Raw genomic sequence first — 119,898 nt, forward strand, 5'->3', positions numbered from 1 at the left:
CTACCAGTACCAAAAATTAAACCTGACAAAGATCCTTATTAAGAAAATGCTTGCATGAAATTAAATATTCACATTAGGGAGTGTATTTGTATGGGCATGCACATATCCACCAAATTAAAACGACCAGAGAAAGACGTGTATATATTTGAAACCACTGTGCAATTATAAAATATTCAAAGTACTTTTATCACATTAGGCTGGTGTTCAGTTACTTTATAAACACTATTCATAGTCCACATAAGTCTATTTGCCATTTAATAAGCTTAAGGTGATCCTAAGAAAAGAGAGCAGAAGCTTTGGTTATCTTTATGGGCCCAAACAGTTCTGATGTTTTGTGTGTACATAAGTTGCTAAGTACTCTTTCTTAGATTCTTTTGGTGTGATGTCAGAGATGGAAAGTTCCACATCCATTGTTCAAAATCTGTCAGGCAAATAATGAGATTCAAAGACTGCTACTTTCTTCAGAGAAAGAGGCAATAAAGGAAAAATAAGGTGGTGAAGATGTCAGAAGTATCTCTGGATAATACAATCTCTGAAGATGAGAACAGGCCACGTTGGGATAATAAAATGCAATATCTTTTAAGCTGCATTGGATTAGCTGTAGGCTTTGGAAATGTATGGCGTTTTCCCTATTTGTGCCAAATTTATGGTGGAGGTAAGAGAAAATTAGAAAACTAGACCTAAGATATTCCCACTGATTCTTCTATTGTATCTACATGTGTCCTTCAAGCTTCTTCACTTAAAAAAAAAAAAACAAATCCATTATTTTAGTTCAATGAATTATAATAATGGAACTGAAAATTAGTCTCTGAAATCTTACAATGTTGTGAATCTTCCAAGGCTAAAAGGCATTGGAGACTAGTCAGTTAAGAATACAAGGTATAACTATCAAGAAGTGCCTAATTTCATGTTAACTGAAGAGATAGAGATAATGAATGAAAGCTTTACTTGAGGAAGGGAAATTGTACTAGTGTAATTATTAGTTAGATTTTAAAAGCTGAAATATCAGAAGACACCACAGTAGCAAGTGTCCCATCTGTTCTCTGCTCTTCCATTGCTTTGCCTTCAACCAGCTGGAAACTGATTACATGTGGTTGTCTACTGTTTCCTTGGAACTTGCATATATTTCCTATTTTCTTTGAGTGAATGTTAGGATGTTTATAGAGGATGAGGGATGTCCCTGTAGAGGACAGGCAGCTGGAGAAAAGTAGAGGCAGCCCAATTCAAATGGCCACCACTGCTTCTAGTCCACAGGTCGGCAACCTGTGGCTCCGGAGCCGCATGCAGCTCTTTGAGGCTTCCCCTGTGGTTCCCAGCCTCCTCTTCCATTTGCAAGAGAGAGCCATTTGCGCTTCCCTGCTTCTCTCTCTGTCTCTCTCTCTGTGTCTGTGTATGTTTGTGTATGTTTATATGTGTGTGTAAAAGAGTAGACTCACAGTGTACTCCAACAAGCTGAAAAGCTTTTAGGGCAGGGCTCCTCCCTTTGCTGCATTTCTGCAGGAAGCAGGAAGCAGGAAGGGCAGGAGAGAGCTAGCTAGCCCATAGCCCAGAGCTATGCTGACTCAGGAATTCTGGGAGTTGAAGTCCATGAGTCATAAAAGAGCCGAGGTTGCCTACCCCTGGGCTTGTTGGAGAACAGCTTGAAGCCAGCTTGCCAGGTGATCAGAAGATTGGAAAGAGAGGGGGGGGAGAAAGAGAGAGAGAGAGAGAAAGAGAGAGAGAGGAAAGAGAGAGAGAGAGAGAGAGAGAGAAAGAGTGGGGGAAGAGGATTGGCAGACCAAGGGCAGAAAGAGAGAGAGGGAGAGGGAGGGAGGGAAAGAGAGACAGAGAGAGAGACCCTTTTGACATCTAAAATGAAGATAACACTGCATACAGTATATCCTTTTTTACCTTTATGATACACACACACACACAAACACACACACGCACACATTTTAAAGGTAAAAAAGGATATATGCAGTGTTATCTTCATTTTAGATATCAAAAGGGTTTTGTGGCTCCCAGTGTTTTGTTTTCGATGGGAAACAGGTCCAAGTGGCTCTTTGAGTGTTTTGGGTTGCCTACCCCTGTTCTAGTCCTTTCCTTTGATCAGATACGTGGTGGTACATATTTCAACCCTCTTTGCTGGGAATTACTGCTAAATATCAGAGCTATTTGTAGGTAAGATCTTTCTATGACTTGATTATAGATGAGAGGATTTCCCTGCTAGCTGTTACTACTGATGAGCAAGTTTCAAGGTGTAGACTTAATCAAGTTTTTCTAAGTACAGCATCCACTCAGGTATGTGTATTGAGGGAGGAGACTGTGACCTATGGGAATGCTAACTTGCACATCAGAAGCTATCTTTAAACTGAGACAGGCTTTAAAGGGCAGGCGTTTATCTAGAATTGGGTCAAAATGATTTATTGGAATAGTTGGCTTCTGGACAGAGCTAGCTAAGGGGTCTTGGGTGTGAAATAAGAAAATTGAGGGAGATGGTCCTAAGATCTTCCATATTTATGCTGAAGATGGCTTATGAGAGCCAATGTGAAACTTCATGGGCTAATGGCATCCATGACTTTTCCACAATTAACTCATGGATAAGGATGGATTTATTATACTCTAATATGATATTAGCTAGTTTATTAAACCCCTTTATGGATTACTGCCTTGTCGTGGCGAAGGGGCTTGCGTAACTCAATGAAGCTATAAGCTATGCCGTGCAGGGCCACCCAAGACGGACAGGTTATAGCAGAGAGTTCTGACAAAATGTGATCCACTGGAGAAGGAAATGGCAAACCACTCCAGTATCTTTGCCATGAAAACCCCATGGACAGTACTAAAAGGCAAAAAGATATGACGCTGGAAGATGAGCCCCTCAGGTCGGAAGGTGTCCAATATGCTACTGGGGAAGAGCAGAGGGCTAGTACTAGTAGCGCCAGAAAGAATGAAGCGACTGGGCCAAAGCCGAAAGGACGCTCAGCTGTGGATATATCTGGTGGTGAAAGGAAAGTCCGATGCTGTAAAGATTTTTTCTCCATAGGAACCTGGAATGTAAGATCCATGAATCAAGGCAAGCTAGACGTAGTCAAAAAAGAGATGACAAGACTGAACATCGACATCTTAGGAATCAGCGAACTAAAATGGATAGGAATGGGTGAATTTAACTCAGATGATCATCAGGTATACTACTGTGGGCAAGAATCCCTCAGAAGAAATGGAGTAGCCTTCATAGTCAATAAAAGAATAGGAAAAGCAATACTGGGATACAATCCCCAAAATGACAGAATGATCTCAATTCGAATCCAAGGCAAACCATTCAATATCACAATAGTCCAAATCTATGCCCCAACCACTGGTGCTGAAGAGGATGAAATTGACCGGTTCTATGAAGCCCTACAGCACCTTATAGAATTAACACACAAAAATGATGTCCTTATCATCATGGGGGATTGGAATGCTAAGGTAGGAAGCCAAAAGATAACCGGAATAACAGGCAAGTTTGGCCTTGGAGTACAAAATGAAGCATGGCACAGGCTGATAGAATTTTTTGTCAAGAGAATACGATGGTCATAACAAACACTCTTTTCCAACAACCCAAGAGACGGCTCTACACATGGACATCACCAGACGGTCAACACAGAAATCAGATTGACTATGTGCTCTGCAGCCCAAGATGGAGAAGCTCTATACAGTCAGTAAAAACAAGACCAGGAGCTGACTGTGGCTCAGATCATGAGCTTCTCATTGCAAAATTTCGGCTTAAATTGAAAAAAGTAGGGAAAAGCACTAGGCCACTCAGGTATGAACTAAATCATATTCCTGATGAATATACAGTAGAGGTGACAATAGATTTAGGTCTGGATCTGGATCGACAAGAAGTGCCTGAAACTATGGTATGGAGATTCGCAACATGTGTACAAGAGGTATCAACTAAAACCAGCCCAAAGAAAAAGAAATGCAAGAAAGCAAATGGCTGTCTGAGGAAGCTTTGTGCAAATACGTGCTGAAAAATGGAAATCGAAAGGCAAAAGGAAAAGGAGAAGATACACCCAATTGAATACAGAATTCCAGAGAGTAGCTAGAAGAGATAAGAATACCTTCTTAAATGAACAGTTCAAAGAAATAGAAGAAAACAACAGAATAGGGAGGACCAGAGATCTCTTCAAGAAAATTGGAGATATGAAGGGAACGTTTCATGCAAAAATGGGCATGATAAAGGACCAAAATGGCAGAGACCTAACAGAGGCAGAAGAGATTAAGAAGAGATGGCAAAACTACACAGAAGAACTATACAAGAATGAGCTTAACATCCCAGATAACTACAATGAGATGGTCATTGACCTCGAACCAGACATCCTAGAATGTGAAGTGAAATGGGCCTTACAAAATCTGAGCAACAACAAAGCTAGTGGAGGTGACAGTATTCCAGCTGAGCTATTCACAATCTTAAAAGACAATGCAGTAAAAGTGCTACACTCAATTTGCCAGCAAATTTGGAAAACTCAACAGTGGCCACAGGATTGGAAAAGGTCAGTTTACATTCCAATTCCAAAGAAAGGCAATGCAAAAGAATGTTCAAACTATCGCACCATTGCACTCATTTCACATGCTAGTAAAGTTATGCTTAAAATCCTACAAGCTAGACTCCAGCAGTATGTGGATCGAGAACTACCAGAAGTACAGGCAGGATTTCGAATAGGCACGAGGAACTATAGTCAATTGCAACATCACCTGATCATGTGAGAAGCTAGGGAGTTCCGGAAAAACATCTACTTCTGCTTCATTGACGTGCAAAATGCTTATTGTGGTGGATCACAACAAATTGTGGCTAAGTCACTTAAAGAATGGGAGTACCAGACATCTCATTTTGTCTCCGAAAACCGATAATGGCGGGTCAAGAAGCAACAGTGAGAACTGGACACGGAACCACTGATTGGTTCAAAATTGGAAAGGAGTCCGGCAAGGCTGTATACTGTCGCCCTGCCTATTTAACTTATATGCAGAGCACATCATGAGAAAGGCAGGGCTAGATGAATCAAAAGTTGGAATTAAGATTGCCGGGAGAAATATCAACAACCTAAGATATGCAGATGATACCACTCTAATGGCAGAAAGTGAAGAGGAACTAAAGAGCCTCTTGATGCGGGTGAAGAAGGAGAGTGCAAAAGTGGCTTGAAACTCAACATTAAGAAAACCAAAATCATGGCATCCGGCCCTCTCAATTCCTGGCAAATAGATGGGGAAGAAATGGAGGTAGTGACAGATTTTATTTTTCTGGGCTCCAAGATCACCTCAGATGGGGACTGCAGCCAAGAAATTAAAAGACGCTTGCTCCTGGGGAGGAAAGCTATGGCAAATCTAGACAGCATTCTAAAAAGCAGAGACATCACCCTGCCAACAAAAGTACGTATAGTCCAGGCCATGGTTTTCCCAGTTGCAATGTATGGCTGTGAAAGTTGGACCATAAGAAAGGCTGAGCGCCAAAGAATTGAGGCCTTTGAACTATGGTGCTGGAGAAGACTCCTGCGAGTCCCTTGGACTGCAAGGCGTTCAAACCGGTCAGTCCTAGAAGAGATCAATCCCAACTGCTCTTTAGAAGGCCAGATCCTGAAGTTGAAACTCAAGTACTTTGGCCACCTAATGAGAAGGAAGGATTCACTGGAGAAGAGCCTAATGCTGGGAAAGATTGAGGGCAATAGAAGAAGGGGACGACAGAGAATGAGATGGCTGGATGGAGTCACTGAAGCAGTAGGTGTGAATTTAAATGGACTCCAGAAGATGGTAGAGGACAGGAAGACCTGGAGGAACATTGTCCATGGGGTCGCGACGGGTCGGACACGACTTCGCAATTAACAACAACAACAGTTTATTAAATCAAGACCTGAAATATAATGGTGCAATTATCTTCATAAGTAACTCCATTCTCCAGCAGGGCTATCTTAATAGTTAAAAAAAATCTGAAAGCATGAAGTTAGTATAGATCATATGCTTAATCATCACCATTTTCACTTCTGATTTTTGCTAATATTCTCTAAGCCTTTTTTATTGCAAAATTCAGATAGAACTCAAACTGGGTACTTTTAAAGCTTCAAGCCCACATTAATTCTAGTCTTTCCCCCCAAGTTCTTCTTGAGACAATAAAGATGGTTCAATTCTGTCTTGCACTAGCTTTGATTTCTCATAGAGGCTGACCAATCCTTATGTGAAAATCAAAGCCACAGCTACTTTTCAGCAAGGTTATGAAGTTCTGTCTGAGCTCCCACTGTTCTGCTCTTATCTTTTAATACGTTCAGTGTCAGTGGTGTCAGCAAAGACAGTTATTATTATTTTTTATTCTTCAAGAGTCTCCATTTCCCGAGCAATCTTATCTTCCCAGAAAGTAGCTTTTCAAATCTCTTAATGTTCCAGGCAGAATCTGTAGTCATAAAGGTCTCAGCAGAAGAGTTTTAGGGGATGCCTTATCTTCCAAGATTAAGGATTCTTTGGGTAGTAGTAAAAGCTCAGTTTCTCTCAATTCCTGCTAGAACTCATCTGACTTCAAAATAGTGGAAACTATACCTATTATGTAGTGTGTCATAAAACGGGTATTTACAATAACTCTGTTGATCATAAATGAGATTGAGTAAAGTGTTCATTCCAAAAATAATTTTCAAACTATCTTGTGTTCTTTGGAGAAATAAGACTTGTTTTTCTTCAATTGTGGGATTATTATCAAAATAAGCTTAAAGCTATCCACATGTTTTTCTATATCTCTTTAATATGACAGGATGTTGTTTGCAATTCTGCAGATGTCATAGCCCTGTTCTGACTCTGTAATTTTAAAAATGTGACATTTATTTCTGGAAACAGAATGTTATTATTAAATTCAGAGTAATTTGTGAAAATCAAGCAGAACTTTAAACTGTATGCACTTCTAAAATAAAAAAAGAGATGTGTAGTAGGGCCACCAAATCTGGACTGCAAAAATCTAGATGATCATAAGAGGGTAGCAAAGCTAGAATTTTCTGATTCTCTTTGTTGCTGTGTTCTGGTCATTTAGATTTTTGCAGCCTAATTTAGATCTTATAGTGAAAACTAGGATTGGACATTTAGGTTCATATAAAATGTAACAAATGTTCTCTGAAAAGGTCCTTGTCTTATTTGCATGAAATCACCAATACCAGTACTGATGTATCAGTCTAGATTGAAGGAACAGAATTCTTATTTGTATATTCTTAAATCTATGTGAATTCCTTCTACAGATTTCTACTCACGGTCATTCATGCCCTAGTCACCTCCCGTCTTGACTATTGCAACACCCTGTAAATGAGGCTGCCCTTGAAAAGCACCTGGAGGCTCCAATTGGTGCAAAATGCAGTGGCCCACATGGTTTTGTGCAGACTTCAGTGTGCACATGTGTCACCTCTCCTCTGGGAGCTGCATTGATTGCAATTCAAGGTGCTGGTTGTCACCTTTAAAGACCTTCATAGCTTGGGACTACTGTACTTTCGGTGTATAAGACGACTTTCGCAAGCATTAAAATTGGCATCAAAGTCGGGGGTTGTCTTATATGCCGAGTCGTCTTATATGCCGGAAATAACGGTAATTTCTGGCGTATAAGATGACTTTCTAGGCATGCGATCGGCGCTGAAGAGGAGGGTCATCTTATACGCCGGGTCGCCTTATACGCCGGCATATACGGGTAGGTTATCTGAGGGACTGTCTCCTGCCGCTCACATCCACCCGACCCACTAGAGCAGGGAGGCAAGGAATGTTGCAGGTTCTATCCCCTAAGGGGATACATCTGGTGGGACCCAGAAGAAGGGTCTTCTCCGGGGTGGCTCCCTCCCTCTGGAACATCATCCCTCCGGGAATTAGACTGGCCATCCACTCTGACGCTCTTTGGAAGGCCCTGAAGATATGGTTCTACAAGCTGGCCTGGGGAACCCAGAGCAGGATGGAGCCAATTAAATGGCTGGTATGAGTGTGTGGTATCACTAGGGTGGGTGTGGGTGGAGGGTTATTATTTTATTATTTCTATTTTTTATTATTTTTCTTTCTTTTATGCTGGTTTTTATTTCCTGTAAGCTGCCTTGAGTCACAATGAGCAAGTAGGCACAATGTAAATTTTCCAAATAAATAAATAAATGGGTGTTCTATAAGATTATGAAAGAGAAGATTTCTGAAACGAGTAGCATTATTTCTGGAATTAGAAAATGGTTATATCTTCAGTCCAGAGTTTCAGAAATGTATAAAAGACTGTATACGTGAATCTCAAAAAACACAATTCAATCATTGATGGTGTTGTGAAAAAATGCTTGGTTTAAATAAGAAACCAAACTGTTTGCAGGTAGTTGTGACAAAGTATACTTTTATTATTATGCACCAATTGCAGGGATCACGGGGCTCCTCATTTTAAATACTGCAAAAGAGCCCTGAGCAAAACAAGGCAACTACATATATATGGTTTGTTGCACAATAGAAAGGATGATAAAACGAACAATATGACCCATATACCGTAATGCTTTTGATAAACTTAGTGGAATGACCTCTTGTTACTTTTCAAGCTAATAGGATTTTACCCTTTTAGGTTAATATCAGCATGAACAATAAACAGCTTTGTTTATTGCATCCATATCCTTTCACCCCATTCTACTCACACTCTGAAAAATAGCTGTCATTCTCTTCTTGGTCTCCATTCTATGGTCTTAACACTAAACTGCACGCTTTTTAATATTTAAACCAGAGAATATATGATTTATATGGACTATGAAGAAGCAAGATAGGAAGAATATTAATGCCTTCAAACTTTGATTTTGGAGAAAACTCTTGAGAATACTGTGGACAGCTGAGATAACAGACAGATGGATCATTGAACAAATAAACGCAGAGTTCTCACTCAAGGCACAAATGAACCAGGCTCAAATTATCCTACTTTGGACACTTTATGCGAAGAGCCATCTCTCTGGAAAAGGCTCTAATGCTGGGAAAAGTAGAAGGAAAGAGAAGAAGATGGCCAGCAACAAAGCGCACAGACTCAGTTACAGTGATGATGAGTGTGAGGGAAGTTAGACCCCCCAGAAGGAAATATTAAAAAGGAAAATATATTTTTCACCAAAAGGATTTTTTGAAAAGCAGAAACCAAACCTGGCCCCAAATTTCTTTGTCCCAAGCAAGAGCTAACCTCATAGAAATGCAGATATAAGACCATTAGGAAGGTTGGAGCCAGGGAACTCAAGACAAAGAAACTCGTAAGAGTCATTAGCCCAGCCCCAGGGAAGCAGGAGATAACTTTTGGGATATAATAGGACTAACCCATTACCAACAAGTATACCATAGAGGCACACCTAAAACTCAGGTGAGAATACGTGACACAGGAAATAGCTTCAAAGTTCATGCCACAGGAACAGGAAACTATTCCAAACAAAAGGCTAGAGGGGATATAAAAACCTACAACACCATATGCTCACCCCTTCTCTCCTCTGTTCTTTCCTGAAGAACCATCTTTCTGCTTCTTCAATAAACTGTAACCTTCTTCCCAAAGCAGTCGCCATGTTTGCTTATTTATTCCCAGCTTGGATGAACCAGGATGAAGACTTTACTTCTAACAAGTGCATTGTTGGGAAAGATGAAATTAAGGAGAGATCGTCATAGGAAAAAAAATCTATGTATGTAGTCATTAGGAATCAAAAATAATTTAATGGTACATAGTCAATCAATTTCTAAGGCATAAAAATGAACATATGAATTAGAGCTCCATAATGCATGACTCCCTAAGTACCCAGAACAACATAATGCAGTTAACAACCATGCATGTAGCTGTCTTTAGAGCTCTAAGTAGCACATTTAGAGCAGGGGTCTTCACACTTGTCCCTTTTATGACTTGTGGACTTCAACTCCCAGAATTCCTCAGCCAGGCAGTACCTGGTTGAGGAATTCTGGGAGTTAAAGTCCACAAGTCATAAAAGGGACAAGTTTGAAGACCCCTGATTTAGAGCATCATCAAAGATAAAGAACAAGCATCCAGCTGTGGTAAGAAGGGATGGGATAAGAAGAGAGAACCTCAGGAAAACTGATTTCAAATGAATCAGCAGAGAAGTAACCTTGCAGCAATAACTGTTTCCCAATTCAACCACCTTACAGGAAGACGAAACTAAATATATGCCATCCTAGGTGTTTTTTTAAAAAAAGAATAAAATACTGTATGGTAAACAGGAATTTTAATTTGCAACAATAACAAACTTTATAGGGCCCAGGTTATAAAGCCTTTGGACTGAAATGGGAAACATCTTGGCTGTTTCCTTTCTAATAAATAGCAGTGTGTTCCACATTTAATCTCAATTCTACTTCAACTGTACCTAGCGTCTGACATTTACTACTGTTACTGAATAACCCACATATAAATTTCCTCATTTGTGAGCATTTGCGGCTTTTCCTGCCCAACTCAGATTAGTTTTCCATGCAAATATTTTCATCATCCATTGTTACTGATTGATTTGGCTTCACTGTCTGGATTGAATGGCTGAATGATTTCAGTGATTTATTTTTTCTGATGGAAGGACTTTTTTGCATAATGCTCATGAGTTTGTATCTTAATACAGTAAAATTATTTTAAGGTATGCACCATACTTTGTGCTTCTTTATGTTGTCTTTTCAAATTTAAAAACAGCATTTGATTCCATACCCTGAGAAAAACTCTGAGGAAAATTAGCAGCCTCAGCAGTTGATAGCTTCACTTCAAACTTAATCAGTTTTTTTAATACGTACAATACATTAGCACGCAAATCAAGACTAATAACAAGGGGGACTTAATTGGGCCTTTCCCCACCTATAAAGGAGTACTTGCCCTCTTGCAGTTTAATTTTTAAATTAATGATATAATTGAGGTTTTTGCCAATCTGGACTTTGCACCTCCATTTTTTTGAAAATTGTCCCAATAAATAAAATATTCTTTTATATGAAAATGATGTAGCCATTCTCTCTTTATTAAGATTGACGACATAGGTATCTTGTAGCAAAGGTATTTTCATCTACTGTGATAGAAAACAATTCAAAATCAATCACTCGAAAAACAATTAATAGCTACAATATATGTGGTGTTGTGTTTATTGCCTAATAAGGGAAAAAAAACAAAATAGAGCTATTCTGATAATTCTGATATATTTTTCAATAAGAGAGAGATGAGAGATTGATACTATACCAGGGGTCTTCAAACTCGGCCCTTTTATGATCATGGACTTCAACTCCCAGAATTCCTCATCCAGGCATGCTGACTGAGGAATTCTGGGAGTTGAAGTCCATGAGTCATAAAAAGGCCGAGTTTGAAGACCCCTGTACTATTCCATATGCTATATACCATGTTAAATTATATCATGCTGTATACCACGGGTGTCAAACTCGCCACGTCACGTGACGTGTCGTGACATATCGTGACTCTTTTTGTATTGCCGGCAAGGGGGTGGGCGCAGCTTCGGTATGATGAAACCAGCTGGCAGTTTGACACTGCTGCTGTATACTGTGATACCATGAGCAGTACAATAAAACATGTTAATAAAAAAGTAGAAGTAGACAAAATATTGCTTAACTGTGTTTGGCTGTTCTACTTTTAGGTGCATTCTTGATTCCGTATGTCATTGCCGTGGTGTTTGAAGGAATCCCAGTATTTCATCTTGAACTAGCTATTGGACAGTTCTTGAGGAAAGGCAGCATTGGCGTCTGGAATCATATTTCGCCCTATCTAACAGGAATCGGTAGGTTATGATTTGTTTTCAGTGTTGCCCATTCCTACAAATGCCTGGGCTTCACAAATGGGAAAGAAGAAATGTTATCATACAAAATTCCCTACAATAGCAATCTCAAACGGTGTTAGTGGATTTTGAAATGAAAGCATCTAAATACATAGGGTCTTCCTAAGAACCCACAAATATACTTTACAAATTAAAAAAAAAGAATATTTAACTTGCTTATCCGTTCATAGAAATGGATACTTGATGAAGTTCTATGGCTTCCAAAATGAAGAGGTTCAAGAGATTGCGAAAACTATTTTCACATTTTCTAGCAAATATAAGAATCAATACTTCGTTATTATTCAATATTTGCAATTCCCTATTTTTTTTCAATTCTGCACCCTAACAAAATTAAAATAGCATACTGAGGGAAAGCATTAAAAATGAAAATGATGTCAGAAAATTAAGAAAAATGATTTGCAGAAATCATGAAAAATTTATACGTACACACATACATACATACACACATGCACACAGACAGACAGATGCACACACATATACACACATACACATACAGCAATGAACATCAAAACAATACTTACTTAAATTAATGTACTTGGATGCACACTTTAAAAAAATTCTCAGGTTCAAAAGCCAAACTTAACATACTTGAAAAAATAAGAAAGCATTCACAACATTAATTTACAGATTTGTTGGGAGCATATCAATTGTGTTACTGCAGCCCTTCTATCTTGAATGTTCAGAACATGGTGAGCATCAATTCATACATGTCCAAAGAACACTTTTTGCTTGATAGCCACCAATATAGTATATTCAGATATTGCTTGCTATATTTGACTTTTGTACATTTCACAACCACCTAGCAATAAACAGTATCAATTACTCCCAAATGGTTGTGTTGGAGATGATCTGAAAAGTTGAGTCTCCAAAAACATGATGTAGTATCCATGTTCTGTTTTTTTTTTTTTGTTCAACTGAGTCTGCTTCTAGGACACTGTCTAGGATAAGTCCATGCAGTGTTCTTGCAAGATTTTTCAGAAGTAGTTTGCCATTGTCTGTTTCCAAGGCAGAGAGATGGGCAAAAGTCACCCAGCTAATTTTGTGCCTAAGACAGGACGAGAAATCATGGTCTCCGGTTTCTAGCTTGATGCTTTAACTATTACACAAAACTGGCTGTCTAGTATCCATTATCTGTATCTGTATCTGAAAGCCAAATTGTGATCCTCATCTTTTTAGTTGCCAAACATTTTTTTAAAAAACCTTGAAGTGTTGCTAAAACTTCACGGTTATACTACTACTACTACTTTTATTATTGTAATTTTATACAATATTAATTGTCATCATTACTGCTGCTCTTAATTTTTAAACCTGGCTATTATATTTTCTATTATTCCCAAAGGTGCTTTTTCAGGAGGCAACTGGACTTTCTTGTTTTTCTTTGAAGACATTTCGCTTCTCCTCTAAGAAGCTTCTTCGGCTCTGACTAGATGGTGGGAACTAGAAGTCAGAGCTGAAGAAGCTTCTTGATTGAGAAGCAAAACATCTTCAAAAAAAAAAACAAGAAAGTCCACTTGCCTCCTAAAAAAGCACCTTTGGGACAACCATGACCTGGATGACTGAGAATCTCCATAGACATTGTCTACTATTACACATTTTTTAAAAAATCTTGATTTTGATGGATTTTATGCCAGCCAGGAAACTACAGTCATTGGGAGGCCTTGAAGCTTAATCCATCAATCATCAAGCAGGAACTGTGCATGATGACCTATGCCAGGTTGCGTGCATGGTTCCCGTTGATAGCACTATGTTTGCCTTGAAATCAGATGAGGATAAAGTATCTGTGATAGCTCTGCCATTCCTGTAAATGTTTCCTTAATGCTGTACTTGTTAAATGATAAAATTCACTTACATTTGGGTCCTTCTTGCCCGATTCCCATGTTGGCCATACCTGACCTTTCATGACAGATCAAAACCATTCTCAGTTAACGTCCTAGATTAGAAAGACACCTCTGATGAGACTTCATAGAAGCAGCAGCACTCTGACAAAAGCTAGAATCACAGGACGTTTGTCTCTGCTTTCACTTGAGCAGGGAATGCGCAATTTATTTCTACATGTTAAGCTCATATAAACACATTATAGTACAGTTCCAAAACTGTTGGCTGGAAACAGGAGTTTATTGTGTGAGTCAGGCTTTTACAGTATGCCTGAAGGAAAGGCTTCCCCCCAATTCCTGTCTGTTGGTGCTGTTGTTGATTTCCTTCTGTCTGTGCTTGCTTGTTCCATAGGCTATGCTTGCATGATGGTATCATTCATAATCGGCACGTATTATAATATGATTATTGCCTGGGTGTTTTGGTACCTAGGAAACTCTTTCAAGGAACCTTTGCCTTGGAGCATCTGCCCGCAAGACTCCAGCAAACCGGGTGGGTGTGTTTTCTATATATTTTAACTGTTTTCATTCATTAGCAGCTGAGACATGTTACATGTATCCTTTACGTCAGGGGTCTTCAGACTTGGCCCTTTTATGACTTGTGGACTTCAACTCCCAGAATTCCTCAGCCAATGTGCCTAGCTGAGGAATTCTGGGAGTTGAAGTCCACAAGTCATAAAAGGGCCAAGTTTGAAGACCCCTGCTTTATATCAACATCACAAGTTGCCAGATCTGATATAGTCCTGCACTTGTCCTCTTTTGTCTTGTATTGGCACAGTTGTATAGACAACTTCTACCACCATTACCTCACTCCAAAATGAAGACAAATCCTTACCAGAGCTTATAAGAGAAAACACACATCTATGAGGGAGAGGTGGTGTTGGGGAGCAGAGTGTGGCTTAGATAAGTAAAAAAGATGGAGGAGGAGAAGAATGACTCCTGATTCTTGCTTTCACATTACTGTTTGTGTCCAGTATGTGATTAGCTTAATCAAATGTTCTTAACCTTGCCTAATAGCTATAATTATTCACTACAAAGTTTGCTGACTCTGTAGTATTAGCACCCAGCATGGTACACTGATCAGTATAATCAGCAACATTTCCTTAGTGGCTGCTGGCTCCATGTCCCATTTGATTTAAAAATTAAATTAAATGAGAAATTAAAACAGAAGGTTAGCAAACAACAGCAAAAAGCTTCTAGCATTTTCCCATTAACTCCCAGATGCTTTTAGATCCATCATAAGCCACAGAGAATATTTTTGAAAGTCAAAATGGTGGGTACCCACCACCTAGAATTTGTTTAGAATTGAGCCTGGCTTCCCAGAAAAAAAGATAAAGCAGGGGTGTTTTTCAGTTAAAGTCAAAAAGGGCAAGATGACTGTGCAAACAAAGCCTTAGCCCTTTTTTCTGTGCACATTGTGATGCATATAAAAAGGGGCAGGACGTCAACCACATGTTGTAGTTGCTCTCCTGACTTCTTTTATATCTTTCCTGTGGGCACTCTTGGATCAAGGTGGTAGGTAGATACTATTGGGAGAAGGAAACTAAAAGGAGGCAGCTTTTGGTAATTGGTCTTTTGCCAAATCAGTATTTTGGGAGCTCTTCATGGCAGCCATCTTTTAAGAATATGACTAAGCAACAAGATTTTGAAATTTGGCAAGTCTGTCTACTACCTGAAAAGCTTAAGGACTCCTAATGCACATTTTCAACCAAGGCTTCAGAGCCTCATTAAATGTTGTGTATCACTCGAAAGAAGAGGGTAGGTCCAAGACTTCAGTGTTTCTTCATCGAGCATGAAGAAAAAGTGGCATTTTTGACCTACCATCACAATGCACTTTAAATGTCTTTTCTGTGTACACTTCATGAATGACTCTTGCCTTTGTTGCATCAAGCAGTATATTTGGGACATAGAAAAGATGCTGATCAGAGGTAATAAAGCCTATGCCTTTATAGACATTCAATAATGGGTTGTTTAGAATCATAGCAAAAGTACAGTGATAGCTTCAATATTTCTGGACTTAATAGTAGTAGTAGTAAAGTTGGAAGGGACCTTGGAGGTCATCTAGTCCAACCCCCTGCTCAGGCAGGAAACCCTACACCATTTCGGGCAAATGGCTGTCCAGTCTCTTCTTAAAAACTTCCAGTGTTGGAGCATTTACTGCTTCTGGAGGCAGGCTGTTCCACATTGATGGAATGGCACAACTCTCTGCAGCCGATTCACCCCAGCCATCTCGTTCTGGTCAACTTGCTGCAGCTAACTCAACTAACTTGCTGTGGGACAATTCAACATAGGATAGCTCAAGAGAAGGATGAGGGAATTGCAGCTAGCCTTTTCTTGCTTTAGGTTTGAATTTTCTCAAGTTAGAAATCCTCAAGGCTTGGGTGAGCCAGAGTATGGAGCTCCAGCGGCCTGTTGGCCAACTGTGGAGCAAGGAGAGCATGCCTGGATAGTCCTTGCACAGATCCTGGTCGAGGAAGCAGTGCATCTGCAAGAAAAAGCCTGCCACCACTTCTTCCTGGCACGTTGGCTGAGAGGGCCAGCCACTCTGCTGACATCCAGGCACTCCTTGTAGCAGAGTAAATAGGCCGATCCCAAGAATCCCCAAGGAATCCTTCATTGACTGGTTGGGAAAATGCCACTGGACCAGTTAGGAATTCTTTCTGGCTGATTAAATAGCTCTGGAGAAATTTTAAACTCCTTTTAAAATGAAGCCATTGAACAGCCCTGAGTTCACAGCTTCCCCTTCCAGCCCTGTGTATTTGGTGAGGCTCGAGGTGCAGGAGCGGTACTTGAATGTCAGCAGAGTGGCTGGTCCTTGCAGCAGGAGTGCCAGGAAGAAGCGGCAGTGGCAGGTATCCTCACACAGATTCACTGCGCCCTCAGCCTGGACCCGTGCAAGGACTATCTGGGCATGCCACGCTTGCTCCATGGCTCAGCTGACTCCATGCTCTGGCTTACTCCAGCCTTGAGGATTTCTAATTAAGGAGGTTCAAACATAAAGCAAGACTAGGCCCGCTGCAATTCACTTGTCCCTCTCTTGAGTTATCCTGCATTGAATTGTCCCACGTGAGTTGTCCCATGGCGAAGTAGCTTCAGAGAGTTGTCCTGTGGCAAGTTAGCCAGGGTGGGTTGGCTGGGGCAAATTGTCCTAGATCCAGAAATTGAGCAGCTTTTTACACCTTTAATACAATCCTAGAACAGAAATAGAAATAGGCTCATGGTTGTTCCACAGCGAACTATTTTTTGCTCTTACTTTTCCATTTGGGTACATATCACATCTTCCAAGCTCTAAAAGGATAGTTTTCGTATAGATCCAGCTGAAGAAGACATGCTTCAAATGATTTCTTTAGGCTGACTTCTTTATATTCAAATTTGGGTGGGAGAACTTTTACAGCCCCATCTAAGGAAGGTTTAAACAACTATATTCCAATTTGGTCTGAAATTAAAGTGAATAGCATCCCCTGCAATCATGCAACATGTAACAAGGACATCATCTGCATACATCTCTGCATAACTCATCAAACATAAGTAAGGGCATCAACTGAAAAAAAACAATGGCTGTTTTGCATTCTAGCTCAGGTGCAAATCTCCCTAGATTAAGAGCGTTTTATTCCCAGATAAGAATGCATAAGATTATAGCTTCTCTACAGATAATTAAGCTATAAATTTGCCACATAGTTAATAGAGTGGTAAATGTGTCCTTTTTCTTCTTTGGCATATACAAAGTCACTGATTGAAGCATGTTTTATGAGTAGAGATTTGAGATAAATTGACATTCACACAGGTCACTTTTCTATATGCCTTTTGAGGTGTGAATTCAAGTAAGTTTGTTTCTGGATCAGGAGAATGCAACCTTAGACAAAACTGAACAGTTGGCATGGAATCCTACTGTACTGATTGTCTCTGCAATTTTTCAGAAGCTTCTGAACAAAGGCAAACATTCCTGCCCATGTTTTTTTGCCATTTAAATAGAATCTATGAACAAAATATCAGATGTATTTATAATTTGAGTCTCATTGCATATGTTGGAAGAAAAGTCTTCATCATGGTTCAGTCCAAGCCAGGGATAAACAACACGGCGACTGCTTTAGAAAGAAGGTTGCAGTTTATTGAAGAGGAGAGCCAGACAGGAAGATGGCTCTGGCAGAAAAAGGAGTGAACACATGTAGGGAGTGGGTTTTTATACTCTCTGGAGCCTTTTGTTTGGAGTTGTTCCTGTGGCATGAACTTTGACCTGAGTCTGAGAGTGCCTTTCTGGTATTCTGATGGTGATGGGTTAATCCTATTATGTCCAAAGGTCATATCTTGCTTCCCTGGGGCTGGGGCTGATGGATCTTAGATGGGATATGTAGATTTTAGATCTTTGTCTTCTTAATCTCCTAGCTCCATGAATTTATATCTGCATCTATATAGAGCTGGTTTCTGCTTGGGGAAGGGAAACCTGGGGCTATTAAGAAAACTGGGTATGCTTTCCTGCCTCTTTAATATCCTTTGAGGAAATATATTTTTCTGCCTTTTTAATATTTCCTTCTCTGGGGGGCTGACTTCCCACATATATAAAGATAATTAGCAACCATCCAGTCTGCTTTGCTTCCTAAGGTCTATATGGACAATATTCACTTTCTTAAGCTTGTTCTTAGCAAGAACTCATGCCACTTAAAAGGATATTCCAATAAGTTGTTTGAGCCTATCCATTCACTTTATCCATTGTCTTCTACTTTTCTCAACCTTGCTACCTAGTAATTATTTAGTCCATCATCCATGTGCATCACACATGCAAAGTACATGAGTTCTGCTTGCTGACCATATTGTTCTGAGAACAGTCAGCCTTCATTTGATCTAGGACTAGCTGATATGCTCCTCTTGTAGCCAAATGTATTCTGGTACTCTTGGCAACCATTTCCATATTCATAATTTGAAGATGTCTATCTTCTTTACTCCATTCTTTCTCCATGTCTGGCTATCACCATCATACGTTATCATTAGACAGACCATTGCTTAACTATTCTGATTTTTGCTGTCATTGAAAAGTCATTCTCCTTCATAACCTTATTTAAATTTGTTATCCTCTTTCTCCCTAAGATTGGTCTCCTCCAGCACACTGTCCGTCTACTGTATATCTATTATTCTTGAGCCCAAGAAAACAAAACTTCACCTTTTTGAAACCATATATTCACTATAGTCACTGAGGGTGCCTTTCTTCTTTTTAATCTTAACATTAATCTGGATTTTTTTTTCTTTCCATTTTTTATTGTTGTGATGATCTTGGTCCACTCATAAGTCTTCATTCCAATCTCTCTTGTTCAAGCAAATAATAAACTTCTAGATGCTACTAAAAAAGTGAGCAGGCTGTGTATAATTAATATGTGGCTAATATATATGTGGTGTATTATCTGACCATATAACTAATATGTAAGGAATTTAGTAATCTTAATTTAGAGGGGGCATTAGAAATATAAAGCACTATTTTCTACCTGCATTGAAAAAAATTCATATTAACAAAACAATATGAATGATTAATGCCTCTAAGAGTTTTATTTCATGTGCCTCTTCTTTTAGAGCTCATCAAAGAATGTGATCATAGCTCTGAATCCAATTACTTTTGGTACAGATACACACTGAACATCAGCACAGACATCACACAGACTGGCCCTTTTCTTTGGTGGTTGATTGTATCTTTGGCCAGCTCCTGGATCATTGTTTACCTCTGTACAATTAAAGGAATCAAATCAACTGGAAAGGTGAGCAGTGTCTTCTTCCTGGAGTGTCTTCTTCCTGTATGGTTTTTGATGAGCCAACTAGCTAAATTTAAACTGATCCTGATAAGTTCTTTTTCAGGTATGGTCAGTTACATGCCCCAATTCATCCATTGAAATAATTATACTGTATAGTGGGACGTAACTTAGGAGTTTCTGATTTCTTCCATGGAAAGGGGAAAGGGCAGATCACTTGCAGCCCATGTTCACTCTCCCAGCATTCTATTTATTGGGTCCCTAGTGTGTCATCTTTTTGTTGTTAAAAAAATTCAATAGTGAAGCAAACCAGATTTTGGCAGTTTTATCTTTGTGTTGGTGGAAAGTTGGTCCATGATGTGAATAACACAGCTGGGCTGCTGTGGGAACATTAACTAGGACCTCTATAGTGAGGAACTGTTTGAATGACCTTCTTCTGCTTTTTCTCCCTTTGCAGGCAATTTATATTACAATCTCTTTTCTATATACAGTTTTAACTATATTCCTTGTTTATGGACTGACCCTCCCAGGAGCTAGCGAAGGGCTAACATATCTCTTCACTCCTGATGCAAGTATATTCCCACTGAATTTCTAGCTGTTTTTAGGAGTTAATTGTTTTATTGAGCCTGATCTAAACTTCTAGTTCTCTAACGATTACATTAAGTTTTAGAAAAGAGTTATTTATAATTTTTTACCCACTGAAGCTGCTAGAAGCCACGCATAGGGTGGTGGGAAGTATTGTGGGGTACCCAGAAACTCTGACACCTACACTGAGCTTTTTGAATGTGATCCTCTGTATCTCAGCCACCATCTGTAAGTGCTGAACTGTGTAATCAGTTTTGTAATTTCTTTGCTTATTATACCTTATTTAGAGAATCTGGGAACCTATTACGTTATTAACATTAACTAATGGTTGACTAGGCACATGGACTGGAAGCAGCACTTAACAGTGAGAGCAATAATGGCAATTGGGAAAAATGAGTGATCCTCTAGATCAGAGGTGTCAAACTGCCGGCCCGTGCCCACCCCAGCTCCGGCAATGCAGAAAAAAATCACAATACATTGCAACATGTCATCTGACACGGCGAGTTTGACACCCGTGCTCTAGATATTGTTGAACTCAAGGCCTCTTTGATCACAGCTGGTGTGATCAGTCATTAGAAATAACAGGAGGTATAGTCCAATAGCGTTTGCAGGGTCATAGATTTCACATTCCAGTATCAGATTTTATATGCTTTCTACAGCAATCTGTTATCTACCTTCATTTGTTCATTTGCTTCCTTGTTGTGCACCAAAACCCTAACATCATTAGGAAAGTTGTAATTATTATTTAGTTGCTGTTACCTTACCTAGGAATTATTCCTTTAATTCTTAGAATCTCACCAAGTTACACCTCACCAGTGTAAGAAAGAAAGAGAAATCCTACACCTACATATACCTAATATATACATATAGCACCTAGTTAGCATGCTTTTAGTAAATTTACTCATAAATAAGTTCTATAATCTATTTAATATTTAAGGTTTATTTTTATTTGTAAATCGGGGGGGGGGGGTGTTTCTATAGTGTTGTAGTAAACCATTTCTTTTATTGATTTGTGATTTTTAACTTGAATCTTGTAACCTCTTATAGAAATTACCCAAAATGGTGCTCGGGGATCTAACATAAAGATGTCAGCTAATGGGATTCACTGTATTTTCTACTTCATTTTTATTTCTTTTCTTTTTTCTTTTTTTCCAATTTAGACAGTTTTATTAGTTTATGTAAAAACATATAAAAAATACAAAAGCAAAAAGTAGGAAAAATAGGGAAGGGAAAAGGGAAGGGAAGAGTGAGGAAAAGAAGGGATGAAAGAAAGAAAAGGCACTGACTTCCGACTCCCTTTGGTGCAGTAGAATAAGGCATTAACATCAAACCTCAACTTTTTAGTTTTACATACTAGTTTAAACTAGCCATTTCTATAACAACAAATCTATCTAATCTGTAAAACCCCAAATCAAAGTTTCATCTTTTTTCCACCTCAAGCACAAAGTCCAGAAGCGGTTTCCAAGTAGAAATAAAAGTATTTGTATTTTTTCTTTGAGCAAAGCAGTCAATTTAGCCATTTCATTTTTATTTTCAATTTATTTAACAGTTCACAGTCCTAAAAAATCCACGTGCGTGGCTTGATGCAGGCACTCAGAGTTTGTTCTCCCTTTCTTTAGCGCTTGGAGGATACACGGCATATTCAAGCTACAATCCACAAAAGTAGGTGTAAAGTAATCTAATTTTGTATGTCTTAACCCAGTGCTAAACATAAATTTCATTTATGTCAACAAAGTCAAAATCATTTCTCTATTGTTTTGTAATCAGTCTTCAAGATGGCAAATAAGAAAGGAAAGTTGGCCAGTTGAAAGGAGAAGGTCTCATTCGCATACAAAGTCCTTTAACGGTGACAAACAGCACCCTGAAAATCCTTTCTGGATATGTTTCATGTGATCTCTGAGATTTATTGGATTGCATGTGTTTATAAATGTAATTGCATCCTTTTTTTTTTGGCCACAGTTGTCAAGCAAATCAGTTGCAGTTGTTAAGTGAATCATATGATTGTTAGGCAAATCCAGCTTCCCCCCCCCCCATTGACTTTGCTTGTTGGAAGCTGGCTGCGAAGGCCATTAATGGCCCTTGCATGACCCCAAGCTATTGCAACCATTGTAAAGCCATACCAAGTGCCCAAATTTTGATCACGTGACTGTGTGGGGATGCTGCAATGGTTGTTAAGTGCAAGGAGTAGTAAGTCACTTTTTTCAATGCTGTTGTTACTTGAATGGTCGTTAAACAAATGATTGTGAGTTGAGCACTACCTACAATCAATCAATCCTCTTCCAATGGTAAGAGGGCTGAAGCAAGGAAGGTTTATTGATGAGTCCTCAGAAAAACTGTCACTGCATAATTTCACTTTTTTTTTTTACCGAGTTTTTACTGAGTTTTACTAAGTTCCATGAGACTTGCTTGGTGCCAAGATTTTACCAACCAAGTATCATCTTTTGACTAAGTTGCTGATAACATATTACTGCAGCATTATACCATTACTGCATGTGGCTCTTTGAGCCTTCTCCTGCGGTTCCCAGCCTCCTCTGCCATTTGCAGAGAGAAAGACAGAGACAGAAAGAGGCACTTGCACTTCCCTTCTCTCTCTCTCTCTCTCTCTCTCTCTCTCTCTCTCTCTCTCTCTCTCTCTCTGTGTGTGTGTGTGTGTGTGTGTGTGTGTGTGTGTGTCTGTGTGTGTAAAAAAGAGAGTGGCCTCACGCTGTTCTCTGACAACTGACAAGCTTATTGAGCAGGGCTCCTGCCTTGGCTGCATCTCTGCAGGAAGCAGGAAAGAGCCAGCCCAATAAGAATGTGTGTCAGCTTGTTGGAGAACAGTGTGAAGCCAGCTTGCCAGGTGAGCAGAAGATCGGAGAGAGGGGAGAGAGAGAGAGAGAGAGAGAGAGGGAGGGAGAAAGAGAAAGGGGGGAGAGGAAAGAGAGAGAGAGAGGGAGAGAAAAAAGAGAGAGGGGGGGAGAGAGAAAGGGAGAGGAAAGAGAGAAAGAGAGAGGGAGAGAGAAAAAAGAGAGACGAGAGAGAGGGAGAGAGGGGGAGAGAGAAGGAGAGAAAAGAGAGAAAGAGAAAGGGAGAGAAAGTGAGAAAGAGAGCGAGGGAGAGAAAGAGAGGGGGGAGAAAGAGAAAAAGAGAGAGAGAGAAAGAGAGAGGGGGGAGGGAGAGAGGGAGAGAGAAAAAAGAGAGAGGGGGAGAGAGGGGGAGAGAAAGGGAGAGGAAAGAGAGAAAGAGAGAGAGGGAGAGAGAAAAAAGAGAGAGAGGGAGAGAAAGGGAGAGGGAGAGAGGGGGGAGAGAGAAGGAGAGAAAAGAGAGAAAGAGAAAGGGAGAGAAAGTGAGAAAGAGAGCGAGGGAGAGAAAGAGAGGGGGGAAGAGAAAAAGAGAGAGAGAGAAAGAGAGAGGGGGGAGAGAGAGAGGGAGAGAGAACTCATGCACAGCACCCTCTATTTCAGCGGTTCTCAACCTATGGGTCACGACCTCATTTGGGGTCGAACGACCATTTCACGGGGGTCGCCAAACAAGCAGTCCTCCATTTTTTCCCCTTTTCCTTAGCTGTGCTACTCCCTCTTATTCTATTGGCTTTTGAAAGCCAATAGAATAGATTCTATTCAAGAAACTCTATTCTATTGGCGTTCAAAAGCCAATAGAATCTATTCAATAGATTCTATTGGCTTTCGAACACCAATAGAATAGACTCTCTTGAATAGAGTCTAATTCTATTGGCTTTCAAAAGTCAATAGGAATTGTCCAGACCTGGCCATTAAAGGCTGTTTCTGCACTGCTGAGTGTGGCAAAAGCCAGGAATCTCATCCGGCTCGGGGGCTGCCTGACCGCCGTGGGGATGTCCACATCAGCCGCCTCCTGGCGGGCCCGCTAATTGTGAGCTCCTGGCTGGCTTCCTCCATGAGTCAGGCGCTGTGGAGCCGCCCCTAATTGCACCCGGGAGGGTCCGACCGAGCCCCGGGCTGACTTGCGCAGCTCCAAAATGCCGCTTGCCTGAATTCTTTCTGCCTCCTGGGGGGAAGTTGCACCTCATGGCCCAATTATGGGCATTATTCCAGCATGGTCACTTAATTTGGATGCTTCTGTTGTTTTTATTGGTTTTGCTATCATTACTCTTTTTAAAAGTTTTTAGTATTTTTAATTGTAATACATCTTTGAACTCTAACCTGCCCAGAGTCACTGAAAGGAGAAACCAGAGATATTGAGGGGAGAGGAGAGAGAGAGAGAGAGAGAGGAAAGAGAGAGAGAAATAGAGAAGAAAAGAGAGAGGGAGAGAGGAAAGAGAGGGGGAGAGGAAAGAGAAAGAGAGAGAGAGAGGAAAGAGAGGAAGAGGAGAGAGAGGGGGGAAAGAAGAAAGAGAAAGAGAGGAAAGAGAAAGAGGGAAGAGAGAAAGAGAGAGAGAGAGGAAAGATAGAAAGAGAGAAAGAGAGGAAAGAGAAAGAGGGAAGAGAGAAAGAGAGAGGAAAGAGAGAAAGAGGGAAGAGAGAAAGAGAGAGAGAGAGGAAAGATAGAAAGAGAGAAAGAGAGGAAAGAGAAAGAGGGAAGAGAGAAAGAGAGGGAGAGGAAAGAGAAAGAGAGAGGGAGAGGAAAGAAAGAGAGAGGAAAGAGAGAAAGAGGAAGAGGGAAGAGAAAGAGAGAGAGAGAAAGATAGAAAGAGAGAGAGAGGAAAGAGAAAGGGAAGAGAGAAAGAGAGGTAGAGAGGGAGAGGAAAGAGAAAAAGAGAGGGAGAGGAAAGAAAGAGAGAGAGAGGAAAGAGAGAAAGAGGAAAGAGAGAAAGAGAGAGAGGAAAGAGAGAAAGAGAGAAGGAAAGAGAGGGAGAGAGGAAAGAGAGGGGGAGAGGAAAGAGGAAAGAGAAAGAGAGAGGGGGAGAGGAAAGAGAGGAAGAGGAGAGAGGGGAAAGAGGGGAAAGAGGAAAGAGAGAGAAAGGAAAGAGAGAGAGGAAAGAGAGAAAGAGAAAGAGAGGAAAGAGAAAGAGGGAAGAGAGAAAGAGAGGGAGAGGAAAGAGAAAGAGAGAGAGAGGAAAGAGAGAAAGAGAGAAAGAGAGGAAAGAGAAAGAGGGAGAGGAAAGGGAAAGAGAGAGAGAAAGAGAGGAAAGAGAAAGAGGGAAGAGAGAAAGAGGGAGAGGAAAAAGAGAGAGAGGAAAGAGAAAGAGAGGAAAGAGAAAGAGGGAGAGGAAAAAGAGAAAGAGAGGAGAGAAGGAGAGGAGAGAGGGAGAGGAAAGAGAGAAAGAGTGAGAGGGAGAGGAAAGATAGAAAGAGAAAGAGAAAAAAGAGAAAGAGGGAAGAGAGAAAGAGAGGGAGAGGAAAGAGAATGAGAGAGAGAGGAAAGAGAGAAAGAGAGAAAGAGAAAGAGGGAAGAGAGAAAGAGAGGGAGAGGAAAGAGAAAGAGTGAGAAAGAGAGAGGGAGAGGAAAGAAAGAGAGAGGAAAGATAGAAAGAGAGAAAGAGAGTGAAGAGAGAAAGAGAGGGAGAGGAAAGAGAGGAAGAGAGGAAAGCATAATCACTATGCTTTAATTATGTTCAATTTGTAACAATGAAAATACATCCTGCATATCAGATATTTACATTGCGATTCATAACGTAGCAAAATTACAGTTATGAAATAGCAATGAAAATAATTTTATGGTTGTGGGTCACCACAACATGATGGCCATGCCCACTTGGTGGCCACACCCACTTAGCCACGCCCCTGGCACCCGGCGATGTATAAGTGGTTGGGGGTCACCACAACATGGGGAACTGTATTATGGGGTCGCAGCATTAGAAAGGTTGAGAACCACTGCTCTATTTCTTTTTAATCAAACTCTTCAATCAAGCCCCTCCCTCTGGCGCGCACACACATGCGCATACAAGTTTTGCGGCTTCCAGTGTTCTCTTTTCTGTGGGAAACGTGTCCAAGTGGCTCTTTGAGTGTTTATGGTTGCCGACTCCTGGCATAGACCATTTGGGTATGCTAACATCACATACTCAGTAACTCTATTTGAAGATGATTCAGAGAAGTGGAGTTCAAGAGATAGACCATTTGATTGGTCTACTTTGAAAAAGTTCAGACCCAATATCACTTTAAAAGAGGCTACAGGCTCATTTTTTTTATACTCATAGTAAGTGAAAAGAAAGTAGAATTTAAAAGCAAAGTTAGCTTTTTTTGCTCTTTTATGGCAACATGTACATTCAGTGTAAAGTCATGTTATATTGTTGCCTAAAGTAGGGACCATACTTCTTTCTAATGCTTATAAGATTTTATAATAATAATTTGACAGCAGTTCTTCCTTTCATCTATCTCACTTGATAATTTTACAGACACTTCATCATTCTGTATGGTAGGAAAGTTCTGTACACTTGCTCAAATTCCATCAATTTAGATTAATATTCTTTCAACTAACCATAAGATTATTTCCAGGGGCAATTGAATATACCTATGTAGTTTTTTTTTCAACTGAATGGAATTTTGCTAGTAACTTCTTACATAGTTCTTTTTTTTTTTTTTACTTCCCAGTTTAGCCTACAGTGCTAACATATTTTGGTGATTTCCTGATCCTGCTAACTAACACATCCGCTTAGCTTCCTCCTCAATTTCTAACTCCACATAAGGTAGTTCATTACAGCCACCTGAGTTGATCGGCCTAATAAAATAAAATATAAATTTCATCTGCTACATCTGCTAACCTTAAGGCATTCATTAGTTCACATTAAAAATTAGATCAATGATGAGAGTCCTGACAAACTGGCAATTTTCATACTTAGTGCTGCCTTTTGGAAAGTTTATTCTGTTTTTTTTTCCCCTTTTCTTCTAGAAATGACTGTGAAAAAGATTCTGTCATAATAGCTACAGTGAACAGTTTAACATCTATATATGCCTCAATCACCATTTTTTCAATTCTTGGGTTCAAAGCAACAATAAACTACCGGGATTGTTTGGATAGGTAAGCTATTAAAATAAAAATCCATGTAACATTGAAATCTTATTTTAATTTTGCTTTGCATTATTTTGCGCATTATTTTGTTTTGCTCCATTATGATTTAACTACTTCGAAGAGTGCTACATAATGGAATTAAAATGAATACAAATCCTAGAGGAATTCATACAAATTATATAATAATACATTTAAGTATTTTTAATTCATGGTAACTTAAAACAGGGCTTTTCAACCAGTGGTACAGGTACCACCTGTGGTACATTGGCACCTGGCAGGTGGTACGTGACCATCCTAGAAGAGTGGTAGCAGGGGAGGGGAATGAGCTGAACTTGTGGCAGCACCGCACAAGCCTGAGCGAGAGATGGCTGGAGCTGGAGGGCTGTTAGGGCTCAGCGAAAGCGCCAGGATCAGTGCCACTTTCAAGCTGATCAGCACTTCTTCATGGCTGTCAGGGCTCAGTGGGAGTGCCAAGATCAGTGCCAGGCTCCAGCTGGAGCTTGGGGCTGATCCTGGTGTTTCTGCTGAGCCCCAAAGAAGCACCAATCAGCTGGAATGTTGCAGCATCTCCAGGGTCTGGTGATTTACATTCAGATGCTTGGCAACTGATTCATATTTATGACGGTCACAGTGTCCCAGGGTCATGTGAAGTGACCAAAACCTGCTGCAACCACCCAGCAGACGGGGGATAGAAACCAAACACCCCCCCACCCCACCCCTGCTGTCAATCCTCAACAGAAATGCTCACAACAATGAAAACCTCGGACAGGAGGAAGAGCACCGCCGGGCAGGCAGGCAGATGTCTTGCTCGGCTGTGGCTTGGAGGGCACTTTTTTCAATGCCATTGTAACTTTGAAACAGTCACTAAGCGAACTGTTGTAAGTCGAGGACTACCTGTACTTTATCACTTTTTTCCTTTTTTTGGTCATCAAATTTTTGACACCTTGCTGGTGGTACTCAGATGTTGCCATATCCTAAAAGTGGTACAATGGGTGAAAAGGTTGAAAAGTCTTGACTTAAAACATTCTCCAGAGGATGCTATTATCTTTCTGACTTTATGCCTGGTTAGACCCAAACTGACTTGGTTGCCGATGGGAGAAGGAATAGACTACAAACAGTACGTTCATCTAACTGGGACTACAGGGTTGTTTTCCTGCTGTGAAATAATGTCTTGAGGCTAATCCTTTTTATTTCTTCCTTGTTTGGTCAACCGAATAACAACAAGCTATGGCATACAAAGTGCATAAAATGCAACAAAGAGAGGCTTTTGTATTTCAGATTTATCAATTCCAGTTAATAACAGCTTTGGTTTGGGCATATCAAAGTTTCTGAGCCATTTTTCAAAGTAGCTTCACACATGCTGTTAATTGTTGAAATCCAACAGAGATATGTTGGCTAATTGAAGACAAGTTATCTCTGCTCACACAAGACTTCAGCTGGTATATCAGCTAAGCTGATACTGAAGGTTATCCTGGGACTTAAAAAGGTGTCTTACCAGTTTACCTTCTGGTTAATGTGGCTGATAAAACTCACCTTCCTCCTGTAAATAATTTCCCATCATTTTGTGATGACTCTCTCAACATGTTTGAAAATCCTTTCTGCTTACTGATCTAGATTATGCTGATTAGAATTTCTAATCCAATATATCAGACTTTCATGGAATAAATAAGTTGGACATTGTTTAGTTAGGCAAATGTCCTTTACCTTGTTGGGACTATTTATTAATCCTAATTCAATTTGCTGGACAATAAAGATTTTGTTTCCCGTTGGTTTTTTGGCTGCTAATCATGAAACTAACCTGTAATATAACCTATCGTGTACTATTTTAAAGAAATCTTCTGTTTTCACATGATGACAATGTATACTCCTCAGTACCTGTTGCCAATGTGCACACATGAAAGAAACATACAAAAAAAATGGAACTGTTGTTTGAAGCACATCCAGTACAACTGAAATATCTGTAGATATCTAAAAGTAGTGGTTCTGCTGCTTGGAATGCAGCTCAGATAGACCACGTACTTGGTTGTTGCATATGCAGATGGGACAGCCATGCTAGAGTCACATTACATTAAATAGAATGGCCACTTGAAAAGAAATGGTTCCAGGACAGCAAATGTGGCTCATGAACCACTTTTTGACCCAACAAGATATTTTTGCCTCTGCTTCGAATAAAACTTGGACTATGAAACATTTTGTGAAAGTGATGAACAAAGATTTTTATTATTTGAGATAGATGTTTCCAAGAATAACTGATACCAAGATTAAGGAAGACATTGTTGTTGGTCCACAGATCAGATATATCATCAGTGACAAGCAGTTCGAATATCTATTAGTGGGGGCCAGAGTGAATCACATGGAAAGCATTCAAGGATGTCACTGAGAATTTTCTTGACAACTACAGAGCACCAAATTGTAATCAGCTGTTTGACAAACTTCTTATAGTATAGAACAGTGTTTCCCAAACTTGACAATTTTAAGGCATGTGAACTTCAACTCCCAGAATTCCACAGCCAGCATTGCTGGCTGTGGAATTCTGGGAGTTGAAGTCCACATGCCTTAAAATTGTCAAGTTTGGGAAACACTGGTATAGAAGACCATCAAATGCAACATGTCACTGAAGATTCATTTTCTGTATTCACACCTGGACTTCTTTCCTGAAAATCTAAATGCAGTCCCTGCTGAACATTTCACCAGGACATTGTCCCAGTGGAAAAACAATTATCAGGGCAACTAGAATCCATCAGTGCTGGCTGAATATTGTTGAATACTACAGTGAGATGCATTGGAGACTGAATACAAGAGAAAATCAGCAGCAAAACACTTTTAGCCCCATTGAACTCATGCAGCATATTGGAAACATGTGATTAAATACATTAGTCATTAATTTTGTACCTTTTTGAGATTCCTACATGATACTAACATTCTGAAATCATACATGTGTTCAATTTGAAAGGGGCCATCATAATCATCAAAGGTTTTTTCAGGTAGCAAAATTTTGGGGGAAAAAAATTGTTGTCCAGGGACCAACTGAGGACATCCCTTGCCTCATTGGGACTAGAAGAAAGGAAATGGTAGAATGTCATCTATATTGGAATAATCTGTGGTGCATATCCCCACCTCAGCTTTTTCAGTGTTTTCATGTCAATGTCATATAATATAGGCGGTAAAGTTGAGCCCATAAGGATGCTGTGATGCATTAGTTTTCAGCATTCTCTTCTGGAAATATTTAGCTAAATGGAACTATTATAAAATTAAATTTATTTCCTTCTTTCTTTCCTTCCTCCCCCCCACCCCTCCCTCTAATTTCTAGTCATCTGATCATTCTGAAATTATTACAGTGTGTGAAACCTTTTAAATCTTTGTGTGCCTGAAACTGGAAACAATTATTGTACTTCCCAGGATTTAGTAAATATACAAAACTGTTGGCTTTTGGGGGGGGGGAGTGCGGTTGCTGGGTAGAATTCATATCAAATTACTTACTCATATTGATTGTTTAACAAGATTTTTTCACATTTTTTTCTATTTATCTTCTATTATTTTATTCTCTTTTTATTTATTCTGTCTTTTATTTCTGTTTCCTAATTAAATAAAGTTTTGCATGTGTTTCTTTTATGCTTCTTCTGCTATTTTTACCCTTAGATTTTTTTAAAAAATCCTATAATACGTGGGTTATGTATTGTTTTCCACTCATCATTTTATTAACCGTAGGCATTTAGGCTGATGGTAAGGAATCACTAGAGGCGTAATTCAATATTTGGAGCATCTCATTGCCCATGTATGCTATGTGGATGGTGCTATTTGGCTATATGTAAGCATGAATACTCAAAGTGCAATTAGGAGCAAAAGTTGATTTGTTAACCACCATAGCAATGCAAATAATTCATACCTTTCTGGATTTTCATAACAGTAATATTGAATCACTCACAACTGCATTTAATTTGATGGAACAAAGCATTTCAAGAGAGAACTATACACTTTGGCTTGAGTCTCTGAGTCAAGGTGCTCCATCAAGAGTTTCTGGTCTCAAGCTGAAAAACTGTGATCTTCAATATTTTCTTCGTAAGGTACGGTAAGCCTATTACTGAGAGGTCCTGTTTTCCTGTGAAAGAATACTATGGATTCCGTGTACAGGTAGTCCTTGACTTACAACAGTTCATTTAGTGACCACTCAAAGTTACAAGGGCACTGAAAAAAGTGACATATGGCAGTTTTTCATATTTATAACCGTTGCAAGCATCCCCATGATCGTGCTTGGCAACCAGCTCATAATTATGTTGGTTGCAGGGTCCCGGGATCATGGGATCACCTTTTGCAACCTTCTGACAAGCAAAGTAATAATAATAGTAGTAGTAGTAGTAGTAGTAGTAGTAGTAGTAGTAGTAGTAGTAGTAAAGTTGGAAGGGACCTTGGAGGTCATCAAGTCTAACCCCCTGCTCAGGCAGGTAACCCTATACCATTTCGGACAAATGGCTGTCCACTCTCTTCTTAAAAACTTTCAATGTTGGCACATTCACTGCTTCTGGAGGCAGATTGCTCCACTGGTTAATTGTTCTAACTGTCAGGAAGTTTCTCCTTAGTTCTAGGTTGCTTCTCTCCTTGATTAGTCAACCAGGAAGCCAGATTCTCTTAACAACCATATTACTAACTTAACAACTGTAGTGATTCACTTAACAATTGTGGCAAGAAAAGTCATAAAATGGGGCAAAACTCACTTAACAAATGCCTCACTTTGCAACAGAAATTTTGGGCTTGGTTGTGGTCGTAAGTACAGGGCTACCTGTTTGGGACCATATTTTTGTCTTTTACCTAAGCAGCTTTGTCTGCACTGAGAGCATAGCAAGAAGCATGCACCAGTTGTGAAATTCAGAGAGTCACTTTAGCAATGGAAAAGACTTGGTCAGACCAAGTATTACTACCAAATTAACCAATTTCCCTCTTGGTGGTGTTTTCCATTCAAGACCTTTATATAAGACTGATGTTGTATGCATTCATTGGATTTAAATTTTTATCCATTCTTCCTATGCCATAAATATCTTAAATTCTTGTTCATTCACTGCTTACCTAATAGCTTTTCTATTTAAGCACAACCTGTGAAGCATGTGTAATGTGAAAACTGGTACTGAAATGTTTTCAGACTAGCTTTTTTTTACACAGCTTTCTTTTTCAGATTAGTATTTTTTAAATGATGCAGATAATTTTAAAGTCTGTGTTTTTAAAGAGAACTGTAAATAATTTGTTCCTATGAGGAAAGTGGCTATAGGACATGATGAGAAATTGATTTAAAAAAAAAATCAAGTGCCAGGTTTGCATTTTTTTTCCTTCATCATTTTTTTTATAATATCATTTGAGGAAACTAATTGTTAGGACATTAAGGACAGTTAAAAGGCAGCATTCTTTTTATCCAGTTAAAATGATCTGTATAAAAAAGGCAAATCTGTTCCAATGATACTCTGTTATGCAACCTGCTTTTTATGGTGATGGTTCTATTGCCATCTTTGTTAGACATACTGGAAGTGAAGGCTAGAGCATAGCAACTATGTGAAATGTATTTCTGACAAAGGTCTTTTATTTACCTAGTTCCTGGGAAAAAAAATAAGTAAACACACCACCACCCTGATATCTCTAATAACCTCACTTTATAAAAACACTGTTTTAAATTACTGTATTTTCCGGCATATAAGACAACTTTCTAAACCCTGAAAAACTTCTCAAAAGTCAGGGGTCATCTTATACGCCAGGTAGCTGTTCTCTAAATTTAAAACCAATCTGCCCCCTAGTGGCCAGCCCTATTTTTTTTTTTTACAGAAATAAGCACTAACACAATGTTTCTCAACCTTGACAATTTTAAGGCATGTGGACTTCAACTCCCAGAATTCCACAGCCAGCAGGACAAAGCATTCAAAAATCCCATTTAAATTTTTAAATTTTTCTTTACAAATGTAAACCCAGCAAACACATTGTTTACCAACTATTAAGTGATTTATGTTTTAAAAAATCAATAAAATATATGGGGAAAAAATACCAGCTGAGTTCAGGAAGCATTAGGGAAGTAGTGGTGGGCAACACTCGCTTTCTAGCAGCAAAGGAATGGAGCTCCTATTGTGCTCATCTATAAACAGAAATTCAATATTGACCGTATTTTCCGGCGTATAAGACGACTTTCTAAACCCTGAAAATCTTCTCAAAAGTTGGGGGTCGTCTTATAAGCCCAGTCGTCTTATACACCAGAATATACGGTAGTCTCATTTTGTAGGTTTTACCTGCTGGGAACCTATCCTTGTCCATGCCTAGATTTTCATTTTATCGATGGAGAAGCTAAATTTTAGTCCACATTGATTAACCAGTCAAGACTTGCCTTTGCATTATAATATAACATTTCCAGATGTGTGTGGCTGATCAGATTAATTGCCTATTCCATTTTGAAATTTTGCAGAGTGTTTCTGGGCCTGGCCTGGCCTTTATTACATTTACTGAAGTTGTAACGAGGATGCCTGGAGCCCAAATATGGTCAATTCTGTTTTTCCTCATGCTGTCCTGCCTGGGACTGTCTTCTATGTTTGGACTCATTCAGGGCATCTTGACTCCTTTCACAGAAATTCCTCTTGTGACAAAATACTTACGCAAAGAAGTTTCTTGTGGTAAGATTGCTTTCGAAAAGAGTTTCAATTTCATCTTTTTTTCTTTTCCTTTTTATTTTTTTAAATAAAGTTGCTGACATTGCTATTGAATGTTTACCTGATTACCTAACTATAGTGCTTCAGGGTAGTCCAAGTAAAATAGGGAAGGCTCTTTGAATCTGCTTCTCCAGGTACTCCATTTGATTGAGAGATTCAAGCAAAGCCATTCCCAAGTAACTTCACTTTCAACTGCCCCATAAGAGTCTTCTTCACCTCTTCATTAGGGGTGTGTGTGTGCGTGTGGACATGGGGAAAGAGCAGGAGCATCTATGAGGGGATCGGTGATATTAAAATGGCAGCCGAAAGTACATGGTTCAAGCTCCATTCCTTTGTATATACAGTATACTATAAACCATATACATGTCTTTGAGTTAGTTTTGATTCCTGGCAATTGCCTGGACTAGTCTCTGCTGTTTTCTTGGCAACATTTCACAAGTGGTTTGCCATTGCCTTTTTCCTAGATCTGAGAGGATGTGACTGGCCAAAGGTTATCCAGCTGGCTTTGTGCCTAAGGCTGGAGTAAAACTTTTAAAATCCTGACTTCTTGTCTGATACCTAAATTACATCATATTGGTTCCCCTATGTCTGTGACTGCCTATATATGTGTGTGTAGACACATACAGTGCATTCAGAAAGTATTCAGACCCCCTTCACTTTTGTCAATGTAGTTATGCTGCAGCCTGATTCTACAGTTGTTGAAATTCATTTTTTGCTCATTAATCTACACTCGGTACCCTATAATGACAAAGTGAAAACAGAATTTTAGAAATGTCTGTAAATTTATTAAAAATAAAAAACTGAAATATCACACTGGCACAAATATTCAGAACTTTTGTAACAACACTTGAAATTTAGTTTAGGTGCCTCCCATTTCTCTTGATAGTTGCTGACATGTTCCTACACTTGGATTGGAGTCCACCTGTGGTAAATTAAATTGATTGGACATGATTGGGAAAGGCACACCTCACAACTGACAATGCATACTGTAGCAGAGGAAAAGGTCAAAGAAACTGCCTGCAGAATTCAGAGAAAGGATTATTCCAAGGCACAGAACTGGGAAAGCTACAAGAAAATTTCTGCTGCATTGAAGGTTTCTAAGAGCACAGTGGCCTCCATGATTCTCAAATGGAAGAAGTTTGGCACAACCAGGACTCTTCCAAGAGCTGATCGCCTGGTCAAACTGAACAATCGGGGGAAAAGGGCCTTAGTAAGAGAGGTGATAAAGAAGTTGATGGTCATTCTGACTGAGCTCCAGAGATCCTGTGTCAAGATGGGACAGAGTTTCAGAACTCTGCAGCCCTCCACTGATCTGGGCTTTGTGGCAGACTGGCTAGACTGAAGCTTCTCCTAGTGTAAAACATATGAAAGCCCACTTGGAATTAAAAAAAAAAAAAACATCTGAAGGACTCTCTGATCGTGAGGCACAAGATTCCCTGGTCTGGTGAAACCAAGATTGAATTGTTTGGCCTCAATTCTAAATGTTTTGTCTGGAGGAAACCAGGCACCGTTCATCACCTGCCCAATATCATCCCAACAGTGAAGCATGGTGGTGGCAGTATCATGCTGTGGGGGTGTTTTTCAGCAGCAGAGACTGGGAGATGGTCCAGATTGAGGGAAAGCTGAATGGAGCAATGTACAGGGATATCCTCAGTGAAAATCTGTTCCACAGCACTCAGGATCTCAGACTGGGGCGAAGATTCACTTTCCAATACTCTGCTAAGCACACAGCCAAGACAACACAGGAGTGGCTTAGGGACAACTCTGAGTGTCCTAGAGTGGCCCAGCCAAAGCCCTAACTGGAACCCTATTGGACATCTCTGGAGGGACCTAAAAATGGCTGTCCACCAACTGTTGCCATCCAACCTGACTGAACCTGAAAGGATTTTCAAGGAAGAATCGCAGAAAATCCTCTAGTCCAGGTGTGCAAAGACTCAAGGCTCTAATTGTTGTCAAAAGTGCTTCAACAAAGTACTGAATGAAGGGTCTGAATACTTATGCCAATGCAATATTTCAGTTTTTTCTTTTTAATAAATTTACAGACATTTCTAAAATTCTCTTTTCACTTTGTGATTATGGGATAGTGAGTGTAGATTAAGGAGGAAAAAAAATGAATTTCAGCAACTGTAGAATCAGACTGCAACATAACAAAATCGACAAAAGGGGGTCTGAATACTTTCCTGAATTCACTGTATATACACAACACACAGACATTCCCCCATATGTATTTAGGCAGAAGCTTTTTGCAAGCTAATACAGGTGGTCCTTGACTTGCAACAGTTCATTTAGTGACTGTTCGAAGTTACATTATTGAAAAAAGTGACTTATGACCATTTTTCACACTTACCAAGTGTTGCAACATCCCCATAGACAGGTAATCAAAATTCACTGGTGAATTTTGGCACTGGTTGCACTGGTTCTTATTTATGATGGTTGCCGTGTGCCAAGGGTCATGTGGTCACCTTTTGCGACCTTCTGACAAGCAAAGTCAATTGGGAAGCCGGACTCACTTCACAGCAGTCTTACTAACTTAACTGTGGTGATTCACTTAACAACTATGCCAAGAAAGGTTGTAAAATGGGGGCAAAAGTCACTTAACCCAATGTCTCACTTAGCAACATCATCTTTGGGCTCAATTGTGGATGTAAGTTGAGGATTACCTGTATGCATTAAATATTATCTTCAGTCTGAAGCACCCAATTGTCTCAGTTGGGGTATCTCAGCACATTGATGACAACTGAAAAAGCTGCCTCTATCTTACAGGATAGGGGGATGTGGGTAACCATGTACTTACCCAGCCAACTGATTATGTTTTGTCTTGTTTAGTGAACTGGAAGGCAGACTGTTTTTCGTCTAGGCCAGGGGTCTCCAACCCCGGGTCCGTGGACCGGTATTAGGCTGCTGCATGCCAGCAACCGGTCCGCACAAAACAAGCAAAGCCATCCGCGGGATGCAGGCAGCACACAAAACCATGCACCCCCCGGTTCTCGGAAAAACCTCCCTCCACAGAACCTGTCCCTGGTGCTCAAAAGGTTGGGGACCTCTGCTCTAGGCTATAGTAATTGGCTATACAGAATCACAGTTTTTCCCTTTTTTTAGATATTATGCAACTGCCTTCAGGGATAAAGGGGGCAAGAACAGCCAGACTAGTTTCTAAGGCAAATAAGAGTGGTATCAGAAACTGCCTGCCTTGCTTGCACTCACTTTTATAAAGATAATTGCACAATGTACAGCAAGATAAATATAATTTGTATACATTGTGAGCTTGATGTCTGCCTTTATTACTGAGCAAAGTACATCACTAAGTGAAATCAGTAGCAGAAACTCTCATCTATGTTTAACCAACTTTGCCCCTGTCCGTAAATGTTCAGGAGAAATCTGGGGAGCGGGGAGATTGTCAGGATCTGGGGAAATAAGAAGCAAGTTTGACAGATCAGATATTATCTATGTGAAGAGCTTGGAAATATTTAATTGACTAAATTATAATTGATCTCTTTTTGCATTTTCATTCACACACTACTTTTTTTTCATTAGGTATAATATGCTTTGCCTCTTTTTTGTTGGGTCTCCTTTTTACTACACGATCGGGAAGCTACTGGCTTGAAGTGTTTGATAGCTATGGAGGAAGCTTAACGTTGTTGATCATTTCTTTACTTGAACTGTGCAGTGTTGTATACGTTTATGGTCTGAAAAGGTAACGAGATTCTTGTATGTCCATTTCTTAGTACGCTCTTCAACTGAGACAGTATGGAATGTAAGAGTGGAAAGACCTCAGCCACAGAACTTCACTGGGTCATTCTCTCTCAGCCCAACCAACTTTACAGGAATTTTAGGGAAAGTAGGAGCAAGAAGAGCTATGCATTTTGAGTCCCCAAATGAAAGGCAGGATAAATACCTAGCAAATAAATACGTAACAAAAGCTTTCTCCTAAGATTATACTTGCTTTACTTGAATACACTTTTATTGTATTCAGAGATCTGTATACATGATCTTCGTGAAGTTCAGATCCAGGCATATGGTAAATCATCATTAGCATCATGTCCTAGGAAAGGAAAGGCTTAAGCTAGGAATAGATGGCTCTTTTAAGGTTAGTTAGAGAAGGCTCTCTGGAAGCATTTGAGGTAAAGGTGTTGCCTTGCAACCACCTCCTAATACAATGAAATGATCATCACTTTAACAAAGCAAAACACTTTCACACCTATGATGAGCAAGACCCCAGCTTTTCATTCGAGCAATTCTGTTTGTACAGGTAGTTCAATGGATTCCTAGGGGGGAAAAAAAATCAGTCATTTTTTTTCACACCAGTTGGGATTTTCACAGTCTAGTTCACTGATTTGCAGTGATTAATCAATTCAAATTCCTCCATAAACTCTTAATATTTTTAACCACTCCGTTTGCATAAAAAAACCTCAGCTTACCTACATGAAATCACCAAAGGAGATTTTTGCACTAGCATTGTGGAATTTTCTCACTAAAAACATCCTTAGACTTTATTTTGCCAATGTCTGAGTGGACATTACTAGTGCAGAAATGCTGTAATTTAAAACGCTTCTGATATATTCTCACATCCCTTACAAAAGTAATACCTGGTTATGCATATACACTATAATTTTGAAACTTCTAAACCCAAGTTTTTGCACCCCCTGGAATATTGTCTCACACCACTGGTCTACTGTCTTCTGTAAAATAATGCTCTAAGCAATATTTTCCTTATTAGTATTATATACAACACGATTCCTAACAGAAGACAAGTTTCTCCAGTAGTAGTTAAATAACTTTAGTTTTGAAGATTTGTATCTAATGTGCAATACAACTGAATTTAAATTCATACAGGTCATTCACCTTAAGTTAGGGCTATTAAGCTTTTAGAATATATACACACATACAGTATTCTTACATATCTATATCTACTGGTACTTGTAGGAAAATGTGGTGCACATTGTGAGCATTGCTAGGATTCATGAGAAGTGGTTTTTTCCCTCTATCAGCAACTGATTAAAAAAGCAAGTCTGCCAATAAGATTTGGTTAGTCAGCCTTTACTGCAGTTTGGTATAAAATGATTTCCATCAAGATATCTTGTAACTAAAACACCCTGGAGAGGTATATCAAAGACTAACTTTGTGATGATATTGTAATAAGGGCCTAAAAAAGACTACACTCCTGTTAGTACAAAATAAACAGTTAATGCATTACATAAAATTGCTATATTGCAAATTAAGCTATTCCATTGTGAACTAAATTGCTAGTGACTATAAACCAATTTGACCACAGGTTCTGTGATAATGTGGAATGGATGACTGGAAGACCAGTAAATTTATACTGGAAGGCATCCTGGCAGTTTATCAGCCCTGTACTAATGGTTTCAGTCTTTTTGAGCTATCTGTCTATTCAACGGCCATCAACCTACAGTGCATGGAATCCAAGCTATGTATGTTAAACTTGTTACTTAATTTCTAGCTTTTATTTTTATGCAACAAAAATAAGGATTCAGTCAACACCATAGTATTGCATAAGCAGTTCCCCATAAAAAGATAGTGCTTAAAAATCAAATTTATCAGCCAACTCAGATTTAGAAAACGTTAGCTATAAATGAGACTATCCCAGTGGTGGCAAACCTATGGCACGGGTGCCAGAGGCGGCACTCGGAGCCCTCTCTGTGGACAGTCTCCCCAGCCCGCCTCCTCCCACAGCCCCCATGGAGGAGAGTCATCCCTGGGCGCGGCCCACACGAAGCAGCGCAGCCAAGGACATGGTAGCCGGGCAGTGGGGGACAAAATGCCACCCTTACGCCATCGCGCGCAAATGCTGCAGGGCATGGGTGGAGGGCGTGGCCACCATGGTGGTGCTGGGCTGCCTGGGTGATCTGTGGTGGGCCATGGAGGTGGAGGATGGCCCAGTGGGCAGGGTGGAGCAGGGACGGGGTGGGGCAGTTTTGGGCACTTGGTCTCTAAAAGGTTTGCCATCACTGGACTATCCAGTTACAAGATATGTATATCAAATTGGCAATACATTTCTTCTTTGCTGTGTTGCTTTCATTGTAATAGTTTACCATCTAGATTTTTTAGTTATGGTTGTTCTTTGTCAGCTGCTCCGAGATTATTAGTCTGGAAGCAGATAAAGAAATAATGTGCAACAAAAATATATGTCATATATTTGCCCTCCATTGGCTGGGTGCTGTGCTTATTTTTATGGGATACCAGTTAAGAATGCCTTCTGTATATAGGCTGGGGTAGCAAGTATGTACGCATTTATCACAATAAAATAAGAGTAGCTTATCATCTACATTTGAAGAGCAACTTGCCTCTCAAGTATGTACGCATTTATCACAATAAAATAAGAGTAGCTTATCATCTACATTTGAAGAGCAACTTGCCTCTAACTATTCATTATTCCATGTCTTTGTAAAAACAAGAGATGAAGAATAATATGAGATCTCCTTGCAAGAAAAGCAAGGCACATCCTTTTGAAGGATTGTCAGCCTCTGTGTAGACCCCTTTGTACTACTATCATTCAGTTTTAATTTTATGCAATGTATGTTTAACTTATAGGAAGAGTTTCCTGCAAAACAGTCCAAATTTTATCCACGCTGGGTTTTACTCATCGCTGCCTTGGTTGTGGTCCTACCGTGCATATGTTTTCCAATGGGAGCCATTTGCCATTTTAAGCAAGTATTGCTGAAAAGGAAGGAGAAGCAAGCCCTTCATCCATGTGAAAGCACCCAAGGCAACTGATGCTCTAGGATTCTATCAGCTGATTCCAGTGATCCATAGTAAACCAGTTCAGGTTCTCAACACAGAAAAAGTATATTAAGGCAATCTATGAAAATTAAAGAATATATATTGTTTATATAAACTTCTATAGAGTTCTTAGTGAAAGTAGCCAAAGTATTCATACAAATAGCCTTTATACAGTATTATATTCTGCAATGCTACAAGTTTTCAAGAATTTGGTTTAAACATTTCTGCATGTTTTTAACTGAAAAGGCTACCAGAACTCTGGATTTACAAGAAAAGGTGTAATAAAAACTACAGAGAAGTGGAAAAATAAAACACAAGTCAAGTAAATATGGTCATTTTAAGAACTGACTGTAAATACACAGTCAGTTCTTAAAATGACCCCGTGGGTAGAAACTGATCAGTGGCTGATGAGACAATTTTTGTGAACCACTTTCAGGGCAGGACCAATGATCTAGTGTGGTTTCATTTCCCCTTTGTGCTGCACTTTGGGGGAATGGAAATGCCCATCTCACAAGCTTCCCTTCTTGCTAAAGTAGGGTTGGACAGGAAACACGGAGAGTTTTGTCCCAAACGGCAAACGAAAACACCCCCATTCAAATGTTTTGAATCTTCTACTGAAGCAAAACTCAAAACCTTCTGAGGGTTCTACCAAGTGAAATAATGGAAATTCAAATCAAGCTCCTTGCTATCTTGTTTTTATTGCAGGGCCATAAAAATGGATGTCATGATACTCCTTGTCAACCATCTAACCTACAGGGCAAAAATTAAGAGTCCGAACTATCTTCCCTATATCCAGGGAACATATCTATTATTTGCAGAGAGAAGAACAGACCAGCATGGGTTGAAACAGAATTTTATATGGCAATCTAGCCAGAACTACAGTACATCAATTACTTTGAGATGGATTATTTAGTCCTAGAGATTACTTATTATGAAGAATAGGACAGTAAGCACCCATAGAGTTCTACATCTTCTTTAGCAATTAGCCTGGCAGTGGAGCTCCTTATTATGTCAGCACTGTAGGAAAAAAGATGATTTTTCTGATGTAGTCTTAATGTCAGCAATAAAACTACAGCTGTATCTCGAATCTGTATGCTTGAGTGCATACTCCAGCAGGGTTATTCATCAGAATTTAAGGGAAGCAACTTGGTTTCAATACTGCTCATTATACCATGTAACATTTAGTATTATTCTGATGAGGTTTTAGAGGAGGGAATATAGTTTTTGACAATCGTACATTACAATTTGGGCATTACACCAGAAGAGATAGCTGGTTTACCACTCCTGGATTACACTATTTTTTTTCTTATTAAAAATGAAAACAAACAAACAAACAAAACCCAACCAGTTCTAATTAGATAAATTTTTAAAATTATTTTGTGAAAAACATACTTGTTGATGATATAAAACTATTGCCTAAATTGTCTTAATCTCTCAGTAATCCACAAAATTAAGCCTACATCCAGTTGGGCTATAATATCATGCAATGTTCTTGCTGTGAACTACTTATCAAGAACACTTGTTTGGGGCTTTCTTTCCAAAGGATGGGGCAAGTATTTTACAATTCACCGCCAATAATAACATTGTATGTTTCACTAGAAGCAAGGCAAAGCTTAAAAAAAAATTAACTTGTTGCATTTCCAAATCCTTGGTAGAAAAAAAATCTCACATGGGCAAAAAAATTAAGCAAGTGGAAGGCAAATGTGAAGAATGTTGCTTTATAGAGCTAATCCAGGATGGCTTTGAAATCTTCATATAATGATGGGTTTATCACTTCAGTAAGCAGTTGCATGGTAGTTTCTGGAATTTGCCGAGTCAACCGTAATTTACCTACAAAGAAAGAGTAACCAATTACTTCTTTAGACCAACAAGTGATTCTGAACAGATGTTTCCAGATCACCATGTACCTGGCTTTAGAAAAAAGCAGACAACAAAGCTCTGAAAAAGTTCTATCAGTCACCTTCCTTCTGTAGGACTAATTATTGATATCTTTGGAAATAATTAGCTTCAATGTTTAACAAAAAATAAAATAAAAAATAATGAATTAGATCACAAACATTGCCAACAGCAACGTGGCTCAACTCTGCTAAGTATAATCAACATCATTCATTCATTCACCCATGCATTCATTCTGTTGTGGTTATGATTAGCATTTGTCTCGCTTGGCTGCAGAGTCCATTTGTTTTGCATTGTTGTTTGCTTCGGTTCACATAATGAAACTATCAATGCATGATGTGATAAATTTTGGTTTTCAGCCAATATGTTCAAGAAGCTGATCTGGTGTGTGTGTGTGTGTGTGTGTGTGTGTGTGTGTGTAAGTAAATGAAGGAGTGCTAAATTTTGATTATACGTCACCAAACTGTTGTTAATTCTTAATGACCAATTAGATAAATTATCTCCATGATGATCTGTTCCTACCTAACTTGTTCTTTTCAGGTCTTCCAAAGCTCTACTTACTCACTGCTGTAATTGAGTCTATCTGTCTTCTTGCTGGTCAGCTTCTTCTTCTCTTTCTTTTTATCTTTCCCAGCATTATAACTTTTTCAGAGAGCTAGAGCTTTGCAGGATAATTTGAGTCTGGTTATTTGAATTAGAACTCCTTTTTTGATGATCCATTGCGTTGTTTTCTTGACTGTTCACAGCATTCTCAGGAGTCTTCTCTAATAACCACAGTTCAAAAATGTCAATACTCTGGGAGCTTCCGGTGGGAGGCGACGGCGATGGCGGCTAGCTCTTAGCCGTCCAGCTGGGGAAGTGTCAGAGCCGCGGAGCGCAGCGCGCATCAGCTGGCCCGCGGCTCGGAAATCCCTTCCCGGGCAAAGGGAAGGGATAGAGAACGCAAGAGTAGAGGTAGAACCCCTGAACCCCCTCTGGATTTATTTCTAGAGGGGGTGAAAGGAGTGTTCCCTCGGAGCTCTTGCTGATCTCCGCCTCCCAGCTGTTTTTGCTTCCTAGGAAGCAAAAGAAACCGCCGCTTCTATCTCCGTGTTTACAGCATTTTGGTGAGTAATTTTTAAACGGACGGAGCAGTTTAAAGGATTTTTTGTTATATTTTAGGTGTTTATTTTTTTTATCTTTTGATTTTTACTATTTTTCCTCCTTTTCTTTGTTATACTAGTGAAAGGACTTAAGATGGCGTTTTGAAAGTGTCGGAGTTTTTTTTTCCTTTCTCTTTTGTTTTACTTTCCCTTTTTAAGGACTGTTTTTTGCTTTTGCTTTTGCTTTTGGCTTAGAATTTTTTCTTTTGAATTGTTTGCTCTTTTACTACTTATTCTTGGGATTTATTCTGGACTTTTAATGATTATAGTTTGTCTCTTTTTAAAAATTCTTTTTTTCTTTTTTTCCTCCTCCCTTTTTGGCTGGAGGGGAAAGGGAAGTGACAATTGTGCTTTTTAAAATGGCTTCAAAGAGGCAGCAGCCTTCCTCAATACCCAAGGTTATTTCTTCTCCTATAACTTCCACTGCACAGCTACAACAACAATTTAAACATGCACCACCGGCTCAGCCACCACCCTCCCCTCCTCTACCTGGACTTTCAGTACAAGAGGTTAGAGGCATAATGGGAGAGATTGTAGTTCAAATGAGAGAGGAAATGACTCAATTTGTTTCACAGATTAAATCAGAAATTAAATCTGATCTCAAAGAAGAGATAACGGGGATAAAGTCTAAATTGCAAGAAAATAATAATGAATTACGACAAGATATACTGGCAGCTGTTTCAGGTTTGGCTACTGTGGTGGTTAAGCTTGATGCAAGGCTTGAGGAAGTGGAAGACAAAGTTGACTTTTTAGATGATAAAATTCAAGACGTGGAAAGGAAGGTGGACTCCTCACAAGAAGATATTTTGATGTTTCAGTATAGACAGATGGAGTATGCTCTGAGGATTAGAGGCCTCAAGGAAGATATGAATCAAGATTTGATGGAGGTGGTTCTTAGTGATCTGGCGCTGGCTTTGGATATGGATAAAGGAGAATTACAGAGAGAAGTGGAAAAAATTTATAGACTCAACTCCTGGATTGCTAAGCAGAAGAATTTGCCCAGAGATGTGGTGATTTACTTTACAAAGAAGTCCCTGCGGAATGAGATTATACAAGCTTTTTACAACAAAAGATTTCAGATTGCCGCCCAAGATGTCATCATTCTAAAGGAAATCCCATCTAAAATTTTAAGAAGTAGGAAAGACTTTGCTTTTTTAACCAATGAGCTTAAAGCTAGATCGATGCCATTCAGATGGGAAATTCCGATGGGTATCGTTTTGAGCCATGCTGGGACACGTTACAGATTGAACACAGTTGACAAAGCTAGAGATTTCTATACTTCGGTCCTGAGTGCAGGCTCAACTTCATCTGGTCGGAAATCTTTGAGTGGTAAGGAACCTGAGCAGCAATCTGAGGCACTAGATTTGGTTTCCGCAGGGATGATAGAAGTGGCAAAGCAACGCCAAACGCAGGCTAAAGAGCAGAGGATGACTCGTGCAGCCTATAAGCGTAAAGAGAAAGAGCAACGTAAAAAAGAGCCCAAAGAGAATTCTCCTGGAAGTGCATCACCGCCGGTGGGAGGAGCAAGACCCAAGAGTTATGCAACACACGCAGCTCTGTCAGAGTTTGATGGTGTCTTCTCCAGGCTGCGTGCCAAGGGAGATGGCAAAGTTTTTGACCTGGAATGTTAATGGATTGAATTCTCCTCAGAAACGGAAAAAAATCTTTTATTATTTGAAGCAACATACCAATGATGTTATTTGTTTACAGGAAACTCATATTCTACTTAAAGATCAGAAATATTTAGTTAATGCTCGTTTGGGATCTCATTTTATATCTCCTGCACCTGGGAAGAAAGGGGGAGTTGTTATATATGTCAAACAAAACCTGCCAGCTTGTCTGGTAGAATCAGATCCCCAGGGGAGATATGTGATGATTGAACTTGGTATTTATGGTAAGAAAGTACTTATAGTTGGACTTTATGCTCCAAATCAACAACAGGAACAATTTTATAAACAGTTACACCAAAAAATAACTTTGCTTGATTATAGATCAGTGGTATTAATGGGTGATTGGAATGGTGTCTTAGACACACAAAGGGACAAGAAAGGTTCCTCTCCTTTTCTTAAACAAGCAAGGCTACCTAAAGCCTTTTTTGATATGAAAGAAGACTGGGAATTAAGGGACTATTGGCGGGAACGTAATCAAGAGGAGAGAGACTTTACTTTTTTTTCTGACAGACACCAATCTTTTTCAAGAATTGACTTTTTCTTGATTACCACGGATTTGTATAATAAAGTAAAGAATGTAAAGATTTTTCCTAGATCACTGACGGATCATAGTCCAGTTTGGATGGAGTTGATTCAAGAGAAAGAGGAAAGAAGATCCTGGAGAGTTAATGAAAATTTGTTTAGACAAGAGAAGAATGTTCAAAAACTAAAGGAGTGTTTAAAGGACTATTTTGCTTTGAATATGTACAAGGGGACTTCAATGTCAATGGTATGGGATGCAGGTAAAGCATTTATGCGCGGTGTTTTGATAAAAATGAATAATTTTTATAAGCGAAATCAGATTCAGAAACGTAGAGAACTTGAAGATGAAATTAAACTAAAAGAAAGGGCTTTGATTCTAAATCCTTCTGATGAAAGTACTAAAGAATCTGTAAAGTTATTAAGGTCACAATTTAATATGTTGATAGCAGATCAAGCTGCAACCAATTTATTATTTATGAAACAAAATACATTTTGTAATGCTAATAAGCCGGGGAGATGGTTGGCTTATCAATTAAGAAAGAAACAGAGACAGAGAATAATAGAGAAAATAAATTATAAGGGTAAACTAGTTTCTCAGAAGGAATTAATTAAAAAATCTTTTTTGGATTATTATCAAAACCTATATAAATCTACTAATGTACAACTGTTAGATATAAATAAATATTTAGCTGAGGCAAGTTTTCCTAAACTGACTGAGGATCAGAAATATGAAATTAATGGTTTAATTACTAAGGAGGAAATTGCCTCAGCAATTCAACAATTGAAATTAGGGAAAGCACCGGGTACGGATGGGTTAACAGCTGTTTATTATAAAGCCTTAATGGAGGAGATGATCCAACCATTAAATGATCTTTTTAATGGTATCTTACAGGGTTTAGAGATTCCTCCTTCATGGCGTAGTGCTTTTATATCATTGATTCCAAAGGAGGATCAAGATCTTACTTTACCAAAAAACTATAGGCCTATATCTCTTTTAAACGTGGATTATAAGATATTTGTAAAAATTTTGGTAAATAGGCTTATGAGGGTGGTGCATCATCTTGTGCATAAAGATCAATCAGGGTTTATAACAGGAAGGTATATGAAAAACAATGTTAGACAAATTATTAATTTATTAGAATACTTAGATAAGAACAACCAAGTTCCTGCAGGGCTCATATTTTTAGATGCTGAAAAAGCATTTGACCAACTGAATTGGCATTTTATGCTAAGAGTAATGGAAGAAATGAATTTTGGTGAAAACATATTACAAGCCCTTAAGGTAATATATCAAAAACAAACAGCACAACTTATTGTTAATGGAGGTTTGTCGGAGGTTTTCACAATAGAGAAAGGTACTAGACAGGGGTGTCCTTTATCGCCATTGTTGTTTGTTTTAACATTGGAAATATTATTGATCAAAATTCGAGAGTCTCAGGAAATTAAAGGAATATATGTTAATAAAAAAGAATATAAGTTGAGAGCTTTTGCGGATGACTTGGTTGTTACTTTGTCGCAACCTGATTATTCTGTAGTAAACTTATTACAGTTGATTCACCATTATGGTTTGGTCTCGGGTTTTAAGATTAATGTAAATAAGACTAAAATTTTACCTAAAAATATGTCGAGTCAGGAGAAGCAGATTTTGGTTAACTCGACGGGTTTTGAGATTGTTAATAAGGTAAAATATTTGGGGGTGATGCTGTCTGTTTCTAATGCAAAATTATTTAAAAATAATTATGAAAGGTTGTGGGTCGGGGTACAGAAAGACTTGAAGAACTGGGAAAAGCTGCAATTATCCCTCATGGGAAGAATTGCAGTGATAAAAATGAATATTTTACCCAAGTTTCTTTTTCTGTTTCAAATGTTACCAATTTTGAAAAATGAGATTAATTTAAATGAGTGGCAGAAGGGTCTCAATAAATTTATTTGGGCAGGGAAAAAACCAAGGGTTAAGTTCAAAATTATGCAAGACTTCCGTGAGAGGGGTGGACTCAAGGTACCAAATTTGAAATTATATTATGATGCGGTGGTTTTAACATTAATTAGTGACTGGGTAAATTTGACAAACTCTGAGATACTTTATCTAGAGGGATGGGATTTACTTTATGGGTGGCATGCCTATTTAATATTTAATAAAAAAATAGATTGGGCTTTTAAATCTCATATTTTAAGAATTTCTTTACTTAGGATCTGGAGAAAATATTATAAAAGTGATTTTAAAGTACCATTATGGGCTATACCTTGGCATGCGATAGAAGGAATAAAAAGAGGGGTTAAAATGGATATGGTGTCTTATAGACAGTTACTTAAATGGGATGGACAAAACTGGCAATTAAAATCACGGGAAGAATTAGCACAAGAAAATTTTACTTATTCTTGGTTCCAATATAGGCAACTACTAGATAGATGGAAGATGGATTGTAAGGTGGGTTTTATTAGAGAAGATGAAAATCTTATTAAGCAACTGAAGGATCAAAGACAAACCCACATTAAGAGAATTTATGGGGTTTTAGTTGAATTGGACTCAGAAACGGAACTAATTAAAGATTGTATGATTAGATGGGCGCAGAACTTTGGTGAGCCAGTTTCATTGGACACCTGGGAAACTATTTGGGTGAGAAATGTCAAATTTACTCAAGCACAGAATTTAAGGGAGAATTTTTATAAAATGTTTTATAGATGGCACCTTGATCCACAAAAAATGTCTTACATGTACCCTGACGTGCAACCTAAATGCTGGAGATGTGGTTATAAGGAGGCTTCCTATTATCATATTTGGTGGTCATGCAGAGAGATAAAAGCATTTTGGATCAAAATATGGTGGAATATCCAGAGAATTTTTAGAAGGAGGGTAAAATTTACTCCGCAATTATTTTTGTTAGGTATTGTTACAGATTGTGATACAAAGGAGGTTGTATTGATGTTAAATTTGATCACAGCCGCGAGGCTGTTAGTTGGACAATATTGGAAGAAGGAATCTTTGCCTACATTGCAGGAATGGTTTTTTAAAGTAGCTTATCTGGCGGAAATGGCAAAGATTTCGGCTTTCTTAAAGCAACAAACGCAAGAGAAGTTTTTTGCTATCTGGGACAAATGGATAAAATTTATACAATTTAGATTGGGTATACAAAAATATCATATAGCTTTTTCATAAGTTTTATTTTTATATATATTATAGATATCTTTTTTGTATATATAAATATAAAGTTTTTAATTTAATTTTTATTTTTTTTTTTATTGCTTAAGCCTATATTCTGCTCTGGGAAGCTCAGGGGGGGGGAAGGGAGGGTTTTTGGGAGGGGTGTGGGGTGTGGGGTTTTTTTTATATGTATTGTTTAATTTTTTTTTCTTCTGTATATGTTGTTTTTTGTTTTGTATTGTTCTTGTTTTTCTTGTAAAATTTATAAAACTTTTAATAAAAAAAAAAAAAAATGTCAATACTCTTCCTATCTTGCACTTTTTCAAAGTCCATTTTTATTTTCCATAGAGTATCACAGGGAATATCATGGCTTACACAGTTCTGATCCTTGTAGGTTTACACAGTCCTTGACTGATGACCACGAAATTTTGGTCGTAAATTGTTGCAGTTTTACAATGGTCGTTAAGCAAGTCACTGGTCGTTAAGCGAATCACTTGGTTGCTAAATGAACCACTAAGTGAATAACCATTAAGTAACAATTCATTAAATTAGTTATTAACTGTATAACTCAATGGCTTGCCTCCAGTAGTTGTGGGTGCTCCATCATTGGAGGTCTTTAAGAAGAATTTAGGCAGACATTTGACCAGAATAGTATAGGGTCTCCTCCTCGAGTAGATGGTTAGAAGACATCCAAAGACCTTTCCAACATTGTTATTCTGTATTTTGTATTTGGCCCTAAGTCTAATGGGCCTTTTTTGCCTGAAGATGACAAAAGAGTCACAAAACGCAATCAAATGACTGTGGATTTTATAACCGCTCATAAATGTAAGCCAATTGCCAAGTGCCCAAAATGAAACCATTGGATGGCAGGGGTGGCATCACAGTTGTAATTTTTGAGGATGAATGTTAAGTAACAGACTATCCCAGTTGTAATTTTTGAGGATGAATGTAAGTAACAGACTATCCCAGTGATGGCGAACCTTTTAGAGACTGAGTGCCCAAAAACTGGCCCCGGCCCCGCTCCACCCCCCATCTCCCACCCCACCTGCCCGCAGGGCCACTCACTGCTTCCAGGGCCCACCGCACATTGCCCAGGCAGCCCATCAGTGCTATGGCGGTCACGCCCTCTGCCTGTGCTCTGCAGCATCAATTGTGCATGATGGGGTGTGAGGGTAGAATCTTGTCTACGCTGCCTGGCTGCCATATCCTTGGCTGCGCTGCTCTGTGTGGGCCACGCTCGAGGGTGACTCTCCTTCAGGGGGGCTGCTGGAGAGGAGGGGTCGTGGGGCAAGGCGAGGCTGGGGCAACGGCACGTGTGCTCACAGAGAGGGCTCCGAGTGCCACCTCTGGCACCCGTGCCATAGGTTCGCCACCACTGGACTATCCGAATAGACACATCAAACCATTATGAAGATCTTTTCCAAGATCTTCATGGCTGCTTTATCCAGTGTTAGTTTATGGCATATTTTTTGACTGCTTGTTCCCTAATATTGATCCTAAAAAGCAGAAGTGATCCACCATTTTGATATCTTTATTGCCAATTCTAAGGCTGGTTGTCAAGAGTTTGGTCTATAATCTATAATTTTAGTCCCATTTTTGTCATGGTGCTCCTTGACTTGCAAATCCTTTGCCTTTTCAAATTTAATACATAAGACACTATAATATAAGGTAAGGTTTTGGATCAGGAGCAGGAGGCTCAGGTTTTAGTTCTCCCTTGGGCACAGAAGTCAGTTATGAAACCTTGGCCTTAAATTATGATTTCACAAAACACCTATCTACCTATCTGCACTGGGTCAGGGTGCTGATTATGGTTTATAACTTTCAAGAGGAGGCCTTCATCTTGCAGTGGATTGATTTGGGCTGATAATAATAAAAATACACATGCATGTGCTTTTATTGCAGGAAAGATGCCAGTCATAGTGCAGCTAACACAATTAAAGAAGAAATACCTAGGGGGGGGGTAGGCAACCTTGGCTCTTTTATGACTCGTGGACTTCAACTCCCAGAATTCCTGAGCCAGCCGGCTCAGGAATTCTGGGAGTTGAAGTCCACGAGTCATAAAAGAGCCAAGGTTGCCTACCCCTGACCTAGGCAATATTAACTTGCAATCATAAAAATCTCCTTATTGTAGCAACATTCCATTTATAAATGAAACTTAAGGCAGAGTTCTCTGTACGTTCGCTAAAAGAAAAATATAATTTTCTTAATACAATTAAAACAATTAAGCAATTTTCTTAACACAACTAAAACAATTTATACTAATTATCACAGAAACTATTATTAATTTGACACAGATTTGCATTTTTAATTGAAAAATTAAAATTAGAAAATAACACTTTTGTATATTGCTATCAAGATTTTTATTAAAGAGGCATGTATAATATCATACTCCTATACTGAAAGCGCAATTGGAAATAGAGATAATATTTTGAGAGCACAGTAGTTGACAAGCATTACGCTGCATCTTATAGACTCTACTGATGTGGACAGATACATTTACTGATATGCACAAACAGATATAATACTTATCTCAGCCTAGCAGCTGTTAGAAGCAACCAGTTACTTGCAGCTTGAGCTAGATTGAGGCTGAACAAGAGTTACCCTCTGCTTGTCCCCTAGGCTGGCCAGACAATCTACCAAGGAATGGCTTGTCTTTTTCTAAAGTTCTGCTAGACTGTGAAGTTGCAGTGGAGTAGGGTGATAAGCTAATTCTGGTCTCCCTCCTCAGATGATGTGGAAAGAAGAATAACTATATCTGACAGGGCTTACAGAAAGAGGGTATCTAAGGTCCACAATCATGATACTAATCATCATATTGTATATAAAATGTATTGACACTCTATGCCAATGATGGCGAACCTTTTAGAGACCGAGTGCCCAAACTGCAACCCAAAACCCACTTATGCATTGTCGGGTGCCGGGTGGGTGTGGCCAATTGAGGGGGTGTGGCCAATTGGGTGGGCGTGGCTGCGGTGGGACTAAACGGCAGTCTGGGTGGGACGAAAAAGTTCAATCAATCAATTCCAACTTTGCAAGATCTTTTTTTTCCCCGCGAGAAGTTGAAAATGACTGATTAAACTTTTTTTTTTTGCACATGGCGGCAGAGGCCTAAAGTGAAAAGGTTTTATAAAACCCAGCTGAAGGCCTAGGACTGGGGCGACGGCACACAGAGAGGGCTCTGAGTGCCACCTCTGGCACCTGTGCCATAGGTTTGCCACCACTGCTCTATGCATTCACTTGAAAACATCTAAAAAGTATGAAGGACATCAAAGGAAAGGAATACTTACACTGTTTGAGAGGTCCAACAAGACACTTGTAAATCACCTTGTGATTTCCCAATTTAGTGCTGAAGGCATGGAAGGAGAGCCACTGAACTGCTTTGTAAGAATGTGGAACTGAGCTACCTGTTACAAGAAAAAAAGAAATCCCCCAAACTTAGAAATGTATTTTGTGATTCTGTACAATTGCTCTTCTATAAAACATCGCTACTCTGGCACTCTTGAGGGACCAACCAGACTGATATTCGAATGCACTACCGGTTATTTTATTTTACTTCAAAAAGAAGCAAAAAAAAAAAAAAAAAAAAAACCAAACAAAAAAAAAAACCAAAAACCAAAAACAAAACAAACCATGCTGTTGTCACCTTTGTGGGAAAATGATTGGGACCCGCACTTCACACAGGAGATTTAATTCCTCACTACATGCTGATGTCAAAATAAAAAATAAACGGTTGTACCCAGCAGTAACCCAGTGAGGGCTTCCTTTCCAAGCCAAAGAGCATCCCTCAGAGGAAACAATCACTTGAGCAGACAAAAAAGGGGCTTAATGTTACCTAGCTGGGTAATGAAATGTCTGCAGGCAACTGAGTTCAAAGGGCACCAAGGACTCCACAGTTAACTGCCCTTCTCTTAATGTCAAAGTCCCACTCCTAATCACTATTCTTAAAGGCTATTTGAAGGGAAAAGGGGATAGCAACTTCCAATAGTGCAACTTCAAGTTTAATTTGCTTTTAAGAAAGGAAAGAAGAGCTATTTTGGTCTAACTGTTAAGATACTGGTTTAGAAACCAGGAGGCTGTGAGTTCTAGTCCTGCTTTATTCACAAAGCCAGCTGGGTGATCCTGGGCTAGTCAGGGTCTCTCAGCTCAGGAAGAAGGCAGTAACAAACCACTTCAGAAATCTTGCCAAGATTACTACAGGGATTGTCCAGGTAATAAAAAGCATTAAACAAAAGTCAGCCCGGGGTAGACATTTTAAAAGTGGCATTAGGCTCAAAAGATATTTATTTCACCTACCTGCATTTTTAGTTTTCAGAAAAAAGAAGCAGAATGAAGCACTATCGGAGATAACCGTCAGGAAGAAACGTGGGTTATTTCTGATATGGTGATGAAATGGGAGCTGGAGAACACAGGCATGAAATCTAGCATGAAAAAAACCACAGATATTCCTTGCTTATAAGGGTTTCAGATGTACCGGCATTTAATGTCACTGAATTTAAAATTCTGAGGTGGAGTTTGTACTGGATCAAATCAAGGAATTGACTGGCTTTAAAGCCAGCACATATATGGACTCCTACGGGACTCTCTATTGCAATGCTCGCTGTGGAATTCTGGGAGTTGAAGTCCACATGCCTTAAAATTGTCAAGGTTGAGAAACACTGCTCTATTGCTTGGGAACTTTAATAGTTCTCCATTAACTCTTGAACCAAATAGTGATACAAACACAGAAGAAAGCACCAAACTTCTCCTTCTATTTGGCCTTGACCAAAGGGCATGTTCTATAATTCTGATAAGCAAATGTTTGCAGAGAGGAGAGGGGGGGAGGGGAAAAAACCCTTGCAAGAGAAAAGATATGTTCAATTGTAAAGTCATTAAAGGATTATCAGTACTTAAGAAAGTGAAGATGGGAATTCTAATGCAGCAAGCAAGGGCAAGGCAGGAAGATGCAGGTCAAAGCCCAGACAGATTTTATTCAGACACAATGTTCTGGAGCCAAAACTAGTTAATAAATTACATGCTTAGCCTCTGCTTTATGACAGCAGAAGAGAAGGCATGAGGGGTGGGGGTGGAGAGCAGCTGCATGTTCACAGTTATTTAAACTGACATGAACTGACATCGGTTTTGATCTAAGAATGATGCAGATGCATTCCTAATAACATTTACTTAACCAAGAAAGGGCCAAATGCTTACACTGACCCACAATGAAGTTCAGGCAAGCTTGCACAACAGCAGTTCTAAGGAGACCTTCTGTATATTGCCATCCCTGGCCATGCTGCTATGCCTGTCTAACTGCCCCTTCATTTTTTCCCCCAACAACCTCTGATCTGTTTAGACTCAAAGATTTCCCAGGTTATCAAACCAAACTCATGTCCAGTTAGTTTCTTTATTTTAAAAGGGCTTGCTTTTTTGCACTGGCATATTTCTTGGTGAAGATTTCTTGTGCTATTTGCTAGAATATTTGGGGGGGGGGGAAGCAGAACTGTTACCACAGGCACCCAAGAAATAGCATGGCTGGCTCAGGAATTCTGGGAGTTGAAGTCCACGAGTCATAAAAGAGCCAAGGTTGCCTACCCCAGCTTTAGACAATTAAATCCAAATATTTTCCAGAGAACATAGTACCACAATTAAATCCAAATATTTTCCAGAGAACATAGTACCACTTTAGACAATTAAATCCAAATATTTTCCAGAGAACATAGGATTTGATCTAAAGGAAATTGTAAAGTTGCAGATCTCTCATTTATGCATGGCCAGATTAAAAGTAAAACCTTGGACAAGAAGAAGACACTATGAAAACTGTTCTGCTGGTGGTTTATTTGTGGGAGGTGGGAATAAATTGATAAAGAAAGAGTTGGTTGTAAGAAACAGGTGTTTACTTTAGAGTGCATATACTTAGGAAACACAGGAAGTAATTTCAAGTAATTGGGAGCTTTGGAACTGAAGGCAGATCACCTCTTTTAGAAAAACCGCTATGCAAAATTATCCTACCAAACAGACAAGTATTATTTGTGGAACCTATAAATCATGTAAGCATTTCCCCAAATCTCCAAATGAATGGACAATATCAGTAATCACCATTTTTTAAAACAAAATTCTGAGAGCTGCCAATTCTATCTGTGTTACAACTGTAGCATTAAAAAGCATTATCGGGAGGAATGTGGATCAATACTGGAAGTTAACAAAGGCTGCCCAGATAATGCAGATCCTCCTAAAGAGTATAGTAATATATTGCAATATTTATTATGCTAGATCAGTGGTGGCGAACCTATGGCACGCGTGCCAGAGGTGGCACTCGGAGCCCTCTCTGTGGACATGCACGCCATGCCCCGGAGATTGCAGCCATCCTCTTCAACCAGCCACCCGCTAACTTGCCGAGGTCCCACATGTCCGGATGCATCCCAGCACCCATGCGCTTGCTGGCCTTTGTGTGTGGAGACCGATGGTGTCAGGCAGCAGCCGCCCTGGCCCCTGCCTCATCTTGCCCTGTGACATGGCACCCCCGCCCTGTCTCGCCTCAACCTGCAGAACCAGCTTCCTGCTCACTGCCCCACCCACCAGAGACCCCTGGATGTCCCCAACCCTGCCCCCACAAGCGTCCCTCCCCAGAAGCAACATCGAGCTGGCCATGCCCACCCTGGCCACGCCCACCCATCTGCCATGACCACTGTAGCCACGCCCGCCCGGCATCTGGCAATACATAAGTGAGTTTTGGATTGAGGTTTGGGCATTCGGTCTCTAAAAGGTTTGCCATCACTGTGCTAGATGTATTCAAAAGACTCCATTAAAGGGCCATAACCCACCATATTCAAAACAAACGTTGAGAAAGCATAGTGTCACATCTTTCTTACCCACCTCACATTCCAAGGGCGGTTAACAGGGCTTTAAAGCAGTGGTTCTCAACCTTTTTAATGCTGCGACCCCCAACCGGTCGTAAGTCGAGGACTACTCAACTGGTGCAGCACCGTTTGCAGAATGGAACTTTTGGCGGGCTCAGCAGGGCAGAGACAGCCTGGACAATTTCTATTGGCTTTTGAAAGCCAATAGAATTAGACTCTATTCAAGAGAGTCTATTCTATTGGCTTTCAAAAGCCAATAGAATAAAAGGGAGTAGCACAGCTAAGGAAAAGGGGAAAAAAATGGTGGACTGCGTTGTTTGGCGACCCCCGTGAAATGGTCGTTCGACCCCAAATGGGGTCCCGACCCACAGGTTGAGAACCACTGCTTTAAAGTTACATGCTTACCTGTAGGCCTGCAGAAGTAGTATCTTGTAAATATTAATGTACACTGTCCTAAGGCTATTGATCTATATTTAGAGCAGGGAAAATAGAAAAAAGATAATAAAATGTTTCTGCAGCAAACAAACATGCATTAAATCAAATTAAATCAAAATTGTAGATTGAAGGATATAATAAATATTGTATGCCAAGATAACTGTAATGACATCAGTTTCTGGTTCAAGTCGATTGGGTGGCATTAAATATTTAGATTTGACTGTATGTTTGAGATCATTATTCATATAAAGTACCGTAAATGCCGGCGTATAAGACGACTTCCGCAAGCGCTGAAATCGGCGCCAAAGACGGGGGTCGTCTTATACGCCGAGTAGTCTTATATGCCGGAAATACTGGTAGTTTCCGGCGTATAAGACGATGTTCTAGGAATGCGGCCCGGCTATAAAGACGGGGGTCGTCTTATACGCAGGGTCGCCTAATACGGCGGCATATGCGGTACTTTTCAGGCATCCCTTCTGGATTCTGCATTCTTACCTGTAAATCTACCAATAAAGGATGACATTTAAGCTGCAGGACTGTAAGCAATTTATTTCTCATGTTCACACCAGCTGTTCTAGTATAGTTGAAAGACAGGCTTGACCTGATAGATCTGTAAGCATAACTGTAGTGGAAGATAAGTGGAGAAGGAGATCAACGTAATTTAGACATCATTATAGTTCATTAGATATTTTTCCTATTACAAAAATATATTTAAGTTAGCTTTTACAAAATTCAAAAAAAGAATATTTGAAATAATGATCATGTAGGGAAGCATTAAACATTTTAAAATTAGAAAGTCATAACATCTTAAACATTTTGATGGCAATCTATAATTTTTAAAGAAGTGCTTAATTATTTGTAACTTTATACAAAAGGTTCTGGACTTATGCGGAAATCATTTGGAGTTTTCCAGAATTTAGGATTGTTGTTGAGTGGTCTGCCTTGTTCTCTCATCACACATTTCTACACATGGTTCCCTGTCACTCTTCAAACTTACAGCTCAAAACAATTCACATATCAAGGCTGTCATTTGGATGGTGCAATTCAGATTGAAAAATAAAAAGTCTTGCAATCTGCTGAATGATCAGCTCTATTAATTCCAAATATTCCTTCATAGAAATCTGAAACATTCCATTTTTAGATCTCCACAAATTAATCCATTAATCCAAAAATGCATCCCACTAAGTGTGTGATAGAGCATCTTTTATGCCTGCCAGATTTAATCTACAAACACAGCAAGGATTTAAGTTTTATAGAAATCAAAACTGTAGGTTATAGTAGAGGCTTGAAAGCTCATCTTTTTGCTTCTAGTAAGATATATTACTTAGGGTTATCAAATTATTTGAGTTGATTCATCATCTATTTCATAATCTATGTAGATTACTCTGTGTATTATGAAACACCTAATTTGGGAGGATAATATAGTTCTAAATGATTTTAAATTTAACAAAAGTCACTTGAATATAGCGGACTATTTTCACTATGTTTTTGTACTTCATATTCTAACTAACTTGCCACAACCAGCCTTTACGGATAAGCAAATATGCTGTTTACCTTTGGGTCTTTATTTAATTGAACTTTGCCTACTAAATTTAGCTTCACTGATTCATCCATTAAATCTTTGGTTTATCAACTATCTTAAGATTAATGCAATAACTATTCATCAATAGTACATACCTGGAGTAATCATAATAAATTTCAAGAGTCTGTGTATTAATTAATAATCCACACCATGGGATAACACAGTGAGCTGGTAATTGTTTGAACTCCAAGCTACGTGGAACGTTTTCATCCACAGGAAAATTCACCACAGTCTTAGATGGACTTAAAACAAAGCCATACTCTGGAATGCCTTTGGCTAGAATCCTACATGAACGAAAATATATGTTCCAAATTGCTTCCTAAAATATGTATACATCATGAATTCCACCACAATAACTAACTGTAGATACATATAAATTCCTCCAAATAAGTAGTCAGCTGTATAGTCTTTCCAAAACTCCAGAATTGTAATAGTTAGAATGAAAGCTGGGGAAAGCCGCTTGTAGGTCAGATTACATCTGATAGGTTAGGTTTTGATATTAGAATTGCTAATTTTAAGCAAGATGGCAATAAGCCTAAAATATAAGAACTTTATAACCTCCCCTGCCCCCCCCCCCCGATTGGCTTTTCTTCAGTTATATGAATTTAGTCACTGCTACTTGCTTACCCCCTTTTTTATCAAGTCCATTTTGGTTTTGCTAACCATGGAAAGAGCAAGGACTGATCACTTTATTTAGAATCAATATACCAGCAGGATCATAACCCATGCTTTTCATGGAAATCATTGCTACCTCTACAGGACTTTATTGAAAGTTTCAGTTTATTTCCTCTTGCATATATTCTAAAGAATGCATATATTTAAAAGAAAGCATTTTAAGTGCACCTTTATGGAATATCCATATAGAAAAATGTGAAAGAACAGCAGAATAGTACAAGGTAGGAATGTTTTCATTACGTTATGCACAGAAAATTAAAATTCAAGGAAAGACGATTAAATCACTCATTAAAAATAGTATCTTTCATTGTCATACCTCAGAAATGTTTTTGCTTGTTCTAAATGAGGTGTAACGAGCAGAAAATCATCTGTTAAACGCATCAGTACTCTGTAATATGAAAAAAAGTTAATATCTTGGTCGGGTACATTTAAATTTTAAAGCACGAATGCATTGCTCATATTTCTTCATTTTCCAATTACTTGAGGTAAACGTAATACACATATTACTCCCATTACATACACTATTCTATTATCCAAATCTTCATTATAAAAAAAAAAGTATCAGTGCTATAAATTAACCTTTCACCCATAAATAAAATTGGCACAAAACCAAACAGGATTGTAAATTCTGATCATCCATCACAATGATGGATGAATCCACTTGCTATGTTTAATTCCCATACGATGAGAAGCTGATTGGATTTGAATCTGAGCAGAAGAATACATTGAAAAAAAAACAATTTTTTTCTGAGAACTTAAGTAAGGATAACAGGATATGCTTGGATTTTTGCAGGCTTTCTCCATACCATCTGCCAGACGTCAGAGTCAGGCTGAAGATACAAATAAAGACTTCCTTGGCTCAAATGTGGCTTAAATTCTGAGTGTCCACATAATCTTCCTGGTAGCAAAAGTGCTTTGTCACTGCCTTTCTCCCAGATGGTTTTCAGACTTTTCAATTCAGGCTTTGCCTTCAGAATTTCTGGTAACCTTTAATCCAAGCACTAGCTATTCAACTCAGTATAGTCATTATTACTGATAATAAAAAAACTTTCCTAAATATCTTGCCAATACCATAATCTTGCCAGAAATCCTGATACACTGCAAGCAAATCAAATAAGCTTATACTCTACACATATCTGAGAATGGTTGTATTAATGTGGTGCTTATCCCAGCACCACATTCACAGAAGGGAAAATAACACCCCTCCCAGAAGTCTCAAAATAATTTAGTTTTGGGTCGAAGTGGGAGAAGAGGATAAATTCATTGTTGGCTCTTGACCACCTTTGTACAGGGGTCATCACATAGGCAAACATGGGTGCCCTTGATCTGTTTTAATGGGCTAGTACAGTGGTTCTCAACCTGTGGGTCGGGACCTCATTTGGGGTCGAACGACCATTTCACGGGGGTTGCCAAACAAGGCTGTCTGCCATTTTTTTCCCCTTTTCTTTGGCCATGCCCCTGGCACCCAGTGATGTATAAGTGGTTGGGGGTCACCACAACATGGGGAACTCTATTATGGGGTCGCGGCATTAGAAAGGTTGAGAACCACTGGGCTAGTATAACATGTCAATATTTACTTGTTCCGATTTAAATGTTGGAGGAGGTAAGAAAGACACAAGTATAGGATGTGCTTATTGCTTGATCCAGAAAGACTTGACTAAGTATTGGTTTTTTATTTCATTTCAAGCTGCACCTTTGAAGAAAGCAACTCTGCATTCTTATGTGTATGCCAAAGAATCTGTTTGGCACTGCTGGCTCCTGGTTATATCAAAACTGACAGCTTTTTGTACTGTCGTATTCTGAAATGGATTCTGGAAGGAGTATTTTTCCAGAAATGCCACTATTTTTATGAAGTACTAGCAAAAGGGAGTTTTGTCAGATTCCTGGAGACAAAGAGCTAAAATTCCTAGGCCTGTTTGAAATGCAGCTTTGAAAATAGTTTACATTTTGAGGCAGATACATATGGATGTTGGGGAGGAGGTACCGTGTTTCCCCAAAAATAAGACTCGGTCTTATTATTATTACTTTTGCCTCCAAAAGAAGCACCAGGTTTTATTTTGGGGGGGTGTCTTTTCCACTCACCTCCAGCGCCGACAGCCCTGCCCAGTTAGCCCACTTCTTCTGTGGCTGAAGGAGCAGCTGAGAGTGGAGCTCCGGCATACATTTCGCTCTACATGGGGCTAACCTTGAAGAGCGTTCGGAGGCTGCAGTTGGTTCAGAATGCAGCCGCGAGAACGATTGTGGGTGAACCAAGGTACACCCACGTGTCACCTATCCTTCGCGAGCTGCACTGGCTTCCTGTGGGTCTCCGGACGCAATTCAAGGTGTTGGTTGTCACCTTTAACGCCCTTCATGGCTTAGGACCAGGTTACTTACAGGACCGCATACTGCCGCACAGTTCCCAGAGACCGGTGAGGTCCCACAGATTGGGCCTCCTTCAGGTCCCATTGGCCAGACAATGTCGGCTGGCGAGACCTCGGGGAAGGGCCTTTTCTGTGGTGGCTCTGACGTGGTGGAATCAACTTCCCCCGAGATTCGAACTACTCGCACCTTGCCGGCCTTCAAGAAAGCTATTAAAACTCTCCTGTTCCGGCAGGCCTGGGGTTGATGTCCCTGGGGGGGGGGGATTCGATTGGGACATGCTGTGTGAATGTATTCATTTTTAATTGTTATACTTGTTGTTTTAAATTTTGTACGCCGCCCTGAGTCCCTAGGGATTGGGCGGCATATAAATTTTACTAATAAATTTTACTAATAAATTCCACAGTCAAAGGCCTTTCCGGAAAGCCACTATAGCTGAGAACTGAGCTATGGATTCAATCCATAGCTCGGTTCTTGGTTGCAGTAGCCTTCCGAAAGGCCTCTGACTACAAAATGCAAGTCTGGGGATGCCGCAGAAGAAGTGGGCCGGTGAGGAGAGGCCAGGCTGCAAGTTAAGTGGGTATGGGGCGCATGGGGCAGCTCCACACCCCCACCCAGCTTGATTTTTAGGTATGTGCCTCACCCCAAAACTAGGGTTTATTTTTGGGGTAGGGCTTACTTTTGGGGAAACACGGTAGTAATGGCATGTGTCATTACATCATACAAGTGAGGCAAATTAGAGATGTCATTCAGCTGACACAATATAATTTGTATAAATTTGATTTCACAGTGACACATGTAACAATGTAGCTTTAACCGAACACCTATATAGAATCTTCCTATATTTCAATTTGGCTAGTTTGCTTTACTGTTTCTCAACTTTCATCTGTTGGATTATAATTTAATAGACAGAATTGGAGCAAGAACAGACTCTGATCTGTAATATGTTTGGCAGACATGTGGGGGAAAATAATAATCCCTCCACCTCCTTTCATCCTTAATTGGAAGAGTTTATACTGGGCTTCATGTTATTACCTAAGCAATGAATGATACTTAATTTTTATAAAGATTGTAGCACAAGAGAGTTTGGTCCTTTGGGAATGGCTAAGATGCCAAACAGCAGAATAACACCTTACCCGTCCTTTTGCACATTGCACAGTAACTTGTTCTCCATGTCTCCATAGCAAAGGTTGCAAAGTAGAGTTGATAAAATGGAGCCCTGGGGAATTCCACAGCACTGCACATAGTACCTGAGAAATGCCAGGAACCAAAAGTCCACTGTCATTAAGAACTCAAATCTGGTAGTAAAATGAAGTTAGTTGTAGTAAGGCTGATCATTTCACTGCATTAAGGAAGTATTTTGTGATGGGCAAATTGTGTATCATATGAGAAACATATGACATGGACAATGATTTCCCTGTAAATAGAGCAAGTAAGTGGGGCTTGAGCTGGAATCTTGGTGGAGGGGACAGAAAATAGGCTTTTCTATTAGGATAACATTGCTCCAAGTTCTGTTGGATAGCAATACTCAGAATTCTGAATCGATGTATTGATTCATCTGCTCAACATTCCCTCAAATAAGCACCTATTTCTCTCTTCCCACCTGGCAATAAAGATTCACACTGGTATCTCATGGACTTCTCCCTTGGTATCTCACGGGCTTCCTCCCTATGTACTTCCTCTCTTTACCTTCAGCTATACAAGCAGTAGCATGAAACGGAATATTTCTGACATAGCTGAATAGACAACTTACCTAACTATATTCTTAAGTTTGTGGATCATGAAAATATTGTTAAAACCTTCCCCTGCAGTAGAACACAATGCATTCAAACGCATTCAAACGTTGAAGCTACGGTATCTGATGGATTTGGTCTATATCTATATTTAAAATAAGCCTGAGTATATGGGACAACAGTAAATATTTCTCTTCCCACCTGCAGGTACATTCCACACTACCAATCAGGATTCTACTCACTATGATTTTCCTAGGCTGGGGGGAGGCAGAATAACTGTCTAATGGAGAGAGAGGAAGAGAAATAAATTTAAAGGACTTCTGAGGAAGGGATGGCAAATTGAAGATAGCTTTGTCTGGCTTTCCTCAAGGCTTTTGCTGCCAAGAATGGAGGCAGAGAGCGGCATGCATGCCCCTCCCGGCCTCCATTCTTGGCGGCAAAAGCTCTTTGCAAAAATGACCGGAGCCTACAGGGACGCAATCTCTCGCCCCTGCAGGCTTCAGCAAGCCTTTTGCTCAAGGCTTTTTCCGCCAAAAATGGAGGCTAGGAGAGACACCCCTCCTCCTGCCCTCCATTCTTGGTGGCAAAAACTTTCTTCAAAGACGACTGGAGCCTGCAGGGATGCAATCTCTTGACCCTGCAGGTTTGGGCAAGGAAGCGGCAAACAGACAGAAGTCCTGAAACACCAAAACTTCCCATCCCTTTGCAAAGGCTTTTGGCACGGATCTCGCTCAGGCCTCCATTTGCAGAGAATGGAGGCCTGAAGCACTGCGAAATCGGTAGCAAATTCTCTGCGAAGACAAGGAGGGCCTGAAGCACTGAAGCAGGCAAAGAAACTGCGGCAAAGAGGCTGGAGAAGAGACAGCTTGCTAGATCTTTGCAAGGTAAATCTCCACAGGCCCAGTGCGGGGGGGAGGGGGGAAATAGGCAGGCGAATGTTGCAGTGCCTCTGCGGTCATTCGTAAGGGGGAACGACCGTCGTGGTGCTGCAACATTTGTAACCTCGGGACTATGTCGTAAGAACTTGAGGGGATGTGATGTCGTAACTTCGAACAGTCACTAAGTGAACTGTCGAAACTCGAGGATTACTTGTATGACAAAAAGAAAATGGAGCTAAACCAATGGTATGTTTGGAAACATTTCTTCTTGCACATGTGTAAGTCGATTTCCCAATCCAAGGTCTGCCACCATTTGAATAAGTGGATTCCTCCCCATCCCCAGTGCTCAGATGCTCCTCTTTGTCCAGAGTTTATGTAAGTTCATCCCTGCCCTCTAATCTCTCTTGTTTATTCTCCTAAATGCTCTAGATTTGCCCTCTACTATACTCTAACCCATGTTTTAGATAAATTGGTCCCTCTTCAATCAACTCCTTAAAAAAATTTTTTTAGTAATAATAGAATGAATACATAAGTGGCTGGCATTTCAGGAGCTATCTGAATGCATTCAAGAGGAAAGGCTGGCTGGCTAAGCACAGAGTGCTCTGAGGTCAGAATCAGTTTAAATCCTGACAGATGTTCTGGCTTCTACCCTCAAGAGGGTTAAGAATGATCTTTAGAAGAAAAGATTATTTGAAAATCGCACAGCAATGACTGTACCGAAATGAATTAAAAATGAAAGGACTTGGGAAAAAAGAAACAAAATGAACAGCAAAATAACAAGAGGCTGTGTACCACCAAGAGAAATAATCATTGTAGCTTTATATGCCATCAAAACCAAGTGGCAAGAATATTAATTGCTAAACAAAAAAAAAAAAATCAGCAACAGCAGTATAAATACTTCTCTTAATCTCCAAAAAAGAAGACACTATAGACTTTAGTCCATGTTTGAACTTCCTAGAACACTGAGAGTTTGGCAGCCTTTGACAATAGCTCCATTCCTTCCACTACACGATGGGAATGAAATAATTAACAATCTGACTAGAGATATGCAGGTCAGAAGATAAATGTTGCCAATTCAGCTTCTGCACACAGCCTAATGTATGTGTACACTTTGAGCAAGCAACTAAATTTCATTTTTAATATGTGCCGTTATACCCACAGTAAAAAAATGACAATAAAAGTTATCTAATCTGATCTAATCTAAATCTAGTGAAGAAATCCAAGGTCCCCTAAGGTTAATAAATCCTTCAAGGTCCTTTCCAATTTTATGTTCTATGAAAACTTAAAAACTTAGGGAATTGTCAATTCCTTAGTTCGGAAAATAGTGAGTTAGAACCATAGAATTTGCCACCAACTTTAACCATTTTAAAAAGCACTAGCACAAATTCATGGCAAATCAATGGCTCTTCTCCAAGACGATTATATAAATATTTCTTGTAATAAAGGCAGCAGGCCTTTCAGTAATAATTACTAGAGAATATGGATGGGAGGATATTCAGATGCTCAGCTTGGGGGCTCTCAGGGGCCATCTAGGAGGCCATTTTGGAAAAGACTGAAAGGGTTTGAGGCCCTTACCCAACCTCCTAAAATCCTATCCCAATTAAAATCCAATCAAAAGCAAGTTGCCAGGTGAAACATTCATATAAAGCTTACAATAAACATGTACCTGTCCTCAATCTTCAGGATATTATTAGGGATCAACTGCAAGAAAAACTCCCGGAGGCTAGAACTTTCTTCCGTCAGAGAAACATGCTGCAATAACAAAAAAGAAAAGTAAATATAAAAACAGCCCAGGTAAAATATTTTTAAATGAGACCTGTGCATTTTTCGGTTGCCAAATCAGTAAATTAAGTGAAGAAAATCCCCCTCTCCTACTTTGCAGTTAATTACTGTCCCTTGATAGTTATCACCAACTTCGTTAGGGAGGGAGGGGGAAGGGAATGTAATTGCAAAAGGCATAAATCATCTTCTGAGGTTATAACAGAAGCAAACCAAATTAGGTAAAACAACCTATACTGATCGATGTAACACAGGATCATATTATGTATTATGTATTATGTAATCATTATGTATTAATTTGTAATCTGTATGGCCAAACTTCTAAGAACCTCTTGTGTATTTAAAGGTCCAGTATGTGGTAGTACTACATGAAAGAAAAAACTCATTCAAAAATTAAAAATACCTATAATAAAATAAGCTATAATCATAATCTATAATAAAATAAGGAGGATGCGTAACCTACAATGAAATAAGCCTATCCATCAAAATGACACTGTATGTTACTACCATCTAGTGGTAGTATCTGGCAATAACACCCAATCAGCTATACTCAAAAGGTAAATTCCAATAAACATAGTATGTACACTGTCAATTGAAAGAGAATTGATAGAACACTTGAATGAGCCCATTTAAGACTATATAAACATGCATTTTAAAAGGTATAAATTTTACATATGCAAATGTCAAGGTTTCTTATAAATTTCCCTTAGACATTTGGAATAGGTTGGACACCATAATACCCAAGGCTTTTTTTCTCATAGAACGCCCAGAATGGAGTTCTGGCATCTTTTTTGGATGGAACCTTGTAAGGTAAGCAAGGCGGGTTGTATGATGTGTGTGAGTTCCAGCACCTTTTTTTTTTTTTTTAAGAAAAAAAGCACTGATGATACCCATTAAGATTTGAAGCATTAAAGCAAGACAGGAACCAGGAGGGAAAAAAAGGAGATGGGTTGAACTTTGAGCCATGTTTGTAACTGTTTAACATTTTAAGATACAGTGAGAGGCAGCTTTCAGACTTGCAAACCAAGTCTTCTCAGGACCAGAGTGTTGCTAGATTGAAAAGCAGCTCTCTGAAAGCTTGCTGAAAAACAGGCAGATATTTGTAAATTCTTTTTCAGAAATATAAATTCTAGCTGTTAAAATTACCTGTTCAACAATTATAGCATTTCTCAGTGAAGTGCTCTGTTGAAGATGAGATACAAACTGTTTCATTCCATATATAAACTCATTGTAAGTTGAGACCTGTAAAAACATTCAAATTAAGTTATTTTAACTTCACAAAAGATTATAACATATAACATAAAACAGGAAAGGGTAAGATATCTGAGTAAAAATTACCAATAATTTTCAGACATAAAAATAAAAATTCAAAAGCCTTCTCTGATAATGCCCAGGATTAAAAACATAACTGGGGACAAGAAAGACTGGTTAACAAGTCTGGCCACAGTTTTTCTCAAACAGAATGAAAAAAGCTTTCTTTAAAGCCTAAAACCTAGCTTTTAAAAAGTATAATGAACATCACCAGATAGGCCTGAGAATCACTTTTGGCTTAACAATGTTAATTTATGTAAGGCTACTTATATAAATTATATGTTCAATGAAGTTATTAGAATGCATAAGACTGCAGGTTATCAGATACATTTTAATGGAGCCCATAATGGCTATACTCTTACTACAGCCTATAAAATGGCTGTACTCTCCCAGAGATTGTTCTATATACCTTTACTTGTTTAATTGTTTTAATGTTTGTAATTTGTATGGCTAATTTTTTGGGGGGGTGTTGGTAGTATTTGTTTCAATTTTAAACTGCCCAATCATGAATGTATAAATTGAAATATATAAACTGAATAAATGAGCAAACAAATAAACAAACCAAAAGCCATTCTGTATGAATGCCATGATATAAATTACATTTATTTTCAAATATCAAATTAAAAAGGAAAAAAGACATTAAAACGTTAAATAATTGCAAAAAAATCATATTTAACACCCAAATCTAAGAATCAATTATTTAGCCTAACTCAGTGGTTCTCAACGTTTGTGTGACGGCGACCCCCGTCACACAAACGTTCTGCGCATGCACGGCGCCGCGCGCATGGGGGCAGGGCCCCATGCGTGGTGCCGCCCCCATGCACACCGTGTGGTGCCGCCATGTGCGGCACGCATGCGCGGCAGCGCCCCCATGCGTGGCACGCATGCGCGGCGGCGCCCCCTGAGGGGAGAAAATGGCGGATCGCTTCTTTGGCGACCCCCGAAAAATGGTCGATCGACCCCAAATGGGGTCGCGACCCATAGGTTGAGAGCCGCTGGCCTAGAAATTAGGAGATAGGCTACATCAATTCTGGTGACAAAAAACTACAATATTTTAAGTCCTAGAAGCAAACATGACTTTAAATATAAATATGGGCATATATCAATATCCATGGGGAAACCTTCTCACCAATTCTCTTTTCTTTTTAGCACTGCTTCCTTTTACTTCAAGCTGAACATTTGCAGAATGAAGTAGCACAAAAGATACATAAAAGAAGAGAGTTAATACTTACTATAGGAATCACACAGAGAAGATGTTGCTCTACTTAATTTTGGCTGATAGAAAAGGAATAATTTTATTAAAAGTCTCTCCCTAAGGAGCATTTCTTGTAAAATTGGATCAGACAAGAAAAAAAAACCCTTACAAAAAGGATTAACTGAAAATTTTTTCAGAAATTGTTCAGTGTGATGTCATTATACTTTTCTGGAAAATCCATCAAAAGATCCCCTTTCTGCTGTGTTTATTCAAAAAATAAGACAAAAAAAACTAGTGCAGCTCTTATCTTTTGCAAAAGTTTAGCATGAAAGAAAATCCACTTCTTTCTTCAGCAGAGCAAAGGAAAGGGAAGATGGCTTTCATCAGCATTTGCAAGAGCCTGTTGCAAATGAGGAAAACCACTGCAAAGGCCACAATGGTAGTTGTGACCACAAGGGACAGAACAAAATCCAAGGGCTATTACCATGTTGTGATTTATCTAGTATAGAATGTACAGCTTCCTTGTAAGGATCACAGGTAGTATTACTAATCTCTCGAGGGTCACCTTCTTTGAGATCTCAGGTGAACAGAGCAATCTTTAACTCATCAGGAATACCTAATTCTTTGGGAAACTTAGTTTTTAGTTCCCTGGGAAAATTCCAGCTTGATGTAGAGTGAAATCTTCTTCAACCTATTAGCTATTCAAGAGATTGGAAACCCAAGAACTTCCGGTTTTGCGTTGTAGATGCAGGAAGGCAAGGCTCTACCTTCCGTGCCTGATTTCGCCCTGCTGGGGGCCCTGAAAAAGACCTAAAGTCACCCCAAAGAAGCAATGAAGAAGGAGGGGTGCCCTGTCGATCATGGAGAGACGGTGGTCTCTCCATTCGATGCAAAGAAAGCCCTCTAAACCGGCAGGGGAAAAACCGACCACACCTCTGCAGCCGGCCATTAGCTGCTGACAACCGAAGAACAAAATCCTTAATTAGCACGTCGTAAACAGCATGTTTGGACTAGGTGAGAATATATTGATCCTTTCTTTCCTATTTTACAACTGAATTTCCTGGGAAAGGGTCCCAAGAAGCCTAAAATCTCCAGATGTGAACGGAAGTGGAGTTTTAAATTTGTTATGGGGAACAGAAATACATAATACTGAAGTAAAGTAACACAAAACTACAGTTTTGATAAATCTGAGAACTGAGATGATTGTTAAGATTTTCTCTTGAAAAAAAATTATTGAGGTGAAATATAAGAAACCAACCCTTTAAGGTTGCCATAGGTGTATACTACAGACCATCCAACCAAACAGAGGAAATAGATGAACTTTTTGCTAGTCAGCTAACTAAGGTATGTAGGAAGCACATCACAATAGTAATGGGGGACTTTAACTACCCTGACATCAACTGGGAGACAAACTCCGCACCAAGTGGAAGATCAAACAGGTTCCTGGCAAACCTAGCAGACAACTTTGTCTCTCAAAAAGTAGAGAAGGGAAGTAGGGGATTAGCCATTTTGGATCTAATTCTCACTGAGATGAAATGATAGAAGGTGTTGAAGCCATAGGAACCCTGGGAGGAAGTGATCATGCAATATTAGAATTCAACATTATAGAAGCACAAGCAATAGAACACAGTCAAACTAGAGTCTTGGACTTCAAGAGAGCTAATTTCAACAAACTTAGAGAGGGTTTGGGAAGGATTCCATGGATGAGAATCCTCAAGGGGAAAACAACTCAAGAAGCTTGGGAAATTTTGAAAAATGAGATACTAAAAGCACAGTCTAGCACAATACCAACAAAGAGGAAAAACAACAGTTCTCAAAAGAAACCAGCATGGCTGCATAAAGAACTCTCTGACAAATTGAAAGATAAAAAGGACAAATATAGAAAGTGGAAAGAGGGGAACATAACTAAGTCAGAATATCAGCAAATAGCCCGAGCCTGCAAAGATGAAGTGAAGAAAGCCAAGGCTCAAAATGAACTAAGGCTTGCGACCAAAGTCAAAAATAACAAAAAAAGCTTCTTTCAACATGTAAAAAACAAGAAAAAAGTGAAGGAAATGATTGGTCCATTAGTGGGTGGAAGTGGCAAGAAGGTGACAAGCAACAGGGAGAAAGCAGAACTATTTAACTCGTTTTTTGCATCTGTCTTTACACAAAGGGAAAAAACAGACCAACCTATCAAAAATAGTGCCATAAAAAACAAAATAGAAACACAAGTTAAGATAGGCAAGAAAATGGTAAGTGAGCACCTGTCCAGCCTAGATGAGTTCAAATTGCCAGGACCAGATGGATTACACCCCAGAGTTCTCAAGGAATTGGCAGATGTGATATCGGAATCACTGAACTATATTTTTCAAAGATCCTGGAATACAGGGGAACTACCAGAGGACTGGAAAAGAGCTGATGTAGTTCCCATCCTCAAAAAAGGAAAAAAAATGGATCCAGGAAATTACAGACCTATCAGCCTGACCTCAATACCTGGGAAGATCCTGGAAAAGATAATCAAACAACGAATCAACGAACACCTAGAGGCAAACAAAGTCATTACTAAAAGCCAACATGGGTTTGTCAAAAATAGATCATGCCAGACAAATCTTATTGCATTCTTTGACCAAGTGACAAAATTAGTGGATCAGAGGAATGCTGTGGACATAATTTACTTGGACTTCAGTAAGGCATTTGATAAAGTAGATCACAACCTACTACTTGATAAGATAGAAAAATGTGGGGTAGACAGAATCCACCACCAGATGGATCCGTAGCTGGCTGACCGGCCGTACTCAGCGAGTGGTCCTCAATGGAACTGCATCTATATGGAGGGAAGTGTGTAGTGGGGTGCCCCAGGGCTCTGTTCTGGGCCCAGTGCTCTTCAACATCTTCATCAACGATTTGGATGAAGGGATAGATGGGGAACTCATCAAATTTGCAGAAGACACCAAGCTGGCAGGAATAGCCAACACTCCAGAAGACAGGCTTAAGATACAGAAGGATCTGGACAGACTTGAACACTGGGCACTAACTAACAAAATGAAATTCAATGGTGAAAAAAGCAAGGTTCTACATTTAGGCAAGAAAAACCAAATGCACAAGTACAGCATAGGTGGCACCATGCTCAATAGTAGTAACTGTGAGAGGGACCTCGGAGTCCTAGTAGACAATCACTTAAATATGAGCCAGCAGTGTGCTGCAGCTGCCAAAAAGGCCAACACAGTGCTAGGCTGCATTAACAGAGGGATAGAATCAAGATCACGTGAAGTATTAATACCACTCTTCAATGCCTTGGTAAGGCCACACTTGGAATACTGCATCCAGTTTTGGTCACCACGATGTAAAAAAGATGTTGAGACTCTAGAAAGAGTACAGAGAAGAGCAACAAAGATGATTAGGGGACTGGAGGCTAAAACATATAAGGAACTGTTGCTAGAATTGGTATGTCTAGTTTAACGAAGAGAAGGACAAGGGGGGACATGATAGCAGTATTCCAATATCTCAGGGGCTGCCATAAAGAAGAGGGAATTAAGCTATTTTGCAAAGCACCTGAAGGCAGGACAAGAAGCAACGGGTGGAAACTAATCAAGGAGAGAAGCAACCTAGAACTAAGGAGAAACTTCCTTACAGTGAGAACAATTAATCAGTGGAACAGCCTGCCTCCAGAAGCAGTAAATGCTCCAACACTGGAAGTTTTTAAGAAGAGACTGGACAGCCATTTGTCCGAAATGGTGTAGGGTTTCCTGCCTGAGCAGGGGGTTGGACTAGATGACCTCCAAGGTCCCTTCCAACTTTACTACTATTACTAAGAGTGAAAAATGGACTTTGAATGACATCTACTGGTGGATTTAAGTACAGCACCATAACTAGCTCCTTGGCTGCTTAGTACAGCAGGCAATAAAGGAAAATATTTTGGCATTTTTATCATCCTGACCTTCTTGGACTATAAATACCTACTGAGCTTGGACTTTTAATCTCAAGAGCTAGTGGGAGAGAAAGGAAAAATAGTCTTTTGAATACATTTAGCTGCAGGGAGGTTGAACATTTTGAACACTTGGAACATTGTGGACTACAACCTTGCCTGACTGATAATTTTCAGGATACTTGAGATAAAAGATTACTATAAAATATTGCTATAAGGACTGGATTATAAAGGCTAAAGGAAATTTTGTTCCACTCTTACTGAGACTGGTGATACTAAATGATTTCTAGGAATGATGCCTCAAGAAAAAACAAATATTTTTCAGAAGGAAATACTCTCTATGATACAGCAAACTCATCAAACAATTGTTGCACAAAAAGAGGACATAAAAAGAAACCATAATGAGAATAAAAATAACCTAGATCAGTGTTTCCCAAACTTGACAATTTTAAGGCATGTGGACTTCAACTCCCAGAATTCCACAGCCAACGTTGCTGGCTGTGGAATTCTGGGAGTTGAAGTCCTCATGCCTTAAAATTGTCAAATTTGGGAAACACTGACCTAGATGATATAAAAGACCAAATCTCCAAATTGAAGCTACAACAGGAAACCTCCCAGATAATGACTTCAAAGTATGAACAAATAAACCAGAAATCAGAAGATGAAGCAGAAGAAATGGTAGAGGAGATAGGAGAAGGGAAAAATGGACTGCCACATACAAATAAAATATTGCAAGACCTACTTATAACAATGAAAATACAAAAGATCTCTTACTTACTTCTCCAAAATACACCTGAGGACAAGGAAGAAGATTCGAGAAAACGGAATGTAAGAGCAGGCAAGGGAAATGTCTAGGGAATGTGGATGGGCAGAGTCCCCCCCACCAAAATACTTTACCTAAATTGCCTTTCTTATGCCAAGCAGCTTTCACAAAAATAGAAAGAAAATTTTGGGGTGATTTAATTGCTTTGGCTTGGAAAGCTACTTGGCAAAGAAAGAAAGCGAGAGTTAGACTTAAAAAACAGAAGATTTGATTTATCAGAGGGGGTACTATCTGTTTAATATACCTGTTTGAATATGATTAAAAGAATGGATGACCCTTATTTAAAACTATATTTTTATAATGGAAGAAACGATTTAGAATTAAAATAACATTTTTTCTTTTTTTTGATATGGGAAATTTCCAAAAAAAAAAAAGAGGATTGGTATGAATATTTTTTTTTTTAAGTTGGGCAACAGGAAAAAGTGAGCAGGGTTGAAAACTGCAGGGAGAGCATCAAAATACTACCACATAGAGTTTGAGTTGCACTATGTGACCTAACACATTTAAAGAACCCAACTTTATTTTTTTAGTACCATAATAATGAGGAACTCTCATGTCTCTCTTACGTGTGTTTTGTAACATTTTTTAATACATCCATTTCCAGTCCTGATGATTGCTGCATACTGTCGTAGGCTGTACGTGGTATTTCTGTCTGGTGCAAGAATCTGTAAAATCACTTCTACCAGTTTATCATGGGGAAGACTGTCATAAGCTCCGGTGACATCAGTCTGGAAAAGAAACAGATACAATTTCTTAACTTTCAAGTTTCAAATGTCACTCAAAATAAATGTGGTAACAATAGAAAAGTATTCACTCACAGGCTGATAAATTATGCAACCGTCATGGTTTTCAAATAACATCAGTGTGCATAGTGGCCACTTATAATTCTCCATAAATCAGTGGTTCTCAACCTTTTTAATGCCGCGACCCCCAACCGGTCGTAAGTCAAGGACTACTCAACTGGTGCAGCACCGTTTGCAGAATGGGACTTTTGGCGGGCTCAGCAGGGCAGAGACAGCCTGGACAATTCCTATTGGCTTTTGAAAGCCAATAGAATTAGACTCTATTCAAGAGAGTCTATTCTATTGGCTTTCAAAAGCCAATAGAATAAAAGGGAGTAGCGCAGCTAAGGAAAAGGGGGAAAAAATGGCGGACTGCGTTGTTTGGCGACCCCCGTGAAATGGTCGTTCGACCCCAAATGGGGCCCCAACCCACAGGTTGAGAACCACTGCCATAAATAAAGGAAAGTAACAGAAGGCATTTTTTTCATTTTATTTATTCAATTTCTGTAGCCCTCAACTCGAACCAAGTGATTCTGTGCAGCTTTGGTTTGATTATATGTAATTATGCTCATCTTTAGTAAAGAATGGAGATTAACCATCCCCCCCCCCAAAAAAAATGTTCATTTTTTTCCCCAGAAGGGCTGGGTAGTGGGAGACGAACTGTATGCCCTTATTGTTAATGATCACTGATCATAACAAAAACTATGTTTATCTGCCTACATATGTTCTTGTCTTTGAGGCAAAGTTCAAGACTTTCAAACATTTTTGTGGAATTTCTACAAAACAGATATATTTACTAAATGGTGTGGAGAAGTACAGGACAAATTTTAGGCTGTAGAATCTTTTGTTTTTTTCTGCAACATTGAAGAACAATTAATGCTAGATATAAATTATCAACTAAGGAATGAGAATATAGTTGGCAAAATAGAAACTGGATAACACAATTTTTGTGAACTAGGAAGATTGAATTTTCCTTAGGAATGAAGAGGGAATGTGTTTGATTTCACTGCTATCTTGATGAAAATCCACGTTTTCCTGAGAATGCCCTTAATTCTAACTCCTGTGTACGGCTAAGGTCATAGAGACCATTTTCCATCAACAGATCCTGATACCTTGTTTCCTTGAAAGTAAGACCTATCCCAAAAATAAGCCCTAGCTTGATTTTTGGGGTGGGTCTAATAGAAGCCCTACTCCAAAAATAAGCCCTAGTTTTGGGGCAAGGCACACACCTAAAAACCAAGCTAGGATGAGGGTATGGAGCTGCCCCACACGCCCCGCACCCACTTATCTTGCAGCCAGGCCTCTCCTCGCCAGCCCACTTCTTATGCGGCGTCCCCAGGCCTGCATTTTGCAGTCAGAGGCCTTTCCAGAAGGCCACTGCAGCCAAGAACTGAGCTACGGATTGAATCTGTAGCTTGGTTCTTGACTACAGTGGTTTTCTGGAACTCCATTCTCAGCTTTATACACAGAATGTTAGTTGCCAATCCTTTGTCCTTGATGCAGCCTTGTTTTTTGCTTTGTTCTTCTTTCTAAGCTTTCTGGTTTGTCTGGACTATGACCCTGCATTTGCTCCATCATATCCTATGTTGATTTGCTTCAGATAAGCAGCTCCAGAGGTACTGTCATGAAGTCTGACAGGATTGGGAAGTTGTTGTTTTTGGCTTGTCTTTTCATCTTAACACAGCGTTTCTCAACCTTGACAATTTTAAGGCATGTGGACTTCAACTCCCAGAATTCCACAGCCAGCAATGTTGGCTGTGGAATTCTGGGAGTTGAAGTCCACATGCCTTAAAATTGTCAAGGTTGAGAAACACTGTCTTAACAGGAGCTGAACTTTTCTGGTCAATGCTATTGCTCTGGTAATCAAAAATAAAATATATACTTCCAAGAAACAAGACTGCATCCTTAACAAAAGAAAAAGGTTGAATTTAATCAAAAAGGAGGCCCATTCACAAAGTGAGCAACAGCTTCTTTTTTTTTTTTTTAAACATACCTTCACAAAGTAGAATTTAGGCATTTCAGCATATGATTCCAAAACCCTTGAAACAAACTTCTTCCATATTGGATATATGTCATCCTTTCCACACACAGTTGAGCCAAGCAAAGCAGGGTTCTCCAGTTGTTCATATTTAAGAACATTAAATACATTTTTAAGTTGCGTGTTGAAGTGTTGAGCCTAAGAAAGAATCAAAGAAAAACAATTTCAACAATATTAAGTGCTTCTCTCATGGCAAAACATGAGAGCATAAATTATTCAATGTTAGAAAAGAAGGAAAGAGGCTTCAAGAAGCTTCCTTAATGAGTTGCTGGAAAGGGCACAGGAAGAAAGAAAAAAATAATTGCAAGCATGTAATTAAGGAGCAAATGCGATGGGTGCATGTGTAAGTACATGAAGAGGCTGAGGTCTGTGTGAAACTGGGTCACAAGAAGTCACTCTTAACTAATATAACAATGAACCTACTTTTGAAAAATAAAAAGATGATTTATTTTTCAGGGACATTTATTAAAGATTTCCTGCATGAAGAGGTACACACTGATGGTATTTGGATATGCTCTACTGAAAGGTGCTTCAGCAGCGTTATAAGATAGGAGAGTAAGAAACTTAGACAGATTTTTCAAGATTTTATTACAACACCATAAACCAATAACATAAAATTTCTACAACATTAAAATAGGAAACTTTGCAATGTCTTTTTTGGCCTGTGCTGTTTAAAAGCTGAGAACAAGGAAGAGGTTTACAGAATCAAATAGTTAATTCATGAGCTGGACTGAAATATATGGATCTATGCTATAATAGACAGATTGACAAAATGTATCAAACTATTATCTTTATCTGCTTCTGTTCGCATATATGTATAAACATATCACCACTAGGCTAGTTAGGAAACTGAGGGAAGAAAAGTGAAGATCCAAGCTTTTATCTGACATGTTTGTCAGTTTTTCCATATGTTGATTGGTTGGCTGCCTAAAAGGCATAATAGCAAAAACCTGATAAACAATACATTCATGAGAGAATTCTGAGGAACATAAGCAGGAAGACTTTACGCTAACTTCTGCAGATAAAAGCAAGTCTAAACATAAAATATTCAGATTTACATACAAAAATTGTGAATGCAAATACATTTAAGCCTGCACTATTGGAATAGCATGGTGAAATATCATCTGCCTTTTCTATTATCTCTGGAATGAGAATGCTGTCCAGAAGCCCTGTTCAGGGTCCCTTTGGATCCCTGCAACCTTTTTGCAAAACAGTTATGACAAATTTGACATGCTTACTCTAAACTTGATGCCTCTTATTCAGAACCATTGAGATGGCTAGGGTGATGCTCTGCTAGGTTATCTGAGATTGGTTTGAATCTGTGGACACCAAAGAAGCAGATAAGGTTATTTGCAATATGGAATCTGTCACATGCAAGTTGAAATCGTGCCTTTCCTAACTTATATTATTGACCATAGTATCTCCTAAGCCAGGGATCCCCAACCCCCGGCTGCTCGTAGGGAACCATCCCTTCTCCCTCCTCTGCCAGTCTGCAAAGCCGGAAAGGTTGGGGAACTCTGTTCTATGCTACTTACAAGGGTTAGGGATTAGGGACACGGTTTTATAGTGGTTCTGCTCCTTAAGTGGTCTGTGCCGGTTGACAGTGATGGGGGAATTCTGGATGTTGATATGGGGTGCCCCTACACTTGATCCTCTTCCTATTCTGTTTAATATCTATCTGAAATCACTAGAAGACATCATTAGACAGTTTAGAGTAAATGCTGATGATCCTGAATTGTTCCTTTCAATCTTGGCCAAACAGAAGATGCTTCCCTGTGATCTGGAAGTCTTCTTAGACTTCCTGTTGGAACAGCAGGTCCAACTGCAACTGTTCTTGGAATCAGATGATTTGGCTTCTGTCATTTTTGGATCATAACTTGTTGGTGGGTTGCTGCTTTGCATTTTACTGATTAGATGTAACAACATTATTCTTTTGAATTATTTAATGGGCTTGAATTAAATTATTTAATGCCACTTAAGTGTTGTATGGTTGGGCAAGTACAGAATGAGTGTCAAATTAATAAATTCTTTACCTCATGAAAATTAAGGATGAGTAGTGGTGAACATACCTCTTGGATTTCAGAAAAAAACACATTTTAATAAATGAATGAAGTTACAAAGAATCTGAGGGCAAGATAAATGAATGAAGAAAGAAGTCCAAGATGTGTAAACTCAATTGCATGACAAGGGTAAAAAAGGGAACACAAGGTTCCTCAAGACAAGTAAAGCTGAGGATTTGGATCTCTAAGCAGCACAAGAAAAGCTAGAAGTTGCCAAGTGAAATTGACAAACAATGCAAGGACCAAGTTGGGCTTAAAGGGAAAAAAAGGGGAAGGAAACCACAGGCATCTCAGTCGAGATGACAAAATGTTACCAAATTGTCAGCTCCCCAGTGCAATCATTCAAAAGTAGGATTGGGTCAGATAAGGGTTTCATTTCAAAATTGAGAAGCATTGTATAAGAAATATGTTACCTTAAGGGAAGGCTGGATGAATTGTACTTCAAGTGCCAAAAGTATTTTCAGAGATATTCTAACCTTTCAGTTGCCCTATTTTTTCAGTTAGTACATTGCCAACATCCTGGATAGATTTCAAACCAAGTGACTTAATAATTGATTGAAAAGTGTACACAAGGAATGTTCACCCCTAACTCCTTATTACAGAAAAGATTTTAATAGGAATACTGATTTGATTTGGCTCAGATAAGAAAGAGAAGCATATTTTTTTATCGAACATATAGACATAAAATTGGCGAAGTAAAGAATAATATTCAAAATTATCTTGCTGGAAAAGACACTGGGCTGAAATTTAAAGGAATTATTCAACAAAGAAAAATATTAAATTCAGCATTTAAGCAAAGCAATAAAAGCTACATAGAAAAGAAATGCATAGAAAATGTATATTAAAAGGATGCTTGGATTATTCTTGATCATAAGGGGATGTAAATCAGCAACCCAAGGATTCTGCTACAAAATAAAATAAAAAAACCTGCAATTATCAGTTGTATTAAAAGAAGTATACTTAACACAAAGTAATAGTTTGATATTTTATAAAAACAAGATCCCAAGAGGAACACTGTGTTCAATTCTGGATACTATAATTTGAAGAGGTAAACAAATTGGAATAGATTTAGAGAAGAGAAATCAATCAAAGTGTACAAAACCCATATCTCAGGCCCTTGTCCCCCAAATACATGAATTTGGTTGATGCAATATTGAATTAACTCAATAAATTAAGGACCTTTTTGTCTCCGCTTTTGTGGCATGTTTCTGCTCCTACCACACCATTCAGCTTGACCACAGGCCTCAACCCATTTGGTTTGGGGATGAATCGGAGTTTTGATGCTGGAGGAACATACTTTCTCTGCTGCAAATTTTTAATTTCTTCCTTACATAAAAGCCGAAGCTGCACTTTGGCCAGATGGCTCCTAAAATGGAAGTTGGCAATACTTTAAAATGTACACACAGCAGACTGTCATTTAGAGATCACTCTACCTCAAAGCGACTCTAGGTGATTTACACTAAAAACAGCACAGTACAAGAAAATAGAATTCTATCCTTAAATGACATCTAAATTTCCTGTTTATTTTAAGGTATAATTTTCTAACTACTGCATTGTCATGCAATAAAAAGTTCCGGAAAGTGGCACCAGCTGGCCAATCTCCTCAGGTCTTAGAATTCAGATAGTCTCAAGCCTGGTTAATACATGCGTCAGTTAGGCTTAACTGGAAAGGGAAAAAATAACCCAAAAGAAGGAAATGGCAGAATGTTGCCAAGGAAACGAAGTGGAGATGTCTATAATCATCTGAAATCAAGTTCTGACTTCAAGGCAATTTCACACTTACATTCCACAAGAAATGTGGAAATCCAACTCCACAAAAATGCATGATACTGTTCACATGGCTCTGGAAACCAATTCAGATGAAGAGAATTACAATATGAGGAAAAGTCCTGGGGGGGGGGAGGAGCCCTAATGGCATAAGATCCTTCCCACCACCTCTAATAGGTTACAATGACTGAACACAGCTGGGAGGTATGTGACTAGCAAAAGCAGCTTTTCCCTTCATGGATCCAAGGCTTCTGGCGGCATTTGTTCAAAGCACCTGCAGATGAGCTGAACCTCCTCTGCTTTCTAATCCCAAATTAGGCATGTTATCTACGATGTGAAGACTACCTTCAAGTCAGAATTAACAATGGAACACCAACTGTCCAGTTTCAGCGCCAAGACATCCCAAGCATAGGAAAAAGTAGGGATAAGGAATCAGATTTAATCTCTTACCTGCTTGGGTGCTTTAGATGAATCGCATATTAGAAAGGAAGGGCAGTTTAAGCTTTGAAAAAATACCCAAACCAACAACAAAACTCCATTCTAGCCTTGGACAGGGCTCCTTTGCCCATGAGGGAGACACAAGGACCGTCAGATCTGTACAGAGAGTCAGTTTATGCAGTACAGAGGCAGGCTTCCTATTTCCTGCCTTGCCCAGCACAGGCACCTTTAGCAGTCCAGCATCCCCCTACCCTGAAGGAAGCAGGACACAACTACAGCATTGCCACCATTTGAAAGATACGGTAGATGGGCTGACCTGATGGCCTAGATTAGATCTGTAGAATCCCCCACCCTTAGCATAAAGGGAACCCATAGCTTTCTTTGCATTTTTGAGCTTCTGGTTTCCTAATACCTGATTCCAATGTTCTGTAATTTGCTCCAAATAGACTTTCGGAAGAAAAAAAGTAAATTTTTTTGAAATGCTGTCTCCGTGATATAGAAGAAAGATCGAAGGAGCTCTGAAACATAGCAATCCATCATCCAGTACAGGAATTTAGACATCAGCTCTTCCCGAAAACGATGTTCAGAGGCAGGAACAGAATGGCCACTTTCTATAAGCAAAATCCAGATTTAGTGACAATAAGATTTCTGTTCTTGCAAGAAGCATCTATTCACATTATCTCCACAACAAAGATATAGGTTAAAGGTTAAAAATTAAATCTGACAGATAAAATCATGCAAACCATTAATGACTTTGAAATGCCAAAAGCAAACGTTTTTGCAGTGAAACAATGCTGCATTATAAATCATAGATGTTAACTGTATGTACATTTCTCTCCAATGCATGCACGAAATTTTATAGTAGGAACATCAACTTCTTCTGCCAAAGAGATCAGAGTCTGAAAAAAGAGCTGCCTTTTCAAACAAGCAAGCAGTCTAATAAAATGTCTCTTATTTACAAGGCTACTTTACTTATATAATTAAGAACGTGAAAATGACATTTGAAGATATTTTCAAAAATAAAAGCATTTTCTCAGGATATCACTGTTAATACCTTTGGTGAGACGAAGCCAAGCACAATCACTCACTCTCATTTTCCATGTCAATTCCTCCAAAGAAAACAATCCAAACTTCCCCAGGGAGATAAACTTCTTCACATTTCTGTAGAAGCGGCACTTGTTGTGGTTTGAACCCCAAAGTGCAGGAGGCACCACTCTCTCTAAGCATTCCCTCACAAAAGTATACACTTGCCAGTGGCTGCTGTACTGCTTCAGCAACACTATGAAGTCAGAACTGGAGGAATCTCGGACCTGTTCCTTAGCCTTTTTTTCAAATAATTCAGTTCTTTCAGAGTTTCTGCTTGAAGCATCCATTTCTGAAAATAGATTCAAGGCATCTGACCTGCTTGCGATGCAACCTTCTACTGGATTGTCCTGCTGCCTCCTTGATGAAATTTGCTCTACTTGGTGACCATTTTGTTTGAAACTCTGCTCCCCTAGGCTTATCTTATCTGGTTCAGAAACGGAAACGGGACAATTCCTTTTTAATATTGCTTGGTAAGGACACTTTGCATGGTTCTGTAAGAGTTCTTGGAAGACACTTCTCATCTGCCAATAGCGTTTTGGAAGCCTCTTCTTTTTCTTGGGACCACTTTGAAAGCCAGAACTACCAGACTGCTTCAGAATCTTACTGCCAAAGAATACTTGTTCTACTAAGCATCGCCCTCCTGCTGGATGGCCCTTCAAGTGATTTAATACGAATGACTTAGGTAAACACTCTTTCAAACGCTGGTAGCAATATAAGAGAGAACGTCTCTCGATATGCACTACAGGAATGCTAAATCTGTCAGGCTTCCTGACAGATTTAGATGAGCAAATTTCAAGATCTTTTTCTGGCAGGACTTTTTTTGCAGGCCCCGTCTGTACAGAACCAACACCAGGGATTCTAGTTACCAGCTTTGGCAGCTTAGCATTACATGTTGGTTGTAGATTGGACTTACAAAATGTTTTAGTTTTGCTTTTGTCTTGCTTTTCACACACCAAAGCCCCTTGATTGTCATTAGCTGCACTAGGTACTCCACCGCTCTGAGGAACAGAGTTCGTAAGAGTTAATCCTTTTGAACACGATTGTATACATGCCACAGAAGCCTCAGGTTCATCACAATCTAAAATCAACTGATTTGGGTTTTTTATAGAATCAGGGTTTCTTGTTTCTTTTTCTACATTGTCCTCCTTTATCACAATTTTTATTTTCTTGGCATTAATATCGCATTGGTCTGTCCTCTTCCTTTTTAAACGCTGTGTTCTTAATGATGGGCTAAGAGGGGGGGTTTGTTGCTTTTTTATGTAGTCACCGGTTCTCATAATTTGCCTTTTCTTTGTAGGGTTTTGGCCAGAAGCACTTTCAGTTACTGAAGATTGCCAATTGTGCTGTTGTTGTGTTTCATTCCGTTTCTGCCTTTCAGAATTCCATTTCCTCCACTTTGTTTTTCTGGGATGCCATGTAGAAGATTGAAACTTTTTATGGATATAATTTGTTAAGATACAAGGTGAACGCCCAGGAACCCTCTGCCTAAGAAACTTTGGAGGCTGTGTTGCATTTCTTGAAGGAAGCTTATAGATGGGCTCTCCACAAATTTGGTAACAGCAGCTGGGAGGCACAAGGATAAACAGAGCACAATGTTCTAATATATACATCATGATGTCATCCCCAACTCTGTTCAGAATGATCTCCCAGAGCACATTATGTTGAATAGTTTCTGTCGAATTATTACGCATATAGTTACTAATATTTGGCATACAAGGCAACTGGTGGTTATTTTCATTCAATAGGTCATAACCAAATGTCAACACATTTTTTTTCTCCTTTTGACAAATTCTCTGAATGATTCTTGTAACGACATCGTTCTGACTGGAAACCTGAAAAATAGTAAAAAAAAAAAAAAAGTATCTTCTAACAAAATTTTGAATAAATCACAAATGGCATTAATTACGTACAATTGAATAGAAGTGCAAGGGGAAAAAATCCTACTTTATTCAACATACCAGTGGAGAGCTGGTATGTTGAATACCTACATGAGATGAAAAAATATTTCCACCAAATATCTTAATGAAAATCGACTTGAGCATTTCCTAATGCCTGCGTATACAGCATTTTTTCATTTAAAGCAGGAAGCAATATCTCAGTCAGATAAGGATTGCTATAGTGCTGAATGCTGACATGGCAATCTTGAATTCTACAAACATACAGTGAGGGGAAATAGTATTTGATCCCCTGCTGATTTTGTACATTTGCCCACTGACAAAGAAATGATCGGTCTATAATTGTAATGGTAGGTTTATTTTAAGAGTGAGAGACAGAACAACAAAAATCCAAAAACAAACAAACAAAAAAAAAACGCATTTCAAAACAGTTATAAATTGATTTGCATTTTAATAAGTGAAATAAGGTGTCTTTTATACAGGTAATGAGCTGAGATTAGGAGCACTCTCTTAAAGGGAACGCTCCTAATCTTAGTTTGTTACCTGTATAAAAGACACCTGTCCATAGAAGCAATCAGTCAATCAGATTCCAAACTCTCCACCATGGCCAAGACCAAAGAGCTGTGCAAGGATGTCAGGGACAGGACTGTAGACCTACACAAGGCTGGAATGGGCTGCAAGACTATTGCCAAGCAGCTTGGTGAGAAGGTGAAAATAGTTGGTGCGATTATTCGCAAATGGAAGAAACACAAAATATCTGTCAATCTCCCTTGGTCTGGGGCTCCATGCAAGATCTCACCTTGTGGATCACCTCAATAATCATGAGATCAGTGAGGAATCAGCCCAGAACTACACGGGAGGATTTTGTCAATGTTCCCAAGGCAGCTGGCACCATAGTCATACACACACACACACAAAAAAAAACCAATTGGTAACACACTACGCTGTGAAGGACTGAAATCCTGCAGCGCCTGCAAGATCCCTCTGCTCAAGAAAGCACAAATGCAGGCCCATCTGAAGTTTACCAGTGAACATCTGAACAATTCAGAGGAGAACTGGGTGAAAGTTTTGTGGTCAGATGAGACCAAAATCAAGCTCTTTGACATCAACTTAACTCGCCGTGTTTGGAGGAGGAGGAATGCTGCCTATGACCCCAAGAACACCATCCCCACTGGCAAATATGGAGGTGGAAACATTATTATTTGGGGTTTTTTTTCTGCTAAGGGGACAGGACAACTTCACTGAATCAAAGGGACGATGGACAGGGCCATGTACTGTCAAATCTTGGACGAGAACCTCCTTCCCTCAGCCAGGACATTGAAAATGGGTCATGGATAGGTATTCCAACATGGCAATGACCTAAAACACACAGCTAAGGCAACAAAGGACTGGCTCAAGAAGAAGCATATTAAGGTCCTGGAGGGGGCCTAGCCAGTCTCCAGACCTTAATCCCATGGAAAATCTGTGGAGGGAACGGAAGGTTCGAGTCAGCCTCAAAACCTTAATGATTTGGAGAGGATCTGCAAAGAGGAGTTGGAAAAAATCCCTCCTGGATGTGTGCAAATCTGGTAGCCAACTATAAGAAACGTCTGACCTCTGTGATTGTCAACAAGGGTTTTGCCACCAAGTACTAAGTCATGTTTTGCGAAGGTCAAATACTTATTTCACTCATTAAAATGCAAATAGATAACTTTTTTAAAATGTATTTTCTGGATTTTTTTTTTTTTGTTATTCTGTCTCTCACTGTTAAAATAAACCTACCATTAAAATTATACACTGATCATTTCTTTGTCAGCGGACAAACTTATAAAATCTGCAGGGAATCAAATACTTTTTTCCCTCACTGTACACTGAAGTCTGTGGTAATTCTGGTAGCAAATAAAAATGGGCAAGAGCTCCTTAAAACATTTCTAGTCGTAATTGTATCTAGAGTCTAGTAAAAACTCAGAATAGCTCATTTACACTAATCAAACTATAGGAATACAATACCTGCACAGATTTGTACCTATTGTCCATGACTGAAAAAACTAAGAAATTATAGGAAGCCAGTGTTCAACTAATGAAAAGAGGAGGGATCCTCAAGCTATTACCGCTCTCCTTTGAATAAGGCTTTGAACCTTATTCCCTGAGATGTTCCATTTAAGACAGGGTTCTTCAAACTTGGTCCTTTTATGACTTGTGGACTTCAACTCCCAGAATTCTTCAGGCAGGCATGCTGGCTGAGGAATTCTGGGAGTTGAAGTCCACAAGTCATAAAAGGGCCAAGTTTGAAGACCCCTGATTTAAGATGTTGAACAAAAGAAAGATTAGCCATTACAGAGGCTCCCAATCACCAACTTTCCTAAAAGAAAAAAAGGAAATGCCATTGCTGCTCACTGATAAAAGGAACAGCATTGGAGAACCAAGGCAGGGCTTGGGGTGACTAAAAGAAACTAAGAAAGAAATAGGCAAGAATGCAACAAACCATCAATTAGAAAACGATGGACTAATCAAGGAACTACCAGGGAGAAAGCCACACCCCCTAATAACACTGGCAGGGCAAGCCTATTGTACTGTATATAAAAAGAGCAAACCACACACTCATTAAAACGGATGACATTATGTAGCTGGGTAAGGAAGCATCTGCAAGCAAATAACCAATCTCAGAGAATGCCAAGGTCTCTGCAGTTCCTCCCTGAGCTAAATGTATTCTTCAATTGGAACGAGTGCTTATATATTAGCTCACCAGATTTTTTTCTTCTTCCAGGAAATGGTTGCTTTGATGCACACTACACCACAAACATACCCTTGGGTCCCCAAAATCCACCATTTAGTCTTTAGCATTTTAAAATAACTTTAGATCTATAACTTTAAAACACATAACACTATTGTTTTAAAACAGTGCACCAGCACTGAAGTTACCTAGTTAGGGTAATGAAAGTCCTGCAAGAAAACAACCAAGCTCGGAGAGCACCAAGGACCCGTCGTGTCAACCCTAAGCTACAAATATTCTCCTTTATTGGTAAAGCAGTGCAGCCTACAATAGGCAGGAGGAGAAAGCCCTCCTCCGACAATGGGGAGGAACAATGAGCAAACTATGCATAACTATATGTAACCATAATACATATTAGGAATTTCTCGAGGGAAATATTTCTGCATTTTCTGCAAACAAAACTTGGCTGGCCCTTGGAACACAGCGATTCCCATGTCGCGAAATAGGTTACCGTGGCCCAAACAGCCTTTCTACGGGAAGGGGATCGGTGGGACAGAAAGCAATCAGGGTCAAACGTAAACCTGTTCATTTACCTGCTGGAAGCTGAAATAGGCAGGGAGGGCCTTGCACGAAGCCAGCCGCCCCACCAAACACTGGGCGACCAGGCTACGGTAGCTCCCGAGATCCCCGTCCTGCACGAGAGGCTGCGGTTGGTCAGTTGCAAGAGTTCGCGTCTGCAGGCGCCGCACAAAGACTTCCAGGGGCAGCACTTCCGCGTAAAAGCAGCGCAGCAGCTCCCGCACAGCTCTCCATCGCCGAGGTCGGTCCATGCAGGCGCCGAAAGAAGCTATACACGGAGGCTGAAAAAGAGCACGTTTCCCGCAGTCCACTGAAACCCGACGCGCCTCCCTTATTGGCTCTTAAAGGTGCAACAAGCCACGCCCTTTAAAGCAGCCCGGGAAAAGTTTCCGCCGCCGCTACTCTCGATACCCTGGATTTCTTTGTGTGCAACTATTTCTGTAACATGGTGGTACGGATGTGATGCACACTCTGAACGCCAATATTTTGAGTTTCTGCAATAGGTCATGCAAGATTACATCAAACCTACAACAAGTAAGAATATAGGGACTGACATCCGAGGGCACCAAATTAGGAAAAGGGCGAGTGGACATGGAGATAATACTACATAAATAATTTATCTCATGGATGCGTAAAGCAGGAGTAGATGAGGTGCGACGGGCTGGTGTTAATAGTGGGATATTCTTAGCGAGGTTTTAAATATGTTCAAAGGAACCTGGGGGAACCAGATCAGCGGATTCGCCGAGCACGTGCCAAACAGGACCAGTAAGCAGACACTTGGCAAAGTTTCTGAAACCCTATATTCATTGGCCGCCGTATAAAAGAGAAAACTTAGTGGGGGCTAAACACTGTGAATGGATATATAACGGCTTCTTAGAATGATTCAAGAAAAAGCAAAATAAGTAATACCACGATTCATATTTAGTAATACTCAGAAATCACGCAACGTCCAACATATTATTAACTGGGAATCCAGGTAAGGAATCTAAACTTTTAATTGTACTTCTCCAAGACGGGGATAATAGTGAATGAATCGGAGATTGCGTTATATTTTCTGCTTATTTAAAACAATTATTTGAGTAGTTAAAGTAAAATAAAAAGTTTCTTCTGACCTATTAACAAGAAAAAAGTCAAGGAAACTGTAGGCCCACTAAATAGAGAAGATGGCAAGGAAATTACAGGCAACAGAGAAAGCAGAGCTACTTAACTCACAATTTGCGTCAGTCTTCACACAAAAAGAAACTAGCCCAACATACCAACAACAAAAAAAAAAAACCCCACTGGAAAAGCCATGCTAGAAACAAAAATTAAAATAAGCAAGCAAATGGTAAGAGAACACCTATTCTTGACAAATATAAATCACCGGGACCTGACAGATTACATCCCAGAATTTTGAAAGAGCTGGAAGATGTTATCTCAGAACCATTGTACCACATCTTTCATAAATCCTAGAGCACTGGGGAAGTACCTGAGGATTGGAAAAGGGCTGTGATCCCCATCTTCAAGAAGGGGGAAAAAATGGACCCAGGAAACCACAGACCAATCGGTTTAACATCAATATCTGTGAAGATTCTAGAAAAGATAATCAAAAAACAGATCTGCAACAACTAGAAGCAAACAAAGTCATAACTAGTAGCCAGCACGGGTTTGTTAAAAACAGATCATGCCAAACCAATCTTATCTCGTTCTTCGATAAAGTGACCAAACTAGTAGACCAGCGAAACGCAGTGGACATAGCATACTTAGATTTTAGTAAGGCATTTGACAAAGTAGACCACAACCTACTCCTTGGTAAGCTAGGAAAAGGTGGAATAGACAACATCACCATCAGATGGATCTAGTGGTGGCTGACGAACTATACTCAATGAGTAATCCTCAATGGCACTACAGCCACATGGAGAGAAGCAAGCAGTAGAGTACCACAAGCTTCTGTCTTAGGCCCAGTACTCTTCAATATCTTCATAAATGACTGAGATGAGGGAATTAAAGGGGAACTCAGTAAACCTGCAGATGACACCAAACTGACAGGAATACCCAACACCCCAGAAGACAAACTCAGGATCCAAAAAGATCTTGACAAACTTGAACAATGGGCTGTATCCAACACAATGAGTTTCAGTGTGGAGAAAAGCAAATTCTTACATTTATGCAGGAAAAACCAAAGGTACAAATATAGATTGGGTGAGACCTGGCTTAAAAACAGTAACTGTGAGAGGGATCTTGGAGTCCTAGTGGACGATCACTTGACTATGAGCCAGCAGTGTGTAGCAGCAACCAAAAAAGCTAATACAGCCCTGTGTTGTATAAACAGAGGCATAGAATCAAGATCACGTGAAATATTAGTACTGCTTTATAAAACCCTAGTAAGACCACACCTAGAATATTGCAGCCAATTTTGGTCACCATATTACAAAAAAGATGTTGAGAGTTTGGAAAAAATTCAAGAGAAGAGCAACAAAGATGACCAAAGGCCTGGAGACTAAAACATATGAAGAATGGCTACAGGACTTGGGTTTGGCTTGTCTAAAGAAAAGAAGAAATAGGGGAGACATGATAGCCGTGTTCCAATATCTCAGAGGCTGCCACAAAGCAGAGGGGGCCGGATTGTTCACTAAAGCACCAGAGGAAAGGACAAGAAACAATAGTTGGAAACTGATCAAAGAGAGAAGCAACCTGGAATGAAGGAGAAACTTCCTGACAGGACAATCAACCAGTGGAACAGCTTACCCCCAGAAATCGTGGACACTCCATCACTCAATATTTTTAAGAAGAGACTAAACGTTCACCTAAGACAGTATAGGTTCTCTTGCTTGAGCAGAGGGCTGGACTAGAAGACCTCCAAGGTCCCCTCCAGATTCTATTCTATTCCAATTATTTCCTAGGCAGGTAAGTTTCATCAAATTTAACTGGCTATAAAATGTAGGTACATGCAAAACATTAAATCTTTCTGGGTTCTTTTGCATTGTGACCTAGCTGAATTGCAGCTTTCATTAACTTCAAGGAATTACGAACTTTTTCAGAGAATACCAAAGACAAGGGATACTTCGTTGGTTTTTCTTTCACAGCTCTTTAAGCAGTGATTTGGCAAGCTTAAGTAGCTTTCACTGCCCTTTTTAACCAAAAACAAAAACCATTTACCCTCAGCTGCTGTGCAGAAGTTACTGAAGCACTTTTCTTCCTTTTGGAGAGCTGGTGGGGTGGTTTAGACCCATATTTCCTGTTCTTGGTCCTAAGGCCATCTCAATACTATCCTTTCAGCTACAGTTTCTTCTATTTGTCAGGTGAGGGTACTGGTTATACATCAGTAACTTCCTTGCAAGGGGCAAGGTATAAACATTCAAGGCTTTGTGTATGTATGTGTGTAAATTCTAATAATTCATACAAGTGAACTGTGCCTCACATCTCTGTAGCCACTACCCAGATTTTAGTATACATATTAAGGGGACCCATATGGTAGGTGCCATGATGGAAAAGCAGCATCTTGCTTCTCCTATTTAGGCAACGCTATTTATAATTCTCCCATCCTTGACACATTGTTTGCAAATCAGAATGACTGTCCAGAGGCTGCTACTTCCCATCTTCTAGGAAAGTCCAACTTTCAATTCTCCCTGAAATGCATTTCCAAATCAAAGGTAATGTGTGAAATTTCCACTAAATCGATTCTTCTCAGCAGTATAATCAGAATCTGAGGTTGAGAAATACCATATATGGTTTGGATGTATGTATGTATGTGTGTGTGTGTGTGTGTGTGTGTGTGTGTGTGTGTGTATATATATATATATATATATATATATATATATATATATATATATATATATATAAACATTTATTTCTATACGATGTGGAGGAAACAAACATAATTGAGAGGACGAGAAGGTAACCAGATCTCTCTCATATTACCAATAACATTTCTAATTAAAATTCAAAATAAACTATTTTCATGTAAATCACATAGTATTTACATTGCAAGTCATTTAACCAAGCACTTATATTTTGTAGTTTCCAACATGAGCCAAATAAAATTGTATTAATAATTCTCTCAAGATATTTTATATAGCTGAAATCTTTAAAAAAATGCATATGGGTGCATCATGAAAATATTTCTTCTATTTAATAATTTAAATTTTGCTATAGATAAATAAAAGTAAAATTAGCAAAATGAAAGCTAGGGAGTTAATTGATACATGGTCAATTAATGTTGATCCAGGCTAAATTAGTGATACTTTAGTCCCATAATCAATGTTAAATTAGTCACTATTTATTTGCTCTATTAATCTGAGTGGGATTGAATATAATAACTACTTTAGACTGGAATCAACTCATTTTCAGTAAACAATCCTAATGATCTAAAACCTGATATTATCTTGAGAACTGCCAGTAGATTTCTGGAACTCTAGTGGGGAAAATACATATGCATATTGAGCAGTATTGAAAGCAAAACCTTTTGGCAATAAAGTTACTACAGTATTAAGCATACTCAAATCTCATTCAAGTCAGTGGCCTTAAGCATGCACAGCTAGGCACAGAATGGGAGCCCTATCTCCTCTCCCCCACCATTTCTTAATGTGGAATACATGACCTCACAGAAACTGTGATTGTTCTCCAGTGTTCTGTATTTGAAAAGTAAAAGGCAATTCCATAGATTAGATGTAACAATTGTATGGGAGTCAATGGGGATTGGTCTTGGAAAAAAACCCAAAACATAGCAGTGTTCATGCCACAATCTAAATGGTTTTTTAAACTTGCATTTTGAGCATGCTTAAAATAATTTTCACATGAAATATAAACATTATTTGATTAATAAACATAGCATCCCAATTTATAAAAAGGCTCATCATAAAAAATTTAAGCCCCTGCACCAAAACAAAACATGGCAATTGGGCAGTTACAATTACCTTACCAGTAGAGTTTGAACTGATTTTCCTTTATGAATTTTTCTTGAGATCTTTATTCTCTGCCTGCCTTTTGCTTCAGACCACTCTTCATTATGGTTTATATTATTATAGAATGAAGAAGGTCTACAGTCTCCCTGCCGAAGTATCATTGGCACAGTAGTGAGTCATGCAACTATGTATTTACATTCTTCTAAAAACATGTTTTTGACTGAAAATGTAATGACTTCATCTTAGAAAAAAAGATCCTATTTAGTGGAATCAGGAAATTCCAATTTTAGGATTGAACAAAAGTATGTGTGTACCAAAAAAATCCATTCCCCAAACTACAGAATACTATTTGCTGCATGTACTTATTTGACTTACACTAATATATTTTTTTAAAGTTACATGCTTTGCATCCAGGACCAGCTTAGAATGGTTTGAAATATACCATTGAGAGTACATGTCTTCATATGGTTGCTGCCACAACTAGGTTCATATAAGAAGCATAGCTGACATCTTTAAAAAAATGAAATGCTCACATCAGGAAATACAGTACAAAATAAGGGGCACAATCCAGCCAATCAAATATTTTTAATCCTTATGATTTCAAGGAGTGTGTGAGGAATGTATCCTCCCTAAAATCATAAAAAGGCTGGAACATGCCAAGGATTGGTCCAAAATCTTTTTTATAGAAAGGTTTGAAAGTGAAGGGCAGGTCCTTGTCAGTTTGTTACCTTTTCATAATCATTCACAGTACGTTCCGCTTGTTCATAAACTGAAGAGCAGAATTTAAACACCCCCCCCCCCAATATCAGCTGTTAGAGGGTTCAAGACATAATGGACACAAATATTTATGCAGAAATTGTCAAAGCAATTCAAAATGTTAACCACCTGACAAAAATATTGGCAGCCTTGTTGAAACCCAAATAATAATTAAAAAAAATTCCAAAGGTAATTGTAACATATTTTGGCAATGCAGATGATACAATGTCCATGACATTCTATCCCAAGCTCTGAAGAATACTCATTTGCTTCATCTCTTTATAAAAGTCAAATTATTCTTTGTGGGGTTTTCTTTTCAGCTTCTCTTCATAAGATTCTCCATATTCATTCACTCTGCTCTTATCCACAGGATAAAGCCTTAGGGTTAAAAAGAAATTGTGACATTTTATTAATCAATGCTTCTGTTTTTTTGCTATTGTTAATACATATATACTTATATGTCTTGAAGTATACAAAGTGATTTGTTAACACTTATTGTGGTCTAGCTAAAATATGTTGCAAATGACCAATGCTATGTTGCTACTGTAAGCAAGGAATGTTGCACGTGAAGCAAGTATGATTAAAGTCAGTAAATTAGTCTTTCTTTATTCTATCAAAGACATAATGTAAAAGCCTTGAGTGACTAAAGTCATGTCAAGTACTGGTGGTCAGTATTTATAGGTCCATTTCTTAACCTCCACTGCATATAGTAGATGGTGGCTTGGAATGTAAGAGAAATATTTGGCATACTACATGAATTAATGAATGAAGTGAAAGAAAAATTATTAGGCTATGTCTCTAACATTGTTATCTAAAGAGAACAATGTAATATATTTGAATGATGGTGCCTGAAGTGGAGTTGGTTTGATGAAAACAGGAATGGAAATGAAGGTGGTTATTAGGAATAAAAAAAAATCTAAAAATATATTTTAGAAGGCTAAGTGTCAGCTAGACTGTTGAGGATATGTATGAGAATAGGAATTCATAAGTTGATAGCTGAATGTTACACTTTGCTGAATTGTGATAATGAATGGGGAAAACTGCAACATTCTGGAGGAATAATTATTTGATCGCGTCAATGAAGGTTTTGTGAAAAATGGATATGAAAAGAGACAGAGATGAAAGAAACTACAATACACAATCAATACACAATTTTCTCAACCATGCATGATATACAAGACATATCTATATTTTCTCCTGGTAGAAGAACTAACCATCTAACTAATGAGAAGAAATGTAAAGAAAAAAAGCGTACCATCTTTGGTAAAGGTACACCAAGAACACCACATCATCTCTAAAGCAAGCCAGCCGATGAGATGTTGGCATTGTAATAATAAATGCAAAAATATCATCAATGAATGTGTTGAACGCCTGTAAGTAAGAGACAAGAGGATGCAGCTTCTTTAATGGCATGTAAATAATGTGTTACTTAAAATTAAAAAAATCAAGCAAATCAATTGTTTTTGATGACACAATATTTAAACAGAATGGCTGAACTGAAGGTAAAAAGAATGTCAATTTATAAGTTACAGAGGGTCCTTCTCTCCAATAATGAAAATGTAGGTTAAATCTAGAACAAGCAAAATCCATATGCAACATCTAAATGATCTTGTAACTTATTAAAAATATCCTTAGTATGATAGGCTCATGACTCAACAAGCTGACTCATTCAACTTGGGAGCCATAAGGTAGGTAGCCAAGTGCTTGATGTCTTCTCCCCACTTTACAAATGCAACTCCAAGGCAGGTCCCAAAACACTGGGCTTTGACTGACCTGATGGGCTAAATAATATTGCAATTATTAGAGATGCTAATGCCATTATTAATTATGCATGATTAATGTAATGTAATGTAAGCACTGTGCTTACAAGTCATGTCAACACCACCTTGAGATTCCTGTGCATATGGCCAAAAGCTCCTCCAAGTGTAGCTTTTCATTCTAAGCTGGTCTTCCTAGGAGTCTTAAACCTAAAAGAACTTATTAGGGAAACTGCGAAATAAAACTGTCCCAATTATTTGTTTCAAATCAAGCTATGGACTTTACAATGAATATAAGACTTGATGGTTCTCTATATAAACCACTGGTTCTCAACCTGTGGGTCGGGACCCCATTTGGGGTCAAACGACCATTTCACGGGGGTCGCCAAACAAGGCTGTCCGCCATTTTTTCCCCTTTTCTTTGGCCACGCCGCTGGCACTCGGTGATGTATAAGTGTTTGGGGGTCACCACAACATGGGGAACTGTATTATGGGGTCGCGGCATTAGAAAGGTTGAGAACCACTGATATAAACTATACTATCAGAGTTATTGCCTAGTAACTTTGTGGAATATTTTTAGGTAATACCAGGCTGGCAAATAAAATTCCAACTGTAGCTTGATTTTTAAGTAATAACTAATGGCTCAGCAGCATAAATCTTAAGAAGCAAAATTAACTTGCCTTGTATGTAAATGCTTTCCATGGCAAATGTGCAACAGATTTCATCTGGAAAGAAAGAAAACAAGAAAGTCATAATACTTATATTAAAAATAGTGAAGGTTGGATTAAATAAATTAAATACTGGGTTCAACTGTTAATTACCTTATAATTTACAAAAAGCTGTGGCAACATAAATAGAAATCCAAAAGCATACACTCCTGTTGGGGAAAAAAACACATTGATTGTTGGTGTTATAGAACAAAAATAAATATCCATTTTTATTTCCTCCTGCTTTTAAAAAGCAGAAGACACTAAGTACAGTGCAATTTAATACTGAGCTTTTATTTCAATTTAGGTTCTCACCCTCTCTTATACAGTAGTTCATTCTAGAAATTTAAAATGTTTGGTTCATATTCTTTTGTAAAAATGCGTAAGAACCCTACAAAATTTTAATTACAGATGCATTGCATTAATATTTGAAGAGATATTAGGTTGGAGTGGGAAATTGATGAGACAAAAAATTCCCAGAAAAATTAAATGGTAAACTCTTGACTGCGGTGTGTGTGTGTGTGTGTGTGTGTGTGTGTGAGAGAGAGAGAGAGAGAGAGAGAGAGAGAGAGAGAGAGAGAGAGAGAGAGAGAGAGAGAGAGATTTGTAGAGCCATCCAGATTATATATATGCATACATCAAGAATTCAGCTTGATATGAAATAGACTTTTACTTTATACTAAATTAGTATAAATGTACAGCTAAGAAATAGGAAAAAAGTAGCCTGCTTTGTCCTACCAGTAGCAAATTTAAAACTGAAATTACAGGAGCAGCATTTCAGCATTTATTCTATCTCTTGTCGTCTGATACCAGCCTAATATATTAACTTGTAGACAGTTAATGCAAATAAATGAAATGGCTTGGTCTTAGCACACATATGGTGATAGTTCCTTTTCCAGATCTGGCTGCCTCTGCTGCTATCCCACTAGAGCATCCCAGGACCTAATACTGGAATTGATCTAAATCAAGCTGGATTACCGTAAATGCCGGCGTATAAGGCGACTTCCGCAAGCGTTAAAATCGGTGTCAAAGACGGGGGTCGTCTTATACGCCGGAAATACTGGTAGTTTCTGGCGTATAAGACGACGTTCTAGGAATGCGACTCGGCGACAAACACGGGGGTTGTCTTATACGCCAGGTCGCCTTGTACGCCGGCATATACGGTATATCTGTGGTTTTTTTCCCCCTAAATATGCTCTGAAGCAATGTATGATAGCAAGAATTCAAGTACAGCTATTTATAAACACCCACTTCCAAAAATATTATGCCTCAGCAACTTCTTTTGAAAATACTTTTAAAGAACTAGATTTAAAGAAAAGCAGTAAAAACTCACACTTACCATTGACAAAACTATTAATCAACCATGAATACCAGCTTATGAAAAAGAAAAGGAGAGCATTATTTTTGTTACTGATCATTTAAAAAAAACAGAACAATTAACACATAAACGTCTTTCCTCGCTCCAGTTTTTCTGTGTACTTTATATAAAGCACATGCAAATCAAGTCATCTACACACATAGACACAGATGTACTGTATGTATGGCATAGAACTGGAAGTCAAGTACAATATTTTTAATATATAAAAGTACAATATATTACAACCTCCCACCACTTTAGCCAAAATATTTACATAAGTAATACAAAGAGAATGGTAAATCAAAGTAAATGAGAACAAAGAGTAAAAAATAAATTAAAATTAATATAGAACTATTTATGTTCATATTTATATTAATATACTGGCAGCCTCAGTCATCTGCACTGATAGATGGTATCTGAGAAAGAAGGCATCTCAACTTTAAAAATAGCCCCTCCATTTTTTTAACGTCTGCAAAAGTTAGTTGGTTAGATGTAATTAGTTTAAGAAATTCCTGATGATTACTTGAATTTGGCTTTAAGCCAGAAAAGTCTTAAAAAGTTGCAATAAGTATTGACCCAATGTTGCACAAGCAGTGTTAATGTTTATTAGCATTTCATCCATGCTTATTCCTGTAATGACCATTTTCTGATTTGGCAGCTTCAGAAAAGAAGTTGTAGGATTTGCTATCGACTTTTAATAGAAAGATTTAGAAGACTTTGATTGGAAAAGGCAGTGTTAATTCTGAGAAAGAAGCATTATAAGTTATAAGAGGACAGCTGTTGAAAGTAGACATTTTTGAACACTGTAGGATTTTTTATTTATACTACCAAAAAGTAACATAAATCTTATCATGCCTTAGATTTTTTTAAAGCAGTGTAAAGCAGCATACCTTTTGTACTTGATATTCAACAAAGAATAAATTGCACCTCCAATACACAATGGATATAGCAAATATGACAAATATTTCATAGCCTGAGAGAGAGAGAGAGAGAGAATAAAACTACGCATAAGTATTCTTCCTTTTTTTCAAATGGCCTCATGGATTATTCCCCTTTCACCATTATAACAACACTTCTACAGAATAATTTGCTATCCTGAGAGGTAAAGGCTGATGCATATTTGGATTCCAAGATCCAACATTCAATGAATCACATCAAATTCACATATCTCGGTAAGTAAAAGCTGGGCAAAGAGAGACCTCATTAGAATAAAATCTGAGCATTTCAGCCAGCTCTTCCATCTCAATATAGTAAGATGGAAGTTTTGTAAACTTCAATATAAAAGACCAAGAAGGCAGAATACCATTATCTATATCTATCTATATAAATAAAAATGTAAATGTTCGTTTGTTCAAAATCTTAAACCTCCGAAAGTTCTTTCCCGATTTCTTTGAAATTTTGACACAACGTTGCATTCGAATGCGCACGTGTTTTTATATACCTAAATTATATCGATGTCACACCTGTGACAGGTTAAAAACATGTTTTTTTTTAAAAAAAAAACAGTGCCATCTGTTGGACGTAATCTCTACATCTGCACACACAATGGAACAACAAAAATATTGTATACCCACAAGCATTGTGAAATTAAACGTATTACAAACGTGCGCTTTCTCTTTTCTTTCTTGAGCCACAGCAACGCGTGGCTGGGTACAGCTAGTTTAGAATAAAAAAAAATACATTTTCCATGTGGTACTAAATATTTAAATGCATCAAAGTTTCTACCCACAGAACCAAAAAATTAGAAGGAAAAGACCATCATTTTTCAAACAGGTATATTTTTATAAAGAAATAACTTGAATCAAATTTAGTTTCTGTGCTGGTGTTAACCACAATTTTTAAAGTTTAGCCCTTAAATGACTAGAAAAATGGACATGATCCTAGGATGAGAAAAATGTTTGTCCTCCTACTTTAGGTCCAGGCTAGTTAATGTATATGATCACTTTCAACTAATATTACTTTTAGGTACAAATTATACATAGACAGCAATCAGCAAGAATTGCTACAGCTATTGTTATTAGTAGTTTTTTAACTTTTCCTTTTTTGACATTTTGATTGGTTCAGAATTGTAACTGCCTGGCACTTAGTGTAGATACTAACACTGGATTATAATCCTCTGGATAATTAATCATTAAGATCCAATCTTCCTTTATGGGTTAGTTCAGATACTTTTCAACAGGAAGCCATATTAAAAAATTGACTTTGCTACTAATGTACAAACTACAGATATAAATAATTATCTAAGTAAAGCTAATCTTCCTAAATTAACAGAAGATCAGAAAAAAGAGATTAATGGTTTAATTACTAATGAGGAAATTGTGACAGCTATTAAGCAATTAAAATTAGGCAAAGCGCCGGGTACGGATGGTTTGACAGCTATTTATTACAAAACCTTAGTAGAAGAGATGATTCAACCTTTATGTGAGCTTTTTAATAATATATTACAAGGTTTAGAGATTCCTCCGTCATGGCGCAATGCTTTTATATCTTTGATTCCAAAAGAGGATCAAGATCTCACCTTGCCCAAGAATTATAGGCCCATATCTCTCTTGAATGTGGATTATAAAATTTTTGCAAAAATTATAGCTAATAGGTTTATGGGGGTCTTGCAGCAGCTTATACATAATGACCAATCGGGTTTTATAACTGGAAGATATATGAAAAATAATGTTAGACAAATTATTAATTTATTAGAATATCTAGATAAAAACAACCAAGTCTCTGCAGGGCTGATATTTTTGGATGCTGAAAAAGCCTTTGACCAATTGAATTGGCAGTTTATGTTATTTTTAATCAAGGAGATGAATTTTGGACAAAATATATTACAAGCTTTATCTAATATATATCAAAAACAGACTGCTCAATTTATTGTTAATGGGGGTCTTTCAGAGGCTTTTACAATAGAAAAAGGTACAAGACAGGGATGTCCATTATCTCCGTTATTATTTGTCTTAACATTGGAGATTTTGTTGATTAAAATTCGGGAGTCTCAAGAAATAAAAGGAATAGAGATTAATAAAAAAGAATATAAGCTAAGAGCTTTTGCAGATGACTTGGTTGTTACTTTGTCTCAACCTACCTATTCGGTAGTAAAATTATTACAATTGATTCATCAATATGGGTGTGTTTCGGGTTTTAAAATTAATAATAATAAGACTAAAATATTACCCAAAAATATGACTAATTGTGATAAACAGACCTTGGTTAACTTAACAGATTTTGAAGTTGTTGATAAGGTAAAATATTTGGGGGTCATATTATCTGCTTCTAATGTAAAATTGTATAAAAACAATTATGAAAAGTTGTGGATTGGGGTACAGAAGGATTTAAAGAATTGGGATAACTTACAGTTATCTCTTATGGGTAGAATTGCAGTTATTAAAATGAATGTTCTACCAAAATTTCTTTTTTTGTTTCAAATGTTACCTATCTTAAAGAATGAACTTAATTTAAATGAATGGCAGAAAGGTATTAACAAATTTATTTGGGCAGGGAAAAAACCAAGGGTAAAACTTAAAATTATGCAAGATTTTCGTGAGAGAGGTGGACTCAAGGTACCGAATTTGAAACTATATTATGACGCTGTGGTTCTAACATTGATTAGCGATTGGACGAATTTAACAAATGTAGAAATTCTCCATTTGGAGGGTTGGGATTTACTTTTTGGATGGCATGCCTATTTAATTTTTAATAAAAAAGTGGATCGGGTTTTTAAATCTCATATTATAAGGATTTCTTTGCTTAGGGTGTGGAGGAAATATTATAAAAGTGATTTTAAAATACCATTATGGGCTATACCTTGGCATGCGATAGAGGGGATAAAGAGAGGAGTCAAGATGGATACGGTTTCCTATACACAACTACTTAGATGGGATGGTCAAAATTGGCAGTTAAAATCTTTGGAAGACTTAGTACATTACTTATGTAATACATTACATTATTACATGACTTAGTACATTACTTAGTAAACATTACTTATTCATGGTTTCAATACAGACAAATAGTGGATAGATGGAAGACGGATTGTAATATGGGTTGGCTTAGAGAAGATGAAAATCTTTTTAAACAAGTAAGGGATCAAAGACCAACTCATATTAAGAGGGTTTATGGGGTTTTAGTTGAAATGGATTCAGAATCTGAATTAATCAAAGATTGTATGATTAAATGGGCACAAAATATTGGTGAACCAATCCCATTGGATACCTGGGAACTTATCTGGGTGAGGAATGTTAAATTTACACAAGCGCAGAATTTAAGAGAGAATTTTTACAAAATGTTTTATAGATGGCACCTTGATCCACAAAAAATGTCTATTATGTACCCTGATCTACAGCCTAAATGTTGGAGATGTGGTTGTTTGGATGCTACTTATTACCATATTTGGTGGTCGTGTAAAAATATAAAAGCTTTTTGGATTAAGATATGGTGGAATATCCAAAGAATCTTTAGAAGGAGGGTTAAATTCACCCCACAATTATTTTTATTAGGTATTGTTACTGATTGTGATGCTAAGGAAGTCATATTGATGTTAAATTTGATTACAGCCGCAAGACTGTTAGTAGGACAATATTGGAAGAAGGAATCTTTGCCTACTTTACAAGAGTGGTTCTACAAAGTTTCTTACTTGGCGGAAATGGCAAAGATTTCGGCTTTCTTAAAGGAGCCATCTCAAGAGAAATTTTTTGTTATATGGAAAAAATGGATAAATTTTATACAACATAATTTGGATATGGAAAAATATCATTTAGCTTTTTCATAGTTTGTATAGATTGTTTTCTCTTTTCTTTTTCCGTCTTTTGTTTTTTTTCTCTTTTATTTTTTTTATCTTTCTTTTTTTTTCTTTTTCTTTCTCTCTCTCTTTCCTTTTTTTATTTCTTTTTTAAGTATTTTTTTTAATGTTTATGTTATGTATATCTTATTATTAATTATCTCATAAGTTGTAAAAGGTTTTTTAAAATTTTAAATAAGCCTATATTCAGTTCTGGGAAGTCTGGGGAGGGGGGAGGGGGGGCGGGTTTGGGAGGGATTGGGTGAGGGTTGACTTGTAAAACTTTTAAAAAATTTTCAATAAAAAAAAAACAAAAAAAACCTGACTTTGGAATTCTATCTGGAAAAGGTAAATTATTTTTTGTAGATATCACTATTGATTTTTCATCACTACAGAATTCTTTCCTCACAACAATTTCATGGAGTTGCTCTAACTCAGTGGTTCTCAACCTTTTTAATGCCGCGACCCCCAACCGGTCTTAAATCGAGGACTACTCAACCGGTCGTAAGCCGAGGACTACTCAACTGGTACAGCACCGTTTGCAGAATGGGACTTTTGGCGGGTTCAGCAGGGCAGAGACAGCCTGGACAATTCCTATTGGCTTTTGAAAGCCAATAGAATTAGACTCTATTCAAGAGAGTCTATTCTATTGGCTTTCAAAAGCCAATAGAATAAAAGGGAGTAGCACAGCTAAGGAAAAGGGGAAAAAAATGGCGGACTGCGTTGTTTGGCGACCCCCGTGAAATGGTCATTCGACCCCAAATGGGGTCCCGACCCACAGGTTGAGAACCACTGCTCTAACTCTTATAGGATGACAATTTAATTGTCCAATAGAGTATGTTAGGCTACTCGTATGTTCAAGAGCACTAGAATAAGATGCCATCATTACAGATAGTCCTCAACTTACAGCCATCTGTTTAGTGTCTTTCAGGTTATAAAGGCATTGAAAAAGTGATACAATCATTTTTCGCACTTACAATTATTGCAGCTTCCCATGGTCATATAATCAAAATTCAGTTCTTGGCAACCGGCATGTGTTTTTGACGGGGTCATATGATCTGCTACTATGACCTCCTGACCAGTAAAGTCAATGGGGAAGCCAGATTCACTTAATAACCGCGTTACTAACTTAACAACTGCACTGATTCATTTAACAACTGTGGCAAGAAAGGTTATAAAATGGGGCAAGACTCACTTAACAACCATCTCGCTTAGCAAAGAAACGTTGGGCTAATTGTGGTGATAGGTTGAGGACTGCCTTTATAGTAAAAAAGCATGCTTTACTGCTTCTCAGTTTGATCCTGTAGTCAACTCAGTATAGATCTTTAGCATTAAATATTTCATAAATCAGTAAACTAAAAATAATTCTAAACATAGGGTTATTTTACCTGAGTATCGTATTCCTCAGTTTTCTTCTCAGACTCAGTAAATGCCCCAAACTACATAGAATACAAGAATTAATCAGTATAAATAATTTTATTTATGATCCCAGACCAATAAAACCCAAATATAAAATTTAAAATACAGGGGGGAAAAACAAACCTAAAATAGTTAAGACACTACCCAGCTTTTGCAAGCTGGAGCTAGTGCTAAAAATTTGGCAATCTTTATAGTGATTATCTAGGTTAGGTCTTAAGATTTCATATAATTGGGTTTTTGAGTGCCAGACTCAATGCATGGTACAATAGTTAGTGTAATAATACATGTAATAATACATGTAATAATACATGTATTACTAACTCAGTCTCTGTATTTGAGCAGAAACATATATTATTACATGGGAGACGTGTATATTTCTCTGCAGTCTCCATAATAGGTAGCATGTTAATTTAAGGTTCATTAAGGCTTTAGTTGGGCCATCAGTGTAAAGATTTAATTCCCAAGTGCCAAGTGGTCTAATCACATCTCACTTTGCACAATATCATAGATTAGACACACTACCGTATGCAACCTCTTCCGTTCTGTAGAGACAAATTTTGCATAAATCTAGTAGCCTAACCCTTTCCAGCATGCAATATACTTAAATCTACTCCAAATGAAAATCCAACGTTCTGAACAGATTGAATAATTCACATAACATTTTAAAAAATGAAATACCTTTATTGCTGGTATGAGACCATTCCATTCAATTGTCATTTTCAATGCTTTCTTCACTTTCCAAAGCTAGAGGATAAAATGTAAATTCAATATTTTAATGTACTATATTACAAATGTCTCATTGTATAACCTGATTATGATATTTAATTATAACTATACCTGAATTCCTTGGCATTGGCATTTAATCCTAACTTTTGTTAACTATGTTTTGGAAAGAACATGAGTTGTCATGATAGTTTAACAAGGACTGCATAACAGAGAAATCATATACTCAGCTCTGCTGTTTCTATAAACGTGGTTCTACAATAAAATGGAATGTATGATGTTCAGCCTTTAAGAAGAGGACTTCACTCACTCCAAAAGCAAAAACTTTACGTATCAACTCAATGATATTTAACTAACATATAATAAATATTTTCTTCTGGTCTTATGGTAAAACCATATAGAAATCTTAATTTCTCAAATGATTCTTATAAAGCCATTCCACGCTTGTTTTTTTCCTCTCTTATATGAGATCTATTGTGCAATAAGGTTATTCTATGGATAGAACATATAGTTGCAATTACCTTTGTGACTCTGAAGTATAGCTAATATAGTTTATAGTATATATTTTATACACACACTTTATACTTATATAAGAAGGCAAGGCTTAAGAGAAAGAGCAAACGATATCAAATAAATTAAAGTCTTTCAGATAACTAATACTAAAGACTCAGAGAAAAAATCTAGCACAGAATGTGCCTCAATTGTACGTTTTATTTAAAAAAGCTCTTAAGAAAATGAAGATTCAGCTAATAGTTTGTGAGTAATGGATGCTGGAAATCCCAATAGTGAAAAAATAGAACCTCTTTGTTCCTGCATCGCTCTTGCTTTCTCCTTATGACCAGGAAGTCAGAATTATGCAGGAATGACAGCACATACTGTACAAAATAGGGCTAAATATGCAAATAAAAGATATGCACCCCATCAAACAAATCAAGTAACGTATTTTCCGGCGTATACGACGACTCGGCGTATAAGATGACCTCCGACTTCGGAGACGATTTGCATGCTTAGAAAGTCGTCTTATACACCGGAAAATATGGTAACTGATCTCAACCAATTTTTTTCAGATCTTAGGATGGAATAATTGACATATTGTTCAACTAATTTCCATCATCATTAGTTCAATTTACAAATCAATTTAGAATACAAATCACTTGCAACTAAGCTGGTTTTGACCTATTAAAATAAATTTAATCATGACAGTTTAAATCCTTGCATTCTTACTAAGCTGCTTTGAGAACTGATCTGTCTGTGCTTATACTGTACATATCACATGTAGAGATAAATGACAGCTCACCTCAATCACTGCTCCAATACCAGCTGGAATCAGCACCAATAAGCTTGTTTGTTCATCCAACAGAAAAAGAAATATGATCACAGTACTGAAACATCGCCAGAGCACTGCATGAAAAGAGTTCACATTAATGCACTGTGGATTTTAAAAGACTACATTGGAAAAAAAAATATGGATACATTTTAGAAAAATATCTACTTATTTTGAAAAATAATTTAGATTGAAATCACAAATATCATTTTGTTAAACTATGGTTTTCTAAACAAAACATAACTACATTGCACAACATACTAAGCTAGTTTGCAAACCGTAATGGCTAGCTTTAAACAACATGCAAAACTAAAACTTATTTTGGCTAGTACAATCAAACCTAAGTTTGGATAATTATAGTTCTACATTTCTACACAAAACCAACTAACAGTATTCAGTATCTAGCATTCTTTAAAACTAGAATAATAAGCGCTGAACAGGATATTAAAATTTGGACCACATCTTAAGGCAAAAATTGTAATCCAACTGCAATTTTTTTTGCCCATTGTATTTCTTGTTCTAGACATGTTGGCTAATAACCAGACTTTAAAGATGCATTCTTCTAGCAAGTTTTTCCCTTCCTAGAAGCAACATAAAGTAGTGCTGCAAGGAACTAGTAGCAGGGAGGATGGCTACAATGAGGGCATTGCAGTGGAAATGAACCAATGGTTCCCACTTAAATAATGATGGGATTTGATAGTTTACCTGAGAATTTGCCTGATTTGGGCTGAATCTCTCATCTTCCACCACTTTGGAATGACAACAATGAAGAACACAATCCTAATGAACAGGATTTGCCATTCCCAGAGTGGAGTGTATTATAATTTTAGAAGCAGTATGAAATTCTGCTTTTAGTAAGCATATATAACATTGAATGAAAGCCTATATGAGTGAAATACATCCTTAGGGAAATAAAATAGTGGACAGGGACTTTTCACAAAAATCTTTCAGTATATTCTCTGAGACAGCACAAAGAAAGCAGATCAAGACCATTGCATGATACTTTCTGTGGGGGCCCTGCCATTTAGAACATTCTAGTCTCTGAAGCCTGTTGAGTGACATCTGAAAATACTAGAAAAATCAAATTAAGACAATATTGTTTTGACAAGGTTTTAATCTATAGGATTAGTGGAATATTATCTAATCATTGCTAATCCTTCATATGGGCCGATGATTTTACAACAACCATTTAGAATGTTGTTTAAAATTTTTAGTTATATTTTGTTGAAGTAAATGGCTGTGTGCTTTGTTAACACTGGAAAACAACAAGGAAACAAGTAGATAAATATGCTATTTACCTGCTTTTGTAGACATGCCAATCATACTCTTCTTTTTCTTCCAGAAGCTGATGTCATTTTTGAACGCAAGGAAATCAAAGAGAAGCTGCAAAATAGCACCACACCATTAACAGTTATCATTGTTTTAAAAAAACTAATATAACAACTATTTTAAAGCTGGCACAACCTTGTATCTTACTACAGTTTACTACCCTTGATCAGATATAACTGACAATATTTCAGGATGCTGGAAGAAGGAAAACAGTTTCCTTTACAGTGTCTTTTTCTCCATCCATAGAATTTTATATTACCTAGATGCGTATCAGTATTGTTATTATTGTCTAAAACATATGATCTGCTTACATGGAAAGCTGCAACAAAGAATGTCAAAGCAAGAAAATAGAGGTTTGTGTCCACAAATATTCCCTTTACTTCGTCAGCATCTTTTTCTGAAAAACCTAGAAGAATAAGCAGAATAAATATTTGATCATAAAGATGAAACAAATGTTCTTAGAAATTTAAGTTAAATTTAAAATATTATTTACTATTTTGTAAATACTAAAATAATTCTTGCAAAGCTTTATTAAACACATTATCATTCAGTATTAGGCAAAAAAATAAAGCTTCAATAGCATTTATTTATGCCTTTCCCATTTGCAGACTGACGTTGTCCAAACCAGTAGTCTCACTGTACACATTAGCAGGTGAAAGAAACCTGGGACGCTTTATAGAGCTTCTTGACTTCAAATTAATTTTCATAATATTGAATCATAAATTCAAAATACAAGTAGTCCTCAGGTTACAACACCAACTGGGACTGGGATTGCTGTTGCTAAAGCACAATGTCATATGATTGCATTGCCTAGGGAGGGCAATCCGGACAATTCCAGTTGCTGTAACCCCGACATACATGGATCATTAAATGGGAAGCAGCAGGAGCCCCAAATAAGGAGTGCATATGTGTCATGGGAGGATAAAGGGGTGTCACAGCAGTGTGGGGGAGGCCCTGGGGGACTGGCACAGGATGCATATGAGCCAAGAAGGGCTTGGGAGACCTGATGCAGACTGTACACACATCAAGGGAGGTTGGGGGAGAGTTTGGGAGGCCCATCACAGGCTACGTACAAGCTAAAGGAGGACTGGGAGAGTGAAGACTATGCATGGGGATGGTGCTGCAGGTGGGAGTGACTTACTGGAGCAACTTGCAATTTTCCCTGCCAGCTTCCCTATTGACTTTGCTTGTGAGAAGCCAGCAGAGGAAAGTTGCAAATAGTGATGTGGTAATTGCCAGCTGGCCACCTCAGTGCCTGGATCATGGTCACATGACTTCAGGGGTGCTGTGAGGGCTGGAATGTCAGGGACTGGTAGTATGTCCACTTGTTCAGCACCATCTTAACTCTGAAGGGTCACTGAATGAATGGATATAAACTGAGGAAAACCTATAAGGATCCAAATTTAAAGAAAAAAAAATCATGTGGAATTCCTAATCAAAACCAGTTTATCAAAGGGGCCGCTGTGTTTCCATGAATAATCCAGAAATGGAGGCTTACCAAACTGCTGTAGAGAGTAAACAGCATCTTGCATATGAATCCAAAACCGCAGTTTTCCCAATGATATTTTATCATAGGACACTGTAAGCGGAAGTTCTGTTGTTGAACGGTTTATAATCTGCATTAGGTTAAAACATTTCACAAGGTTAATAATAAACTGGATATTACCTTGAAATACCTCTTACCAGTATTAAGAGTTAATAAAAATGGCTAGGTTCTAATTATACATTTTATCCCCAAAATATTCAAAAGAAAAATAATATTATTCATAAATGTTCCTACATAATATTTATGAAATCAGTATTGCTCAAGTGTTATTTTGCAAATAATAATTGTATCATTTCTGGTGGAAATTATATTTAAATTATTTAAACTTCACCAAAGAATAAGAGGACAACTAAATATAAGGAACAATTCAGTGTATTTTGTAAAAACCTTTCCATCCATCCATTCCTTCAGCTGCCAACTCCTGCATAGCTTACAAGGATTAAAACAGTTTAAAATAACACACACATGGCCATGTCAGGGGGGAAAAAAATCCACAAAAAAGGAAGAATGTGTTCAGATTCAATAACAGGCTCATATATATTTAAGCCCTTGTCCAGTGCCTGAGGGGAGAGATAGGCTTGGGGGTGTCCTTTTGAAGGATGGCAGAATCAGGACTGGACAGATCTTGGGGTTCGGGAGAAGCGGGGAAAGATGAGAACTTTAATTCACAATTTCCTAAAGCCATGTTTTTAATACTATACATTTCTTGTTATTTTAACCTGCACTATACAATAAGCATTCAAAAATAAGCACATCATTAAAACAACTTTCCCATGAAGAAAATGTTTGTTTTGGACTTTTTCACTTAGAAAAGGGACAGCTATTGGGAGCGGGAGGCTATGAAATTAGCATAAGGATTGTTTATTTTAAATCTCCCTTTCATATAAATGACTGTATGAGCCAAGATTAATCAAAATTTTGACATAAGGTGCATAGATACATTATGGAATTCAAAGCCAAAGATTTATTAGTCTGGGATCACAAATAAATATTTTCATTTGCATACCAGTGTTGTGATACTTGCCAACTCAAACTTTAATGGCAATAAGGTACCAACAAAGGTAGTTAGCTTTCCTATATAAAATGCTAGAGAAAATTGGAATAAATCCTGTTGCCCTTATATGCTATTGTGGAGTTTTCACTTAACATTTGGACTAGTTATGATATGACAGTAGCACACTCAGACTGAGTGTCCTACTTCATAAGTTTACACTTATAAAGTTCCTCTTGCACATATTCTGCTGTACAAAAGAAAGATTAGCTATAAAATATTTTCATTTTGTAGGAATATGTTCAATGAGAGAAACAGATTACTATTGGGGTTTGTGGATACTGAATTAGAAGAGACTCATGAAAAAATAATTTTATCTATGGTAACAGCAGCAAGATTATATGGACAAAGATGGAAGGGTATTTAAACTCTCACAATGGAGGAAGGGATAGTAAAACTCTCAGAATTAACAGAAATGGCAGAACTGCCCTGTGAGATAAGAGAGAAAACAAGTGCTTTTTAAAAAAAAACTAGAACCCTTTTAGTGACTTTTTTTTAAAAAAAAAGAAGAAAAAAGTGAAATGTTTTATGGATTGAATGATTGCAAAATAAGAGAATTAAATATCGGCTGAAGGGATTTCTGGAGAAGATAAAAAGGAGGGGAGATGATGGGTTTATCAATATCTATTAAAGAAAAGGTCAGAAGTCATTATTTTTTCATAACTTTTATTTTCTTTCCTTGCGCTCATTTTTACATATGTCATTTGCGTTATATAAAATTATTAACAAAGATAGAGAAGCAGACTATTTAATTTTTAAAAAAATCACAATTGTTACTTACCATTAAATCTTTCACTCTGTTGCTCAGCTGATCAATAAATAATATTGGAAGATAATGCACTGTCTTGCCCAACTGTATCCTGCATTTTTAAGAAATATTTATTATAAATATATCCATTTTGACACAAAGATTTCCATCCTAAATAAATAATTTTACAACATGTGTCTTTCAGAAACAGGTGTCCTCGTATATCCTATATTGTGTAAGAAGTTTTTAGATTGAACATATACAGGTAGTTGCTCTTATACAATGACCATTTATTCAGGTTCAAAGTTAAAACAGTGTTGAGTGAGCAGATTGACAACTGGTCCCTGAAGATTCAGCTGTCACAGCATCCTTGCAATAATGTGATTGTGATTCGAGCGCTTGGCAACCAGCACACATTTACAAAGGCACAGTGTCCAGCAGCCAAGTGATTGCCCCTTTGCAACCTTCGCACGTGGTTTCTGATGAGCAAAGTCAATGGGGAAGTCACAAGTTGTGGGCACCTGATGGTTTACTGACCTGTTGTTATTCACTTAATGACTGCAGCTGGAATTGAATTGCCATCATAAGTTGGGTGTGGTCACATGATTTTTCATTTTAGGACATTTTATGATTTCATTTAATGACAAAGTTGCTGCTCCCAACTATGGTTACTGAGGACCACCTGTACAGGTAGTCCTCAATTTACAACAGCTTGTTTAGTGACCGTTCAAAGTTACAACGGCACTGAAAAAAGTGACTTATGACCATTTTTCACACTTATGACCGTTGTAGCATCCCCATGGTCGCGTGATTTACATTTGTATGCTTGACAACTGGTTCATATTTATGACCATCTTTTGCGACCTTCTGAATAAGCAATGTTAATGGGGAAGCCAGATTCACTTAACAATCGTGTTACTAATTTAACCACTGCAGTGATTCATTTAACACATGTGGCAAGAAAAGTCGTAAAATGGGACAAAACTCACTTAACAAATGTCTCACTTAGCAACATAAATTCTGGACTCAATTGTGGTCATAAGTTGAGGACTATCTGTACTTAGTTGTTCCAATTTTTGGACCAAGAAAGGAATTTTCTATCTGGATCAGTATATGTGGAAAGTATGAATATGGCAATGAGGTCTGAGAGACAGCTGTTTTCATAAGAGACCTGATTTTAAGTTCCTTGTTAAACATATCCTCTTGCAAGCAAATAGTGGAAACTTTATATAGTTTAGTATGGAATAAACTCTCAGTTTACATTAAGTGATGTAATCAATTTTTATACATATCCCAACTTATTTCAAGTTGCTTAAGGCAACATACAAGATACTATTCTTTTTTTTTAATCATCTGAAGTAGTTTAGAGGAAGAAATATGTCACGCTTACGGCTGTTTGAAATCTGGAAAGCTTAATAACTAATCAAAGGTTTGAATATAAATCTTTATGGCTGAATAAATAATATAATTATCTTACTACTATGCTAGGCCCGCAATAGTTTGGGTTAGCTTCAAAGCCCCCAAAAGCAATACAATTGCTTTCGAAGACAAAGTCGTTTGAAAAGTACCGTATATGCCGCCGTATTAGGCGACCCGGCGTATAAGATGACCCCCGTCTTTATAGCCGGGCCGCATTCCTAGAACGTCGTCTTATACGCCGGAAACTACCAGTATTTCCGGCGTATAAGACGACCCCCGTCTTTGGCGCCGATTTCAGCGCTCACGGAAGTCGTCATATACGCCGGCATTTACGGTAATCTGAAAATGAAAAATGAATTGCAACAGCAGCATTTCCCAATTTTGGCATCTTCTGGCTTAACGTATCTGGAGACTGTGCAAGTTAGGAAGGCTGCACTATTTTATTTCAATTACTACTTTGCATACATGTTGCCCAGAGACAGGATCTTGGAGGCTGGAGAAAGAAAAAGATGGGCCCTCAGTGGTAAAATACTATTTGCCCTTGTTGAAAGTCACGATATTAAAGACAATTTTTTTTATCTTATGCGGACTTTACCAGAAGCAAAATTATTATTAGCTTACATTTTCATATATCTGTGTACATCAGCTGGGAGAGAGGATCCATCAAAGACAAAGTCTTCCACCATAACATTTAAAGTCAATCTAGACCTCCAGTGTGACACAGGCTCATCTAGGGCATAATTCTGCTTTTTTTCTGCTTCAATTTGCTATTTAATTAAGAAAAAAAAAGATTTAGTATTACTTTGCAAACACACGTGCTTGCAACAACAGAACAAAACTATAATTTTAGTTATTATTTAAACACTAAAATCACTTATCACTAAGTTTATCCTTGCATCATCCCTCTAGATAAATATTACATTTGAGGGGAAAACTCAAAATCACAGTAACAGAGGAATCACTTTACAAACTTCTATAAAGAGAAGCAAAAACTCAAAATACATTTTTTAAAAATCAAAATAAAGCAGATATTGAATTGGCAGGTTCAGGACAGATGTGAGAAAGAATTAACTTGAGTACATTTTGTTACTATCAAAGGAAGCATGTTTTTTCTAAATTGAATACAGAAAGAAAATGATAGAAACCACTGTGATATTTTACAGAAAATCTCTTGCTTGTTTTGAATGGTTCATGATCTAAGCAAGGTGCTTTGTAGCTTACAGAAATAAAAAAAACACCCAAATTCCTATGAACAATACATCAATTTATTTCATTTGTTGATCTTTTAGATTTCAAAAATCCTCCCCCCTCCAAACAGGGGAAAATAATCTCACCTGGGTGATAGATTCTCCTGTAAGAAGATTGATTTCCTCTGGTTTAGGTACCATGTATGTAGTGAGAGGGCTTACTATATGCACTTGCTTGCCATCATGCCAAGGCAGAATTCCAGCATGATGAAGAAATATGTAGGCATATAATGTCCCATTATTTCTTGTTTTCTTTGGTACAGAAACATTAACTGTTCTAAAAAAAAAATAAAACATAGTTTATAAAAATGCTTAAACTTGGTCATAGATATAGGGTAAGTTCATATCTGTTTCATTCCAAAAGTGAATCACTAGCATTTTAAATGTCACCAATAGACTTTTCTTCCTTATTTGAAAACTTTCATAATTAGGGTTGAAGTATTTATAGACATTGCTAAAATAACAATCACAATTTAGCTTAGATTTTAATTAAGCATTAGTGGGAGCTGGGCAGCAAATAGATTTAATAAATAATAATCATGTCACATAACACCCCAGATTTAATTGTCTATAAGAAAAACAAAAATGTGGCAGTACCTGGAGACAGCAGAATAAAAGAGAAAGAACTGGAGAAAATCACAAAATACAAAGATCTGAAAATAGAAGTAAAATGACTGTGGCAAAAAAAAAAAAAAAGCAAAGGTAGTAAAAATAGTAATAAGTGCCTTGGGTGCAATCCCAAAACAACTGGAGCACCATTTGAATATCATTGGTATTGACAGTCAATTGCAAAAGGCAGCTATCTTTAACACCATCAAAAAACAACATCTGACTATTCCAGGTCCTTGGGAAGGACTCAATAGGTGGATAAAAATGCCAAACTAAATATCTGGCTGACTGTGCAACAAACCATAATAAATTGAAATATTTTGAAGTCATTAAAATTTCAATTGGGTGAATTTCAAATGGGTGACTTTGGGCCAGTCCCTCTCTCTCAGCCCATCTTACCTCATATGGGTTTTGTTGTGGGGAAAACAGAATGTGGAAGGAGTATTAGATATGCTTGCCATTATTATTTTTACAAATAATAACAGCGAGATAAAGAATGAAAATAAAATTTAAAAACATACATTTGCATGTGCCTCATTTGATAAAAGCACAAAACCATTTATAATTCATACAGAGGCAACTTCATGTAACTAACAAACTGAATGGAGTTCCCAAAAACTTATGCCATTTAATAAAATGTGTTAGTTGGAAAAGTTAGACTCCTTTTGATTTTTTTGCCACTGTAGATTAACATGGCTCTCCTCCTACAACTATATATTTTTTTGCACTCCAGCAAATACCATGCTCATGGGCAATTGCAGTCATCTCCCATTTTATTTAAGTCTTCAAAGAGCTAACAAAAAATATAAAACTGCTTTTTCATATAAATAAATGAGAAATAACTGGATGGTAGCTGTGGACTGGAAAAAATAGCTACTTTCACTTTTGAAAGAGACAACAGGAATGCGCTTCTGAGATTTCTGTCAAAGTCTACACTGCATGAGAAGTACTATTTTTCATTTTGTTTCTTGCTTAAGGAACAGTAGTGAAAAAAAATTCTATCCATCCCATGTGATAGAGAATTACAACAAGGCAGGAGTTAGCAATGAAAATAAAAATAAATTTTGTTATTTAATTATAGAAAGTTTATGGAAAGTTTAAGCAAAATATCATGTGTAAATCCAGAATAACAAATAGATAAACTTAGTATTACACTTTTAAGCACACTTACCTTGAAGTAAACCCTATTAACATTAATTAGACTTATTTCTCATAAATGTGATTAAAACTGAAAGGTCAGATTGTTCTGATATCTTGTAACCTTTATGTACCGTAATAAAAAGAAAAAAAAAATATGACCTAGATTTTTTTCATGAAATATACTGACCAATGGGTAATAGGCATTTCTATACGATTTAAACATATGTTAATACAGTCACCAATATAAAAAGGAATCAAAATTTGATTTGAAATGGGTACAAAAGAGACCTTTTGAAGAAATGGAACAAATAAATTCAAATTACCTTTCAAATTTAGTTTCAACATCAAAATTGTCCACATTCAAAACCAGGTCAATGTTATTTTCAGTGCCTATGTTTGAGCGTGTAGTCGTGTAAACACTTAACTGAAACAGAAGAAAGACCATTAATTTTTTGCTATTTTGCTGGACAGCTTAAAGATTCCTGCCTTAATCATTCTTTCTTTTATGTTGAATACCATGTTTCCTCATGTGCTGCCACTAATTTCTCTCCCCTTCCTCAAAATTGACACGGTTCAGTCTAAATGAAAAAAATGAGATTTAAAAATGCATACAACTTCCTTCTCCTTATTCATTTGAGCCAAGCCTCATCAAGATGAAAGGAATCCATTATAGTAGTCAATTCACTGTAGTTTAGCAAGCACTTAATAAGTCTCCTATATGTGCCTACTGCAGCTGGAGTGATTGACAAGTAATAAACCATAATATATGCTCCATCTATAACAATCTTTTCAGAAGTGTACAAGTTGTACATTCTATTCAAATCAAAGATCCCCCCATCCTTCCTCTAAAAGGTGGGAAACGATGGGAAAAGAACAAAGCACAAAACATGGAAAAGTTGAAAAAAAAGTCAATTCCTGAAATCACAAAAGAGAACCGACTAGTGCTTATCAAAATTTGGTGTTCCCTCCAGATTTGGTAGAGAAGGAGCAACTGCTATAGATTGGAAGCTGATATATTTAAGTATGCCAATACATGCCCATGTAGTACATCTTTTTGTTTATTGAACATATGTAGTTCAAATTAATGGACCAATGAAGAACATGGAACACTGTACTCCCTCAAAAGCTACTATTTTATATAAAAGAGACACTATTGTTGTTTCTTATCCATTTATTCCTCCCAGCAGTTGCCAGAAAAATTTTACTCTTGGAAGCTAAGTAGAAAAAAAAATGGTATTCTGCTACCATATATTGGAAAAAGGAAAGATAAAAGGCAACATTCAAGTCTGCCATATGACAAATAGCCATAACTCCCCCATACAATAGGCTAAGCAAATTATAATAAGCTATTTTCATGGCTAGAGTGATGGGACTCTGTAGACCGATACAACCCACAACAAGGATCTAGGCCAGTGGTTCTCAACCTTCTTAATGCCGTGACCCCCCAACCGGTCATAAGTCGAAGACTACTCAAATGGTGCAGCATCGTTTGCAGAATGGGACTTTTGGCGGGCTCAGCAGGGCAGAGACAGCCTGGACAATTCCTATTGGCTTTTGAAAGCCAATAGAATTAGACTCTATTCAAGAGAGTCTATTCTATTGGCTTTCAAAAGCCAATAGAATAAAAGGGAGTAGCACAGCTAAGGAAAAGGGAAAAAAATGGCGGGCTGCGTTGTTTGGCGACCCCCGTGAAATGGTTGTTCAAACCCAAATGGGGTCCCGACCCACAGGTTGAGAACCACTGATCTAGGCAAAGTACTGACATTAACACTGAGCTCTGAGATAATCTGGCTACTTAATGCTTCCTGGGATCATGGGAAGCGACACTGGATTAAATAATTTGTGGAATACTCTAGCAAGGCCCTTCCAACTGCAACGAAAGAGGCTTTTGCTTTATAAATTTCAATTGCAGCACTGATCTTCCATGTTAATTAGTTTTAAAAAAAGACAACCAAAATCCAGTTTATCAAAGTTCACCTGCATCTCCAGTCCAAAGGGGGGGGGGGGGAGACCAATTATCCCACTCTGCCCCACCCCAACCAGGAAGCGCCACTGCATCACTGCCAACAATTATTGCTCGTTTGCAGGTAGGACTCAGGTGGGAAGAAGGAAAACGGGAGTCTCACCTGGAGCTTGGGCCGCCGCGCCAGGTAAGGCCGAATGCAGCCGTCGTTGCCTTCGACTTCGTGGACGGCAGCGAGGCAGGGCCGGGTATGGACGATGCCGTACATCACCCAGCAAGTGTGTGCCACGTAGACGGCAAAGAGCCCCACCGCCAGCCCCGTCAGCGAGCTGCGCCTCGGCAGCATCGCCCCCCAAGACCAGCGCCGCGGCCGCCACCTGCATCGACCACCCAACACAAGCAGCAGCGCACGACACCGAGCGCTCTAACTCCGGGGCCGTTGCCCGAGGCGAGTGCGGTCAGCTCCCCAGCCGCTTCCTTTCTTCGGATCTTCCTTCTTTCGACAACGGAAATGGAGCGACCGCGCGGAGCGTGCTGGGAAACGTAGTCTCTTAGAGGACAATAGAAGCCCGGGTGAACATTTACAGAAAAAGTCAGCCTACAACGCGAGCCGTTCCCACGTGGGGTCAAGACTTTTGTCTCGCTCCGATCTTAATTTGGCAACTCTGGAGTGCATGCTTTATATGCTAGAAAGGATCCTTGGAATAATTTTTAAAAAATTTATGTTTTTAAAGTTATAAAATATTCGACCACTTATAAAATCGTCTCTACTTTAAACGAGGGTTTCCCCCCATGCCATTAGATGTTGCTGCTCCGTATAGTACGGGGAACTTTTTTTTTCAACCTCGATGTGATAGCTCTAGTTAAAAGGGTATTATTTCCAACTTTCTTATGGGAAGCATTCCAGAAAGATCTGCCCGTTTAGTTTTAGTTTTTTATGGTGTGCTGCGTATTCATAAATCGGAACTCAAATCTGAGTCAGGAAGGTTTTAATACGAGCTGAAGCTGTGGTCTCGCAACGCATTTTAAAAAACAGGGTTATTGTGTCTCAGGTAACACTTCAGTCAAGCTTTGTGGTTTACCGTGTTATTCTAACATTCTTCTGGAGCTTACCATAAAATTGTAGTGTGTTGGACATGCTAATATCGTAAAGTTAAGCTTCTTAAAATTTAAACAGACACAACTCAAAGATGGCAGTGTTGCCGTAGCTGGGAAGAAGTGAGCAGTCATTGTAGGAGTGGTTCCAATAATTTTAAAGCAATTTAGCAATTGTCAATTCACCCTCACCATGAGCATGTGGTAGCATATCTTATTTCTAAATCCAATTTGTGACTTAAATATCTTTTGATCTTATTTATGATGAATCAGTTCTTAGTCTTTGATACAATGTTTAGCTGTGTAACACAAGGCAGAGTCAGAAACCCTCACTAAAGAGTATACATTTTCCATTTTGCAACTCCCTAGTTATGCACTATGCTTTAAGCTAGCCCGAAGCAACTATATTTGGGGGCTGTAAAAAAAAATTAAAATAATTTAACTTATGACAAGTATAGTTACAAGGTCCACATGGTGGGAACCCAAATAGCACTTCTTTCAGTTTACAGGTGAGGGAAGTTAGCCCAGAGAAGGAAATATTAAAAAGGGCAGAAAAATATATTTTTCCTCAAAAGGACTTTTTAAAACCAAACCTGGCCCCAACTATCTCTCTGCCCCAAGCAAGACTTTAGCCCCATACAAATGCAGATGTAAAACCATCAGAAAATTGGAGCCAGAGCAATCAAGAAGACAAAGAGAAGATCTGCATACCCCACCCAAACTCTAGGAGTCATTAGCCCCATCACCTGGGAAGCAGGATATGATAATAGGATTAAGCCAGTTATCAAGGCCTAGACAAACACTCAGAAACAGCCTCAAGGTTCATGCCACAGGAATGAACAAGGCTAGAGAGGATATAAAAAAACCCACTGCCCATGTGCTCGCTCTCTCTCTCCTCTCCCCTGCTCCTTCCTGCAAGGACCATCTTTCTGCTTCTTCAATAAACTGTAACCTTCTTCCCAAAGCAGTCTCCATGTTACCTATTTATTCCCGGCTTGGATGAACCAGGATGAAGACTTACTTTTCACACAGGGAACTAATGGTGAGGGAGGTGTACAATGGTGGTGCAATTGTTTTGTTTCCATATATTTTGAAAATGCAGCATCTGTTACAGGAATTTTAGGAATAGGAATAGGAATTTGATCATAACTGTTTAAAAAAATCCTCTCAATATTTCATTTCAGCCTATTTGTTTTTCTTGTATTATTTATGTGGAACAACAGCAATTTTACAGAAATTTCCTTTTATTTTATAACCTGTTATTTCATATTTCAAAATTATGAATTTTATAGTATTAAAAAATACACAAAAACTACAAAGTATTTTCCCCATTTTTTAATTTGTATTCACATTCAAAATTAGTTTACCAGAATCCAGTCAAATAAAAAAAAAATCCAACCAGGGTAAAATGCCCAGTGATGCCACAATGCATAATTAAAATCTTAAAAAGATCTAATTCTTGTAAACAAACACGCAATTTATTTTAAGGAAATCAGTGTCTCACAATGGTAAACCATAAAAGCCATGATTATTTTGTTCCTTGGCATGGTTCAGTTTATAGCATTTTACAATTACAAACAAAGACACATAATTCTACTCACTTGACAAAAAAATTACAAAAAAATTTGCTCAAAGTGAGGTATTTCCTTTAGGAAATTAATGAATAGTGCTGATACCAGATATAGTCAGACTGTATAAACTTAAAAGACACTGTACAAAAAGAGGAATTATTTGAAAGGCTACTTCAGTAAAGACAATGAAGTGAAATATTTCAGCTTTGAAACTTGACTATACTTGTAATTCTGGATTGCACTGCAATGCCAACATGACATCATTAGCAACAGCTGATACATGGTCCTCATCCCAAACATTTGCTAACATAGCAAGTTCAGGGACATATTTTCCTATTTGGACTGTGGTTAATGATGTTTCTTATATAATAAAAACAATGTCTATATACATGTGCAAACCAGAAACTCAGCAAAAAATATACATTTGTATCAGAAATGCATTGATCAGGATTCTTCATTTAATCATACAATGGATGCAAAGGTACATACTGCATTGAAAAACTGTTCCCCCGAATCATTTTCTTTTTAAATAAAGGACTTCAGCAGTATTGACTGTCATATGGAATTTAACTAAAGTTTGAATCTAACCTGTTAGAACTCCTGTCAAATAATACAGATAATAGCTACTGCCATAATAGCAAAGGTTATTGGTCCAAATGTAAATGTTACCGAAAAATTCTAAACATATCAACTCATGAAACTTACTGAGAGTTAAGTAGGTATTGGACTGAATCATTACTTGCCTTCAAGCAGTGATCCGTATTAGGTATAGCTGTAACGAAGTAATCTCAAAACATTTAGAGAAAATTGCTAATTCTTAATTTTTTTAAAGTCTATAAATATAGTTATTCTAGATGTAAATAGCCACTGCAGATTGATCCTGTCACAATTTAAAAAGGGTCTAAAACCCTGTAATGAATCAAAGTTTTATGCTGCGCTCAAATGATAGTTCTCTCCGTAATAAATATCGTATACATTATATGAAAATATGTAAAATGTTCCCTTTAAAATAAACTAAGCTGCTTTAATTTGGAAATAAGAGGTTGTAAACAAATCTAGAAGACGTTTGGGGTACAAAAACAATTGCCTATCTATAGCTCCTAAATTATAAATTCCAAGATAAGATTTTTACAAGTTTTATTGTGTAATAATTACTTAAAGTAATGGGCCTTATTCTCCTAAAGGTGTCATAGAAAAAAAGGTCAACAGAAGACATTTTTAATGAATTATAAGATTACTATAGCCCATTACTTGGGTAATCCCATCAATATAAGACAATTTTGTTTTTTGAACTGGAAAACTCAAAAGGTACTGGATTCTTTTATATCTATGAAATTGCCACAAATAGTTTTTCTAGTAGAAGAGGAGCTACAAAGCTTTAGGGAAATGGATAATCCATAGTGAACAAGAAACTTGTACAAGAAGATTTATTTGAACTCTGACTTGGAGAAGAAATAACTCCTTCAGACAGTTAATGGAGTTTGTGTTAAGAAGGCTGGTTCTAGATAGTGAATAATCCCACAAGTGTTTTGGATGGACTGCAGCTCACAAGATAGGATTGAGTGGTTAATACTCGGAAGACAAAAACCACTAATTCAATAGAGGATTGAGTTAGGCTTAAGTCTCTGAAGTTGTTACAATCTTTGCAACAAGGGCTCCTAATACCAAAGCCATAAAATCAATGTTTTGCAATAAACTAAGTATATACTAGCACACTGTCTTATATTCTAGTTGGTGGGATGCAAAAACTGTATCAAGTCACTAGATTAGAGCTCTGACTGCAGAGTAGTGTGAGAAAGCTTAGGGAGACTCCCCCCCCCCAGCAGTGTCAAAAGTGGATCTTGGGGGGGGGTGGAAATAAAAGGAAAGAAGTGAAAGAACTGAAAATAAAAGGACAGTGACTGCAGGAAAAGAAAACCTTAAAAATAATTAGAAAATAAATTAATCTCCAACAGAATTATTTGAAAATACATTTCAGGAAAGTGGAAACTGCTTGGGACTGAATAAATTGGCTTCTGGAATGCCACAAGTGTATAGAGTTACAATAGAGAGAAATATATAAAAGGATATTTGGTTGAATTATACAGTGAGAGGCAGCTTTGATCCAATTTTATTAACAGATTTTTGCCAGTCAAATTAGGGTATTTGGGACTACCTCACAAGGCTAACATCATCAGAATTAAGGGAGGTTTTTTAAGACAAAGTGAGCTCCTTTATCAGACTTATCTGATACTTATCATCTAACAAGTAGGCTGGTAGGAATCTCCTGTAAAATTGTGGCATTTCATCATATAAACTAGATAATTTGCAATGCAAAGAGTATTTCTGAGGATTATAACTTGTGTTCAAGACCTTCCTCCTTATCCATGCCCATGTGTTTTGCTGACAGGGACAAATAGAGTAAGATACCTCCACTACAATTGGGAAATGGGTATTTTAATCAAATTTGGCAATCCGCTTCAAATATATATAAAATTCCAGAGTTGAGGAACACTTGAAGATGTAATTCCAGTCTGAGTTTGGAGAAGTTAGTTACATTTGAGCTAAAGCCATGGACAACTAAAGTTCAAATGTCAGTTCTGTTTTGAAGGAGCCATATCCTAAAAACATAAAACCATTGCATGAGGGAAACTGCTGGCTACAGCATTGAAAGGTGACAATACTCATATTAAAAAATCAGTATTTTAAATAAGATTGGAAAAGTGATCAAAATCAAAGCAAGGCTGATGTCATAAGACCCAATTTTAATTTTTGGAAGTGTTAAGAAAACATGAAACTTATGGAAATGAGAAAGAGATATTCCCCCAAAGAAGTGTGTTCACAAGATATCTAGCTTTGATCTTGACTATGCTGAGGTAGGAGAGAGTCTTCATCCCAAATTTTTCTGTTGTAAGAGTAATCTGGAGATTTATTAATAAACTCTCCCTCTGATACTGAGTCTTAGGATTGAAGAAGACCAGGAAGCATTTATGCAGCTCAGACAGGTGAATC

At 38.2% G+C, this 119,898-nt stretch overlaps 3 protein-coding genes across 4 annotated transcripts; 1 reads left to right on the forward strand and 2 right to left on the reverse strand.

The window, feature by feature from the left end:
• The first annotated feature begins 459 nt into the window (after positions 1 to 459).
• On the forward strand, positions 460 to 40,894 carry LOC120301742 (sodium-dependent neutral amino acid transporter B(0)AT3-like). Of its 2 annotated transcripts, none has more exons than XM_039329303.1 (12): positions 460 to 655; positions 11,571 to 11,711; positions 13,995 to 14,132; positions 19,199 to 19,380; positions 19,829 to 19,939; positions 21,506 to 21,618; positions 26,743 to 26,871; positions 30,770 to 30,926; positions 33,296 to 33,500; positions 37,071 to 37,230; positions 38,809 to 38,965; positions 40,086 to 40,894. In XM_039329303.1, the coding sequence occupies exons 1-12, from the start codon at positions 502 to 504 to the stop codon at positions 40,266 to 40,268; spliced, it is 1,830 nt and encodes a 609-aa protein (XP_039185237.1). In that variant the 5' UTR covers positions 460 to 501; the 3' UTR covers positions 40,269 to 40,894. The 2 variants fall into 2 exon arrangements, with proteins under 2 accessions (XP_039185237.1, XP_039185238.1); XM_039329304.1 differs by lacking the exon at positions 460 to 655 and adding an exon at positions 1,603 to 1,658.
• Positions 40,895 to 41,111: 217 nt separating this feature from the next.
• On the reverse strand, positions 41,112 to 85,834 carry TERT (telomerase reverse transcriptase). Its single transcript, XM_039329302.1, has 16 exons — positions 85,510 to 85,834; positions 80,298 to 82,161; positions 79,656 to 79,854; positions 78,218 to 78,404; positions 74,934 to 75,116; positions 72,725 to 72,886; positions 66,069 to 66,164; positions 64,810 to 64,895; positions 61,669 to 61,782; positions 58,488 to 58,559; positions 57,592 to 57,780; positions 56,410 to 56,536; positions 55,885 to 55,946; positions 52,940 to 53,064; positions 51,934 to 52,050; positions 41,112 to 42,104 (listed from the first exon to the last, which is right to left on the reverse strand). The coding sequence occupies exons 1-16, from the start codon at positions 85,744 to 85,746 to the stop codon at positions 42,001 to 42,003; spliced, it is 3,924 nt and encodes a 1,307-aa protein (XP_039185236.1). The 5' UTR covers positions 85,747 to 85,834; the 3' UTR covers positions 41,112 to 42,000.
• A 3,753-nt stretch (positions 85,835 to 89,587) lies between these two features.
• On the reverse strand, positions 89,588 to 114,750 carry CLPTM1L (CLPTM1 like). Its single transcript, XM_039329281.1, has 17 exons — positions 114,405 to 114,750; positions 112,602 to 112,702; positions 110,617 to 110,806; positions 109,904 to 110,049; positions 107,897 to 107,975; positions 106,017 to 106,134; positions 104,830 to 104,924; positions 104,488 to 104,572; positions 103,163 to 103,266; positions 101,821 to 101,886; positions 101,112 to 101,162; positions 95,846 to 95,928; positions 94,938 to 94,972; positions 93,713 to 93,768; positions 93,572 to 93,616; positions 92,390 to 92,505; positions 89,588 to 91,512 (listed from the first exon to the last, which is right to left on the reverse strand). Exons 1-17 carry the CDS (start codon positions 114,585 to 114,587, stop codon positions 91,428 to 91,430), a joined length of 1,638 nt encoding a protein of 545 aa, XP_039185215.1. The 5' UTR covers positions 114,588 to 114,750; the 3' UTR covers positions 89,588 to 91,427.
• Positions 114,751 to 119,898: the final 5,148 nt, after the last annotated feature.

The sequence above is a fragment of the Crotalus tigris genome, unplaced genomic scaffold (genome assembly GCF_016545835.1).
Source record: "Crotalus tigris isolate CLP2741 ecotype Arizona unplaced genomic scaffold, ASM1654583v1 scf7180000024391.5723578, whole genome shotgun sequence".
Lineage (NCBI taxonomy): Eukaryota > Metazoa > Chordata > Lepidosauria > Squamata > Viperidae > Crotalus > Crotalus tigris.

Coding starts and splice junctions, on each gene's coding strand:
- LOC120301742 (XM_039329303.1), top strand. CDS start 502: ATGTCAGAAGTATCTCTGGATAATACAATCTCTGAAGATGAGAACAGG. Junction 656..11,570: donor GTGCCAAATTTATGGTGGAG/GTAAGAGAAAAT, acceptor TTCTACTTTTAG/GTGCATTCTTGATTCCGTAT. Junction 19,940..21,505: donor CATATCTCTTCACTCCTGAT/GCAAGTATATTC, acceptor TTTATTTAACAG/TTCACAGTCCTAAAAAATCC.
- CLPTM1L (XM_039329281.1), bottom strand. CDS start 114,587: ATGCTGCCGAGGCGCAGCTCGCTGACGGGGCTGGCGGTGGGGCTCTTT. Junction 95,929..101,111: donor CTGAGGAATACGATACTCAG/GTAAAATAACCC, acceptor TCTCTCTCTCAG/GCTATGAAATATTTGTCATA. Junction 93,769..94,937: donor GATTAATAGTTTTGTCAATG/GTAAGTGTGAGT, acceptor TTTCCCCAACAG/GAGTGTATGCTTTTGGATTT.
- TERT (XM_039329302.1), bottom strand. CDS start 85,746: ATGGACCGACCTCGGCGATGGAGAGCTGTGCGGGAGCTGCTGCGCTGC. Junction 61,783..64,809: donor ATCCTGAAGATTGAGGACAG/GTACATGTTTAT, acceptor GGCATTTCTCAG/GTACTATGTGCAGTGCTGTG. Junction 52,051..52,939: donor TCTGAAAACTAAAAATGCAG/GTAGGTGAAATA, acceptor TTCTTGTAACAG/GTAGCTCAGTTCCACATTCT.